At 42.9% G+C, this 144,179-nt stretch overlaps 1 protein-coding gene and 1 non-coding gene across 5 annotated transcripts; one reads left to right on the forward strand and one right to left on the reverse strand.

Annotated features, from left to right (window-relative positions):
• Positions 1-8,068: 8,068 nt before the first annotated feature.
• On the forward strand, positions 8,069-97,455 carry LOC126094863 (myrosinase 1-like). Of its 4 annotated transcripts, none has more exons than XM_049909495.1 (11): positions 8,069-8,208; positions 8,423-8,556; positions 11,151-11,285; positions 13,788-13,910; positions 13,989-14,169; positions 20,727-20,821; positions 20,986-21,133; positions 24,142-24,257; positions 27,490-27,624; positions 89,234-89,340; positions 97,206-97,455. In XM_049909495.1, the coding sequence occupies exons 1-11, from the start codon at positions 8,073-8,075 to the stop codon at positions 97,330-97,332; spliced, it is 1,437 nt and encodes a 478-aa protein (XP_049765452.1). In that variant the 5' UTR covers positions 8,069-8,072; the 3' UTR covers positions 97,333-97,455. The 4 variants fall into 4 exon arrangements, with proteins under 4 accessions (XP_049765452.1, XP_049765449.1, XP_049765451.1 ...); XM_049909492.1 differs by lacking the exon at positions 27,490-27,624 and adding an exon at positions 89,023-89,157; XM_049909494.1 differs by lacking the exons at positions 89,234-89,340; positions 97,206-97,455 and adding exons at positions 27,701-27,807; positions 32,792-33,085.
• Trnat-ugu (transfer RNA threonine (anticodon UGU)) lies at positions 29,609-29,683 on the reverse strand. The gene has a single exon. It is a non-coding gene; the product is annotated as a tRNA-Thr (tRNA).
• Positions 97,456-144,179: the final 46,724 nt, after the last annotated feature.

A 144,179-nucleotide genomic window follows, 5' to 3' on the forward strand; every position in this document is an offset into this window, starting at 1 on the left:
TATTTAATGAAGTGGTTTCCATTGCGTTCTGTGTCCTAATGCCGTTGATAATTCGTATTTTAAGGTCAATTTCCCATAACAAGGGCAAAAAGTGCCCTGATCCTCTGTCCACTTCTCCACCCTCTTTGAAAAAGCCTTTGTCCGAATGAATGTGACTTCTTATGGCGCATGTCTTCGGCCACCATTGTTAATAATTTTTGCCAAAAATTTAGGCAGTGACGGGGTTAGAAGCCAGGACCGAGGACTTTCGGATTTCTAATCAAAGACGCTGCCTTTTAAGAAAGAGTTAAGGAAACGCTGCGGAAGGAGGACGACGGATAGGACAATGGTCAACATCGAGACAACGTGGTCTAGATCAGGGGCAGGATTAAGCAGATATATTTATTTATTTATTTATTAGTTACAAAATACACTAAGAAAGCCGTAACGAGCGTCCGAGCCGTCTTCTCGTCTGTTGGTAGGTTTTGCCCCCTGTTCTGTCAGTAGCGGATCAATATGCTCCAAAATCAATTTTAGTAACCGCGTCTCATATCCAGAACGACCAGTGACCAGGAGGGTTAACAAGTAGTGAACCTGAATAATTAGCGAAGTGGGTCTTGTACTCCAGGTGGCAGCTGAAAGAAGCATATGTCGTTGTCAGTATGGACCAAGAGTTGAGTTGCCTTCGTGAGCATCACGAAATATGTAGTAAGGACCCACGAATATTAACCAGTTTTCAGCATTGGTCCTGGCAGGTGGAAAATAAATTCTTTCGGGACGTAATAATAGTCAGGGGAGACAAACTCAGGCAACAGCCGCAAGAGTAACGCCAGAATAAGCTGCGTGAAGAGCCAGCAGCCGCCGGTCGCGTCACAAGTCAGGCGGTGCCCATCCGAATCATCGACTGAGTATCTGAGACACAGGGGATCGTCCGTCAGACAAAGAGGGAATTTACCGTTCGTAGCACCGTACCACAAAGCACGCGCCGCCGTAGGTGGAAAAGGCGTGTGTACTGCTCGCCACACCGTGTTCCAGCCAATTTCGGGGCGCCGGTGTGCGACCATATTGATGAGTGTTGCTGGTAGTAAACGTGATAATAGTCTTTCATGATGGGCATACGTACAGACGGAAAATCTGCTCGTGAGTAGCTGAAGTAAATTAAGAACTCTCTGATGTGAGCGAGTGCCGGTGAAACGTGTCGCACAGAAATCGGTGGTTTTAGAGAGCGTGTTTCCACTTCGGGTATATTATTCACTCCAAGTTTAAACGCAGCCAAAACCTCTCAGACAAACAGAAGCTAAACGATGTCAAAGTTAGCGTAAGGAGGGCTATGCGTGAAGCGTTCAGTGAATTCGAAAGTAAAATACTAGGTACCGACTTGACAGAAAATCCTAGGAAGTTCTGGTCTTACGTTAAATCAGTAAGTGGCTCGAAACATCATGTTCAGACACTCCGGGATGATGATGGCATTGAAACAGAGGATGACAAGCGTAAAGCTGAAATACTAAACACCTTTTTCCAAAGCTGTTTCACAGAGGAAGACCGCACTGCAGTTCCTTCTCTAAATCCTCGCACCAACGAAAAAATGGCAGACATCGAAATAAGTGTCCAAGGAATAGAAAACCAACTGGAATCACTCAACAGAGGGAAGTCCACTGGACCTAACTGGATACCAATTCGATTCTACACAGAGTACGCGAAAGATCTTGCCCCCCTTCTAACAGCCGTGTACCGCAAGTCTCTAGAGGAACAGAAGGTTCCAAATGATTGGAAAAGAGCACAGGTAGTCCCAGTCTTCAAGAAGGGTCGTCGAGCAGATGCGCAAAACTATAGGCCTATATCTCTGACGTCGATCTGTTGTAGAATTTTAGAACATGTGTTTTGCTCGAGTATCATGTCGTTTTTGGAAACTCAGAATCTACTATGTAGGAATCAACATGGATTCCGGAAACAGCGATCGTGTGAAACGCAACTCGCTTTATTTGTTCATGAGACCCAGAAAATATTAGATACAGGCTCCCAGGTAGATGCTATTTTTCTTGACTTCCGGAAGGCGTTCGATACAGTTCCGCACTGTCGCCTGATAAACAAAGTAAGAGCCTACGGAATATCAGACCAGCTGTGTGGCTGGATTGAAGAGTTTTTAGCAAACAGAACACAGCATGTAGTTATCAACGGAGAGACGTCTACAGACATTAAAGTAACCTCTGGCGTGCCACAGGGGAGTGTTATGGGACCATTGCTTTTCACAATATATATAAATGACCTAGTAGATAGTGTCGGAAGTTCCATGCGGCTTTTCGCGGATGATGCTGTAGTATACAGAGAAGTTGCAGCATTAGAAAATTGTAGCGAAATGCAGGAAGATCTGCAGCGGATAGGCACTTGGAGCAGGGAGTGGCAACTGACCCTTAACATAGACAAATGTAATGTATTGCGAATACATAGAAAGAAGGATCCTTTATTGTATGATTATATGATAGCGGAACAAACACTGGTAGCAGTTACTTCTGTAAAATACCTGGGAGTATGCGTGCGGAACGATTTGAAGTGGAATGATCATATAAAATTAATTGTTGGTAAGGCGGGTACCAGGTTGAGATTCATTGGGAGAGTCCTTAGAAAATGTGGTCCATCAGCAAAGGAGGTGGCTTACAAAACACTCGTTCGACCTATACTTGAGTATTGCTCATCAGTGTGAGATCCGTACCAGGTCGGGTTGACGGAGGAGATAGAGAAGATCCAAAGAAGAGCGGCGCGTTTCGTCACAGGGTTATTTGGTAACCGTGATAGCGTTACGGAGATGTTTAACAAACTCAAGTGGCAGACTCTGCAAGAGAGGCGCTCTGCATCGCGGTGTAGCTTGCTCGCCAGGTTTCGAGAGGGTGCGTTTCTGGATGAGGTATCGAATATATTGCTTCCCCCTACTTATACCTCTCGAGGAGATCACGAATGTAAAATTAGAGAGATTAGAGCGCGCACAGAGGCTTTCAGACAGTCGTTCTTCCCGCGAACCATACGCGACTGGAACAGGAAAGGGAGGTAATGACAGTGGCACGTAAAGTGCCCTCCGCCACACACCGTTGGGTGGCTTGCGGAGTATAGATGTAGATGTAGATGTATCAGGGTTCCCGTCAGACTGGTGTGGGCAGAGGGCCACGTACGGCGCATAGTGTGGAGGTCGAGCGATCGCGCACAGTTATGGACATGATATATAACGATATAGCCTGTCCGCTGTGCCCTAGACCACTGGAGGTACACCTACGTGTACGTATAAGGGGCAGTCAACTGAAAATCGAACACCAATCACAAAGGTATTGTGGAACGGACCCATTCAAAAGTTATTACCACATGCGTTAAGGCATTTATCCCACTGGGAGGCGAAACGATCAGTTCTTGTTTCTTGGAACGCCGTCGGCCACCGACCATTCTACAACCACACCCACTGTTGCGCTACCTCGTCCAACTGAAACCGATGGTCACGCTTGTCTTCTTCAGACCGACAGACATGAGAACAGCACACGATGAAATGTCTTGGCTGTACGGTGAACGTTGCAGTGTTTCCCAAGAAAACGGCTGAAGCTTGCTTTCGTCCAGTTGGCAGTGTTCAGATGAGCGTTATGGACTGCAGGGGTCCTCTGCACAAGCGAGGAACCACAATCAAAGCGCAGAGCTATGAAGACACTTTGCAGAAACTGTGACGCTCCACAGAGTCAAAAATACTAGGAATACCGTCGGACAGCATCATCTCGCAAGGTACACCCCAGGTGTTACATGCTTCACCCACTGTCTCTGCAGTCGAGACATCTTCGCGGGTACCGGGCGCGGTTGGGCCACCCTCTCCCCAAGGGGAGTGGCGGGTTCAGCGGCGTTCGCGGCGCACGAGGCGGAGGGTAAATGTGGAGGCTGGCCGTGTGGCATCACCCGCTCTGCCTGTGTGTGGACATGTGGCTGCTCCTTCAGCAAGGTCCGAGCAGGCACACGGGGGGAGGGGTTTATTAGTTACTGGGAGCTTCAACGTTAGGCGGTTGATGGAGCCCCTTAGGGAAGTAGCGAAAAGGTCGGGGAAGAAGGCCAGTGTTCACTCTGTCTGCTTGCCGGGGGGTCTCATCCGAGATGTGGAGAGACCCTACCGGCGGCGATAGAGAGCACTGGGTGCACCCGACTGCAAATTGTTGCTCATGTCGGCACAAATGACTCCTGCCGTCTGGGTTCAGAGGTCATCCTCAGTTAGTACAGGCGGTTGGCGGAATTGGTGAAGGCGGAAAGCGTCGCTCGCGGGGTGGAATCAGAGCTAACTAACTATTTGTAGTATCGTTCCCAGAACCGATCGCGGTCCTGTGGTTTGGAGCCGAGTGGATGGCTTAAACCAGAGGCTCAGACGATTCTGCGGAGATCTGGGGTGCAAATTTCTCTACCTCCGCTATCGGGTGGAGAAATGTAGGGTCCCCCTGAATAGGTCAGGCGTGCACTACACGCCGGAAGCGGCTACAAGGGTAGCGGAGTACGTGTGGAGTGCACATGGGGGTTTTTTAGGTTAGAGAATTCCCTCCCTAGGCCCGACAAGACGCCTCCTGAGTCGCGGCAAGGTAGGAGTAGGCAAAATGCAACAGGGAATAACAATATTAATTCCCTAATAGTAAACTGCAGAAGCGTCTATAGAAAGGTCCCAGAACTGCTCTCATTAATAAACGGTCACAACGCCCATATAGTACTAGGGACAGAAAGTTGTCTGAAACCAGACGTAAGCAGTAATGAAATCCTAAACTCGGATTGAAATGTATACCGCAGAGACAGGCTGGACAGTGAAGGGGGAGGTGTGTTTATAGCGATAAGAAGTGCAATACGATCGAAGGAAATTGACGGAGATCCGAAATGTGAAATGATTTGGGTGAACGTCACGGTTAAAGCAGGCTCAGACATGGTAATTGGATGTTTTTATAGGCCCCCTGGCTCAGCAGCTGTTGTGGCTGAGCACCTGAAGGATAATTTGGAAAATATTTCGAGTAGATTTCCCCACCATGTTATAGTTCTGGGTGGAGATTTCAATTTGCCGGATATAGACTGGGAGACTCAAACGTTCATAACGGGTGGCAGGGACAAAGAATCCAGTGAAATTTAACTAAGCGCTTTATCTGAAAACTACCTTGAGCAGTTAAACAGAGAACCAACTCGTGGCGATAGCATATTAGACCTTCTGGTGACAAACAGACCCGAACTATTTGAAACAGTTAACGCAGAACAGGGAATCAGCGATCATAAAGCGGTTACGGCATCGATGATTTCAGCCGTAAATAGAAATATTAAAAAATGTAGGAAGTTTTTTCTGTTTAGCGAAAGTGACAAAAAGCAGATTACAGAGCACCTGACGGCTCAACATAAAAGTTTTGTCTCAAGTACATATAGTGTTGAGGATCAGTGGACAAAGGTCAAAACCATCTTACAATATGCGTTAGATGAGTATATGCCTAGCAAGATCGTAAGAGATGGAAAAGAGCCACCGTGGTACAACAACCGAGTTAGAAAACTGCTGCGGAAGCAAAGGGAACTTCACAGCAAACATAAACATAGCCAAAGCCTTGCAGACAAACAAAAATTACGCGAAGCGAAATGTAGTGTGAGGAGGGCTATTCGAGAGGCGTTCAATGAATTCGAAAGTAAAGTTCTATGTACTGACTTGGCAGAAAATCCTAAGAAATTCTGGTCTTATGTCAAAGCGGTAGGTGGATCAAAACAAAATGTCCATACACTCTGTGACCAAAATTGTACTGAAACAGATGATGACAGACTAAAGGCCGAAATACTAAATGTCTTTTTCCAAAGCTGTTTCACAGAGGAAGACTGCACTGTAGTTCCTTCTCTAGAATGTCGCACAGATGACAAAATGGTAGATATCTAAATAGACGACACAGGGATAGAGAAACAATTAAAATCGCTCAAAAAAGGCCGCTGGACCTAATGGGATACCGGTTCTATTTTACAGAGTACGCGAAGGAACTTGGCCCCCTTCTTGCAGCGGTGTACCGTAGGTCTCTAGAAGAGCGTAGCGTTCCAAAGGGTTGGAAAAGGGCACAGGTCACCCCCGTTTTCAAGAAGGGACGTCGAACAGATGTGCAGAACTATAGACCTATATCTCTAACGTCGATCAGTTGTAGAATTTTGGAACAAATATTATGTTCGAGTATAATGACTTCCCTGGAGACTAGAAATCTACTCTGTAGGAATCAGCATGGGTTTCGAAAAAGACGGTCGTGTGAAACCCAGCTCGCGCTATTCGTCCACGAGACTCAGAGGGCCATAGACACGGGTTCACAGGTAGATGCCATGTTTCTTGACTTCCGCAAGGCGTTCGATACAGTTCCCCACAGTCGTTTAATGAACAAAGTAAGAGCATATGGACTATCAGACCAATTGTGTGATTGGATTGAGGAGTTCCTAGATAACAGAACGCATAATATCATTCTCAATGGAGAGAAGTCTTCCAAAGTAAGAGTGATTTCAGGTGTGCCACAGGGGAGTGATTGATTTCAGGTGTGCCACAGGGGAGTGTCATGGGACCGTTGCTGTTCGCAATATACATAAATGACCTGGTGGATGACATCGGAAGTTCACTGAGGCTTTTGCAGATGATGCTGTGGTGTATCGAGAAGTTGTAACATGGAAAATTGTTCTGAAATGCAGGAGGATCTGCCGAATTGACGCATGATGCAGGGAATGGCAATTCAATCTCAATGTAGACAAGTCTAATGTGCTGCGAATACGGAGAAAGATAGATCCCTTATCATTTAGCTACAAAATAGCAAGTCAGCAACTGGAAGCAGTTAAATCCATAAATTATCTGGGAGTACGCATTAGGAGTAATTTAAAATGGAATGATCGTATAAAGTTGAGCGTTGGTAAAGCAGATGCCAGACTGAGATTCATTGGAAGAATCCTAAGGAAATACAATCCGAAAACAAAGGAAGTAGGTTACAGTACGCTTGTTCGCCCACTGATTGAATACTGCTCAGCGGTATGGGATCCGTACCAGATAGGGTTGATAGAAGAGATAGAGAAGATCCAACGGAGAGCAGCACGCTTCGTTACAGGATCATTTAGTAATCTCGAAAGCGTTACGGAGATGATAGATAAACTCCAGTGGAATACTCTGCAGGAGAGACGCTCAGTAGCTCGGTACGGGCTTTTGTTAAAGTTTCGAGAACATACCTTCACCGAAGAGTCCAGCAGTATATTGCTCCCTCCTACGTATATCTCGCGAAAAGACCATGAGGATAAAATCAGAGAGATTAGAGCCCACACAGAAGCATACAGACAATCCTTCTTTCCACGAACAATACGAGACTGGAATAGAAGGGAGAACCGATAGAGGTACTCAAGGTACCCTCCGCCACACACCGTTAGGTTGCTTGCGGAGTATGGATGTAGATGTAGTAGGTAGATCTCGTAGCACGATTACGCCTTTCAATCCATTCCATGATCCGGTTGTTCCGGGTGTTAGATTTTCACTTGAGTACTCTTTATATAACCATTTTTCTAATACCTGTGGATTTAACATTCTTTGTTAGAGAATTTTACAATTAAAATATTACTGCACGAGTTATCAATTTATGAAATATAATTACTCCTCATTTATTAGGAAATTGCCTGTTCACAGAATTTTGTCAACGGATACAATTTTTCCAAAACCATAAACAGTTATTTCCTTTTCAATTAGGAATTATTATTTAGCTAAGCAATGAATCATTTATTTACAGGTACTGAGTCATGACCTTTCGTTTTCTCAGTATCAACATTGCTAATGACCTGACTCCCGCATTATCTAGACGAGAATAAATTAAACATAACTGATAAGAAAACCTGTGCTGATATCACTGTGTAATGCTCAACAAGGTACTTCGGTACCTTTCCGATAATATCGGTAAGAACAGGCGCTATCCTTATAGAAACATGCTGATTAACGGACGATAAAAGAAAATTAACTGATTTTATCTATTTCCAGATTTACAAACAACTTACGAAATTATAGCCTAACTACACTATATATATACGTAGAGCTTGGAGCATGTCGTACAAAGGCTCTGGAACTCCCAACGATGAGGCTGCTGATCACCTTTACGGCTGTGTTGGCCGTTGCTTCTGCACAGAATGCCACTAACCGATTCCCGGATGACTTCATGTTTGGAGCGGCAACAGCCGCGTATCAGGTCGAAGGTGCCTGGAATGAAGATGGTGGGTTCAGAAGCATTAAGTGTATTCCTAGGCAATTTAAAAAAGTGTAAAAGAAAACTATCTATTTGAAAACGTGTCGTTACGTTTAGCGTTTATAATAACGTGTGCGTTCAGTACGTTCCTTACTGTTGCTTGTCCAAGTCAATAATATACTTCCATGACAATAGTTAATAGGGTATACTATTTATTGTGACGTTCTTGCATCTCTGTACAGGCAAGGGAGAGAGCATTCAAGACTACATGTTCCACAACTATCCGGAATACATGATAGGAGAAGACAACGGGGACGTCGCCTGCGATTCTTACCATCAGTACCTGCAAGATGTGGAGATGCTGAAAACGCTCAATGTAAGTACAGTTTCTAATGACAAGCATATAAACTTTTTTTGCAGATTGCAACACCCCGTTTGTCCTCAAGATATTGTCTCCTGATTTTATTCGAGATAAAATAAAACTGGTGACTGAGTTACTGATTATTAGTACAGTACAAAGTATTCCGTATCTACAGAAATTGTGCTACCTGTTTCAGATTCATGTAGCGCTCTGTCGGGAATTGATTTTTCTCAGCATGCAGTTTGTGTACGAAAATAAAATATTACGTACATTCCAGAAGCAGTTACAGCTTTTACGCTGTAGTAGACAGCGTACGAGTACAACAAAGTAAAATACTTTCCTTAAAATGAAAACAAGAGGAGAGAAGATTGTCGTCAACGACTACGTAAATGCACACTGGACTCGCATTCGGGAGGACGACGGTTCAATCCCGCGTCCGGCCATCCTGATTTAGGTTTTCCGTGATTTCCCTAAATCGCTCCAGGCAAATGCCGGGATGGTTCCTTTGAAAGGGCACGGCCGACTTCCTTCCCCGTTCTTCCCTAATCCGATGAGACTGATGACCTCACTGTCTGGTCTTTCCCAAACAACCCAACCCCAACTACGTAAATATCCATGGAAATAAGTATTGAAACAGATAGGATGGCCATGAAGTTTCGTCGCGTACTTTCGAAACATAAAATTGTCGTCAAATCACTCTATTCTGGGAAACTATGGAAAAGTGTTATGAAAACTGGATCAGAAACCCTCGCGTCGCTTTTGTGAATTAATGCTTTAACCAGTGCGCCATATTTCCCTTCTCCCGAAACTTTCAGAGATGTTTATGTTGGGTGCTGATATACAAATATACAATATTCCTCTATTTCCCCGTGGGTCGGATATGAGTTGGTTTTTGTGTTAGAGGAAGTGATGAGTGCTTGTGGAGTATATTGGTATTATCGTGTTACTGTGGATTGTTATGGAATGGAAGACAAGGTAGTCGGGGAAATGGAATGGTGCCACGTAGTCTACTCGTTTCCATATTGTCGAGAGAGCGTACGAGCTTACGTTGGCAATGTTGTGAACCAGAAGAGCTGCTATAGCAGGATCTCATAAAGTTAAAAAAAAACTTCCAGAAGAAACAAATTATAATTAGCTATTCATATTCGAAACCATGGAATTTTACTTTAAAAAAATTAACAAGTTACTCGTTTTGAATGTTTATTTCCAGTGACTATATTTCACTAATTTAGTTCCGGTTTTCTTACCAGGGGTTCCTTGTAAGAAGAGTGGCGAGTAATAATAGTAATGCATTACTCTCTGAGGTGTGTGCGCAGTCATTAATTTTCGGTCTCCACTGTCGAATAAAAGCATTCATTTAATAATTAGGAGGTACCATTCGTCCATGTCACACAAGCTTCCTTATCGCTTGCCGGCCGGAGTGGCCGAGCGGGTCTAGGCGCTACATTCTGGAACCGTGCGACCGCTACTGTCGCAGGTTCGAGTCCTGCCTCGGGCATGGATGTGTGCGATGTCCATAGGTTAGTTAGTTTTAAGTATTTCTGAATCCTAGGGGACTGATGACCTCAGTGTCCCATAGTGCTCAGAGCCATTTGAATTTGAACCTTATCGCATTCTTCGTTTGTATCACTGTCTGTCTCCAAATCTCTGTTCATGGTTCTTATATATTTCCAGAATGATAAACAATTTTCAGGGTCACTTGAGTAAATGTTGTCTGTGACCACAAAAGGGCTCTGTGGTTTTATCTGAAATGTGCCGGCCGGAGTGGCAGAGCGGCTCTAGGCGCTACTGTCTGGAACCGCGCGATCGCTACGGTCGCAGGTTCGAATCCTGCCTCGGGCATGGATGTGTGTGCAGTCCTTAGGTTAGTTAGGTTTAAGTAGTTCTAAGTTCTAGTGGACTGATGACCTCTGAAGTTAAGTCCCATAGTGCTCAGAGCCATTTTAACTTAAATGTTCTCAATTTCTTGGCTTGCCGGCCGAAGTGGCCGTGCGGTTATAGGCGCTGCAGCCTGGATCCGCAAGACCGCTACGGTCGCAGGTTCGAATCCTGCCTCGGGCATGGATGTTTGTGATGTCCTTAGGTTAGTTAGGTTTAACTAGTTCTAAGTTCTAGGGGACTAATGACCACAGCAGTTGAGTCCCATAGTGCTCAGAATCATTTGAACCATTTTCTTTTAATTTCTTGGATTAGTCAACAAAAATGTGGTTCAAATGGCTCTGAGCGCGATGGGACTTAACTTCTGAGGTCATCAGTCCCCTAGACCATAGAACTACTTAAACCTAACTAACCTAAGGACATCACAAACATCCATACCCGAAGCGGGATTCGAACCTGCGACCGTAGCGGTCGCTTGGTTCCAGACCGTAGCGCCTAGAACCGCCTGGCCACTCTGGCTGGCCTTTTAGTCAACAAACGGCAAAATTATTATCCATGTGTAACCATTCTCCGGCACATTACTTATTCTTTTGTTATTCTGGTTTAACCGGTTCTTTACAATTTTATATATGCCTTAGTGAGTTCTGCGGTAATACATGATTTAATAATGAAGTATCAGTTGTCAATCCCCTGACACTTCTTTGCAACCATTAATACTCCGTTTCGAACAGGCGGACATCTATCGATTTTCGATCGCCTGGTCACGTGTGTTGCCTAACGGGGACCTTGACGTCATTAACCAAGCTGGTATCGACTACTACAACAACCTTATCGACGCGTTGCTCGCCAACGGAATTCAGCCTCTGGTAAGTGGAGAATGATAATTTTCGAGCACTGTTTCTTATGCAGTGAACCTCTCTTCCATTTTCAAACACTAATAAGCGGCATATAGTGTAATTACAACTGATCCTGAGACGAAAAAAAAAGAAGTAGCACTGATTCTTTACAGTTATGTCAAAGTTAAGGCGGAACTACTGGCTAATTTTCCACAACGTCTTATAACAAATGAGATCGAAATTGATTTTCCTGTCAGGCTGTCTAGCTCACAAGGTAAATGGCCATAGTTCATAGTCAGTCACCTATTTTGTAAAAATGACTAATAAACGCTAATTTTCATTGATTTCATGGTATTATACGAGATGAAAAGCACACCCCACATTCACTGGCTCAATGACTAGAGGAAGTGATCGGTTGGTAGGACATGTTCTGAGGCATCAAGGGGTTACCAATTTAGTATTGGAGGGCAGCGTGGATGGTAAAAATCGTAGAGGGAGACCAAGAGGTGAATACACTAAGCAGATTCAGAAGGATGTAGGTTGTAGTAGGTACTACCAGATGAAGAGGCTTGCCCAGAATAGAGTAGCATGGAGAGCTGCATCAAACCAGTCCCAGGATTGAAGACCACAACAACTACAACATGGGTGAAATTGACGGAAATTGCTTACAAAATACTCCGAGAAACGAGTCAGTCATGCGTGTCTTTGACGGCATAGTGGGCGTAGAGACCAAGGAGAACAGAAAGGGGATAGTGAGAAATTCAACCGTGCGACTGTACTTTACTTTCCCTGTAAGTGAGCGTTCCATGTGGGTTAACAGAAAACAGTTGTCGCCAGCAACCACCGAAGAAAGCGGTACCTAGATGGTCCACTGCGTCAGTGAGAGTGATATTAGAAAAGTAATTTCTGTGAATGTGCATATTTTCGTATGATAGCATGGAATGCCAGAGTTACAGTATTGTGCCCAAAGAATCCGAATGAATATTGTTCATGACTAGTTTCAAGACAATTCCAGAGCGGAAAAAACAATCATAACAGATTGTCCGTACGTACTATTCGGGAATTTGAGTAAACTCATCCCATTTACTGCTTTTTTTAAAAGTCTATCATGAGATGTGTGGTGGTAAATAGTCATACAAATGAATCAGGAAAAAATATTACAAGTGACTGACTACTGGCCTCGGATTTGTATGGGTACTGCCTAGTATCTACGACAGGATGACTTTCCTAGCGAAGCTGTAACAATTGTTATGCAAAAACCTCCCTCGTCAATCAGTCTATGTATCAGTGGAAAAACCATCACAATCCCAGCAGTGGTTCCTCATATTAACCGGTAACATAAAAACGGAAGTGACATGGGGAACTTAAGTTCATAATATGTAGAGATACAGAAAATTCCAGCAATATGCATGGTGGTCAGCAACAGGCTGAAAAGAATGTAAGGGTGTTGCAGGGTAGGTTTCGCTGAGAAGTAATTGTTACAAAAAGATCACTACGTTGCTCCATTTCATTTCAGAGTTAACTAGCATTAAAGATAGCCAGTTAGAATATCGTGCGCAAACCTGAACAGCCCGGCGCATATCCGTTGTTCTCATATCGTAGTTGATAGCGCACGAGACTGCTCAGCTTTCGGCTCTGGTTCGATTCTTACTATCGTTCCAAGTCCAATGTTTCTATCGCTCTCTCTCTCTCTCTCTCTCTCTCTGTTTTAGGAAATCACACGAAAACCACGTTTGACGACATCGTCAGTGGCGATTCGATTGAATTCGCGTGCCCAACAACCTGACTGTCTAACTTCTGTGCTAATTACCTCGGAAACAGGGCAACGCATCTTATTTTTTTCGTTAATTCATTTCTCACCACAACCTACTCTGCAACATGCTTACAAGCTTTTCTGTATACAAATGCACCTACAAAATTTTGGTCCCTGCTCAGGGATATTTCCTGAGGAGTTTGGCATAAGAGTCCCTTGATCTCCACTGGCTCGTGGTAGACACGTTCATAGTACCACGTCGAATGACTGGTGGCGCGCGTAAACACGTTCAGAGCAGTTAAAGTGTGAACAAATAAAGCCACATTTGAATCGGTCTAGCGCAAGTCTATCATTCCTGCCAGCTATAAATATCTTGTACAAACCTTACGAGATGTGAAAACTTATTCCGCATATCAGGTAATGTTTATCCGCAATTTATTAAATTCCTTGCATCCTTGCCTGTTTACATGTGTATACATTCCTACGTTCTGCAGTGATTACGGATTTACATTCCTATAAATTCCAATGAAGATAAAAACCTCATATGTAGAACGAGGACAAAACCGTTTCTTATCAAAGATAATTCATTCGACGTTACTATTACATCACATAGGAACCATCAATATCTCCAAACCACCAGCTACAAACTTTTTACAGATATCGTCAAAGAACTACCATCGTTCTTGTTTGACAGAATTACGTGAATCTAATTACTTCACAAAAACATACGTTCTCTACATCGTTTCATGAAGTTTGAAATTGTTGTATGCCGTCTGTAGGTGACAATGTACCACTGGGACCTGCCTCAAGCACTGCAGTACATCGGAGGCTGGCCCAACGAACTGCTGGTCGACTACTTCGTTGAATACGCCAGGTTACTCTTCCAAAACTTCGGAGATAGGGTAAGTTCCAGTGCACTTCTAGCCTCGTTTTACAATCACTTTACCTGGCAGCATAATTGACGGTCTATTGTTCCACAGGTGAAATGGTGGATCACATTCAACGAGCCACATCAGTTCACGATGGGCTACGCTATGTTGGGGGTCGCACCCGCTCAACCAGCTCCGGGCATCGGCGACTACCTGTCGACACATACCGTCATCAAAGCTCACGCCAGGGTCTGGCACCTGTACGATGAGGAGTTCAGAGCCACACAGAACGGTCAGTGCCGTGGGACAGCATGAAAGTCACTTTTGATACATATAACTGTAGGTAAAAACAGTAGGTAAATACGTATGACGAGCCAGTGACTACAGTCCACCGCGATACTTAATGGGGCTTCGTGCTGTTGCGGAAAATGACGTGATAGGGTAAGCGTGTACAATATCTGATGAAAAGTATCCGGACAGTCCTATGTAATACGTAACTGAGCACCACATGCCACGAGAGAGTCACACGGGCCAGTATAAAAGTAGGCGAGGAGTATTGCATTTTCAGTAGAGAAGCAATAACCGCAGAATCGGTAGATATGGAGAGCTCAGTGGCTTCGAAGCTAGAGCAGGCGTTCGATATCATCTAGGCACTGAATCAGTCAGGAATACGTCAACCTTTCTAAAGTTGCCCATGACAAATGATGGTGATGTGATTGTGAAATGGAACCACGTACGAAAAACCACAGGAGAAATCTTATACGGATGGACATGAATCGTAACACTGCGGAGGGTTGTTGTAAAAAATTGCATGAAATCAGTGGAATTAATCACTCATGAGTTCCAAAGTGTTTCCAGCAGTCCGACTAGCACAGTACCTAAGCGCAGAAAGTTTAAAATATGGTACAGTAGTATAACAGTTCCTCGTAATCGTGTATCTCTGTAGCCAATGCTAAGCGACTTTTTAAGTGGTGCAAAGAGTTACGCCACCTGATGGAGGGTGACTGTAAACAAGTAACTAGGAGCGATGAACAGTGGAATCAGATGGAAGGATTTCAATTTGGCGAATACCTGGAAAACATTACATGCCATGATTTGTAATACTAACGGTAAAGTACCGATGCGGGTGTTTCTAGTGGTTAGCCTGTGGTTCCGCCGTTGTGCTTTAGCGAACACAGCATTATGTACTCCTTACAGTAAAAGAACTGTTCGGAAGCGGTGACCGTATCAGCATGACAATGAAACGTGTCATTAAGCAGCATCTGTGGTTCGTGGACAACAACATTCTTGAAATGTAGTGGCCCGCCCAAAGTTATCACCTGAACCCAATATGTGATGAGTTAGAAAATTTACTTTGCACCATACCATGGTATCCAGCAGTATCTTCCCTGACTCGGGTTTTGAAGAAGAGTGAGCTGCCATCCACACACATCAATAAAAGTGTCCCCGGAGAGGAGAGTTCAAGCCGTCATAAGGACGAAGGTGGGACTCTCCGTACATTAAATGAAGATACTTATGGACCGATAATTTAAGCGAAGCAGCGATGATTGAGGAATCAGTTTACCGATGATACTGTTTGAAAGTGGAGAAATGCGCTAACATATGTGACTTTGACAAGGAGCTGATTACTATGGCATCGCGTCTGGAGACAGAAGGAAATGGTGCAATTGTCGTGGAAAAAGATTGAAGAACTGTGAAACACCGAGCAGGCGACAAGGTTTTGTATGTCTTCCCACGAATGTGACATAACATACTTTTCAGTTCCGTATACCTTGGTGGACGGCAATCTGCGGCAGACTTGATATTGGAGTAAGTTCAAGTGTATCAGGGAAAAACGGTTGGAGTGCATTGTTGAAAATAGGGCTCCAGAACAGAAGAACCCCATGGGTTCCAGTGTTGGCCTAGTGACATCGTCTATTACGACTGCTAGTGGTTGCTCGGTCATCAAGATTGAAATGTGGACTAATGAAAACATATCACCTGGTCGGATGAATAACCTTTCTTCCTACTCTAGGTCGATGTTTGTGTCTCATATGTCGTGAAACAGGTGAAAGGCTGTACAAAACATGCACCACATCACGCCCACGGACTGGTGGGCGAGCGTTTCCCCTGCGCTTCCGTCCAATATGCGGGAGTACCACGAAAGGTGTGGACTATGTAAACATTTGTGAGGATCGCTTCCAAGACCAGAACCGTGAAACCGTTGTTTGAGAAGCATTATAGTGAGCTCACATTTATATCTTGGCCTGCAAATTAGCCTCATCCAAACCAGATGGAACTCACCTCTGATACTGTCTGGTTTTAGCTCCACACCCACAAACTACGAGATCGTAATTTACAGACTCTGTGTGACCTGTGTGTAGACATTGGGTGCTACACATCTCTCGAAAACTTTGGAAGACGCATTAATTCCATGACAACTACAATAGCTGCTGTAACGCATTAAATAGGTGTACCAATATGCCATTAAGCAGGTAGTCGCATTGTTTTGGCTCCTCAAAACAACGCAAATCATGGATGGAAGAGTCATTGTACAGGGGATGACCGTGCTTGAAGACGGTGCATATGCATTATCAACTGAATTACAGTCATCTTTTATAAATTTGCTTTGTCCTGACAGCGGCAGCGATGTATTTTGAAATGGACTGCTCCAGACAGTGAAAGTGTTGGAGAATCACTCCGGCCAATTACTGCTCAACTGCTGCCTTCGTGTTAAGGCGACTGGTCGGGGCTGGGTTTAAGGAGTACACATCTCGCTCGACCCCATTTCCATTACGGCCCCACCTTACTGTGACTAAAACTACTTGTTACCTAATGTGTATCACATGTCGTTAGAGCGTTGCCACGTATGTCTTTGTTAAGCCTCAGGTAACAAGGAGCAGGTAGCCAGCATTGGATACACGTTGTTTCGCCTGCCGCAATACTCGTAGAATGGAAGTGAACAGACGCTTTATCGTGGGTGATGAACAGTTTGCGTGTGTTCCAAGTTTAAAAGTCTGATTACAGGTGTGAAGTGTCATTTAACAAATAATTTTGGTCCTACAGTTGCAACCTGATGCCCGTGGCCTCTGGAGTGCTGTGAAAAGACGCACAGGATGGGCCAGTAGGTTTTCACTGGTGACAAGAGGCATTGGCGAGCGTATCTGAAAGCATATTAATACAATCAAAACATTTTCACTTTCCAATAAATTTGTTAACTGCCTGAATTGCGCAATTTTAGCATTAATCGCCGACGTAATATATGAAAAACCCATGCTCTGTCATAATCCTGTGTCAGATGTGTTCCACGACTCGTGAGTCCAGTCGACTTAGTATATAAACACTGGTGGTCATTATACTCCTTTTTTCGACGTGTCCACTAGTGATGAAGGATGGCTACTGTTCAACTGTAGAGGTCCAGAAAGAAATCTGCGAAAGAGCTGCTGCATTATCGGTTGCCTACAGGCTGTTACCGTTCGTGAGAATCTATGACGACCCATGTTACCAACAAAGTGGTGCTCACAGCAGTCAACATCTGACTCTAATTTACGGCGAATCATGGTAATCACGCCACCCCTGACAAAGTAAGAAACGGGCAGTACCTTCAACTTCCTCGAGGGTCGTTCAGTCAGGATATTGCCATCATAAAGTGCGATGATGTCCAAGTGTTACACTTTCTGTGCTTGAGTGTTACACTGTGGACCTGTATGAAGTTCCACAATATGGGAATTATTTCAGCCATTTCCATTTTCCATGGCGCTGAAGAGCTGTTTTATAACACAAAAGCTACCTCTAGCTTAGTCGTTGATGTGTGTACTGGGCTATGTTGTAGTAAATGTAGGTAGTGGGAATTCAAAGGACGAAATAATCAGCAGGAAGATATTATAATTACACGCAGTTTGCGTTTCCACAGTGGAAGGACAAAGAGAAGAAATAGAAAGCTGCAACTGGAGAAAAAACTAATAATGGCTAGCAGTATCTTCCTTCCTGAATAACAACGAGTCATTTTGGTGAATATGCATGCACTAGGAATTTTTCAGAGTTCACTTGATATGTTATCCCATTCCGCCACCCGCCCACTTTACAAGTTTATTTTACAGTACGTAGCGTTGCCATCTTCAACAATATGATGAAAGACGAAACAGACTTGTGAACCCCAGCGTACTATATTTCAGTGAGATTAGTACATGTATAAGTATGTCACGAGTGGAAGAGACAATTATGTACCTGCTTTCTCTTCACGTGTCCTCTTTCCTTTCTGTGTGACAAACTTGCAGGGTTAGCAGATAATCAGAAGCCATTAGATATTTTATTTTGCTTAAGAATATTCATGTTATACTTAGGATATTTTAGAATTATAGAAAAAGTTCCGCAATGGTTCAATCGATATCTAGCAGCTTGGAAGCAAAACGCTGTTCGCAATGTGGATGTACTACGTATGTATGGAACGAGTTTGAATCTCGTTGAAATGTTGTCAAATCGTTGCAAATTTCCGTCGTTTTGTACATGACGCAAGTTTCATTCTCCAAACCGTGAACGACAGTGTAAATAATTTCGCGAAAACAACAGTACTTTACAACCAGTAAACTGTTTCTTACGAGCATTAGAATTCGCTGCATGCACTTTCAGTCTTGAAATTGTAAAAAGGTGAAAGGTCCTTTTATTCTACATGTTGTAAAGGAAACTGAATGTTTTAAGTATCTTTAGTTTTTGAATTTGTTGTTGTTGTTGTTGTTCTGGTCCTCAGTCCAGAGACTAGTTTGATGCAGCTCTCCATCTACTCTATCCTGTGCAAGCTTCTTCATCTCCCAGAGCAGATGCGCTAAACTATAGACCTATATCTCTGACGTCGATCTGTTGTAGAATTTTAGAACATGTTTTTTGCTCGAGTATCATGTCGTTTTTGGAAACCCAGAATCTACTATGTAGGAATCAACATGGATTCCGGAAACAGCGATCGTGTAAGACCCAACTCGCTTTATTTGTTCATGAGACCCAGAAAATATTAGATACAGGCTCCCAGGTAGATGCTATTTTTCTTGTCTTCCGAAAGGCGTTCGATACAGTTCCGCACTGTCGCCTGATAAACAAAGTAAGAGCCTACGGAATATCAGACCAGCTGTGTGACTGGATTGAAGAGTTTTAAGCAAACAGAACACAGCATGTTGTTAACAATGGAGAGACGTCTACAGACGTTAAAGTAACCTCTGGCGTGCCACAGGGGAGTCTTATGGGACCTTTGCTTTTCACAATATATATAAATGACCTAATAGATAGTGTCGGAAGTTCCATGCGGCTTTTCGCGGATGATGCTGTAGTATACAGAGAAGTTGCAGCATTAGAAAATTGTAGCGAAATGCAGGAAGAGCTGCAGCGGATAGGCACTTGGTGCAGGGAGTGGCATCTGACCCTTAACATAGACAAATGTAATGTATTGCAAATACATAGAAAGAAGGATCCTTTATTGTATAATTATATGATAGCGGAACAAACACTGGTAGCAGTTACTTCTGTAAAATATCTGGGAGTATGCGTGCGGAACGATTTGCAGTGGAATGATCATATAAAATTAATTGTTGGTAAGGCGGGTACCAGGTTGAGATTCATTGGGAGAGTCCTTAGAAAATGTAGTCCATCAATTAAGGAGTTGGCTTACAAAACACTCGATCGACCTATACTTGAGTATCGCGCATCAGTGTGGGATCCGTACCAGATCGGGTTGACGGAGGAGATAGAGAAGATCCAAAGAAGAGCGGCGCGTTTCGTCACAGGGTTATTTGGTAACCGTGATAGCGTTACGGAGATGTTTAAGAAACTCAAGTGGCAGACTCTGCAAGAGAGGCGCTCTGCATCGCGGTGTAGCTTGCTCGCCAGGTTTCGTGAGGGTGCGTTTCTGGATGAGGTATCGAATATATTGCTTCCCCCTACTTATACCTCCCGAACAGATCACGAATGTAAAATTAGAGGGATTAGAGCGCGCACGGAGGCTTTCAGACAGTCGTCCTTCCCGCGAACCATACGCGACTGGAACAGGAAACGGAGGTAATGACAGTAGCACGTAAAGTGCCCTCCGCCACACACCGTTGGGTGGCTTGCGGAATATAAATGTAGATGTAGATGTAGATGTACTTACTGCAACCTACATCCTTCTGAATCTGTTTAGTGTATTCATCTCTTGGTCTCCATCTACGATCTACACAAGAGGAGATCGAGTACATTAGGGATGAGCTACAATGTATGCTGAGTTTACGCTGTCCTGCAATACTAACTTGGTGATCCCTTGATGCCTCAGATGTCCTACCACGCGATCCCTTCTTTTAGTCAAGTTGTGCCACAAATTTCTCTTCTCCACAATTCTATTCAGTACCTCCTAGTTAGTTATGTGATCTACCCATCTAATCTTCAGCATTCTTCTGTAGCACCACATTTCGAAAGCTTCTATTCTCTTCTTGTCTAAACTATTTATCTTCTACGTTTTGAATTTTTATTTTTAAAAGGGCCATTTGAATACGTAGTTGTGGGCATGAATATCAATGGTGGCTTCATTTGCTCTTCTAAATTACGAAATTAACGTAAATAAGCCATATTCCCTCAGTTTACAAAAAATAAATAAAATTCTTATTTTCACTTACTCCACAATAATTTCATACAAAGAAATAAAAGTGTTGTTATCTATGAAAAGAAGTACACAAGATTATTTCCATGCTAGAAAAGAGGATATGTCTGATATCGGAGAACTTTGGATAAAATGAATTTATACTTTGTGATCCATCAGTATTATTTTGTGCACCAGTTTAATAACAATACACAATGACCTTTAGTACCATGATCTAATTTGTATGTACATGGATGTTTTGATATACTTTGCAGGTAGCGTGGGAATTACACTTAATATGGACTGGCCTGAACCAGAGACTAACTCGACAGAGGATGCAGAAGCAGCGGATAGAGCACGGCAATTTGTGGTGGGTATTGCAGCTCTGACATCAACCAGTTGTATCTCCTGTAACTTTTCAGTGTAATTTTGATTTCTTAGAGGGTGTAACGTATAGTAATCACCTGAAGTAAAAGGTATATATGTAGGACATTGATGATTGAGAGAAAACTAACGTGTAAATGCATATTACAGATGGGTATGTTCGCACACCCTATCTACAGTCAGGATGGGGATTATCCGGCTGTGGTACGACAGCAAGTGGACGCCAATAGCGCGGCTGAAGGACGACCCCGATCAAGGCTACCAACATTCACACAAGAGGAGATCGAGTACATTAGGGGTGAGTAACCAAGTTGTTAGCTGTGGAAATACATTGCGTTTCAACAACTGGGGGCGTAACTTTACTGAATACTGCCACTACATGAATGTGATGTAAATAGCTCTTCGCATATGTTAGTTCATCATAGATTCGTCAGTTCTAACGATATTTTATAAGTGAAACACGTCACAACGCGAAAGTGAGCGACAATGGATGCTGGGTTTCGTCCCACTAGACATTCATCTTGCTAGTATCGTCCTGCAATCTGTCAACCACAAGGGTGAAACTAGAGGTTTAGAAGGCTACAAAAGTACTGATTGTAATGGCCATATGTTTTCAACCCTATCATTCTTCTTGAGATATTAAGAAAATCCCATTTTTGTATTATTTCACTGGCCAATGTATTTTTATTTGCAGTCAGCTTCATTGTGGGGAGTCAATTTTCGTCTGTGTAACCAGTTTCAATACTATGAGTACACGTATATGGCAACTGCCTTTTGACATTGCCGATCGTTTAAGAAATATGAACTCCCGAGACGTATCATTAACTTCAAGGGAAAGTATGAGGACAGGCTATCTGTGGAAGAAGTAAATGTTAAAACTGGTCTCAGCTGATTAAAAAAATTGTGAATATGGCAGCAAATAAAGTAGTTTAGAAATAACTGACAACTGCTGACGCTCTGCGGGCATATACTTCAGTAGGGCTCTGATAGCTGAATATTTATAGTAAAAGCGAATAGATTTTATGTCCCATTATAAATGTAGCACAATGTGTAATATTTCCCTGTAGTCTCGCTGTATTACATACATCTCTCTCACAAGGGGACTGTGTCATATAAAGGTGCATAATTACCATAAAGTTCCTTCAACTCGATGTGGAATGTTCCACCAATGTTCTCCTTCAAATGTTTTTCAATAGGCAGCGAAATTTTGCTTTGTCTCCTGTAGTGGGGAGCTGCTGTATTGTACCATGGTGATTACAGTGCGTAAAAAGGTTTCAAATGGCTCTATGCACTATGGGAGTTAACAAGTGGTGTCATGAATTCCCTAGACATAGAACTACTTGAACCTAACTAAACTAAGGACAACACACACATCCTTCCCATAGGCGGAATTGGGACGGCGATCGTAGCAGCAGCTTGGTTCCGAACTGAAGCGCCTGGAACCACTCTGCCACAGCGGCCGGCTTACAGTGTGTATCTGAGGTGCAGACACTCACCTGAAAACAAACGCAAAACTATTTTCACGACCTGACTGTTTTCGAAATGATGATTAAAGCTTCATGATCACCCTATGTGTATGACGAAAATATTATTCCTCAACATTTGAACTATTCAGTGTTACTCTTGCCTACGCAGCCAAGAGTGTAAGACAAGGAATAAGCATAAGAGTCCTCATTCTAAAGAAAAATTAACTGTTCAAATGGATGAGATAACGAGGAGATCGGAATGAACACTGCATGTAACACCTTAACAGAAAACTGCGCACTGTGTAGCAAGTAATGCGGGAAAAGCAGCTTCATTCCTATCAATTACAGAAATTACAGAAGGCGCCGTGTATTTCTCCTCGTGAATTTGGACTCCTTGAAGACTGATTTACACTGAACATACGGGAATGTGTACGGCCTATTAACCAGTCAATGACTGCTTAATAGGTCCTTATCAACCTCCTTACCGATTAACTGCATGAGAGTTTACTGAACGTCTGCGAAACATACTCCCTCTTTTTTTATGACATGTACCACTTCAGCTTCGTTCCATAAGCCCCTATGCACCATCCTTGAAAGTATGCATCAAGGGAAACTCTGTAGAAAACATTTTCATAGCGCTGTGGTAGCAGCAGTACAAAAACTTTTTGATGGGCTATATAGCCTAAGTACACGATTTGGTACTCTCATCAACATGCGAGTGGCGACGATGAAACTCAGTGAAGGTGGTACTAAAAGTGCTTGTTTCCTGCGGGTTGTAATAATTCGAAACCGAATATATTTTATTCTAACGTGACAATAATCTCAACAGAAAACAACGTCTATTGATTCATGGTTCCGAGAAAATGAAGTGAACGATGTGCGAAGGCTGGATTTCCCATAGCCTTGACCAAAACACCTTTTGTGCTGCATATTTGCTCGCTCACATCACGACAACAACTTTCCACCTTTCGCAGTGAAGAACTGAAACAAATTCCACAGTCATTGCATTCGCACTTAATTAAAGGCATTCATCAAGGTTGAGCAGCGCGCTACCTTACGCATAACTTCTGCTTTCAGATGTCATGGAAGTTGCTGTAAAAAACTAAAGTAATCTGATTCTAAAATATTCATGGCAAGATTGACCATTACATTTTTATTTTGTGCGTCTTGGTATTGGATCTTCTTGTAACACATAATGACAATTCTTGCAACAGAAGTGTTCTGTACCATTTCATGCATAGCGTTCACCAAGGGTTTAATTTAATATAGAAACTGATTCCTATATGCTGTAAAGCCTCTTGAAACATTTTAAATTTTGGTAAGCTGTTTTTTAAAATAGATGGCATCAAATGTTATGATCATACACTCTCTTAAAAACATAGAAAATACAAATCTTGTCTGTAAGTATTCGCTATCTGTTTTCTAATTCCACAGTTATAGGTGTATATTTGTTGATGATACAAAAGAGCTATTACACGATTGCGGTAGTTAAATATAAGGTAAGTTATTAATGGTGAAACAGTGAACCGGTCAAGACTTGTCCTTCGATAGGAGCCTTTAGCGAGAAGTGAACTACCATTTGCACTTTCCGATTCCATCTCAGGGACCGACTGAAAGATTCAAATCGGCACAGGTTACTTCATAATGTATCTGTCTTCATAATACAGATTCACGGAAATCACTAAACGTATTCAATTTTCATATAATTATCGTTACACAATGGAAGCATTCGTTTTTTGATTGAGTGTCAAGCAAAACATTACAAATTTGTCGGAAAGACGAGACCTTTCATCTCGGTTTATCAGTTAAATGAAATCAGGTGAAACATACTTTGTTACAGGTTCGGCAGACTTCTTTGGGATGAATCACTACAATACGACTTTCGTGACGCCAGGTCTCACAGGTGAATCACCTTCCAAAACGCGGGACACCGCTGTAATTACATCGGATCCTGTGGTAAGCTGAAAGTACTGTTTGTTCAGAGGTGCAAGGGACCACAATGTGTTAGTGAAAAGACATTTGAGGGCACCAGAGCATTCACAAATTGGGTATCGCAAAGGCAAGAAAACGGTGATACCGCATTTTCTATTTCTCACAGCTCTAGCCAGCCAGGGCATGAAGGTTTTGCGTTGAGACATTGCAGGTCATGGGTGTAGACTATAAGAAAACAAGTCTCAATCCCTGGTAAGCTGCCGTTTAGTTCCCAATAGTCAAAAGCGATTTTTCCGGTAGAAGGTATTTTCAGATTCGGTACTGACTTTCTTAACTGGGTTTCATCGATAATTTATTTCCAAACATGTTATAATAACAATGCGCAATACGTGACATAGAACCAGACTCAACATGTTGACGTAGCATTAATTAATTTATTTTTATTTTTACTGTTTTGTAAATCTCTACAGTAGATAAAAATTTAATTGAAGTTTCCAGTATTTAAGCTTTTGGGAAAAGGCTGCAGTTATTATTATTATTATTATCTCAGAGGTAGGTTACGAGAATTTTTGATTTTGTCAAAGTCATTCTTGTTCCATATGTACTTTTCAGAAACTGAACAATTTGACAATGAGTTCATTTGTTAAATTTATTATGAAAGTATATATTTACAAGTTGTCTTCTTTCTTTCTCGTTCTCTTTTTCTCACAGTCGCAGTTTTACAAGTTTTGTGGGTTAATATCGTCTTTTCCGATTGTAATGAATATCTTACTTAGACTAAATACCACTTATCGCACTCACGAAAGATGGTATTAACATATTTAACTTTCAAACGCTTATGTATTGACCACTGATTCACACATACAGAGATGAATTAAGCTGAGCACATATGTAGCTTCATGATTTTCTCAGAAGAGACAGTGAACTACAGCCATTTTAGAATTAACGGATACGCAACGAAAAATTAATACTACTCCACGTATATAGTAGACTGATAACACAGAAGTAAAATTTGAAAAGAAGAACTACAAATAGCACTATTGATGATTTAGAAACTATTCATTGTAGTGTTATCGTATAAAAAACAATACTTATAACATCTATATTCGGGCACAAGTGAATGATCCAATTTTTCGTAAATCGATCGAATTGAGTGGTCTCTGTAATTCCACCCCTGGATTTACTTATATTTAATATTCTATGCAGATACAAGCCGATAAAGAAGTGTTTATAAATCAGTAAAACGTTTAAAAAAGTAGATAATTGGTGAATTAGTTGAAGGAGCTGAAGAATTCTAGTTGAAGAATTCACTAGATTCAAGTATTTGTGTAGGTGGATTTTAAACAAGAGAATTTACGTTACTTCGAAATAATATCTTCAGTGGCAGCAGTGTAGATATTTTTGTTGAATATTTCGTAAATGCCCCATAAATCTGAAAGAAACAATGATAGAGTAAATAACGAAATTGGAAACAAATTATTTTACTAGTAATTTTTGTCACTACACAATAAATTCCACTGTACACAGTATTATATCTAATAGAATTATTTGAATATAGCAATGTTGACACATAATTTGACACCAACCTCGTTTTACAACTTACACTGACAACTACATTAATGGAAATGGAACGTTCGGTTCCAGTATGCCTTAAGTAGCCAGAAGTACAGTCTCACACAAATAACAAAGACTCAGGCAGCATACGTAAAAGAGCTAGTACCATATGAAAATAACAAAAAGATAGCAACAACTGCAGCAAACGAACTGAATAAAAATACAACAATTAACCTTGGAGTAATGTAATAATCTGATAAAGCCAAGTTATTTAGTATCATTTGTATAAAAGACAGATGCAAGCATAATAAAAAAATTTAATATCAATAACTGTAATACTAAACCTGGGAATACTAGAGTCTCAGGTACTATTATTCAAACTATAAATACATGAAAATAACGATTTTCGTCAAAAAGAGCAAAGACGATAGTCGTGTTGCTGCCAAGTTACTACAGCCTGAGAGATGGGTATTAGTTAGGTAACGGCAGCAACAATTATGTCTCAATTTTGTACACTTCTTCCTAGTAAAATTATTTGTTATGTACTCCACTAGGTAAAGATTTGAGGGGCGAAAACGGTAACGAGATGAAACTTAAAAAAAGAGATATTTAGAGCGACGAAAAATAGTGTCACACTGATAGTCAAAGAAACAGATTCAGCTTGTGAGGTTGGTAACGCACGTGCGTACAGTAGTACTCAGGTTGAAAGTAGGCGTCTCAAGTCCAATTTGAAGAAGCAATATTCTGAGCCAGTATTTGGATACTATGAAGACGAAAGGTGATGGCGTAAGCTCATGATCAGGAGACATTGCGCCACTGTGATGGATTATATTCCAACTCACATAGTAGTGCCTCTTGGAGTGAGGGAACGTACACTGCTGATGGTAACCCGTCCGTCGGATGGGAAGATACGTTCAGCAACCACATGTTGATTTTAGAGAGAAGCAGTGTACGCTTGCATCGTGTTTCAGTTTCCGGCTTCGTTTTATAGGGATCAACATAAACACTGCCGCGCAAGATTAGCCGAGCTGTCTAAGGCGCTGCAGTCATGGAGTGTGAGGCTGGTCCCAGTGGAGGTTCAAGTGCGAGTCCTCCCTCGGGCATGTGTTTGTCCTTAGGATAATTTAGGTTAAGTAGTGTATAAGCTTATGGTCTGATGACCTTAGCAGTTAAGTCCCATAAGATTAAAAAAAAACACTACACTACATAACTACGCATCACTGTCGTGCTCAGAATACTTGATACTTCAAGACAGGCCAGAAGAAGGGAACGGCAGATGAACTCCACTAGCAACTAATTCAGGACGTCAATTTCGCATTCTCGGCTCTGCTCCCAAGTCTCATTACCTTAGTAGAGGACTGAGATTGACTTTCTTGCTGAGACATATCCCTGTGCACATATGTTCTATACAATATGGATATGGGAGGGACTGAGAAAAGAAATATGTCGGAATTACTACATTGTATTAATACTTTTAAGAAAGTGCAAAAAATTACTTTGATTTTAAACTGTGGACAGATTTTAGTGTTTTTTTCTGTTCAAATAGAGGACTAGAATTATTGGATGGAAACAATACAGCCATACCAGATTGTAACTAGTGTAGAAAAAACTGCCAACAAACTGTATATTTTAACTGAGCACCCATCCTGAACAAACAGGTGGAAATAAGAATAATTTCTGTAATAAGTATTTTAACTTTCAGCGTCTACCTTGGGGACTTCGGAAGCAACTTAACTGGGTGGCCAATCAATATCCAGGATATCCTATCATTATAACAGAGAACGGTCGCTTGAATTTTGGAGGACGGAATGATACTGACCGCATCGAATACTATACTGTAAGCAGTAATTTCCACACAATTATAGTAACCATTTCATTACCTGCAACGTACTGTATTGGTGTATCCTTTCCAGGAATACCTCGGAGCTATGCTAGAGGCGATAAACACTGACGGTGTTCCGGTTATCGGATACACCGCGTGGAGTCTCATAGACACTATCGAATGGAACTTGGGATTCACGTGAGTAATTGTACTACTTCCATGTGTTAATTGACATAATACGGATAAAACACCAATATATTTGCTTATCAATAGAGCATTACGTAACTGTGTGAGCTTAGTATAACGTATTGTCAAGTTGATTACTCTGAAATTTTATACAAGGCTTCACTTTGTTAGAGGGAGTTGACAAGGATTGAAAACAGAGAGAAAAAGACACACAGCCAGAGACAGATAGATAGATAGTGAGTGAGAGAGAGAGAGAGAGAGAGAGAGAGAGAGAGGCCAGCGGTGATATGGGCTCAGCAGGGTGGTTTAAAGTGGCATGAGTTGGAAGATGACCGTGGGCGTATTGTGTTGGCCCATCATCGAATAATCAGATTTTGACCATCTTATTGTCTTCCAGATTCTCCTCCCTCAATTACGAAACTGATTACTGTTTTTCTGTCACGTGTTCCTTGTAACCAGTAATCTTTAGGGTTACCATCTTTGATAGGCCCGTTAATGAACGACATGGCGTAGTTATTACGACACTTAGTTCACAGTCGTGAGGGGGGAAGTTCTGATATTCGTCGAGCCGTCCAGATTTAGGTTTCCAGTAGCTTCCTTAACGTGCCTTAATCTAATGCCGGGATGGTTTCTTTTAGAAAGCACGTCCAGTTTCCTTCCCAAACTTCCACAGTGGCAGTTTGTTTTCCGTTTGTAATGACCTAGTCATCAATGTAACGTTCAATAGTTATCCTCCTTTTATGCAAGTGTGTGCCATTTATGTTCAACTCATACACTGTTTACTGAAGGCGAGACGTCGTACAGTGTATCCACTGAATAACACTACTTTTGAAATATCTGTACTTTGTTATTTTCTGGTACCACTACCGTTTAGCTTTCACTTCATCCCAAAACAGTGCGTTCCAGGACTCTTTTCATACTTTCTATATCCACCTTTGACTACGACTGTTCACTTTTGGTGAAAATAGCTTTAATCAGTGGTCTCAGGACTCCCTTTGCCTCCATTGCGCCGTCAGTAGTACGAGATCCAGTGTCGCTGATCCATGGATAACTTCCATTTCATCTACTATCTTTTCATCAGTTGCAATATTTTAATCACGTGAGCTAAGCGTGTCCTCTATACCATTCTTCCTGTTCATAAATAATAACACAGCCTAAGAAACTGAATTTCCTGGCCCTTAAGGTTCGATCTTTCTTTTTCACTTTAATATATGCTCGTTTGACATAGGAACGTGGATATTAACGGAGAGAACGTATTGCACATGTAGGCTTAGACATCTAAATTCTTATAATTAGAAAGCAATATCATTTCTATGAGCACAACAGCGCCCCCGAACAAGTGTCGTACCTAATCATTCGACCACTCTCACCATACGCTCCAACATCGCCTTTGCCTCACAAAAACACTGGCAACTATCGTTGTTAGAGAAATATAACTATGTCTTACATGCTTCCTCCACTTAGGCTAAGAAGTTATTTCCGTGACCGTCGTTGTGTTGTGAGACCCAAAAACCTACGTCAGTATCCTCGCGTCTGGATCAATACGTTCGTCGTACGTTCCACGTTGATTTCTGCGGTTATTTCGCACTAAGTTGGTTGGTTGTTAGGACGCAAACGTCTCTGCTCTCGATCGTTAAATGTAGGCCTTTGGCCACTGCGTTGTCCATAGTGAGAGGTAATGCCTTACATTTAGTATTCTCGGCACACTCTTGACTCAGTGAATTTCGGAATATAGAATTCGATGATAATTAAATGGACACCCTAGCTGCAAGCAGGCGTTGATGTACTTCATCGGGGACATGTTGAAAACGTGTGCCCCGACCGGGACTCGAACCCGGGATCTCTTGCTTACATGGCAGACGCTCTATCCATCTGAGCCACCGCGGGCACAGAGGATAGTGCGTCTGCAGGGACTTATCCCTTGCACGCTCCCCGTGAGATCCACATTCCCAACATGTCCACACCACTACATTCGTAGTGCGCCTAATAGATGTTTGCCCATCATACTCATTACTCGTGGCAGATTAATCTACCAAGTCCCATACGAGTTCGGGCATAGAGTGTGCGTTCGCACAAGAAGGTCAATGGCCAGGAAGCCATATTTTAACTATATATGACGGTAGTATCTGTTCCCGAAAGAACAGTTACCGTGGATGACCATGCAGCTTTGCTAGAAATGAAATGATAATTAAATGGACACCCTGGCTGCAGCTAGGGTGTCCATTTAATTATCATATCATTTCTAGCAAAGCTGCATGGTCATCCACGGTAACTGTTCTTTCGGGAACAGATACTACCGTCATATATAATATAGAATTCCCTAACAATTTCCTAATAGCCTTTTCACATGAATCGCCTGAGTACAAATGATAACTCCACCAGTGCACTGCACTTTTATACCTTGAGTACGCTACACTACCGCCATCTGTAAACAGAGTGTTCGGAATTCCCGTTACAAACTTCTAGCATTTGGAAAAGGGAATGAGAGCATAATAATTTTAATAGGAACCCATGTTCGGAAAAGTGCAGTTTCCTAGGTAAACATGTAACAAGTGTCTATAAGTGTCAGATCAACATCCTAGAGCATACGTTTGCGGAATACACCGACATGATCCTTCTGAATGGTCAAGCTCACGGCGGTGAAGTAGTTTCTCGTCTTCTTTATCAAGGTCGTTCTCTAAAACGAGCGACTCCATCGCATATATTTTTCGTCCTAATGAAACAACAGTTTCAAGACAGGGTACCTTCACCGTCAGCAGGTGTGACCGTGGCGTTAAAAGGAGATACCACACAGACGAACTGGAAGAATTATAACACATCACGTTAAAGAGAACACCTCAGCGAGTATGCGATCCACTTACTTGGCTATTAATGAGTGGAACTGCAAAAAAAAAAAAAAAAAAAAAATCGAAAGCGGTCACATTATAAACATGCTTTGGAAACGTGGAAGCGTTATAGCACCGAAAAAGTACGTTTGTGGACATGGGTTTTAATTAAGATTATTATTTACACACTCCCCTCTACAAGCCCTAGAAGTGAGTAACGGAAATGTCCGAACTCTCTGTGTATGCATATCGCAATCCCGTGATTGTCACCTCATTGTGCATGTTAAGTCACTGATAGCATCAGTGGTTAGAATAATTCTGTCTACGTATCCCTAATCCACGCATCCATTTAGAAAAATTTCCATGTTTACTTTGCATGGTAATCTGGGATTCAGTGTGAAGAAATATAGGTTGAACATAAATGAAACCGACAAACTGCAGGGACGGACTCCTGACTTCAAATGTAGGAAATAAAAGTCCTATGAACATATGTAAGCAAGTACATCGTCGCCATAGTGGATGGCGCCGAGTTATCGCAGTTCCTATGTCCAAGTGCCGTCTGCTCCTTGTGTATTGCAGGCTATGGGTTTGACTCTGCCTACTGAAAGCAGCCGAATGGTCCGATATTAACGAGAGGAACAAGCCGAGATTATGTATGTGTACGGCCAAGCAGGTAGAAACGGTCGAGAGGCAGCACGGCTATACCAAAATAAGTACCCTCACAGATACCAAATTCATCACACATTTCTAGCCCGTTTTGGGCGTTTGTCCTTTCAGAAAGGTGAACGCGCAGGGAGGCGGCGGACTGTGCATACACCAAATTTGGAGGACCCGATTTTACAGGATATTGACACGAACACTAATACAAATTACAGGCGTATGGCTCACCAGCTTGGTGTAAGCCAAAGTAAAATTATGCGTACCCTGTGTGACAACCGCAAATATCCCCTATCATATGCAACGAGTGCAAGGATTATCAGCAGCAGATCCCACTCAATAGGAAGGATTTTATCGATGGTTATCACACGAGATCATCACAGTTATGAGTTTTCTGTCATCAGTCATCTGCACCGGCGAAGCAACCTTCCCAGAACTGGCATCATCAGTCCGTGTAACCGTCATTTGATGGCTACAGACCATTCTTGGAATATGCTTGAGGCATCTCATCAGCATCGGTTCAGCACCAGTGTGTAGGCAGGCATCCTTGGCGATCACATACCTGGAAAGATTATTATTCCACGACGCCTCGACGGAGGAACGTACGTGGACTTCCTGCGGAATACTCTGCCTAGGCTTGAGAATATGCCATCGGTAACATGGCAGATTACGTGGTTTCTGCATGATAAGCACCCCCCCCCCCCCCCCACACACACACACCAGTCCTAATTACAGTTCGCCGACACCTTAACAACATCTTCCCCAGACGTTGACGTTGTGTAGAAAGCGAAAGACCTGAAGTATGGCGTGCTAGACCACCAGACTTAAACTACCTGCATTTTTACCTCTGGGTGTATTTGAAAAGCGTTGTGTATGCTGAACCAGTTTCTGATGTGCAGACCCTTCAACAGCATGTTTGTGTCGCCTGTGACGGTATCCGGAGAGAGGCTGGAACGTGCGAAACAGTGCGGCAGTCCATGATACAACATTTGAACGCGTACATTGCATAACATGGAGGCAACTTTGAACGTCTGTCAGAACGTGGATGCTATGCTGCTCTGTACTGTGTTTCGGGACGATTGGTTGTTGCATGCACACCGTGCATGACGGACACATGTTCATAGGACCATTTTTTATCCATTGCCTGTCAGGAAACGGTGCCTGCATTTTGTCGGTTCATCCTGTATATGCTAGAGGAAATCTGTTCAGTAAGCTACCCGTATTCGTAAGGTAAGACATTTGAAACCCAAAAGTTGCTAAAATGAATTGATATCTGTCGTTAATATCCAGTGGCTGAATATGTGGAATGCCGAAAAGCAAACCCAAGGATGACATAAAATCGAATAATATTCGTAGTTACTGCCTAGTTCAGTGTAACATAACCACTTTTAGTAGCTGCTACTGTCATGTAGTGATTTTCGCATCCCACATAAGCGATTATCTCATATTTTCACGTAAGCGTCGCTGTAACAATACATCTGAATGAATAAAAACTTTCATATTTCTCTATACAGGGTTACGTATGGGCTGTGCGAGGTGGACAAAACCAGTCCAAACATGACGAGGACACCCAAGGAGTCGGCTGCCTTCATGTCAGAAGTGTTCCGCACCAAGCAGCTGCCCAGCCAGTACAACCTGTAGGAGGTTGCGCAGTCACCACACGAGCCACATAGTAGTATGTCAACGTAGTGTTTAATTAAATCAGTTAATAAACGCAATGCAGTTACATTTAGCAATGGATGTGAATGTAGTTACGTCGACATGCTTCCTATGTAAACAAGTTTCTACAAATAAACGTCGTACTTTGATATCTTGTTTCTCTTCACCTCAGAAGGTACAGGAGCAAGTAGTACCCTCACAGTCTCACTTGAAGCACAAAATAAGAAAAATGGGCGTTAACATCATACTGGTCGCAAGACTGGTGACGTAAAAAGTATGCGTACACATATTCTAGTCTGCACTAACGATTTTACAAAAATCGAAATATATGCAAAAATGTAGGCCACTTCTTTTCTAAAGAGAAAAGTTAAAGGAGAAGGAGTTGGAGACCGGGGTGGACGGTCCCCCCAATTGTTCAACAAAGCAGTCGATAGGGTCATCAGAACTTTGGAGAAAGAAATACCTGGTATAAATACGGGAACAAAAGCTAGACGAATATACATTAAGTGCCTTGCTCTTGCTGAAGACATAGCAATAATCAGCCGGACTTCCGAGGAAGCCAGCCACACCATCAAGAACGTTTATAAAACCGACATTGAGCCCGGAATCTATATCCCTTACAAAATTATACAATACACGAACTCCAAGAGCGCACACTTGGCATCACTTGCAACCAAGTATGACAATGTCACAGCCGGCCGCGGTGGCCGTGCGGTTCTGGCGCTGCAGTCCGGAACCGCGGGACTGCTACGGTCGCAGGTTCGAATCCTGCCTCGGGCCTGGGTGTGTGTGATGTCCTTAGGTTAGTTAGGTTTAAGTAGTTCTAAGTTCTAGGGGACTTATGACCTAAGATTTTGAGTCCCATAGTGCTCAGAGTCATTTGAACCATTTTGAACAATGTCACACAAGTAAAACACTTGAAATAACTAGGTGAATTTATGTGGAACGCTGAAACCGAAAGAGTAGCTATCAAAATGCGTGCAGTAAAAATGCTTCATCCAAACAATTATCTGGAATATGTGCAATAAGAAATCATTGTCTATCTAAGACAATCTATATCACTACAGCACGTTCGTCCTTACGGAAGCACTCACTCCAACGAATACGCCTTTAATAACTACCAACGTCAAAGACATCGAGTAAATAGAAAGACAAATACAGAAAAAAAGTATTTGGACCCAAATTTCAGATCGTTTCCGGATGCATGACAGCTCATAAGGAACCCCTTGAATGCGACGTCGCAAAAGGTCAACGATATTTACGGCATTCGACACACCACATACTGTGAACCATGGAACAACAATATTTGCTGCTAATGGCAACATGGAGCGGGACGGGTTGTATCTAATGGTGATCACAGAATTAGGATACTGATCACCGCGTGACCGCTACGGTCGCAGGTTCGAATCCTGCCTCGGGCATGGATGTGTGTGATGTCCTTAGGTTAGTTAGGTTTAAGTAGTTCCAAGTACTAGGGGAGTGATGACCACAGATGTTAAGTTCCATAGTGCTCAGAGCCATTTGAACCATTTACGATACGGATCGTAGTTGAACTGCTTAGTTGACGAATAACTCACGACAGTGAAACAGCACTAGTGCTGTTGATACAAACAGAGAAAGGGCAACGACGAAAAAAGCATTCATTTCAAGATATGTACGACGGATGCCAAAGTTGCCACTACGTCATAAAGCAACTCAACGAATGTTGCAGAGTGAGAAAGAAGTGGCAGATGAAATATTAGTGTTTCTGCAAACTGCGTCAGTGAAATGTATGGTATCGTATGTGCTCGATAGTGCGGACAATGTACATGAGGAGTACAATGATGACGACACGTGCTTAAGTGAAGCTGACATTACAACAGATATCAAGCCATGTCGTTTAACATCCTTGTTGGACAGGGAGCCAATAATCCCGTCACCAGTGAAACGCCGTAAAGGAGAATCGCTGACCAAGTAGTGGGTACTTATCATAGTTAAGCACGTGGAAGGCCGTCTGCAGCACAGTACCAAAAAAAAACAGTGCGAGCAGATTTCGAATAATTTCACAGCAATATTACTGTGTAGAGCATATGAAAAAAAACGGACAGTCAAGGGAGATCAAAGCGCCCTTGTTACAAAAACTGGTGTTCGCAAGCTTCAAGGATGCACAGTACAATTTATAGGATGTTCATGTATATGACCTACTACGTTACGCACACCAAATTGCGCTCGCCATAGGTTACGTTGTTTTCAAGGGATGCAGTAGATGGTTGTACAACTTCAAACAATACTACAAACTGGAAGACGTAAAATAACGAAATTTCAAACAAAGCATGAATCTGACGATGCATGGAAAATTGTGGAAACGGCCCGAAAATTTGTAGGTGAGATTGCAAGATACACTGGAGTTGCGGTTTGATTTGAAAGACTACAGCCGACTACAAGTTTACACCATGAGAGCAGTCGCTTTAATATTTAAGCCTTCCGCTTCTCTACCTAGCCATGCGTCTGGTAAATTAAATCAGCCTTCTGATAGTGGTCGCTATTGAATTGGAGATTATCATTGTTATCACAATGTTAAAAAAATTGAATGCTAAGATAAGCTAATAAATAGGTGGCCATGTCATTATTGTACTCAATTTGTGACTGGTTTTTAATGTATACCAACACGAATTTAATATTTTATAAAAATGGCACGAGTTTCTTGACCATAAAACAGGACAAACATGTTAAGCGAGATGACAAATAAATCATGGACTTTAGGCGACACAAATAGGAGGACAAATAATTAGTACTCCACTGGCTGACATTTGTTTCCCAAAGAATTTACCCTGGCACAGATAATGGATAATGAAATCTGAAATTACGTAACGCTGAATAGTCTGATTGGTTTATTGTACACAGAAGTGGTGTAAGTTCGCGAAGCTCTTGTCGACCCCAGTTTACTAGTCTGGGTATTCTGACATTGGCCTCTCAACATACACTCCTGGAAATTGAAATAAGAACACCGTGAATTCATTGTCCCAGGAAGGGGAAACTTTATTGACACATTCCTGGGGTCAGATACATCACATGATCACACTGACAGAACCACAGGCACATAGACACAGGCAACAGAGCATGCACAATGTCGGCACTAGTACAGTGTATATCCAACTTTCGCAGCAATGCAGGCTGCTATTCTCCCATGGAGACGATCGTAGAGATGCTGGATGTAGTCCTGTGGAACGGCTTGCCATGCCATTTCCACCTGGCGCCTCAGTTGGACCAGCGTTCGTGCTGGACGTGCAGACCGCGTGAGACGACGCTTCATCCACTCCCAAACATGCTCAATGGGGGACAGATCCGGAGATCTTGCTGGCCAGGGTAGTTGACTTACACCTTCTAGAGCACGTTGGGTGGCACGGGATACATGCGGACGTGCATTGTCCTGTTGGAACAGCAAGTTCCCTTGCCGGTCTAGGAATGGTAGAACGATGGGTTCGATGACGGTTTGGATGTACCGTGCACTATTCAGTGTCCCCTCGACGATCACCAGTGGTGTACGGCCAGTGTAGGAGATCGCTGCCCACACCATGATGCCGGGTGTTGGCCCTGTGTGCCTCGGTCGTATGCAGTCCTGATTGTGGCGCTCACCTGCACGGCGCCAAACACGCATACGACCATCATTGGCACCAAGGCAGAAGCGACTCTCATCGCTGAAGACGACACGTCTCCATTCGTCCCTCCATCCACGCCTGTCGCGACACCACTGGAGGCGGGCTGCACGATGTTGGGGCGTGAGTGGAAGACGGCCTAACGGTGTGCGGGACCGTAGCCCAGCTTCATGGAGACGGTTGCGAATGGTCCTCGCCGATACCCCAGGAGCAACAGTGTCCCTAATTTGCTGGGAAGTGGCGGTGCGGTCCCCTACGGCACTGCGTAGGATCCTACGGTCTTGGCGTGCATCCGTGCGTCGCTGCGGTCCGGTCCCAGGTCGACGGGCATGTGCACCTTCCGCCGACCACTGGCGACAACATCGATGTACTGTGGAGACCTCACGCCCCACGTGTTGAGCAATTCGGCGGTACGTCCACCCGGCCTCCCGCATGCCCACTATACGCCCTCGCTCAAAGTCCGTCAACTGCACATACGGTTCACGTCCACGCTGTCGCGGCATGCTACCAGTGTTAAAGACTGCGATGGAGCTCCGTATGCCACGGCAAACTGGCTGACACTGACGACGGCGGTGCACAAATGCTGCGCAGCTAGCGCCATTCGACGGCCAACACCGCGGTTCCTGGTGTGTCCGCTGTGCCGTGCGTGTGATCATTGCTTGTACAGCCCTCTCGCAGTGTCCGGAGCAAGTATGGTGGGTCTGACACACCGGTGTCAATGTGTTCTTTTTTCCATTTCCAGGAGTGTATATATATATTCTTTACTGTCGTTTCTTGTTAACAATATCAGCTTATTAGAAAGAATTAGCAACTTTCACTCAGTCAATACTAGGCAGAAATCCAGTCTGCATCTGAATCGCACTTCCTTAACTCTTCTGCAGAATTGTGCGCAGTATATTGTTGCATCCGTTTTCAATAAGCTACCATATGAATTCAAAAATCTAGCAGTAAACCACACGCATTAAAATCGAAACTGAAGAGTTTCCTCATCGGTCACTTCTGTCAAGGTGTTCCTTGAAAAATTAAGATGATTCCTATGTTATATTGTTGACTGCGTTTACTGAAACTAATGGCTTGACTTTTTTGGGTTCATAAACATTTTATTTAATCTGTTATTACGTTTATGTTGTAATTTCATGTAATAACACGTACCATGACTTTACAGATTTGCTCTTCTATTTTGTCCTATCGAGACTAGACATGTAAATAAATAAATAAAATAAGTTGCACTACGTTGGAGCAGCCCAGAATAATTGGTGAGATTGTGATTCTGATGCCTTGTAAGGTTGGAACTGTAATACTATACCGCTTTCTCTATGCGTAGCGCTGTCTCAGATGAAATCGTCGTACAAACGTTGTCAGAGTAATCAAAATATCCACGGGTATGCTGCCGGTCTATAGTGTCCAACGGGCACAATATTTCGGCGATCAAACATGTCGCCATCATCAGGTGAACTGACGGACTGAGCTCCTGTGAACGTACCGGCACGGAGATCCGTACGCTATGGCTGCTCAGAGGGAACTGGGTTCGGTCGCGGCGGCGGCCGATTTAAATACCCTCCGCCCACGGCGCGCTCCCTCCGCCGTCCGCGCCCAGCGCCACGGTCGCGCGGTGGAACAGATTGCGACGGCGTCTGAGATGACGTCGGTGTGATGGCTCTGTCCGCCGTGGTCGTCACAACTATACGTCTGCTCGATTTACTCTTGATTAACCCGATCGCTGGTTCCCAAGCCTTGCTAAGATTATAGCCACAGTCCCGGTTTATGAGGTCGTCATTGGTGCGAATTTCGATGGCCTCTCTAACAACGCTGTCCCAGTATCTCGACGTCTGTACCAGAATCCTCGTGCGGTCATACTCCATGGCGTGATTTTCCGACAAACAATGTTCAGCGACCGCCGACTTGCTCGGATACATCAGTCGAGTGTGCCTCTGGTGTTCACGGCATCGATCCTCGACGGTACGCATCGTCTGACCAATATACGACTTGCCACATTGACACGGAATCTGGTACACGCCGGCCTTCCTCAAACCGAGGTCATCTTTGGCGCTCCCCACCAGTGCACGAGTTTTATTTGGAGGACAAAACACAGTTCCGACCCGGTGTTTCTTCAGAATGCGGGCGATTTTCCCCGAGAGTGCGCCTGTGTATGGAATAAATGCAGTGCCTACCTCCTCCCTCGTGACTTCATCCATCTCAACAGGTTGTGCTGCAGTGGTTGGGCGGAGAGCACGTTGAATCTGCCACTCTGAGTACCCATTTTTTCGAAATACAGTTCTCAGATGTTCCAATTCCTGGGGTAGACTCTCTGCGTCAGAGATAGTGCGCTCCCTATGTACTATAGACCGGCAGCATACCCGTGGATATTTTGATTATCAAATACGCCGGGAGAAACTCAAGAATCACGTTGTCAGAGTAGTCATTTGCGGTGCCTGTAAATCGCTATCACGGACACAGAATAGGCAAAGTCGCGGGCAGGTGTTCTGTCAGACGGATTACAGTTACTCTAAATTGGAGCCCTGATGTGTTGGCAGATTCCAGCTTGTGACACTCCCATTCACCAGTCTTGCCATGGACCAGTTTGATTCACTGATGTGATTGTGTGGACAAGGAAATCAAACGTCAAGGCGGCATCCTGATATGAATACGATTGTCCTTGGCACTGCAGTTGACCAAGAAGAAGTAGGTCCGAACTGTGAGTACAGCTAATCCTCCACCACAGGCTCCTCAGTCAAAACCAGTGCCAGAGCGAAAATACTCACAGGACGGAAGTCCGAAGTGTAAACCTCTCATAACAAAAGTTAACAGCGCAATTTCCTCTCCAGACCGGAGTCTGAATCAGAAGTGTTTTTCTCCTCTTGACACCTTTCCATCAAACCTGCATACATTCGGAAAATGCACCAATGCAAACGCCACCACCACATGGTTTTGCGTGAATCACAAGGCTCCACAAGTGCCACATGTCTCTTCTAGCTCGTCCGCTCAAGCTCGAGGCCAGTCGTAACCAAAGTTAGTAATATTCGTTTCTTCAGTGGGGAAGCAGCTGATCTCCGTCCCATAATTTTCCATGTGCGGAGGAAAAGTTACGTTCCAAATTGTGTTTCTCACGGCCACTGTAGGTAGTATGTTTTGAGAGCTTTCGTTTAGGCCTAAATTGAACAACAGATTTATCGCAGAAACCAATTTCTTAATGGGGCGAATGTTACAGTAACTCCGACCAGGTGGCTCGGCTAAGCTAACAAAAGTGCTTCTCTGTCCCAACACAGGTCATTTCAGTCCCGCCATAAACGTCGCGTTCCATCCTAAAATTCTTCTAAAGGCCTGAGGCTTCCCGAGAAACTCTGCACACAGAAGCATTGCAGAGAATGGCACCACATTAGAGCTACATCTAGTGACCATTCCAAGACAGACATGGAAACTCACGGATTTGTTCTGTCCTAAAATTCTTCCGAAGGCCAAAGCTTCCCTAAAACTCAGACGGACGATAAAAAGTGTGGCCTCTGTGAAAAGCGTCCGGTCCAAGGCGAACATGGTAAGTTGTGGACTTTCATAGACTCCTGCTCTACAAACAGTGGTGGGGGCTTATGACACTGATGAAACGCCTTGGATGATGAACTACTTTGTCTCCCGTACCCCTGTTCATGATGTGGCCAGAAACGCGTAACAAGTAGATTCAGGTAGGCTGTTTTCCGCCTCTTCGGTCGAAAGCTTTGTCTGCACATCAGTTCAAGAAATTCTGAGGACCAGCATTCTTTCTCCGGTAGCTACTTTGAAATGTTTCTCTCCCTAGCAACTGCACATGGCTTCCAGGCCCCAAATGTCTACTGAAAGGTGTACTGCTAAATAACCAAACTTGTTGTATACTCCAGAAAATACTACTCGAAGGAAAGATCCCATAAAGTTTCTGCGTGCATTAACACTGTACAGTCTCCCTTCAATACCTGCTCATGTCAATAACGTCATGTTGTCTCAAAATAAAATGATGTCTAGGATGAAATGAAAACATTGAAGAATAGCACTGAATTTCAAAATAAGTGAGACAGTGAGTTGTCCTCTCTCATTCCCTACACATATAGTTTATTTCCACATGGATACTGTCTCACTTCAAAATTGTATAGTGTGACGCAGAACACATGAAATCACCAAATAGTTTTGCGATCTTTTAATGATAACATAAGTGAAAGGGCGATTTTACCAACCAAAAAACACAAATGAAAAAGCCATCCTATCTTGGCCTTATTCAGAACAGGGGTCACCCGCTCACACAATGCTGCAAGAGAATATATGAACATTTCCTTGTGCAGTATGTTTCATGTAGACGCTGAGGTCGGTCCTACACCACAGCCTTCAGGTGAACGATTACTAAGTGGTTAAAAAGCTCTTGCAGAGGTGTTTTTACACATTCATACAATTTCTGTGGTCAGAGACTTCTGATGTCCTGAATCAGATTACAATTCCGGGCCGGCCGGAGTGACCAAGCGGTTCTAGGCGCTACAGTCTGGAGCTGCGCGACCGCTACGGTCGCAGGTTCGAATCCTGTCTCGGGCATGGTTGTGTGTGATGTTCTTAGGTTAGTTAGGTTTAATTAGTTCTAAGCTTTAGGCGACTGATGACCTCAGAAGTTAAGTCGCATAGTGCTCAGAGCCATTTGAAACATTTTTGAACAATTCCGGGGAGCTCGAAACATTCCCAGTGATTTACCTGTGCTCAGTTGTCCACATGGTTTCAGTTATTCATGATATATAAAGAGACAATAATAATAATTTAAGAAAAACTCTCACTATCAAAATCTAAACAAGGAAGTAACATGTGTCATCAGGTGTACTAATTTCGTCGGGCAACGTACTATTGTTTCCATTATCTACAAGACATCTGCATATTACACTATCCAGATAGAATTTACATACATCCACGATAAATTATCTTTACAAATAGAGCCGTATCATAAATTAAATCACTTTCACAAGAAAATATACACAATTACATGAAATCAAGAGTTACACAACATCGTATCCTCAATGGTCCCTGGGGAATCAGTTTACATTTACAAAGTCACATGGATAAAACACGGCACTAGATACATAGACAAATTGTCTCTAGACTGACTGGAGATCGAAAGGTGCGTGGAGGAAGCACCAGAGTGAGGGCTGCCTTTCACTCAGCGCCTGATGTAGGAGCATCAGTGGTTGGCTCTGGACCCCCATCTTGTCCTTGTCCTTGACAGCATCAAGATGGCAGCTGGGCTGTTGGCATCATATTGACCTGAGACGAATCGGCAGTCTTGGTATGCTGTCGGGTGTGACAGATATGATGTCTGGTTGGAGAAAATGAGACGGTGATGTTGATGGAGGCGCCATGCATCTCCCACCAAGGAAGTGATGTATCTGGCCCTACAGCGTCCCTTGACCAAGTAGCTGAAGGACTGCAGATTTCCCTTGGATTACGTGATGAGACGGCTTTACGTTTGGTGCACAACCTGTATCCTTGTGATGAGTTGTTGTCTCTCAATGTGCCAATGGGCAGTGTCTGATGTATCCACAATAGCCAGCACTCATCTGTGTCATAGGATATGACTGCATGTCCAACTCATCTGTATCATGGCCACCAAACTCCGCACAATGTCTGTAGAGGGGTGTGTCCATCTTTGGGAATCCTCTGGGACTTGTGGTGCCAGCTTATCTGCATGTACTTCAAGTCGTATCGTGGATTATCCTCTTGTCTGGGAGGTCCCATTGACAACTGCCCAGTGGGTGGTTGCTGTTTGCTGTCGGACATTCGGCAACAGGCCGTCTGCATGGCTCTCGAGAGTGTAGTGTGACGTCAATGGCGGGCCGCTCTCGTCCGGTGCGCCAACTCCATTCATAGCCTTGGGGTAAGTAGGTTTATGGCAGCTACGGCGCATTGCTCAGCTCCACCTCCGTTCTCATTCTCGTTTGGTGGCAGACGTGCCCAGAAGGTCCCCTGTTGTCCAAGCATTCATTCAGCTATACTAAAGGCAATCCACACGGTGACATTCCAGGCCACACTCATTGCAGGCATTCTCCTTATAGTTGCCCCGATGTCGTCACCACTTGTTGCTGGGTGTTGCCTCATGACTCCTCACAGGATGCATCAATACCGGGCTTGACAGCTCTCGAGAACACCACAGTCCTCATAGTATGTTTCATCGTCATGACTTTACATTGATTTTTACAATAGTTTCTTATGAACAGAACAACTTCAAAATGAAGTCTTTTAATAAGTACAACATTAACCAATTTATAAATATCTGAGTGATTGTAATAAAGTGAAAAGGTAAATAAGTGCTATCAAACTAACTAAACACGATACCCTTAACATTTGCAGCTGTGTTAAAAATACGTTGTGAAGTGTCCCTGCTCTGTGTATAAAAATGTATATTCATGTGTTGATTGGCACTGTGTTTACCAATCACTCAAACAAGCTCACTGCACACAACCCTCAGTAAACTTATTTTCTTTACCCAACACCAGTCAAGTTTACCTATAAATCCTCTCTACTGCTAGATTATGACTACGCTACAGATACTCCTCCTGTTTATAGTGCTTCTGGCAGCAGTGTCACCTAGTGCCGAAGCGATCTGAAGCTGCACTCCTGTTCATTTTCATAGATGCTCTGTCTCATGAAAACTGTTCCTGGATTTGCACACTGAAACCTATAAATGTCATTAGTTCCAACGTATGTGTTACTCAACAGGTTACAAAACAGCCTCCAGTCCTCCTCTTGTAGGATCGCAGCTGTAAAGGAATACAAAAAGGTAAATTATTTCCCCGCTGTCAAGTGATCTTCATCTCTCAGGAGAATTAGCTCTCCACGCGCCACTCGTAACACACCCGATATTCGAGACAAACATGCGCAGTGGCATGGCTTCGTTCTCGTCACTGTGAGACCGTAGAAAGCAAAGTGAACTCGCGTCTTGGGCAATGCATAAGATGCTGCGGAAAAGGACGTAAATAATCTCATAGACCATGGTGATATTTTAGAGAATACTGACAACAGAATTATACAGCTGAATTAGATGCTCATAATTCTATTCTTGACTAATATTCTTGCTCTCTTTTTCAGATTGTTACTCAGCAATGACAATGTGGTCCACAGACATTATGTGGCCATTTGTAACACAAGTAAAATACTGGTTTGTTAAAGAGCTTAGCTCTTCAACGTGCATGGGTTTTCATGCCACAAGACAGTGTCAGTTTGTAGTACGAGCTGTCACTTGTGACGAATGTCTTTGATTTTCAAGCAGTCAGTGAAAGCATAGATGCGATGATGTAAGAACTACGTAACTCATTCGACCATGTTCCACATCAATCATACCGAAAGCTAGTATATCGCAGTTACAAATATATCAAATACAGAAATTCAATAAATGGGTAATCTAGACTACGCTACACAATAACACTTAGTATTTGATAATTCATTGAAGTTCTATGTGCAAACTGATTCTTTACTCTGACCTAAATGAACTGCTATACACACCTTTTCCACAAATGATTTCACATAACAGAAATGATTAATTTGTGGAACCAAACTGCTGAGGTCATCGGTCCCTAAGCTTACAAGCTATTTAATCTGAGTGAAACTAATCTACGCTAAGGACGACACACGCACCCATCCCCGAGGGAGGACTCGAACCGCCGACGGGGGGAGCTGCCCGGACCGTGACAAGGCACCTGAGAGACACCCAGGGAGGGAGAAATGATTAATACATACAGCTGTCCGGACACTTCTGATCACAAAAAGAGGGCGAAATACCCAGTCTCCAGGCAGAATGGAATAATTCCAGCTGCTGACAAGTGTGAATACTTCCAAAGCAACAGTTTCATAACTCACGGCTGCAAAATAATAACATAACTTACTTGCCAAAGTACGGGAAACTGGCAGAACCTCTCTCTTGGAATATCAGTTTCTGCTGCGGAGCACTATAGGAATCCACGAGGCAGTACTGACTGTGAGACGTTCTAAAAGCTTTTGACGTCATTAACAGGAGTACTACTCTCTGAAATTTCGGCGGTAGCTGGAATAAAAACTTGGAACGAAATGTTAGTTACGTCTTATGTAGCAACCATACTGAAGCTATAAGACTCAAACCACGTGGAAGGAAAGTTTTGGTTGACAAAGGAGTGAGACGGTGTTGTAGGCTGTTTCAGACGCTTTTCAATCGCCACACTGAGCAAGCTGTGAAGGAATCAAAGGAGAATCCAGAAAAGTACAGTACACGCATATAGATTAAGAAACGAAACTAATGTTTGCCAATGACACTGTATTTGGGTCAGATACGGTATAAGACTTGGACGAAAAGAGATGGAAAACTGAACGTCAAAAAATGGTTCAAATGGCTCTGAGCACTATCGGACTTAACTTCTGAGGTCATCAGTCCCCTAGAACTTAGAGCTACTTAAACCTAACTAACCTAAGGAAATCACAAACATCCTTGCCCGAGGCAGGATTCGAACCTGCGACCGTAATCTTCACGCGGTTCCAGACTGTAGCGGCTGGAACCGCTCGGCCATCCCGGCCGGCTATAGTCGGATTGCTACCAGTAGCTTAATGCAATGTATTCTCCATATTCACGATGACATGAATTCATGCTATTATATATACGTACAAAATACCAACACATCATCAAATGACCTGTGATGGGTCAACTGCCGATATTGTAAGTGTCTCATAACTAGACATGTGCAATGGGATTGTTCAGTTCTATGAAATCTGTATCATTCAATTAGTATCCGATACTACACTACTGGCCATAAAATTGCTACACCAAGAAGAAATGCCGATGATAAACAGGTACTCATTGGACAAATATATTATACTAGAACTGACATGTGAATGCATTTTCACGACATTTGGGAGCATAGACCCTGAGAAATCAGTACCCAGAACAATCACCTGTGGCCGTAATAACGGCCTTCATACGCCTGGGCATTGAGTCAAACAGAACTTGGATGGCGTGTACCGGTACAGCAGCCCATGCAGCTTCAACACGATACCACAGTTCATAAAGAGTAGTGATTGGCGTATTGTGACGAGCCAGTTGCTAGGTCACCACTGACCAGACGTATTCAATTGGTGTGAGATCGGGAGAATGTCCTGGCCAGGGCAGCAGTCGAACATTTTCTGTATCCAGAAAGGGCCGTACAGGACCTGCAACATGCGGTCGTGCATTATCCTGTGAAATGTAGAATTTCGCAGGGAATGAATGAAGGGTAGAGCCACGGTCCGTAACACATCTGAAATGTAACGTCCACTGTTGAAAGTGCCGTCAATGCGAAAAAGAGGTGACCGAGACGTCTAACCAATGGCACCCCATCCCATCACGCCGGGTGGTACGCCAGTATGGCGATGACGAATACACGCTTACAATGTGCGTTCACCGCGATGACGCCAAACATGGATGTGATCATCATGATGCTGTAAACAGAAACTGGATTCATCCGAAAAAAGGCGCAGGCACTCCTGTCTGTGATGTAGCGTCAAGGGTAACCGCAGCCATGGTCTCGGAGCTGATAGTCCATGCTGCTGCAGACGTTGTCCTACTATTCATACACATGATTGTTGTCTTGCAAACGTCGCCATTTGTTGACTCTGGGACCGAGACGTGGCTGCACGATCCGTTACAGCCATGCGGATAAGATGCCTGTCATCTAGACTGCTAGTGATACGAGGCTGTTGGGATCCAGCACGACGTTCCGTATTGCCCTCCTGAACCCACCGATTGCAGATTCTGCTAACACTCATTGGATCTCGACCAACGCGAGCAGCAATGTTGCGATACGATTAACCGCAATAGCGATAGGCCACAATCCGACCTTTATCACAGTCGGAAACGTGATGGTACGCATTTCTGCTCCTTACACGAGGCATCACAACAACGTTTCTCCAGACAACGCCGGTCAGCTGCTGTTTGTGCATGAGAAATCGGTTGGAAACTTTCCGCATGTCAGCACGTTGTAGGTGTCGCCACCGGCGCCAATCTTGTGTGAGTGCTCTGAAAAGCTATTAATTTGCATATCATAGCATCTTCTTCCTGTCGGTTAAATTTCGCGTCTGTAGCACGTCATCTTATTGGTGTAGCAATTTTAATGGCCAGTAGCGTATTTGATTCGTGGTCATACCCAGAACGGGGGAGATGCAGTTAGAGCATCATTGAGAGAGCAGTTAAGAGTGCTAAGAAGTCAGGGCGAATTTATGTGCCCGATCAATACGTATTAGTCATTCGAAATGAAAAAAATGGAAAATCCGGTACATCTCAGAGAAATGGGTTTTTCAGATTTCAATGACATTAAAGGTTTGCATGGTGAGATGGCTCTTTACATGGCCAAGAACGTTGACGGCAGTATTTTCATAGCGTCCGAAATTAAATTATTGCCATGTGAAAAAGAAGGTCATGAGTTTCAGTTTAAGAACAGCTACAAACAGTCCGAGTGGGGACAAGTTCAGTTCAAAGGGAGAAAGAGGCGTTTAAAAGGGAATGTAGATGGGAGTCATTTGGATCTGAAAGCTGTTTATACTTTAAAAATGGCCCGCCCAGGAAACAATTTTCAAGATTTAAACAATTTCGTTAACAACAACATCATTTCTAAACATTACAAGGCCTTCTATGACTCTATTTCCACATAAATGTAATTTGTTGCTGTTATGTCATTTGGAAGTTCTTTATTTCACTTAGTACACTGTTTTATGTCAGTTTTAAGATGCAAATAATAAAAATGATAATAAAACAATGAAACTGTAAGAATGAACAAAAGATAATCGTTTAGAGGTAAAGTTTTTCCCCACACACCTTCTTTAGTCGTATTTGTTAATTTCGATAATAATGTCGGAAGAACAATGACACATTTACTTAAAGGGTTGCAAGGTGGTGAATGGGGTGCTGTTTGAAGGAAATAATTTTGTATTTTGTCGAGAACATTTAGTGTCACAATTAGGCCAGCTTTCAATTTCATAGATAATTTTACTCATGTTTTATGAAGTTTTTAAAAAATGTCGTTTGGTTTTCCGCCTCTCCTGTAAACTATTAATTTCGATAATTATGTCATTGTTCTTGTGGAACGGCAATATGACGTGCTACCCTATGTGGTTTCCTAAACACTGGTGTATTATCCTCCGCTAGTATGTGATGCTTCGTAATCGGTGTTGCCGGTAACCTACCCTCCGTTCCGAATAAATAGCTAAATGTCAATAACAATCACTCCAACGCGACCCTGTCGTCTCCCTGAAAATGCTGTAATTTTCCCCTCAATTGCGCTGCATCGACGAATTGCTTACGTCTCGCCTCTAAATCCTCCCTATCGAGGACATCTTCATCAAAACCCCCAATGTGGCCAATAACAACCCCTTCGACAAGCTAAAATCCGCTCTGCCGGAGTTATCTATACTTACAGGATCCCTATAATCTCCTTCCACATCACTTGCGTGAACTAAACTCCTCCGCACGAAACAGTGCGCATTATCCAACTCCTCATTCCTCAAGAGTGGCTCCACCACGTACGACGTCTCCTTTGGTAAGTCCGTATTTATCTAAACCTAGAGTACTTTCCCTGTACATGCCGGTCCTTAGAGCCGCCACAAGATCACTGTGATTCTCCATTCTCAGCCGACGTGACATCTCTGGCAGTACTACCCGCAGAAACACATCTAACGCCCTATTCTAGGTCTCCTGTAACACCACTCTATTCGTCTCCCCATTCGGTGACAGTTCGGACGTTTGTGCATTCAGTTTCCGAATCCTGCCTGAGAAAACCTCCACAGTCTCATTTCTTTTCATAACTAACGCACCTAATTTTTCCCGATAAAACCTGGTACTATTCTCTTTTTGGTACATCTGGCGTAACCCAACTTCAAGCTCTGAAAACGTCCCAACATTGTTCAACATTTCATTGTACAGTACTATGTACAATGGACTATGTACTATGGACTTGGCATCCCCTATCAGGCGCCACTCTCAACATTACAACATCCAAACACCCATTGGCCTCAGCCATTGTGATAATGTCATTAAGGAATACCGACACATCCTCTGTTGTTTTACCCGAAAAAGGATTAATCAATCCCATAATTGCAGGCTCAAATGGTCTATGACACTCCCCAACCTGCAATTTACTTTCACCCGATGTCCCTTAACCTACTTGTAATGCCTAAAATCTCCCCATTAATTCTTCATAGTTTTCTTTATCCCTTATCCTTGCCTCCGAAAATACTCGAATTTCCTCAGAATAGCTACAGCTTCCGCTGTAGTCACTGCCACAACCTCCGTTGCTTGCCACGTTTCCACCATTCCTGCTTAGAGCTCTACTGTTAGTATTAATTCCACTCTGCTACTCCTAAAACTTAGTTCTTGCTGCGAATCATCGCCCATCTACATTCTGAACAATTGCGTGCCAAATCTGTTACAAATAAAAGAACTCTAAGGCACCTACATTGTACATGGTAATCCATGACCTGACAGGTTGCAATAATTCGATCGCTTGGACGCTATGTCATCATGTCTCTCATTTCCCCCTAAATTCAGATAAATCTACAGGCTCCCCTGTCCTTAGAAAAGGCACTTTCGGAAAGTCCATCCTAATTGACACTTAACCCCTTAAAACACAAAAGAATAACACATGATAATTAATCAAATGTCAGTCAGCCATCCCCATCGTGCTCTTGCGCTGGTGACAGTCCTGCTTACCTCCCTGTACTGATATGTACGAGCACTTCCCGAACGACAAGACGTAACAAGAAGTGTACTACCACCCATCACAACCGCAGCCAAACACATCAACTACCCGACCACACAGACACACCTCAGCGCTACTTTCTCGACGTAAGATGTGTAAGTGGAAATCCGGTACCAGCGTTGTAACCGGCACCACTTCGGGCACCACTGTTGTGGGGCATCGATGGTCAAACCCGAGACTCTACATGGCTGAGCTGAAGCGGGACCCAACACGCCACCGGCCGGTGTGGCCGTGTGGTTCTAGGCGCTTCGGTCTGGAACTGCGTGGCCGCTACATTCGCAGGTTCGAGTCCTCCCTCGGGCATGGATGTGTGTGATGTCCTTAGGTTAGCTAGTTTTAATTAGTTCTAAGTTCTAGGCGACTGATGACCTCAGAAGGTAAGTCGCATAGTGCTCTGAGCCATTTGAACCATTTGAACCCAACACGCCGTATTTCGTCAGGAGGCCGGGCAAGTTCAATAGTGTCAAGGGGTAGTGCAGAGTGATACATAGGTTTTTGAAAGTGTTTCCTTAGTCACATAATTTACAGTACTACAGTGGGTGCAGTGTAATGTCGGCGTGCCGCCCGCAGTGTTGTCCTGCGAGTCCAGCCAGCTCAGCAACTCTTGGTATGCTGACACTGCTGCTGTCGTCAAGGCCGCTCAGCAGGGAGTCAGCCAGGCCCGCCCGGTCACCACTCGTCGATTCGTAGCTTCTTGTACCGCGTGGCTGTTGTTGATTCCTGAGACTGCTACAGTCCCTGGTCCTCGCCGCCCACCACCCCATTTGGTATGCTCTGTCCGCCCATGGGACGAAGGTGGATGTACTGGTCACCCATGGCCCTCAGGGCGCCGCTACTCTCAAGACAGGACCGGACTTGAACCACACCTTCCTGGATGCTGTGCCGCAAGTTGCTGCTAGTGGTGCTTGCTGGATGGCAACACCCGCCGCCGCCTCTGGCGCTGCTGCAGCGCTGCCGCGCCCTCCGCAACGTATGCCTCGCCCGGACTCCGGTATGCCAGGTGGGACGCGAACGTGGCCCATCCTGGACCTGCTGCACACCCTTGTCACTGCCCTCCTTCAGGCAGACGGTTCGATCTCCAAGAATCCGTCTGCCATTCTGTCCCACCCCAGTGTTGTGTCCCCAGAGGCAGAATACAGCCCGAGCAAGCACACAGAAATAAAGAACAGGTTACACAGAATATTTACAACAGTGCTGCCAGACTGGCCCCTATAAGCGTAGACCAGCACAGGTCCGTCCCGTTTCTCGACTGACCTGGCACACACCTCTAGATAAAAGTGTCTATTTATACTGCTTTTCCCCTCACTTCAGACTTAGTGTCAGTGAGAGACAGAAACTGTGGCAGGGGTAGATTCCCCATACGTCAGCCTCTTACATATCGCCCTCCTGGCTCTGGCCTAGTGCCCCCACCTCATATATCGCAACAACTTCAAGCAACGCTACAGTTCCCTGTCTCGCTGTTGCTTCGCACCAAACAAATTATACGTGCAATACGCTACTGCAGCTCCGCCCACATGTTTACCCTGTATGACCAACTGGCTGCCGATTATTACCACTCACTGCCAGTGGTCCCAGACTTCATCGACCAACCGTGCCTTTACTGAATTTTAACAAAATTCCCCTTTTCTACAACTAAGACTTATACTAGCGCAGCAGCTTCACTGTCATCCTCCATATAATCCTGAAGGTAGGAGTGCTCTTCCAGGTGTGAGTTGTTATCGTCAATAATTAACTAATTAAGCACGAGACACGGTCGTACTATAATTTACAGTACGTCATATCAAGGTAACGTAGCATTGATTATTTATCACAAACCCGTCCTCACTATCATTAAATGTCGGTTAATAGTGCATCAATGACATAATACTTCAAGAGATACTACGATAACCAAGACAGAAGAAAATACCATACGCCTAAGTGCTACTTCAAAATGGTTCAAATGGCTCTGAGCACTATGGAACTTAACTTCTGAGGTCATCAGACCCCTAGAACTTAGAACTACTTAAACCTAACTAACCTAAGGAGATCACACACATCCATGCCCAAGGCAGGATTCGAACCTGCGACCGTAGCGGTGGCGCGGTTCCAGACTGTACCGCCGAGAACCGCTCGGCCACCACGGCCGGCTAAGTGCTACTAAAACAGATAAGTTCGTGGGTTCAGGAGTCGGCCGGTGCACATTCGCATCTCGTTACATACAAATATGTTTTTGTTTTGTCGTGAGAGCGTTGTTAACAGATTTGGGAGTTTCTTAGGGAAGTAATACAAGTTGGTTCAGCAGTATTCGATTTTTTGCGTTTCTGTCTAATTAGAGTAAGAAGGGTGAAATAAACATTTAGCGGTTTCCGACCGTGCGGTTAGGCAGGAATCTAAGAGGATGGCTTGAACTGCTGGGAGTGAAACGCGGAGCAGTAACATTCATATTACACCTTATTACAAAATCGATAGCAGATCATGCGGTCGCCAGTATTGTGCGTGGGGTGTTGTGAAACGAGCGTTGGTCAAATATTTGAAGTACAAAAAATGTCCATCAATTCCAAGAAGTAGTTACACTGCCCTAAATTCACGTGTAATCTTCAATTCAATAGAGATCCTGAACTGCATTTAATAAAATTAAGGTTCACACAATCACCCATACATTCTAAGACACCAAGAAAAATAAAACATTGCTGAAATAACATACTTCAACGTGTATTCCTGAGAAATAAACATTGCAAGTACTGTGCCTCGTTAATCCCCTGTTATCCTTTAAATATCCTACTAAATATTAACAGTACGTTTATTCAAATAAACTGGCGAAGCGCTAATATCAATGTGGTGTCACCGCCAGACACCACACTTGCTAGGTGGTAGCTTTTAAATCGGCCGCGGTCCGCTAGTATACGACGGACCCGCGTGTCGCCACTGTCAGTAATTGCAGACCGAGCGCCACCACACGGCAGGTCTAGAGAAACGTATTAGCACTCGCCCCAGTTGTGCAGCCGACGTTGCTAGCCATGGTTCACTGAGAATTACGCTCTCATTTGCCGAGACGATAATTAGCATAGCCTTCAGCTACAGTTGCTACGACCTAGCAAGGCGCCGTATTCAATTGCTATAATATTTATGTATCATCAAGAGCGATGTTCTACAAATGTTGATTAAAGTTAAGTATTTCAGAAGCTACGTATTTTTCTTTATAGCATTCATTACGTATCCTGTTTCAGACCTCACGCCAGCCTGCGTGAGCTTATAGCGTGCATTTCGGCCTCCTCTAAAAACAGTGTTGGCAATTCTGCCGACACTTCAATCAGAAATTAATTCTTCAACCAACGGCGATGAATCCCAGACGCTCCCTGTCCTTAGACACACTGCCACGCTGCTATCTCTACGCACACTGTTACTACCAGGTACTTTATTCCTAAGAGACTGGAATTACTGTGTGACGGCGCGTTATGTTATTAAATCCTTTCTTAAATGTTTTTATTGGTGTTGTGGACTGTAGTCCAAAGTCTGGTTTGTCGCAGTTCCTCATGTTATTCCATCATGTGCAAGCCTCTTCATCTCCAACTAACTACTGCAAACTATATCCCTCTGAATCTGCGTACTGTATTCATCTCTTGGTCTCCCTCTACGACTTTTGCCCCACACGATTCCCTCCAGTACTAAACTTGTGATCCTCTAATGTATCAGAATGTGTCCTACCAACCGATCACCTCTTTCTGTAAGTGTTTACAACAGATATCTCTTCTCCTCAATTCTATTCAGTACCTCCTCATTAGTTACGTGATCTACCCATCTAATCTCCACCATTCTTTTACAGCACCACATTTCCAAAGCTTCTATTCTCTTCCCGTCAAAAGTATTTACCGTCCATGTTTCACTTCCATACGTGGCTACACTCGATACAAATACTTTCAGAAAGGGCTTCCTGATACTTAAATCGATACTCGATGTTAACAAGTTTCTCTTCTTCAGAAATGCTTTTCTTCCATTTCCAGTTTACATTTTATATCCTCCCCACTTCGACCATCATCACTTATTTTGCTTCCCAAATAACAAAACATGTTTACTACTTTAAGTGTCTCATTACCTAATCTACTTCCCTCAGCATTACTTGATTTAATTCGGCTACATTCCATTACCTTCAATTTGCTTTTGTTAATATCCATCTTACATCCTCCTTTCAAGATACTGTGGATTCTTATCAGCTGCTCTTCCACGTCCTTTGTTGTCTCTGACAAAATTGCAACGTCATCTGCAACCATCAAGGTTTTTATTTCTACTCCCTGAACTTTAATTTCTATTACAAGTTTTTCTTTTGTTTCCTTTACAGCTTGCTCAATGTACAGATTGAATAACATCGGGGATAGGCTACAACCCTGTCACACGCCTTCCTCAATCAACGCTTTCCTTTCGTGCCCTTGACTCTTATAATTGCCATCTGGTTTCTGTAAACATTGTAAATAGCCTTTTGCTCCCTACATTTTACCACTACCACCTTCAGAATTTGAAAGAGAATATTGCCGTCAACAATGCCAAAAGCTTTCTCTAAGTCTACAAATGCTATTAACGTAGGTTTCCCTATCCTTAACCTATCTTCTATGAGAAGTAGTAGCATCAGTGTTACCTCAAGTGTCCCTACATTTCTCCGGAATCCTAAGTGATCTCCCCCGAGGTTGTCCTCCACGAGTTTTTCTATTCTTCTGTAAAGGATAGAGTTAGTATTTTGCTGCCGTGGCAGTAAACTGATAGTTCGGTAATTTTCACTCCTGTCAGCACCTGGAGTTGTTATAGTATTTATATATATATATTTATTAAATGATTAATACGAAATTTGTCCTTCACTTTTACCTAATTCTATCGCTCAGAAGAACTTTTACATCTCTCTCTAGATGCATTTCTTAGTCTGAGGAAACAAAACGGCCCATGGACAGTCAACATGAGCAGACTTTGGCACAGTGAGAAGACCTGAAGTGTTCTATTTGCACTCAGTGCCAGAATTTCGCGGTCACCAGTAGTAGAAGAGTAGAGCACGCATACAAAGTGTATTGTACCAGCATAAACCATTACGGTCCATATCATTGTATAACTATGAACCAAACACTATGACCGCAAGACATTAAGGAATTAAAGACCTATTAGCTATCAGTGGACACTGATTTACATCACAAGGACAAATTGAAAATTTATGCCAGTCTGAGAATCGAAAACAGCTCTCCTGCCTGCTAGGTAGATGCCCTGACCATTATGCCTGCTGGACACATTGGTGACTACAACCGCATGGACTATCCTCGAACGTCTCCCTTCAGTCCCTAAGTTTCAACATAAACTACACACTACTGACATAGTGCTCTGTTCATTCGCCTCATTACTCGCAGCATCTCGCCAGTTCCCATAAGAACTCGAACCTGATGTGCGTCTGCACTGAAGGGATCATTTAGCGTCATTGTCTTATATCTGTACGCGATGTCTGTTCTTTCAGACATATTTGAAAGAACAGACACCACATATATAGTATGACCACAGCCTCTGCTAGACTAAATGCTACATGGTGACAGTGTGGGTACACGATATAGTAAGGAAAATACGTAAGTCGAGCAGAGGCGCTTTAAGCACCATTCTAGCGACGATAAGAGCAAAAAAAAGGGGGAAATCCACTGACATAAGTGACTTTAATAGTAGACAGATGTTCATAGCTTCAGGACGAACATCTCGGAAACAGCGATGCTAGTTGGTTATTCGCGTCTTATTGTTGTGAGCATATCGAAAGTGGTTTAAAGATGGAGAAACTACGGGTAGGCCACAATGTATTGAACATCCGCTTCTCATCACACAAAGTGGAAGTCGCAGATTTTCCCACTCTGTAGACCAGAACAGGCGGGATGTGTGGCAGATCTGACCACAGAGTACAATGCTGGTGCAGCACAAATGTTTGGGTACGCACTTTTCAATGGACGGTGTTGAACATGAAGCTCCACAACGAAGGCACTCACCACAGCACTCCTCGAACACCCGAAAAGTCGTGCAATTTCCCAAATGCTTGAGACAAGTTTCCGGACCAAGACGATCTGCCCTCGGTCAAACTCACATCGGTCGGGCGCATTCCCCATTCTACACACGGACAGCACGCTCACTGATACTATAGACACCGTATGTGGTCTGACTAGCGTTCATGCTGCTATTGCCTGAACGGGTTTATATCGATAGTACAGGTATGTCATTGGTCATAAATGTTCTGGCTGATCGATGTATAGAGCTATGAAGAGACACTGAAGGAGAGACATTTACAAAATCGCGTTGTAAAAATCCTGAGCAGATGCACCCAGCGTATAGAAATTGTCAGGGATATAGTACTTACACTGCTGTACATTGTGCATATTTCTTTGTACGACTGTTTCATAACTTTAGAAGTGTAGTCACGAAAACATGGAAATCAATTTCTTTTATATTCCACTACAAAAACAGTTTATTTTGTAGTTCGTAATAGAAAACTGCAAAATGTATACCCAGGCAATGCTGGGTTTGTCAGCTAATATCACAGTTAAGTCCTTTTGAGTAACGAAATTGTTGGAGTTAACTCATTTACTCCACCGATTCACATTCTAATCTATAGTATTCTTATCATCATCTTGGATGCGTGAGATGTTAAGCTGAATGTGCGATAGTTCTCGTACTTCTCTACGCTTGCAAATCTAGGAATTGTGTGAATGATATTTTTCCGTATGTCTGATGGTATATCATCAGGCTCATACATTTTACACACTAATGTGGATAATTGTTTTGCTGTAAATTGCCTCAATGATTTTAGAAATTCCGATGAAGTGTTAGCTACACCTTCCGCCTTATTTGAGTTTAAAGCTTTCATAGTTCATCTAAATTCTGATTCTAATACTGTTTCCCCTATCGACTGCTGTTTATTCTTCTGTCATGTCATCAGACAAGTTTTTCCCCTCATAGAGGCTCTCAATGTACTGTTTCCAAATATCCGCTCTTTCTCTGCATTTAGAAGTAGAGTTCCAGTGCACTCTTAATGTTACTGCCCTTCCTCTTAGATTGACCTAAGATTGTTTTCATAACACGCTGAGTCAGTACTTCCGACAACCATTTCTTTTCCGATATCATCACACTTTTCAAGCAACCATTTCGCCTTTGCTTCCCTGCAATTTCTATTTTTTTTTCATTCTTAAGTGATTTTTATTTGTGAAATCCTGAATTTCCCGGAATATTTTTGTACTTCCTTCTTTTGTCGATTAGTTGAAGTATTTCTTCTGTTATCCATGGATTCTTCGCAGGTATCTTTTTTGTACCTATATTTTTCTCTACAACTTGTGTGATTGTCCTGTTTACAGACGTCTATTCAATTGGACTGCCTCCTCCGCTATTCACTATAGCAGTTCCTGTAGCCTCAGAGAATGCCAAGGGTATCTCCCCATTCCTAGCACTTCCGTATCCTATTTTTTGAACATTGTTTCTTTCTTACTACTCTCTTAAACTCCAGGCTACTCTTCATCACTACTAAATAGTAATCAGAAACTGTATCTGCTCCTCGGTACGCCTTACAATCGAGAATCTGATTTCGGAATCTCTGTCTGACCATGATGTAATCGAACTGAAGTACTCCCATATCTCCCTGCCTTCTACAAGTATACCGACTCGTCTTGGGATCCTTGAGCAAAGTATTCGCTGTTACTGTCAGAAGTTTATTGTACAACTCAATTAGTCTTCCAGTTTTGTCATTCCGACTACCAAACCCATATTCTCTAGTAACCTTTTCTTCTACTCATTCCCCTACAACTGCATTCTAATCCCTCATGACTATTAGATTTTCATCTCCCTTTAAGTACTGACTTACTCGGTCAATATCCTAATATACTTTCTCTGTCTCTTTGGGTCTGTGAGCGACGTTGGAATGAATAACTAAACTATTGCTGTCGCTGTTAGTTTCCTGTCAATTCTGATGAGAACAATCCCATTACTAAACTGTTCACTCTTTGTCCTATCTTCCTAGTAATCAAGGGTCCTACTACCATTATACCATTTTCTGCTACGGTTGATATTATCCTATAGTCGTTTGACCAGAAATCTTTGTCTTCTTTCCATTTCATTGCACTGACGCCCACCATATCTTAGCATTTTCCTTTTCATATTTTTTAGCTACCCAGCCACGTTCAAACTTCTGATATTCAATGGCCCAACTCTTTGAAGATTATCCTTTCGTTTGTTATTCAGTCTTTTTCTCACGGCCATCTCCAGGAGATCCAATTGCGGGACCAGACCGGAATCTTTTGCCAATGCAGCGATCACCACAACACGTTTCCAATTACAGTCCATATACCCTTTGGATACACGTTATGTGTTTTTGAGAAGTGGTTTCCATTGCGCTCTGTATCCGTATGCCGTTGATAATTCGCCTTTTAGGGCAGTTTCCGATTCCAAGGGCAAGAGTACCCAGACCCTCTGTCCGCCCCTCCACCCTCTTTGACAAGGCATTTGGCAGAATGAGTGTGACTTCTTATGACGGAAGTCTTCGAGCGCCATTGCTAACAATTTTTGCTACAAATTTAGGCAGTGACGGGGTTCGAACCCAGGACCGAGGAAGTTCGGATTATTAAGCAAAGACACTACCGATTTTTACTGAAAAAAAAATAAAGCTAAGAAACCGTTGCGGAAGCAGGACTGTGGGCGATGGGTACGACAGGGGTTGACAACCGAGGCCTGGCAGCTCCGTCGCCACGCCCACGCAACTTGCTATAGAATCAGGGAGAGTATTCGGCAGGTTTATTTGTTTACTTACTTTTTTTGTTAGCAAAACACACTAGGACTTCCATAGCGAGCGTCCGACCCGTCTTCTCGTCTGTTGGTAGGCGTTCCCTCCAATTCTGTCTGTAAGGTATCAATATGCTCCAGAATCTTTTTCAGTGGACTCGGATCATACCCGGAACGACCCAGTGAGCACAAATAGTGAACCTAAGTAATTGGGGAAATGGGTTCTGAACTCCGCGTGGCAGCTGAAATTCGCATGTGTCGTCAACAGCAGGGACTAAGAGTCGAGTTGCCTTTGGTTGCATCACGAAATATGTAGTAAGGAACCATGCATTTTAGCCAGTTATCAGCACTCGTCCTGGCAGATGGAAAATGTACTCTTTCGGGACGTAACAATAGTTAAGGGAGACAGACTGCGTCAACAGCCGCAAGAGTAACGCCAGCATGAGCTGCGTGAAGCACCAGCAGCAGCCGGTCGCGTCCCAATTCAGGCAGTGTCCATCCGAATCATTGACTGAGTATCTGTGGCACAGGGGATCGTCCGTCAGACAAAAAGGGAACTTCCCGTTCATAGCACCGTACCACAAAGCACGCCCCGCCGTAGGTGGAAAAGGCTTGTCTACTTCTCGCCACACCGTGTTCCAACCTATTTCGCAGCTTCGGTGTGCGCACTATATTAATGAGTATTGCTGGAGGTAAAGGTGATAAGTCTTTCGTGGTGAGCATACGTACAGACGTAACATCTGCTCGTGAGCAGCTGAAGTAAATTAAGAACTCTATGATGTGGGAGAGAGCCGGTGAAACGTGTCGCACAGAAATCGGTGGTTTTAGAGAGCGTGTTTCCACTTCGGGTATCAGGATGCCCGTCAGACTGGTGTGGGCAGAGAGAAAAGTGCGGTCACAGCAGTGAGGTAGAGCGATCGCTCACGGTTATAGGAATGAATTAAACCGACACCGCCTGCCCGCTGTGCCCTAGACCACTGGAGTGTAGCCTAGATACGCCCACGTGTACAAATAAGGGGCAGTCAAATGAAAACCGAACATCCGCCACAACCGGGCCGTGGATTAATCCCTACAAATGTTATCAACATACGCGTTAAGACACTTATGGCACTGACAGGCGAGACGATCAGTTCTTGTTTCTTGGACCACGGTCGGGCACCGGCTGTTCCACAACCGCACCCACTGTTGCACTAGCTCGTCCAACAGAAACCGATGACCATGCATGTCTTTCTTCAAATCGCCAAAGATGTGAGCATCACTTAATGAAAGATCCTGACTGCACGGAGGACGTTGCAATGTTTCCCAACCAAACCACACTGAAGCACAGCCTTCGTCCAATTGGCAGTATGGGGACGAGGGTTATCGATTGCAGGGTACCTCTGCATAAGCGAGGAACCACAGTCAATGCAAATAGCAATGAAGACACTTTGCAGAAACTGCGGCGGGCCACTATGTCAAAACTCCTAGAAATACTGCCGGACAGCATCACCTTGTTGCACGATTACGCCTGCCCCCACAATCGGACTAAGAGTACGCATCAGCGGGTTGGTAGCGATACACGCAATATACTCCGTACGGCCAAGATCTTTAGTGTATGATTTTTCACTTCTTCGCTGACCTGAAGAAAGACATGATGTCGGAAGGGGAAGTACAAAAATAGGTGCGGTTGTGGATCCGTCAACGGCAGACCCCCTTCTGTGAATCAGGAACTGATCCTCTCGTCTCTCATTCGGATTAATGTCTTAACACGTGTGGTGATTACTTTTCAGCCCGTTCCATGATCAGGCTGTAGAGGATGTTAGGTTATAATTTGACTACTGCCGGCCGCGGTGACTGACCGGTTCTAGACGCTTCAGTCCGGAACCGCGCGAATCCTGCATGAATATGTGTGATGTCTTCAGGTTAGTTAGGTTTAAGTAGTTCTAAGTTCTAGGGGACTGATGAACTCAGATGTTAAGTCCCATAGTGCTCAGAGCCATTTGAACCATTTGACTACTCCTCATAGATCCATTTTTCTAATATGTATGGATTAAACACTCTTTGGTAGAGGATGTTACAATTAAAATATTACTGCACTAGTGTTCCATTTATGAACTATAATTATTCTTTATTTACTAGGAAATTGCCTGTTCACAGAATTATGTTGATACAGTTATTCCAAAAGAATAAGCAGTTATTGACTTTTTAATTTCGAATTATTATTTACCTAAACCATCAGTCATTTATTTCCATGTAATTAGTGACGGCCTTCCTTTTTCTCAGGGTCAACATTGCTAATGATCAGACTCACGCGTTATGGAGACGAGAATACACACAACGTTACTGATAAGAAAGTCTCTGCTGATAGCACTGTGTGATTCTCAACAAGCTACTTCGGTATCTTTCCAATAATATCGGTAAGAACAGCGACTCTGCCTAAAAAAACGTGCTGATTAACGTACGATAAAAGAAAATTAACTTTTTTTTATCTAACTTACGAAATTATAGCCTAACTGCACTATATATATACGTACAGCTGGCAGCAGGTCGTACAAAGGCTCTGGACACTCCCAACGATGAGGCTGCTGATCACCTTTACGGCTGTGTTGGCCGTTGCTTCTGCACAGAATGCCACCAACCGATTCCCGGATGACTTCATGTTTGGAGCTGCAACAGCCGCGTATCAGGTCGAAGGAGCCTGGAATGAAGATGGTGGGTTCAGAAGCATTAAGTGTATTCCTCGGCAAATTAACGAAGAGGAAAAGAAAACTATGTATTTGAAAAGGCGTCGTTATGTTTAGCGTTTATAATAACGTGTGCCTTCAATACGTTCCCTACTGTTGCTTGTCCAAGCCAATAATATATATATATATATATATATATATATATATATATATATATATAACAGTAGTTAATGGGTTGTATTATTTATTGTCTGTACAGGCAAGGGAGAGAGCATTCAGGACTACATGTTCCACAACCATCCGGAACTCATCATAGGAGGCGACACCGGTGACGTCGCCTGTGATTCTTACCATCAGTACCAGCAAGATGTGGAGATGCTGAAGACGCTCAACGTAAGTACAATTTCTAATGACAAGCATATCAACTTCCTCTTCTGCAACTTGCAACGCCACATCTGTCTTCAAGAAATTGTCTCCTCACTTTATTCGGGATAAAAGAAAACTGGCCACTGACTTACCCATTATGAGTTCATTACAAAGTATTCCATAACTCCAGAAACTGTGCTACCTTTTCTTGCGAAAAAGAAAGAAAGAAAGTAAGCGTTGCATCTGATCATATACAGACGTGATTTGGTTGGGTAAGCAGCTATGGGCGAACTACATCTACATGGATATTCTGCATGTCACATTCAGTTGCCTGGCAGAGGGTTCATCAAACCACCTTCACAATTCTCTATTATTCCAATCTCGTAAAGCGCGCGGAAAGAATGAACACATATATCTTTCCGTACGAGTTCTGATTTCCCTTATTTTATCATGGTGACCGTTTCTCCCTATGTTGGTCGGTGTCAACAAAATATTTTCGCATTCGAAGGAGAAACTTGGTGATTGGAATTTCGTGAGAAGATTCCATCGCAACAAAAAACGCCTTTCTTTTAATTATTTCCAGCGCAAATCCTGTATCATTTCTGTGACACTCTCTCCCATATTTCGCGATAATACATAACGTACTGCCTTTCTTTGAAATTTTTCGATGTACTCCGTCAGTCCTGTCTGGTAAGGATCCCACACCGCGCAGCAGTATTCTAAAAGAGGACGGACAAGCGTAGTGTAGGCAGTCTCCTTAGTTGGTGTGTTACATTTTCTAAGTGCCCTGCCAATAAAACGCAGTTTTTGGTTAGCCTTCCCCCACAAAATTTTCTATGTGTTCCTTCCGATTTAAGTTGTTCGTAATTGTTATACCTAGGTATTTAGTTGAATTTACGGCTTTTAGATTAGACTGATTTATTGTGTAACCGACGTTTAACGAGTCCCATTTAGCACTCATATGCACGACCTGACACTTTTCGTTATTTAGGGTCAACTGCCACTTTTCGCACCATTCAGATACATTTTCTAAGTCTTTTTGCAGTTTGTTTTGACCTTCTGATGACTTTATTAGTCGATAAACGACAGCGTTATCTGCCAACAACTGAAGACGGCTGCTCAGATTGTCCCCCAAATGGTTTATATCGATAAGGAACAGCAAAGGATCTATCACACTACCTTGGGGAACGCCAGAAATGACTTCTGTTGTACTCGATGACTTTCCGTCAGTTACTACAAACTGTTACCTCCCTGACAGGAAATCACAAATCCCATCACATAACTGAAACGATATTCCATATGCACGCTATTTCACTACAAGCCGCTTGCGTGGTACAGTGTCAAAAGCCTTCCGGAAATCCAGAAATTCGGAATCGATCTGAAATCCCTTGTCAATAGCACTCAATACGTCATGTGAATAAAGAGCTAGTTGTGTTTCACAGGAACGATGTTTTCTAAACCCATCCTGCTGCAGATTGACCTTAACGATATGGGCCTGTAATTTAGTGGATTACTCCAACTATCTTTCTTGAATATTGGTGTGACCTATGCGACTTTCCAGTCCTTGGGTTCGGATCTTTCGTCGAGCGAACGGTTGTATATGATTATCAAGTATGGAGCTAATGCATCAACATACTCGTAAAGGATCCTAATTGGTATACAGTATGGACCAGAAGGCTTACTTTTATTAAGTGATTTAAGTTGCTTCACTACTCCGAGGATATTTACTTCTACGTTATTCGATTTGAATTCTGGAATATTTACTTCGTCTTTTTTTGTGAAGGCATTTCGGAAGGCTGTGTTTAGTAACTTTGCTTTGGCAGCACTGTCTTCGATAGTATCTCCATTGCTATCACGCAGATAAGGCATTGATTGTTTCTTGCCGCTACCACATTTCACATACGACCAGAATCTCTTTGGATTTTCTGGCAGGTTTCGAGAAAAAGTTTCGCTGTGGAAACTCTTATAGGCATCTCGCATTGAAGTCCGCGCTAAATTTCGAGCTTCTGTAAAAGATCGCTGATCTTGGGGATTTTGCGTCTTTTTAAATTTGGCATGTTTGTTTCGTTGTTTCTGCGACAGTATTCTAAACCGTTTTGTGTACCAAGGAGGATCAGCTCCGTCGTTTGTTAATTTATTTGGTATAAATCTTTCAATTGCTGCCGATAATATTTCTTTGAATTTAAGCGACATCTAGTCTGTTCTTATTTTATTAATTTGGAATGAGTGGAGATTGTCTCTTAGGAAAGCGTCAAGTGGTTTTTAATCTGTCTTTTTGAATAGGTATATTTTTCGCTTATTTTTCGAGGATTTGGGGATCACAATATTCAGTCTCGCTATGACAATTTTGTGTTCACTAATCGCTGAATCAGATTTGATGATAATAACTCGGAATTATTTGTTGCTGAGAGGTCAAGTGTGTTTTCACAAACGTTAACTATTCGCGTGGACTGATGAACTAACTGCTAGAAATAAATTTCAGAGAATGTGTTAAGCACAATTTCAGATGATATTTAATGCGTACCTCCGGATTTAAACATGTGTTTTAGCCAGAATATCGAGGGTAGATTAAAGTCACCACCAACTATTATCGTATGAGTCGGGAACGTGTTTGAAAGGAAACTCAAGTTTTCTTTGAAACTTTCAGCAACTGTTTCATCTGAATTGGGAGGTCGGTAAAAGGATCCAATTATTATTTTATTCCAGGTTGCTAACAATGATCTCTGCCCATACTAACTCACAGGAAGTATCTACTTCAATTTCGCGACAAGATAAACTACTTCTGACAGCAACAAACACGCCAACGCCAACCGTGTTTATCCTATCCTTTCGGAACAGCGTTAGGTTCTTCGCAAAAATTTCGGCTGAGCTTATATCCGGCTTTAGACAGCTTTCAGCGCCTATAACGATTTGAGGATCAGTGCTTTCTATTAGCGCTTGGAGCTCTGGTACTTTACCGACACAGCTACGACATTTTACAACTTTTATACCAATGGTTCCTGTATCTACATTCTTCCTGTGTTCAGCCTGCACCCTTTGTGACTGAAGCCCTTCTTGTGCTTTCCCGAGACTCTCTAACCCAAAAAAAAAAAAAAGACGCCCAGTCCACGCCACACAGCTCCTGTTACCCATGTAGCCACATCCTGCGTATAGTGGACACCTGACCTATTCAGCGGAACCCGAAACCAAACTACCCTTTGGCCAAGTCGAGGAATCTTCAGCCTACACGGTCTGAGCCTCTGATTGAGACATTCCATTCGGCTCTGTATCAGGTCCTGAATCGGTCCTGTCGACTATGCTGCAAATCGTCAGCTCTGCTTTCATCTTGAAAGCCAGACTGGCAGCCTTTACCACTTCTGTTAGCCGCTCAAATCCTGAGAGAGTGTCTTCTGATCCAAAGTGACACAAAAATTGTTCAGATGGCTCTGAGCACCATGGGACCTACTGCAACCGCAGCGGTCGCGCGGTTCCAGACTGTAGCTCCTAGAACCGCTCGGCCACTCCGGCCGGCCAGAGTGACACACGTCACTGGTACTGACGTGAGAGACCACCTTCAGTTGGCTGCACCCTGTGCTCTTCATGGCATCCGGGAGGGCCTTTATCACATCTGGAATAACTCCACCCAGTATGCACACGGAGTGCACATTGGTTTTCTTACCCTTCTTGTCAGACAAGTCCCTAAGGGGCCCCATAACGCGCCTAACGTTGGAGCTTCCAACTACCAATAACCCCACCCTCTGCGATTGCCCAGATCTTGCAGGCTGAGTGGTTTCGTCTGAAACAGGACAGATGACAGCATCTGGCTCAGCGACAGTGTCAGCGAGAGACAGCCCCCGGAACCTGTTTGTCAGACAAACCGGGAGGCCTTACGTGCGGTCGCCTGGGAAGTCTTTCGCCGCCTGCTTCGCCCTGGGGCGACCTCCCACTCGACCACAGGTGAAGGGTCATACTCACTGCAAGCAGTAACTGGGTTGGCCACCGGTGAGGAACGATGGGAGGACTTTGACGTGCCGGACATCCGTTGAATACCCACGGCCCGACTAAAACAATGGTTCCCATCCACTGCAGCCTCAAGCTGTGTAACCGAAGCCATCACAGCCTGAAGCTGAGAGCGAAATGTCACCAACTCGGCTCGCATCCGCACACAACAATCGCAGTCCCTGTCCATACTAAAGACCGTGGAAAATTAAACTATGCAGATAAACGGACTATAGGCATATGCTGCGCAACTCTATTCTAGACCCTGATGGAAATGCACGAACTGTGTCTAGTAATACGCAGATATTCGAAAACCTAACTACCAAAGCACTCAGGTGAAAGTAAATAATTTGCTCTTGATTAGGAACTTGTAATATGCCACAAAATCGATTCGCAAACGAAAACGCGACAGCTGTGGCTATTAGATATTAAATTTACACGCAGAAACTATTAAAGCACGCAGATGATACAATAAAATTCGCTCCTGTTTAGGAACTCGTAAATGACACAAAAGCGGTTAGTTCCCTGTTGCTGCGTCTCTCTCTGTCGGCTACTGCTACCTGACTTGTAAACCCAAAATACCTCCAATATTATTAAAACCAGGTGTACGAAAATCTACTGTCTTCTGTTTCTGTCTTTGTCGGGAATTCATGTCTCTTAGTTGCGTTCCAGAAGTAGGGAACTCGTGTCTCTTAGTTGCGTTCCAGAAGTAGTTACCGGATTACACTGTAGTACACTTCGTAGAACAAAGCAAAAGAATTTCGTTAAAACAAAAACGAAAGTAAGAGGGGCTGTCGTCAACGACGAGGTTAGTATTCATGGAATAAGTATTGAAACAGATAGGATGGAAAAGGTATTCGGTCTGCTCCTTTCCAAACAAAAAATGCAGCTTGCAGTTAATCGATTCAATTAAAGTATGGAAAACTGTGATGGAAACAGGATCTGAAACCTATTCATCACTTTTGTGAGTTCGTGCTTTAACCAGTGGGCCATATTCCCATATTCCCGTTCTCCCGAAACTCTCGTAGGTGCTCACGTTGTCCTGATATACAGAGGTACAGTATTCCTCTACTTCCCGGTGGGTCACATTTGAGTTGGTTTCGTGTTAGTGACAGTGATGAGTACTTGTGGACTATCTTGGCATTATCGTGTTACTGTGATTATTACCGAAAGCAAGACAAGATAGCCGGGAAAAAGAACGATGCCGTGTATTCTACACGTTTCCATATTGATGAGAGAGCCTACGAGATTACGTTGCCAATGTTATAAACCAGAAGAGCTGTCGTAACAGAAACTGAAAAAGTAAAAAAGAAAGTTTTAATTGTACTTTAGTAAATTTAATCAATTTACACGCTTTGAATGTTTATTTCCAGTGACTACGTTTTACTATCTTAGTTCCGGTTTTGCAACCGCGGGTTATTTGTAAAATTTCCTCGACAGTTAGAGATGGATGCATGGATCGAGTGGCGAGGAAGTATATTACAAGTAATACAGTACTATCTAAGATGTGTGTAGTCCTTAATTTTGGGTCTCCACTGCCGAATCCAATCATCCATTTAATAATTAAGAAGTACTCTTGTTGTATATTACACAAAATTCCCCATCGCATTCTTTGTTTCTATCAATGTCTATTTCTAGATCTCTGTTAATAGGTCTTATAGATTTTCAGAATTATAGATAACTTCCAGGGTTATTTCATTAAATATTCTCTTAGATTACAAATATGGAGTGTGATTTTATCTTAAATGGTCTTTTTTTTTGGATTAGTCCACAAAGCGCAAAAATTAACCATGTGTAACCATGTTCCGGCACACTATTTATTCTTCTATTATACTGACTTAACCCGGTATTTACAGTTTTAGATATGACTTACTTGGCGAGTTCAGCATTAATACATGACTTAACAACGAGATATGAGTAATTAATCACCAGTCAGTCATTTCGTTGCAATTATTAATACTTCGTTGTCGAACAGGCGGACGTGTATCGATTTTCGATCGCCTGGTCACGAGTGTTGCCTAACGGTGACCTCGACGTCATCAATCAGGCTGGTATCGACTACTACAACAACCTCATTGACGAGTTGCTCGCCAACGGAATTCAGCCTCTGGTAAGTAAAGAATGATAGTATTAGCATACTATTTCTCGTGTAATAAGCTTCTCTTCCATTTAGTAACAGTAATAAGCAGCATATAGTGTAATTACAATTGATCCCGATACGAAAGAAGAAAAACAGCATTGATTATTTACAGCCATGCCAAAGTTAAGGCGGAACAACACGCTAATTTTTCCACGACGTCTTATAAGTAATGAGACCGACAGTGCTATTCATGTCAGCTGTCCAGTTCACAATGTAAATTCAGTCACATGTTTTGTATAAAATGAGTGATAAAAGATAAGTTTGATTGACAAAATTTAGGCAAATGGCATTACTCGTTGTGAATAGCACATCCCAGAGATATGCACTGGCTCATGGGTGAAATTGACGTAAACTGCTAACAAAAACACTCCTAGGTGACCACAAAGGATATAACAAAAGATTTAATGATGCGAATGTATCTTACTTGCTCCGTAAATCAACGGTCCATGTGGGTGTACAGAAAGCAATTATCCTCAGTAACCACCGAAGAAATCGGTATGTAGATGGTCCATTGCGTTAGTGAGAGTAGTTCAATATGTGATCAAAAGTATCCGGGCGCCCTCGAAAACATACGTTTTTCATACTAGGTACACTGTGCTGCCACCTACTGCCAGGTACTCCATATCAGCGACGTCAGTAGTCATTAGACATCGTGAGAGAGCAGAATGAGGCACTCCGCAGAACTCACGGACTTCGAACTTGGTCAGGTGATTGGCATACGTCTGTAAGCGAGATCTCCACACTCCAAAACATTCCTATTTTCACAGTTTCCAATGTGACAGTGAAGTGGAAACATGAAGGGACAACCGGAGAGCAAAAACGTACAGGCCGACCTCGTCTGTTGACTGACAGAGACCGCCGACAGTTGAAGAGGGTTGTAAAGTGTAATAGACAGACATCTATCCAGACCATCACACAGGAATTCCAAATTGTATCAGGATCCACTGCAAGTACTATGACAGTCAGGCGGGAGGTGAGAAGGATTTCATGGTCGAGCGGCTGCTCATAAGCCACACATCACGCCGGTAAACGAGAAATGACGCCTCGCTGAGTGTAAGGAGCGTAAACATTGGACGATTGAACAGTGTAAAAACTTTGTGTGGAGTGACGAATCACGGTACACAACGTGGCGATCAGATGACAGGGTGTGGGTATGGCGAATACCGGTGAACGTCATCTGGCAGCGTGTGTAGTACCAACAGTAAAATTCGGAGGCCGTGATATTATGGTGTGATCGTGTTTTTCTTGGAGGTGGGCTTGCACCCCTTGTTGTCTTGCGTGACGCTTTCACAGCGCAGGCCTACTTTGATGTTTTAAGCACCTTCGTGCTTCCCTGGAATGGCAATTGTATCTTTCAACACCGTCGAACACCTGTTCATAATACACAGCCTGTAGTAGATTTTAAACAACAATAACATCTCTGTCATGGACTGGCCTGCAAGGAGTCCTGACATTAATCCTATAGAACACCTTTGGGATATTTTGGAACGCCGACTTCGTGCCAGGCCTCACAGACCGACATCGATATCACTCCTCAGTGCAGCACTCCGTGAAAGAATGGGCTGTCATTCCCGAAGAAACCTTTCAGCACCAGTCTGAACGTGTGGCTGCGATAGTGGAAGCTGTCATCAAGGCTAAGGGTGAGCAAACGCTATATTGAATAACAGCAGTACCGATGGAGGGCGCCATGAACATGTAAGTCATTTTCACCTAGGTGTCCAGATACCGTTGATCACATAGTGTATCAGAAGATTAATATCTGTGAAGGTGCATAAATTAGAAATTCGTATGATGCAGCGGAATGCCACAGAGTTGCAGTGTTGTTGCCCAAGACTATTCCAGAGAGGAAAAAACAACCACGAACAGTCGATCAATACGTACTCTTCAGGAATGTCAGTAAACTTTTCCCATTTACCATTTTTTTTTAAAGAGTGTCACAAAGTGTGTGGCAAGAAATACTCATACCGATGAATCAGTAACAAAAATATTATACATGACTGGCTATTTGCCTCGGCTTCGCATGGGTACCACCAAGTACCTACGACCGAATGAGTTGTCTGGCGAAGTGATAACAAATGACATGCACAAACTTTCCCGTGAATCAGTTTATGTATCAGTGGAAACAGCATCAAAATCCCTGCATTGGTTCCTGAAATTAGCTTGAACATACAATCAGAAATAGCGTGGGGTACTTCAATTTATAATATGTAGAGATACATAAAATTCCAGCAGCATGCAAGGTGGTCATAAATAGCCTGGGCCGCGCGGGGTAGCTGCTCAGTCGAAGCGCCTGGCCAAAGTACACGCGCCTCGCCCCTCGTCGGAGGTTCGATTCCTCTCTCGGGCATGGTTGTGTGTTTGTTGTCCTTTGTATAAGTTAGTTTACGTTAGATTAAGCAATGTGTAAGCCTAGGGGCCGATGGCCTCAGCAGTTTAGTCCCATCGGAGCGTATTAAAATAGAATAAATAGTCTGAAAAGCATGTAAGGGTGTTGCAGGGTAGTTTTTGCTATGAAATAATTGTTACAAATAATTGTTACGAAAATTCACTACGTTACACCATTTGCGAGGTAACTTGCAATAAAATTAGCCAGTTAGGCGGTTGGGCGTGCATATTCAAATGACGCGGCGGATGTCATTGTTTTCATAGCGTAGATGATAGCGCTCGAGACTGCTTAACCTTCGGCTCTGGTTCGATTCTTACTATCGTTCCAAGTCCAATGTTTTTATCGCTCTCTCGCTCGGTTTTAGGAAATCACACGAAGAGCACGTTTGGCGACACCGTCTCTGGCGAGTCGATTGAATTCGCGCGCCCAACGACCTGACTGGCTAACTTCAGTGCTAATTAACTCGGAAACAGGGCAACGAATCGAATTTTTTTCGTAACATTTATTTCTCAGCACAACATACTCTGCAACATGCTTACAAGTTTCACAGACTGTTTCCGTATGTACATGATGAAATGCACCGAAAATATTTCGGTGGCTGTTCAGGGATATTTTGTGAGTAGTTTGGTATGAGAGCTCCGTGGTCTCCATCGGCTCGTAACAGAATAATTACGTATTTATCATACATATTACTTTTATTTATGGGAAAATATCTGACCAACAGTGGAACAATCTGTAATACGGCAACACAAAGCACAGAGTAATACGAAAGCAGCAACCTTCAGTGAGCTGCATAAGTAGAGTAATGGGATTGCCTTGACGGGAAAATATGTGACCATGGGGTCGTTGTGATGCTCTTCGATTGCACTCAGTGAACCCATAAACGAAGTGCATTTCGGCAGACTCTCTGACAGTAAACTTATCCGTACCGCTGTGTATCATTATTAACAAACAATTGATTCAGCCGGAAGAAAAGCTACGCACAGTCGGGCCGTATCAAGAGCAATCTTAAGGCCAAAGAGTAGCGTCGGCTCTGCTGTTGTCAGCATGTCAATAACATGTACTATGAATGTTTCAGACTAAGTTTCCAAACAAGACACACAGTGCATACCATCGACATATGCAGTATTATGGAGATATAGTGAGCGCAGTTCCGATAGGAAGCTAATTATGTGAATGCGTGGTGTCTGTTCCATCAGAACAGACACTACGTGGAATCCGTAGCTACGATACACATTACGTAAATTAAAGGAGCGTGTGGGAAAAAGGAAAGGAAAGGGAAGGAACTAATGGTATCGGCTGCATATGGACTTTATGCGGAACCAGCGACGATGAGTGACAATGTTTGCTGATCCTGGACTTGAATCTGCGATCTACTGCTTACTAGGGATTTGCGTTAATTACTGCGCCGACCAGACACAGTTCTTATTACAAATTTGCGGAATAAATTGGCGCGCTCCACAGCTGACCAACGTACCCACCTGCTGCCATCCATCCGCAGTCACCGTCCACACAGCCCACGCTTGTTAATTTTAGGTTCCCGCCGGAGGTCGAAGGTAAATGACAATCCCCCATGAAGGTTGTAGGTTTATTGTACACCTAAGCGAATCTTATGAATGCGCCATGTCTTTTCTTCCCGACAAGGAAGCAGGAGGTCTCAGGTTCGAGCCATGGTCCGGCACACACTTACACTATTCGCCGCTGGTACTCCACAAAGTCGCAACGCAACTGATATCATTAATTCCTTCCCTTTCTTTTCCTATGTCCCCAATCCGCCTTCAAATTACATAATATCCATCACAGCTGCGGATTTTAGGTAGTGTCTGTTTTTGGGACATGTTCGAAAGAACAGATACCACACTGTCATATAACTGGTTCGTCTCCATGGACAACGAATATACAATCTTGAGGATGGATGCGTATTTACGTTCGACCTCCATCGGCAATCTAAAATAAGCGAGCATGGAGGACACGGACAGGGAATGCACAAAGGTAGCGCTGGGTGGGAGTGTGGGGCAGCTGTGGACGATGCCGAGATGGTCCACGCATTTGCGGTAAACATGTTGTCAGAGTGGGGCAGTGGTTTACACAACTGCCTAGCAAGCAGGAGATCCCATGTTCCACTGCCGGTCCTGCAGATATTTTCACTCGTCTGCATTGATTCTGTATAAAGACCCAATGCCGCTGACACCTTTAGTTCTTTCTGATTCCTTGCCTTTCTCTCCGCTCCACCTTGAACCTACATAACAAAGACAAATGAAGGAAAGGAACTAAATGAACTGCAATTGGTCTTTGGGCTACAGTAGGCCACGCATCCCTTAAACCAAAATGTTGATCAACTTCGGGAATTTTGACGTTGGATTTCTCGTTCCCCCTGTGTTATAGGGCTAAGTACCATTCTGCGGCCGAATAACTATTGACAGAGCACAGAATTGAAATACGAAAGCACTGGGAAGAAATCCGATGTATGGTAATAATCATCGTAATCTATGAAAGGAAACGACGGGGAACTACATCTGGATGGAGAGGTTGGTAGTTCGACAATTGTCTTCCAAACCAGAAGCCAACGTCTTAAACCACTGTGCCACCTCCTGTGGCGAGAGACATAGTACTGTTACTTGTAACACAAATATTATAAGCTTGGCAATGAGAGAAGAGGTCAGTAGGAGTTATGTGATAGTAGCAAGTAGATGTCATTAACAGTAGCGTGTAACAGACAGTAATAATTTATGTACGTAAAAGTATGAGACCGTATAACCTTTTTCACTTGCAACAGGCCAATTGTGCACGAATAAACAAGTAAACATACACTTACGGTTTCTATATTTTCAAAAAAATGGTAGTTATTTTTTGTATAATTTACGAACCCAGTGTCCAGGAATCTTCAGAATAAGACAAAACGCCACCAAGTGGATTTCAGATTCCAATCCAACGGTACGAAGTGTATGCTACTTTCACGTCATGTATCGTCTCTCACTGTTTCACAGGAGGTTATTTTGACGAAAACGAGTTTGTGTAATGAATGGCTTGTGTTGTTGGAGTGAGTCAGAGAAAACGGTCGGTAAAGTATGTTTCTACCACGTCGCTAGTCATCTTGCGAATCACCGTCGTGTACACTGAGCTAAGCGTTCCTATCCAACCGATGGATCATCTCCCGAACCATCTCAACAGTGCACCACATTCCTTACTATACTGTGAAATGGGAAATGAACGAAGACAGACAGTTGTGCTTCTCCTGTAGATGATAGAGGTTTCCTCCACCGACTAAGGTGAATACAAGGCTACTTAGAAAACATTCTATGTTGTGTCATGAATGGCAGATTGCTCTAAATGTACAAAAATGTAAGTTAATGCAGATGACTAGGAAACATAATACTTTACTGTTCGAATATGGCACCAACGGTGAGCTGATTGATACACCCACACCGATTAAGTGTCTAGGCCTAACGGTGCAAAGTTATGTCAGATGGAAAGAGCACGTCGGAGACGGTAATAGAAAAGACGAGTGGTTCAATGGGAGAACTTTGGTAAAGTATGGACCATCTCTAAAAGAGACGTGCGTAGGACAGTAGTGCGACCCACTCCTGACTACTGCTCGAGCGTTTGGAAACTACATGTGGTCGGACTAAAGGAATGTATCAGAGCAATACAGAGACTGGTTGCAAAATTTGTTTACCGGTAGTTCCGATCAACAGGCGAGTGTTGTGGAGATGCCTCATGAACTCAAATCGGAATCCCTTGAGGGCAGACGAAATACAATATCGAGAAAATTTAGAGACAGACATTTGACGTTGACCACAGAACAATTCCTTTTGAACGAAATTTAGCGTAAGAACCATGATGATAAGAAAAATTTGGGTTCTTACGGGGGCATATAGATCGGTTTTTTTTTTTTTTTTTTTTTTGTAGATGTACTTGTGCATAGCACAGAAAAAGAAATTTTGGTAATGGTCAAGGTACCCTCTATCATGCATTGTACGGTGTCTTGCGGAGATTGTACGCAATTGTAGATGTATGTGTAAATGTAAATTAGAAAATATTCTACACCGAATACTAATTCATTTCCTACTTCGGCTATGAGAGTGGAATCCTATTTTCGTACCTTGAGTTCTCGGGAAGTTCAAATGGGAAACGCAAAGATTTAAACATCACTTCCACTTCAATTCACAGTTTTAGTGCTAATAAGATAGAAAAGGGGTATTGTAAAATCATTTTCTAGTAGTAACATCGTCGGTTGCAGTGCTTGACTTGTAATTGTGAAATTTCTGATGTAAATGAGCCGACCTTTTTAGGTACTAGAAGTGTCCCAGAATATCTAGGGAATAGAACAGGAAGAGCCACGAAGTTATACAATAGTTATGGGGAGTTACGCAGGCTGTGTGCTGTTTACAGATGAATTTTTTTTTCTTGTAAACCAGTACTCGGCACTCCCACTCCCCCAAGCTACATATTCACCAGGAAAATCTTTAAATTGTGCAAATATGGGCCACATATAAATGGTTCCTTCAGCCCCACTGAGGAAGATTGCAAAGTTACTTTTCAAACAGAAGTATGTTTGAGATCACTGTCAATGGTTGTTGTTGTTAGAAGCATAACTGTGACGCCGTTCTTACGTCCATAATTACACTTCCCCTAGTGCCTCTACCCAAGCTCATGCGAAAGCTGTCAGAATTCATTGGTAAGATCACCGGCGCTGTCTGTCTTTATCGTTAGTCCCCATCACCAAGCGCTCCTCTCTCACACTACTGTCAGTGTGTTCCATTATGTATGTATCAATCGCACTACATTGATTTCCAGTGATTTAGTGTTTATAACTCACGACGCAATCCCATTTTTGCGTTTCACTACACACTTACCATAATATGAAAGCTGTACATTAAAGTCAGGATACATTTTCGTTACCAACTTTGGGTTGTGACTGTTAACTTAAGAGCACCTGTAATTGACAAATGAAGCCACATTTGAAGCAGTTTAGCGCAAATCTATCATTCCTGCCTTTTATCACTACAACTATGTGATCAAAATATCCGGACACCCCCAAAAACGTACGTTTTTCATATTAGGTGCATTGTCCTGCCACATTTTGCTAGGTACTCCATATCATTAACCTCAGTAGTGATGAGATTCGTGACAGAGCAAATGGGGCGCTCTGCGGAACTTTGAACGTGATCGGGTGTCACTTGTGTCATACGTCTGTACGAGAGATTTCCACACTCCAAAACATCCCTAGTTCTACAGTTTCCGATGTGATAGTGAAGTGGAAGCGTGAAGGGACACGTACAGCACAAAAGTGTACAGGCCGACCTCGTCTGTTGACTGTCAGAGACCGCTGATCGTTGAAGAGGGTCGTAAAGTGTAATAGTCAGACATCAATCCAGACCATCACACAGGATCCACTTCAAGTACTATGACAGTTAGGTGGGAGATGAGAAGGATTTCATGGTCGAGCGGCTGCTCAAAAGCCACACATCACGCTGGTAAACGCCAAATGACGCCTCGCTTGGTGTAAGGAGCGTAAACATTGGACGATTGAACAGTGGAAAAAGTTGTGTGGAATGACGAATTACGGTACACAATGTGGCGATCAGAAGGCAGGCATCCTTGCTTATTCACATGTTCACAGATGCCTACGTTCTGCAATGATAACTGGTTTAGATTCCTAGAAATTCCAATGAAGATAAAAATCTCATATGTAGAACGAGGACATAACCGTTTCTTATGGAAGATAATACAATCGACGTTATTATTACATCACATAGAAACTATTGAATATCTCCAAACCACCAGCTACAAAAGTTTTACAGATATAGTCAAAGAACTACCATCGTTCATGTTTTCCAGAATTCCGCAGTAGATCTAGGCATAATTAAGTGAATCAGATTACTTCACAAAATATATACTCTCCCTGCATCGTTTCATGGAATTTGACACTGTTGTGTCTGTAGGTGACGATGTACCACTGGGACCTGCCTCAAGCACTGCAGTACATCGGAGGCTGGCCCAACGAGTTGCTGGCAGACTACTTCGTTGAATACGCCAGGTTTCTCTTCCAAAACTTCGGAGATAGGGTAAGTTTTAGGGTACTTGCAGACGCTTCTCACAATCAGTCAGTTGGCGGCATAATTGACGGTCCATCATTCCACAGGTAAAATGGTGGCTCACCTTCAACGAGCCACATCAATTCACGATGGGTTACTCGACGTTGTGGGTCGCACCTTCTCAACCAGCTCCGGGGATCGGCGACTACCTGGCGACACATACCGTCATCAAAGCTCACGCCCGGGTCTGGCACCTGTACGATGAGGAGTTTAGAGCCACTCAGAACGGTCAGTGCCTCGAGACAACATGCAAGTCACTTCTTATACATGTAACTGCTTCAGTAGGTAAATACGTATGACGAGCCAGTGACCACAGTCTACTTAATGAGACTTAATGGGACTTGGTTCTGTTGCGGAAAATGATGTGATAAGGGAAACGTGTACACTATCTGATCAAACGTATCCAGACAGCCCTATGTAATACGTAATTGACCACGACGTGCCATGAGAGAGACAGACTGGCCAGTATAAAAGGGGGCGAGCAATACTGTGTGATCGGTAGAGTGGGAGTAACAGCAAAATGTGTCGATCTGCAGACACCAGTGAGTTCGAATACGGGAGTAGGCGTTCGATATCACTTGCGCACTGAATTCTTCAGCCGGCCGCGGTGGCCGCGTGGTTCTAGGCGCTTCAGTCCGGAACCGTGAGACTACTACGGCCGCAGGTTCGAATCCTGCCTCGGGCATGGATGTGTGTGATGTCCTTAGGTTAGTTAGGTTTAAGTAGTTCTAAGTTCTAGGGGACTTATGACCACAGCAGTTGAGTACCATAGTGCTCAGAGCCATTTGAACCATTTTGAGGAATCAATTTAGTGATGATACTGTTTGAAAGTGGAGAAATGCGCTGACATGGGTGACTTTGACAAGGAGCTGATTACTATGGCCTCGCGTCTGGAAACGGGCTGAAATGTTGCAATTGTCGCAGAAATAGGTTGAAAGACTATGAAACACCGAGTAGGCCACAGGGTTTTGTATGTCTTCCCAGGAAGCTGACGTCACATACTTTTCAGTTCAGTATACCTTGGTAGACGGCGATTTGCGGCAGTTTTGATAATGGAGTAAGTTCATGTGTATCAGGGCAAAACGATTGGAGTGCATTGTTGAAAGTAAGGCTACGAAACAGAAGACGCGGTGGATTCCAGTGTTGTCCTAATGACGTCGTCAATTACGATTGCAAGTGCGCCCTGGATCATCAAGATTGATACGTTGTTGTTGTTGTGGTCTTCAGTCCTGAGACTGATTTGATGCAGCTCTCCATGCTACTCTATCCTGTGCAAGCTACTTCTTCTCCCAGTGCCTACTGCAACCTACATCCTTCTGAATCTGCTTAGTGTATTCATCTCTTGGTCTCCCTCTACGATTTTTACCCTCCACACTGCCCTCCAATGCTAAATTTGTGATCCCTTGATGCCTCAGAACATGTCCCACCAACCGATACCTTCTTCTAGTCAAGTTGTGCCACAAACTTCTCTTCTCCCCAATCCTATTCAATACCTCCCAATACCTCCACATTAGTTACGTGATCTACCCACCTAATCTTCAATATTCTTCTGTGGCACCACATTTCGAAAGCTTCTATTCTCTTCTTGTCCAAACTATTTATCGTCCATGTTTCACCTCCATACATGGCTACACTCCATATGCTGTTTGTATTAGCCTACCAGCACTCCTATTTTTTTATTCATTATTAAACCTACTCCTGCATTACCTCTATCTGATTTTGTATTTATAGCCCTGTATTCGCCTGACGAAAAGCCTTGTTCCTTCTGCCACCGAACTTCACTAATTCCCGCTATATCTAACTTTAACTTACCCATTTCCCTTTTTAAATTTTCTAACCTACCTGCCCGATTAAGGGATCTGCCATTTCACGCTCCGATCCGTAGAACGCCAGTTTTCTTTCTCCTGATAAAGTCGTCCTCTTGAGTGGTCCCCTCCCGGAGATCCGAATGGGGGACTATTTTACCTCCGGAATATTTTACCCAAGAGGACGCCATCGTCATTTAACCATACAGTAAAGCTGCATGCCCTCGGGAAAAATTACGGCTGTAGTTTCCCCTTGCTTTCAGCCGTACGCAGTAACAGCACAGCAAGGCCGTTTTGGTTAATGTTACAAGGCCAGATCAGTCAATAATCCAGACTGTTGCCCCTGCAACTGCTGAAAAGGCAGCTGCCCCTCTTCAGGAACCATACGTTTGTCTGGCCTCTCAACAGATACCCCTCCGTTGTGGTTGCACCTACGGTACGGCTATCTGTATCGCTGAGGCACGCAAGCCTCCCCACCAGCGGCAAGGTCCATGGTTCATGAAGGGGGATTGAACATTGAAATGTGGACAAATGAAAACATATCGCCAGGTTGGATAGATAACTTTTCTTCCTGCTCTAGGCCGATGTTTGTGTCTCAATATGTCGTCAACCAGGTGAACGGATTTTAAAAGATGCACGACACCACGCATACAGGCTGAAGTGGGCAGCGTTGAGATATGGAGGAATTTCCCCTGCGCTTACATCAAACATGCGGGAGCAAGCTAAGGTACCACGAAAGGTGTTGCCTATGTAAACATTTGTAAGGATCACCTCCAAGACCAGAATCATGATATAGTTGTTTTAGAAGCATAACAGGGAACTCACATTGATTTCTTGGCCAGCAAATTACCCTCATCCGAACAAGATGGAACTCATCTCTGATGCTGTCTGGTTCTAGCTCCACTCCCACAAACCTCCAGCTCGTAATTTACAGACATGGTGTGACCTGTGTGTTGACATCGGGTGCTACGTACGCGTCATTTCCATGACAACTAAAAAAGCTGTTGTAACGCATTAAATAGGTGCACCCACGTGCTATTAAGTAGGTACTCATATTGTTTTGGCTGCTCACGGCAGCGCAAAACATGGATGGCAGAGTTTTTCTAGAGTGGATGACAGTGGCTGAAGAAGATGCATATGCATTACCAGCTGATTTACAGTCATCTGCATAAATGTGTTTTGTCCTGACAACGGCGGTGATGGATTTTGGCATGGACTGTTCGACACAATGACTGTGTTGGGGAATCACTCCGACCAATTACTGCTCAACTGTTACTATTGTGCCAAAGAGACTGCTGAATTTAAGGCGTACGCATCGCACTCAATTTCATTTCCACCACGGCCCCAGTTCATTGTGACTAAAACTCCTTGTTACCTAATATATATCACACGTCACTACAGCGTTGCCACTTGTGCACTTGTGCACATTAATTGAATCCAGACATTTTCCACTTTCGAATAAATCTATTAACTGCCAGAATTACGTAATTTTCGCATTAACCGCCCTTACTCTGTCACAATCTTGTACCACATGTGTAAAACGACTCATGAGTACAGTCGACTTAGAATATAAACACTGGTGACCATTGTACTCCTTTTTTTCAACGCGTTCACTAGTGATGAAGGATGGCTACTCATAAACTGTTTAGTACCAGAAAGTAATCTTCGAAAGAGCTGCTGCATTATCGATTGCCTACAGGCTGTTAACGTTCGCGAGAATCTATGACGACCCATGTTACCAATAAAGTGGTGCTCACAGCAGCCAACATCTGACTATTTTCCGGCGAATCAAGGTAATCACGGCATACCCCTGACAAAGTAAGATTTGAAACGGACAATGCCCGTACAATCTCGAAGGTAGTTCAATCACGATATTACCGTAATAAAGTGTGATGATGTCTAAATGTTGCACTTTGTGTGCTTGACTGTTACGCTGTAGGCCTGTATGAAGTTCCTCAATATGGCGAATATTTCAGCCACTTCCAGTTCCCGTGGAATTGGTGAGTTGGTTTTCTAATACAAAAACTATCTCTAACTCAGTCGTTGATGCGTGTACTGTGCTATGTTGTAGTCAACGTAAGTAGTGGCAGTTTAAAGAAAGAAATAAACAGAAGGAAGATTTTATAATTACCCATAATATGACAGGAGTTTCAACAGTGGAAGGTCAAGGTCAAGAAATAGAAACCTGCAATTGGCGAAAAAACTAATAGTGGCCAGCTGTATCTTTGTTCCTGAATAGCAACAAGTCAGTGAAATGTATTCCCCCATCGAGAAGAACATGCATTCACTAGGAAGTTTTCAGAGTTCACTTGATGTGATCTCCCATGTCTCCATCTGCCCACTTTACAAGTTTCTTTTACCATATGTGGTATTGTCATCTGCTAAAACATGACGAAAGACGAAACAAACTTGTGAACACCAGAGCACCATATTTCAGAGTGCTCAGTGATATGTACAAATACATATCACGGATGGAAGAGAAAATTATGTTTCAGTTTTCTCTTCACGTATTATCTAAAAGCTATACAGGGCTATTTTAGTGAACGTAATTTCTGTCGTATTTGCAGTTTTTATTCACGAATGAATCACAAGTTATTTTTTTCTTTTCTTTGTGATATACTTGCAGGATTAAATGATAAGCAGAAGCCATCAGATATCTTGTTCAATTTAACAATATTCATGTTATTCTTCTGATATTTTAGAGTTATGAAAAAAGTTCCCCGATGGTTCATTCAATATCTAGCAACTTGGAAGGAAAAAAGCTGTCCGCAGTATATATGTACATATATGTGAAACAAGTTTGAATCTCATTGAAGTGGTGTGAAATCGTGGATGCCACAAGATCATGTTCTAAGTTATGACTAAATATAAGACATTGTTATTTTCCGTCGTTTCGCACATAAAGCGAGTTTCATTCTCTAAACCGTGAACGTGTGAAAACAACAGTAGTTTACAACCAGTAGAATGTATCTTATGTGCATTAGAATTTGCTGCAGACTCTTTCAGTCCTGAAACCGTAAAAAAGTGAAAGGTCATTTTATTCCAGATATTGTAAATAAAATTGAACTTTTTAAGTGCCTTCCTTTTTTGAATTTATATTTCTAAAAGGGCCATTTGATTTTCTCTTCTAAATTACGAAATTAACGTAAATAAACCATATTCCCTGAGTTTACAAAACAAGAAATAAAATTGTTAGTATAAACTTATTACAGCACTTTGTTTCGCTTACTCGACAACGAATAAAATTGTTAGTAGCAATGAGAAGAAGTACATAAGATTATTTCCGTGTTAGAAATGAGGATAAATGTCTATTTGATATCGGAGAACTTTGGATAAATTGAAATTATAGTTTCTGGTCCATCAATATTATTTTGTGCATAAATTTAATGACTATGCACAATCATCTATAGTAACATGATCTGATCTTTATGTACGTGGTTGTTTTGATATACTTTGCAGGAAGCGTGGGAATTACACTTAATATGGACTGGCCTGAACCAGAGACTAACTCGACAGAGGATGCAGAAGCAGCGGAAAGAGCAAGACAGTTTGTGGTGGGTATTGGAGTTCTCTAACTTTTCAGTGTAATGTTAATTATTTAGCGGGTGTAACGTATAATAATCACGTGACGTGAATGGTATTGTGCTACATTGATGATTGTGAGAAAATTAGCGTGTAAATTGTATATTGCAGATGGGTATGTTCGCACACCCTATCTACAGTCAGGATGGGGATTATCCGGCTGTGGTGCGACAGCAAGTGGATGCCAATAGTGCGGCTGAGGGACGGCCCCGATCAAGGTTACCAACCTTCACACAGGAAGAGATCGAGTACATTAGGGGTGAGTAGCCAAACTCACAGCAGTAGAAGTACATTGGGGTTCAACAACTGGGTGTGTAACGTTAGCCAGTACAGTCACTACATGAATGTGATATAAATAAATCATATGTTCGTCCATCTTAGATTCGTCAGTTCTAGCGATATTTTCTTAGTGAATCACGTCACAAGGCGAAAGTGAGCGACAGTGGATGTTGAGTTTCGTCCGATTAGAAGTTCTTGGCATACATCTTCCTAGTATCGTCCTGCAATCTGTCAACCTCAAGGGTAAAATCACAGGTTTTGGAGGCTACAAAGGTACTGATTGTAATGACCATATTTTTCCAACAATATCATTCTTCTTGGGTTATTAAGAAAATCACATTTTTTTTATTTTTCTTGACAAAGCAATTTTGTTTGCAGTCAACTTGATCGTGGAGAGTCAACTTTTGTCTGTGTAACCAGTTTCTTCACTAAGAGTGCACTTGTATGGCAGATGGCTTTGACATTGCCGGTCGTTTAAGAAAGATGAAATCCATAGATGGAGCATTAACTTGAAATGGAAGTATGAGGTTAGGATATCTGGGGAAGAAGTGAATGTTAAAACTGGTCTTAGCTGTTTAAAAAAAAGTGGTGAATATGACCCTAAGTAAAGTAATTTCAAAATAACTGACAATTTCTGACGCTCTTCGAGCATAAGTTTCAGTCGATGTCTGATAACTGGGAACTTAGAGTAAAAGCGAATACATTTTTTATTTCCCACTATAAATGTAGGACAAAGTTTAACGTTTCCTTGTACTCTCTTACAGGAGACTGTGTCACATAAAGGTGTGTAATTACCGTAAAATTCCTTCTGCTCGATATGGACTGTTCCAGCGTTGTTTTCCTTAAAAAGCGGAAAACTTAACATCACACTATGCTCCATGCTGTCAGTGGCTGGCGAAATTATGCTTTGTCTCTTGTAGTGGGGTACTGCTGTACTGTGCCACGGTGTACCCGGAGAGCAGACACACACCTGAAAACAAACGTAAAACTATTTTCACGACCTGACTTTTTTCAAAATGGTGATTAAAGTTTTATGATCACTCCATACGTGTGACGAAAGTACACACACCAAAAAAAAAAAAGTTTTCCATCACCTCAGTTAGAAGAGTTCAGGAACCTGTACTGGCTACTGGAAAAGAGATCAATATAAACATCATTTCCTCCCTTTTTATTGATCATGAAAACCACACATTGCATGTTGTACCAACGTAGAGCGACACCTTCAGAGGTGGCGGTCCAGACTGCTGTATACATGTACCTCTAATACCCAGTAGCACGTCCACTTGCATTGATGCATTCCTGTATTCGTCGTGGTATACTAATCCACGAGTTCTTCAAGGCACTGTTGATCCAGATTGTCCCACACCTCAACGGCGACTCGGCGTATATCCCTTAGAGTGGTTAGTGGGTCACGTCGTCCATGAACAGCCATTTTCAAATTATCCTAAGCATGTTCGATAGGTTTCGTGTCTGGAGAACATGCTGGCCACTCTAATCGAGCGATGTAATTATCCTGAAGGAAACAGTTCAGAAAATGTGCGCAACGGGGGCGCGAATTGTCGTCCATGAAAACGAGTGCCTCGTCAATATGTTGCCGATGTGATTGCACTGTCGGTCGGAGGATGGCATTCACGTATCGTACAGCCGTTACGGCGCCTTTCATGACCACCAGCGGCGTACGTCGGCCCCATATAATGCCACCCCAAAACAGCAGGGAACATCCACCTTGCTGCACTCGCTGGACAGCGTATCTAAGGCTTTCAGCCTGACCAGGTTGCCTACAAACACGTCTCCGACGATTGTGTGGTTGAAGGCATATGCGACACTCATCGGTGAAGAGAACGTGATTCCAATGCTGAGCGGTTCATTCGGCATGTTGTTGGGCCCATCTGTACCGCGCTGCATGATGTCGTGTTTGTCATGGACTTTGGGAATGAAGTTGCGCTTCATGGAGCCTATTGAGCATAGTTGTAACACGATGTCCTGTGGCTGCACGAAAAGCATTATTCGACATGGTGGCGTGGCTGTCAGGGTTCCTCTGAGTTATAATCCGTAGGCGGCGGTCATCCACTGCAGTAGTAGCCGTTGGGTGGCATGAGCGAGGCGTTCCATCGACAGTTCGTGTCTCTCTGCATCCCCTCCATGTCCGAACCGAACAACATCGCTTTGGTTCACTCCGAGACGCCTGGGCACTTCCCTTGTTGTGAGTCCTTCCTGGCACAAAGTAACAATGCGGACGCTGTCGAATCGCGGTATTGACTGTCTAGGCATGGCTGAACTACAGACCACACGAGTTGTGCACCTCCTTCCTTGTGGAATGGCTGGAACTGATCGGCTGTCGGACCCCCCTCCGTCTAATACGCACTGCTTGTGCATGGTTGGTTACATCCTTTTCCGGGCTTAGTGACGTCTCTGAACAGTAAAAGGGACTGTGTCTGTGATACAATATCCACAGTCAACGTCTGTTTTCAGAGTTCTGGGAACTGGGGGTCATGCAAAACTTTTTTTGATGTATGTATTGTGCCACACCATTTGAAATCTTCCGTGTTACTTTCGCCTACGCAGCCAAGAAAGCAAGACAAGGAGTACATGTAACGATTGTCATTGTTAAAGAAACATTAACTGTTCAAGTGGATGAAGACACCGGAATCAATATTCTAAGTTACACTTTAACAGAAAATTGTGCACTGTGTAACAGGTAATGCGGGAAGAACAGCTTCACCCTTTGAATTACAGAAAGTGCCGTGTTTTTCCATCGTGAATTCGGATCTCTCGAAGACTGATTTACATTGAACAAATTGGCTTGTGTAGTCAGTGACTGGTTAATTGGTCAGTATCAACCTCCATTCCGATTAACTGTAGCAGCATACACTGAATGTCTGCGAGACTTACTACTTCATATTCCTTTTTTTAGTATTTGGTGTCATACACAACCGCGTTCCGTATGCCCTTATATACCATCCTTGAAAGTATGTATCGTTGTCATCAATGGGGGGAACCGTTACAGAACATTTTCACAGCACTGTGGAAGCAGCCGTACAAAAGTGTTTTGAGAGGCTATGTAGTATCGGTACACGATGTGGTAATCACATTAGCATGCGAGTGGCGACTATGAAATTCAGTGAAGGTGGTATTAAAAGTGCTTGTTTTCAACAAGTGGTAATAGCTTCAAATCAAACATATTTTATACTAGCGTAACGATAATCTGAAGAGGAAACGAGACCTATTGCATCGTGGCCGGCCGTGGTGGCCAAGCGGTTAAAGGCGCTACACTCTGGAACCACGCGGCCGCTACGGTCGCAGGTTCGAATCCTGCCTCGGGCATGGATGTGTGTGATGTCCTTAGGTTAGTTAGGTTTAAGTAGTTCTAAGTTCTAGGGGACTGATGACCTTAGAAGTTAAGTCCCATGGTGCTCAGAGCCATTTGAACCATTTTTGCATCGTGGTTCCGAGAAAATGAAGTGAACTATGTGCGAAGTCTGGATTTCCCAAAGCCTCGACCAAAACTCCTTTAGAATGAACTACTCTATTCATTGTGCTGCACATTTGCTTGCTTACATCCCCACAACAACTTTCCACCTTTCGCAATGAGAAACGGAAACAAATTCCACAGTCAGTGCATTCGAACTTAAAATTGGAAATTTGTGTTAAGGTCTTACGGGACCAAACTGCAGAGGTCATAGGTCCCTAAGCCTACGCACTACTTAATTTAACCTAAATTAACTTAGGCTATGGACAACACACACCCATGCCCGAGGGACGACTCGAACCTCCGACGGGGAGAGCCGCACGGCCCGTGACAAGGCGCCCTTAGACGTACGTAGAACGTATTTGAAAGCATAGCTGAGCAGCGCGATACCTTACACATAACTTCAGCCTTGAGAAGTAATGGAAGTTGCTATAAAGAAACTACAGTGATATGATTCCAAAAGATTCCTGGCAACATGGATCATCACTGATTTATTTTGTACCATTTCATGCGTGATGTTCATCAACGTTTATTTTAATATAGGAAATGGTTCATATATGCTGTAAAGCCAAATAAAACATTTGGATTTTTTGCAAGACTTTTTTTTAAAATAGTAGTTTTCAATATTTTGATCGTACACTCTTTTAAAAACATAGAAAATGCATATACTGTCTGTAACTATTCTCTGTCTGTTTTCTAAACCCATTGGTTATAGGTGGTGAGAAATATTCGATAATCTAATATATGTTGATGATACAAATGGGTATTACACGGCCTATACTCCGATAGGAGCCTTCAGCGCGAAATTAACTACCATCTGCAGTCTCCGAGTCCATCTCAGGGACCGACTGAAAAATTAAAATCGGTACTGGTTACGTCCTGATGTATCTGTCTTCATAATACACATCCACGGAAATGATTATTCGTGTTCAGTTTTCACAGAATTGTCGTTAGACAACGGAAGCAGCCGTTACTTGAGTGAGTCTCAAAGAAAACCTTACAAATTTGATGGTAAGACTAGACCTTTCGTCTCGGTTTATCAGTTAACTGAAATCACGACAAATATACCTTGTTACAGGTTCGGCAGACTTCTTTGGGATGAATCACTACAACACGACTTTCGTGACGCCAGGTCTCACAGGTGAATCACCCTCCAAAACGCGGGACACCGCTGTAATTACATCGGATCCTGTGGTAAGCTGAGAGTACTATTTGTACAGAGGTGCAAGGGACTACAATGTATTAGTGAAAAGATATCTGACGGAACCAAAGCGTTTACAAATTGGCGATCTCAAAGACAAGGAAATGGTGACAGCGCATTTGCTAATTCTAACGCCTCCAGCCAGCCAGGGCATGAAGTTTTTGCTTTGAAACATTGCTTGTCGTGGATTGTAAAGCGGAAGAGAAAATGTCTCAATACCGGATGCTGCAGTTTAATTCTCAATAATCAAAAGCAACTTTTTCAATAGAAAGTATTCTCTGCTTCGATACAGACTTTCATATCTTGGTTTCATCGAGAATTTATTTCCAAACATACTATAATAAACGGTACGCAGTACGTGATATAGAGTCAGTCTCAACATTGTTTGATTGTTTTGTGAATCTGTGCAGTATGTAAAAAGTTAATTGAAGTTTGCAGTTTTCAAGCTTTTGGGGAAAATTTATATTATTGTTTTTGTTGTTATTATTATTATTATTATTATTATTATCTGAAAGATAGATTGCAAGACTTTTCAGTTTTGGATGTTTCATCCTTGTTCAGTATGTACGTTCCACAAATGATTTATTTAACAATAAATTCATATGTTAACTTGATTAAGAAATTATACATTTATAAGTTGTCTTTTTTATTCCTCGTCTTCTTTTTCACGCAGTCGCAGTTTTACAAGTTATGTATATTAATACTGACTTTTGCGATTGTAATGAATGTCTTATTTCGACTAAACATGACTTATTGCAGCCACAAAAGATGGTACTAACGTACTTTATTTGCAAACGTGTAAGTAATGATTCACACACAGAGCTGAATTAAACTGGGCATATATGTAGCTTCATGATGTTCTCAGAAGAGGCGGTGAGCTACAGTCGTTTTAGCATTAACGAATACGCTAGAAAGAATTAAGACTATCCCACATATAAAATAGACTCATAACAGAGAACTAAAAGCTCAAAAGACGAAGAATAATTAGCATTACTGAAAGTTAAAAAAGTATTCACGTACTGTTATTATGTAAATAAAGTATATTTTAAAACATCTGTGTTTGGGCAGTAGCGAATGATCCCATTTTTTCGTAAATCGATCGAGTTGAGCGATCTCTGATATTCCACCCCTTGATTTCCTCACACTTAATAATCTATCCAGATACAAGCCGATGTAAAGAACTGTTTATAAATCAGTACAATGTTTAAAAAAGTAAATTATTAACGAATTAGTTGAAGGACCTATTCACTAAATTGAAGCACATGTGTAGGAAGGTTTTAAATAAGAGAATATACGTTACTTCGTAATAATATCTTCAGTGGCTGCATATTAATAATCATTATTTTTGTTCAATATTTCGTAAATATCTCGTAAATCTGAAAGAATGTTAGACTAAATTACTAAATTGGAAACAAACTATTCTACTAGCAATATTTGTACCTACACAATAAATTCCACAATACAAAGTGTTATACCTAAAAAAATAATTGAATATAGTAATTTTAACACGTAACTTTGCGCCAACCTAACTTTACAATTTACACAAATGTTTTCAGAAGCAGTATATCCTACGCACTCAATGAAACTGACTACTAAGACAATGGAACGTTCAGTTCCAGTGGGCGCTAACTACCTAGAAGCACAGTCTCACACAAATAAAAAGAGTCAGACAGCATATGTAAAAGAGCTTGTACCATATGAAAATAACTAGAAGATAGCAACAACTGTAGCTAATGAACTGAATAAAAATACAACAAATGAACCTGGAATAATGTAATATAATTATTTAGTTATTTAGTAACGCCTGTATAAAAGAGAGATGTAAGTATAATATCAAAAAAATTATCAATAACTGTAATACGAAACCTGGCAGTATTACAGCCTCACGTACTATTATGGAAATTATAAATAGACGAAAATAATGATATTCGTCAAGAAGAGCAAAGACGGTAGTCGTGTTACAGCCGAGTTACTATAGCCTCTTAGATGGGTGTTTGCTCGACAAGCCAGCAACAATAATGTCTAAATTTTGTACCCTTCTTCCGGTTAAATTATTTGTTACGCACTCCACTAAGCGAGGGCGGGGGATGGAAATGGGAAAGACCGAAACTTAAAATGAAGTTACCTGGAACGACCAATAATAGTGTCGTATTGATAGTCGCAGAAACCGTTTCTGTTTCTGAGGTTGCTAACACACGCTCGTACAGTAGCGCTCATACTGGAAGTAGCCGTCTCGAATGCTGGTTGAAGAAGCCATTATCTGAGCCAGTATTTGGCTACTATGAAGAAGAGAGGTGATGGTGTAAATTCCTGATCGGCAGTCATTGCGCCACTGTAGTGGCCTCTTGGAGTGAGGGAATGTCACACTGCTGATGGTAACCCGTCCGTCGGATGGAGAAGTTACGTTCGAGAGCCACATGTTGGTTTTGGAGACAAGCAGTGAACGCTTGCATCGTGTTTCAGCTTGCCCTTTAGCTTTATCCGGAACAACCTACACTGCGAAACAACTCATCGCTGTCGTGCGCAGGACTCTTGACACATCACAACAGGCCAGGAGAAGGCAACGGCAGATCATCTGCACCAGTGACTTACTCAGGACGTTAATATGGGATTCTCGGCTCTGCTCCCAAACCTCATTACCTTAGTAGAGGACTAACATTGACTTGACATATCCATGTGCACATACGTTCTATACAGTATGGATATAGGAGGAATTGAGAAAAGGAAGGTGTTGCAATTACTACATTGTATTACTACTTTTAGGAAAGTGCCAAGAATTACTTCGATTTTAAAATGTGGATAGATTTTAATGTTTTTTTTCTGTTCAAATAGAGGACTTGAATAATAGGATGGGCACAACATAGCCTTATGACATTGTAACTAGTGCAGAAATAAAACTGCCAACAAACTGTATATTATATCTGAGCACCCATCTTGAATAAACAGGTGGAAATAAGAATAATTTCAGTAATAAGTATTTTAACTTTCAGCGCCTTCCTTGGGGACTGCGGAAGCAACTTAACTGGGTGGCCAATCAGTATCCAGGATATCCTATCATTATAACAGAGAACGGTCTCTCGAATTCTGGAGGACGGAATGATACTGACCGCATCGAATACTATACTGTAAGTAGTAATTTCCACACAGTTATAGTAACTATTTCATTACCTGCAACGTGCTTCATTGGTGTATCATTTCTAGGAATACCTCGGAGCTTTGCTAGAGGCGATATACACTGACGGTCTTCCGGTTATCGGATACACTGCGTGGAGTCTCATAGACAATCTCGAATGGGGCTTTGGATTTACGTGAGTTATTGTAATAGAATGGTGTGATAATTAAAATAATACTGATAAATCACGAATATATTTACTTATCAATAAAGCACTACGCTTATTAAAACTTATTGTCAAGCTGATTATTCCAAAATTTTATACTAGGCTTCACTTCGTTAATGGGAGTTGACAAGGACTGAAAACAGAGAGAGAGAGAAACAGACAGAGAGAGAGGAAAGAGAACAACGGTGACATCTGCTCAGCAGGGTGGTTTAAAGTGCCATAAGTTGGTTCATTGACTAACTTACCAATCGAAGTACTTTGCCCGCCTCTACAAATATCTCTAGCAGTCCAAATAAAAACATTTTGATTGTTAGGAAGAGTTATTGCGAAACAATAAAACAACTATACAAATGACGGTTCCCGCGCCTGGGTTCCCGGGTTCGATTCCCGGCGGGGTCAGGGATTTTCTCTGCCTCGTGATGGCTGGTTGTTGTGTGATGTCCTTAGGTTAGTTAGGTTTAAATAGTTCTAAGTTCTAGGGGACTGACGACCATAGATGTTAAGTCCTATAGTGCTCAGAGCCAAATGACGGTTCGCCGATCTATTCAGACGTCCTCCTCCGGCAAGCAGTTTATTCCCCTTGAAGTGGACCGCTACAATGGCGTCCGAAACGTTGGTTGTGTAACTTTTTTAATGTTTCACCGTGGGGCTACCTAATACACAAATGGATTTCATTCAATCCTCCACCGGCCTTTGAAGCATACAGAATTATTTCTCTGGTACTTTACAGAAGAAATTCGATGAATGAGCAACTGCGATGTATATCACACCTAATCGATTAGAAGACTTCATCAGCGTCTTTTTTTTTTTTCAAATAAACGTGTTGCAGTCGTTTCTTATATATTCCTATTCCGTACCAGTCATAACATCTCCTAATCTCAAAAATACTGAAGCCTTTCTGCGTGTAATGGATTTGATAAGTGGTTGCTAAGTTCCTGGATGTACTAGACCGGATGATTACGCACACGAAATGCATTTCCCGTTCATTACGGTCCGGTTGTTTGCGGCCGCGGAGGTGACACCAGATAGCGTCCCAGATGTGTTCCTCCAGGTTATATGAGTCGAATTTGTAATCCAAGTCATTAACGTCAGTTCACCATCACACTTCTAAAATCACTGCAGCATGATTCTGGCCTTGTGACATGGGCACTCATCTTGCTGGAAGATGCCATCGTCAGAGGAGACATCAGGCGTCAAGAAATACATGTGGTCTTCAATGATGTTCAGATCATCCACTTCCGTCATGGTGCTTTCGGTTGCTACCACAGGTTCTTGAAAGCCTATATGATTATACCTCCTATCATAATAGAACAACCACTGTCCTGCATATGGTGTGGTGGGTGTCTCGATGAGCTGTTCCCTTGTAAGGCGTTGTAGCCACATATGACCATCGACATGGTGTAACACGAAAAGTCATTCATCCGGCTAGGTGCCACGTTCATAATCAGCCACGGTTCAATCTCGATGATTCTGTATCCACTACAATCGTAATTGACGATGAGTGGCTGAACATGGAAACATGTTTGTGTCGTCTGTTCAGCCCCATGTTCAACAAAGCGCGCTGAACGATGTTCTTAAAAATATTCCTGCTCGGACTGGCAGTATCCTACGTTACAGACCGCCACCTTTACTGGTTTACAGAGGAGCGTTTTCTCTACGCTCTAGAGTCATGGGCGTCCAACACCTTGTCTAGAGCTCGTGGTTTCACACTCATTCAGCAATCTTCAATAAATGATCGTTACAGTACTAAGCGAATAGGTGCCCAGATATTCGTTCGCAGCTTCAGGATCCTAGTACTCTTGCCTATGTCAAAGCTGCTGATGTCAGCGAATTTCTCCGTTTGCATTATGTGTCGTTTCTGGAACGACTCCACATTTATACTCGCAGAGGGAAGCGGGAGTATTGTTTTGGCCCATCTGCGAGTAATCAGATTTTGACTATCTTGTTCTCCTCCAGTTTCTCCTCCCCCAGTTACGAAACTGACTACTTCTGATTTCCGTCGATTGTCGTAGATTCCAGTAGCTTCCTTAACGTGTCTTAATCTAGTGCCGGGATGGTTACTTTCAGAAGGCCACGACCAGTTTCCTTCCCAAACTTCCACAGTCGCAGCTTGTTCTCCGTTTGTAATGACGTAGTCAGCAATGTAACTTTGAATAATTATCCTCCTTTTCACCAACTATGTGCGATTTATGTTCAACTCATACACTATTTACTGAAGGCGAGATATTGTACAGTATATCCACTGAATAACACTACATTTGAAATACCTGAATTTTCTTATTTTTTTGGTACTACTACCGTTTAGTTTTCACTTCCTCCCAAAACCATGCGTTCCAGGACTCTTTCCCTACATTCTATATCCACGTTTGACTACAACTGTTCACTTTTGGTAAAAATAGCTTCAATAAGTGGTGTCAGGATACTCTTTGTCTTCATTGAGCCGTACTGCAGTACGAGATCTGGTTTCGCTGATCCATGGATATCGTTCATTACATCTACTGTCTTTCATCAGTTGCAATATTTTAATCACGAAAGCTAAGCGTGTCCTCTCTACCATTTTTACTGCTACTCACCAAAAAATAATACAGGCTAAGAAACTGAATTTCCCTACCCTTTGATGTTCGATCTTTCTTTTTCACTTTCTTATATGCTAGTTTGACATAGGAAAGTGGATATTAACTGAAAGAATGTATCACACATGTAGAATTAGACTTGTGAATTCTTAAAATTAGAAAGCAATAGCATTTGTATTATTAGAGCAGCGCCCCCGAACAAGTGTCGTACTAAATCATCCGACCACTCTCATCATGTGCTGCAACACCACTTTTGCCTCACACAAACACTGGTAATTATCGATGTTAGAGAAATTCAACTACTGTATGTCTTAAATGCTTCTTCCATTTACGCTAAGAGGTTATTTCCGTGACTGACGTCGTTTTATTAGACCCAAAAATCTCCGTCAGTATCCTCGTATCTGGATCAATACGTTCGTCTTACGTCCCACATTGACACATTGATTTCTGCTGTTATTTCGCGCTGTCTTGGTTGCTTGTTAGGACTGACAGCTCTACGCTAACGTCGCTGCTCTATGTCGTTAAGTAAAGGCCCTCGGCCACTGCGTTGTCCATAGTGAGAGGTAATGCCTCATATTTAGTGTTCTGGGCACACTCTTGACACAGTAAATCTCGGAATGTCGAATTCCCTGACAATTTCCTAAATGGAATGTCCTAAGCGACTAGCTCCTACTACCATTCAGCGCTCAAAGTCTGATAATTCCCGTCGTATGGCTGTCGGAAGCCTTTTCACATGAATCGCCTGAGTACAACTGACAACTCCTCCAATGCACTGTTCTTTTACACCTTGAGTACGTTACACTACCGCCATCTGAAAACAGAGTGTTCGGAATTCCCGTTACAATCTTCTAGGACTTATAAAAGGGAATGAGAGCATAATAATTTGAATAGGAACCCATGTCCGGAAAAGTGCCGTTTTGTGCAACAGCAGTTGGAAAACATGCAACAATGTAGTCATGGTATTGCTCGGTTACGTCGGATCGGCGGATGTTATCTGACGTCTGTCCTATATCCCTGACCTGGTTCGAGCCTCGTTCAAGTGTCTATAAGTGTTAGATCAACATCCCAGAGCATACGTTTGCGGAGTACACCGACATGATCCTTCTGAATGGTCAAGCTCACGGCAGTTGAAGAGCTGCTCGTCTTCTTTATCAAGATCGTTCTCTAAAACGTCCGACTCCATGACATACACTTTTCGTCCTAGTGTAGCAACGTTTTCGAGACAGGGTACCTTCACCGTCTGCAAGCGTGACTGTGGCACTCCAAGGAGACGCCGCACAACCTAACTGGAAGAATCTATAATAGATCACGTTGACGAGAACCCGTCACCGAGTGCACGAGCAGTTTATTTGGCTATTAATGGGTGGAACTGTAAAAAAAAGGGTGATGCAGTGAGTCACGTTTAATCAGTTAATTATGAATGTTGTCACATTACAAACATGTAATGAACCGTTCAGTGAATTCGAAAGTAAAATACTAGTTACCGACTTGACAGAAAATCCTAGGAAGTTCTGGTCTTACGTTAAATCAGTAAGTGGCTCGAAACATCATGTCCAGACACTCCGGGATGATGATGGCATTGAAACAGAGGATGACAAGCGTAAAGCTGAAATACTAAACACCTTTTTCCAAAGCTGTTTCACAGAGGAAGACCGCACTGCAGTTCCTTCTCTAAATCCTCGCACCAACGAAAAAATGGCTGACATTGAAATAAGTGTCCAAGGAATAGAAAAGCAACTGGAATCACTCAACAGAGGAAAGTCCACTGGACCTGACGGGATACCAATTCGATTCTACACAGAGTACGCGAAAGAACTTGCCCCCCTTCTAACAGCCGTGTACCGCAAGTCTCTAGAGGAACAGAAGGTTCCAAATGATTGGAAAAGAGCACAGGTAGTCCCAGTCTTCAAGAAGGGTCGTCGAGCAGATGCGCAAAACTATAGACCTATATCTCTGACGTCGATCTGTTGCAGAATTTTAGAACATGTCTTTTGCTCGAGTATCATGTCGTTTTTGGAAACTCAGAATCTACTATGTAGGAATCAACATGGATTCCGGAAACAGCGATCGTGTGAAACCCAACTCGCTTTATTTGTTCATGAGACCCAGAAAATATTAGATACAGGCTCCCAGGTAGATGCTATTTTTCTTGACTTCCGGAAGGCGTTCGATACAGTTCCGCACTGTCGCCTGATAAAGTAAGAGCCTACGGAATATCAGACCAGCTGTGTGGCTGGATTGAAGAGTTTTTAGCAAACAGAACACAGCATGTTGTTATCAACGGAGAGACGTCTACAGACATTAAAGTAACCTCTGGCGTGCCACAGGGGAGTGTTATGGGACCATTGCTTTTCACAATATATATAAATGACCTAGTAGATAGTGTCGGAAGTTCCATGCGGCTTTTCGCGGATGATGCTGTAGTATACAGAGAAGTTGCAGCATTAGAAAATTGTAGCGAAATGCAGGAAGATCTGCAGCGGATAGGCACTTGGTGCAGGGAGTGGCAACTGACCCTTAATATAGACAAATGTAATGTATTGCGAATACATAGAAAGAAGGATCCTTTATTGTATGATTATATGATAGCGGAACAAACACTGGTAGCAGTTACTTCTGTAAAATATCTGGGAGTATGCGTGCGGAACGATTTGAAGTGGAATGATCATATAAAATTAATTGTTGGTAAGGCGGGTACCAGGTTGAGATTCATTGGGAGAGTCCTTAGAAAATGTAGTCCATCAACAAAGGAGGTGGCTTACAAAACACTCGTTCGACCTATACTTGAGTATTGCTCATCAGTGTGGGATCCGTACCAGATCGGGTTGACGGAGGAGATAGAGAAGATCCAAAGAAGAGCGGCGCGTTTCGTCACAGGGTTATTTGGTAACCGTGATAGCGTTACGGAGATGTTTAACAAACTCAAGTGGCAGACTCTGCAAGAGAGGCGCTCTGCATCGCGGTGTAGCTTGCTCGCCAGGTTTCGAGAGGGTGCGTTTCTGGATGAGGTATCGAATATATTGCTTCCCCCTACTTATACCTCCCGAGGAGATCACGAATGTAAAATTAGGGAGATTAGAGCGCGCACAGAGGCTTTCAGACAGTCATTCTTCCCGCGAACCATACGCGACTGGAACAGGAAAGGGAGATAATGACAGTGGCACGTAAAGTGCCCTCCGCCACACACCGTTGGGTGGCTTGCGGAGTATAAATGTAGATGTAGATGTAGATGCTTTAAAAACGTTATAGCACGAAAGCGGTACGTTTACGGACATTGGTTTTAGTTAAAAATATTATCTATTAACTCCCCTCTACAAGGTCTGGAAGTGTCTAAAGGGGAATTCCAAACTCTCTATGTATGCATATTGCTATCCCATGACAATAGTCACCTCATTGTACATGTTAAGTCTGTCGTAGCATCAGTGGTTAGACTAATTCTGTCGACTTAACTCCAAATCCACACAACCAAGACATTACATTCAGACAAATTTCCATATATACTTTGCGTGGTAATCTGGGATTCTGTGTGAGGGAATATGGGTTGAACATAAATGAAACTGACAAACTGCAGGACGGATTCCTGACTTCAAACATAGGAAAAAAGGTGATATGAACATGTGTCCGCAAGTGCATCGTCGCCACTGCGAATGGCGCTGAGGAATGAAAGTTCCTATGCCTGCTCCTTGTGTATTGCAGGCTATTTGTTTGATGCTGCCTACTGTAAGCAGCCGCATGGTCCTATATTAGCTACAGAAACAAGCCGAGATTGTGTCTGTGTACGGCCAAGTAGGTGAAAACGGTCTAGATGCAGCACGGCTATACCAAAACAAGTACCCTCACACATACCAAACTCATCACACAACATTTCAAGCTCTTTTTAGGCTTTTGTGTGATCACGGGTCATTTCAGACAGATGAACGTTCAGGGCGATGGAGGACTGTGCATACACCAGATTTGGAGGACCTGATGGTCCATTGTATTGACACGAACCCTAGTACAAACTCCAGGCGTATGTGTAAGCCAAAGTAAGATTATACGTAACCTGCGAGACAACTGCTAATATCCCTATCATATGCAACGAGTTCGAGGATTACCACCAGCAGATTTCGCTCAATGGGAAGGATTTAATCCATGGTTTTCGTACGAGGCCACCACAATTATGGGATTTCTGTCATTAGTCCTCTTCACCGACGAAGCAACCTTACCAGAACTGGCATCATCAGTCTGTGTAACCGTCATCTATCGGCTACAGAAAATTCTCGGGGGAATGCTTGAGGCATCTCATCAGCAACGGATCGGCATCAGTGTGTGGGCAGGGATCCTTGGCGACCACATACTTGGACCGGTTATTATTCCACGACGCCTCGACGAAGGAACGTATCTGGACTTCTTGCGGATTGCTCTGCCTGGGCTTGATAATGTGCCTTTGGCAATATGGTAGGTTGTATAGCTTCTACATGACAAGACCTCCCCAATTCGCCGACTCCTTAACCACACTTTCCCCAGGCGTTGTATGGAACGTGAAGACCCTGTAGTACGGCCTGCTACATCACCAGACTTAAACTCCCTGGATTTTTACCTCTGGGTGTATTTGAAAAACGTTGTGTATGATGAATAAGTTTCTGATGTGCAGACCCTTCAACAGCATGTTTGTGTCGCCTGTGACGGTATCCGGAGAGAGGCTGGAACGTGCGAAACAGGGCGGCAGTCCATGATGCAATATGTGAACGCGTGTATTGCATAACATGGAGGCAACTTTGAACATGTATCGGAATGTGGATGCGATGCTGCTCTATACTGTGTTTCGGGACGATTGGTTGTTGCATGCACACCGTGCATTGATGGATACATGTTCATAGGACCTTTCTTCCCCCATTTCCATTCAGGAAACGGTTCCTGCAGTCTGTCGGCTTATCCTATACATACTCGTGGAAATCTGTTCAGTAATCTACCCTTATTGGTGAGGTAAGACATTTGAACCCCAAAAGTTGATAAAATGAATCGTAATCTGTCTTTACTAGCTACTTCTGTCTAATGGCTGAATATGTGGATTACCGAAAAGCAAATCCAAGGATGCACAAAATCGAATTATATTCGCAGTTACTGTCTAGCTCAGTATAGCATAACCACTTGTAGTAACTGCTACTCTGTCATACAATAATTTTCTCATCCTTCATAAGTGATAGTCTAATTTTTTTTTACCTAAGCATCGCTGTATCATCTGATTTCAATGAATAAACTCTTCCATATATCTCTATACAGGGTTAAGTACGGGCTGTGCGAGGTGGACAGAAGCAGTCCAAACATGACGAGGACACCCAAGGAGTCGGCTGCCTTCATGTCAGAAGTGTTCCGCACCAAGCAGCTGCCCAACCAGTACAACCTGTAGGAGGTTGCGCGGTCACCACACGAGCCATATAGTAGTGTGTCAACATAGTATTTAATTAGATCAGTTACCTATCACAACTCAGTTACATGTAACAATGGATGTGAATGTGGATACGTCGACATGCTTCCTATGTAAACAAGTTTCTAACAATAAACGTTGTACTCTGATATCTTCGTTGTCTTAATTTCAGAAGGTAGAAACGCAAGTAGTGCTCTCACAGTCTCACTTGAAGCACAAAATAAGAAAAATGGGTGTTAACATCATACTGGTCGCAAGACTGGTGATGTAAACAATATTCACACACATATTACAGTCTGCATTTTACAAAAATCGAAATATATACGAAAATGTAGGCTATTTCTTTTTTAAAGAGAAAAGTGAAAGGAGGAAGAGTTGCAGACCGGGGAGGACGATCCCAACAGTCGGTAGGGTCATCAGAACTTTGGAGAAAGATATCCCTGGAATAAATACGTGAACAAAAGGTAAACGAATCAACATTAAGTGCCTGGCTCTTGCTGAAGACCTAGCAGTAAGTACCCGGACTTTCGAGGATGCCACTTACGCCACCAAGAACCTTCATAAGACCGCCTTCGAGCACATAATATATATCCCTTACCAAAATACACAATACACAGACTCCAAAAGCGCAGACTTGGCATCACTTGCAACCAAGTATCACAATATCACACAACCAAAAAACACTTGAAATACTTAGGTGGACTTATTTAAAACACTAAAACCGTAGGAATAGCTGGCAAACGGCGTGCAGAAAAACTGCTTCCAATCAAAACAATTATCTGGAATATGTACAATAAGAAATCACTGACTATCTAAGCCAAAGATATTGTCACTACAGCACAGTCGTCCTTACTGAAGCACTCATCCCAACGAAGACGTTATTATTAATTACCAACGTCTAAGACCTCGAGTAAATAGAAGGACAAATACTGAAAAAAATATTTGGACCCAAATTTCTAGATCGTTTCCGGATGCACAACAGCTCATAAGAAACCCCTTGAATGCGACGTCGCAAAAGGACAATGATGTTTACGGCATTCGACACCCCACATACTGTGTACCATGGAACAAAAATATTTGCTGCTAATGGCAACAGGGAGCGGGACTGGTGGTATCTAATGGTCATCACAGCATTTGGTTACGGAGCGTAGTTGAACTGCTTAGCTGACGAATAATTCACGACATTGATACAGTACTAGTGGTGTTGACACAAACAGAGAAATGGTAACGAAATACAAGGCCATCATTTAAAGATATCTACGACAGGTGCAAAAGTTGCCACTGCATCATGAAGCAACTCAATGAATGTTGCAGAGTGAGAAAGAAGTGGCAGATGAATTATTAGTGTTCCTGAAAAATGCGTCAGTGAAATGTGTGGTATCGTATATGCTCGACAGTGCAGATTGTGTACATGAAGAGTACAATGATGACGATACGTGCTTTCCAAGTGAAGGTGACATTACAACAGGTATCGAGCCATGTCGTTTATCATCCTTGTTGGACAGGGAGACAACACTCCCGTTACCAGTGAAATGCAGTAAACGACAGTTGTTTTCCAAGGATTGGGTACTCAACATAGTGTTGCGGCCACATGTAGTAAGCGTTGCTTCACGCAGTGGAGATTGACAAAACAGAGGCACGTCAGCGACTGAGACGTTGCAAAATAGGCATGCACAGATAGCCTTGCTGACAGCAGCAGTCTACCAACAGACTGACGCAAGGATGCGCACCGACCGAGCGCAAAGCGAAGCCTGGAGAGAGCCGGCATGCTAAGTTACACTGCAATATACTGCGGGAGTAATAACAAAGAGCTACCACCTAGGGTAAAAACGTCCTCTTGCTGGATATTAATAGTGGAGCGGAGGGCAGCGGCAGACAGAAGCCATTAGGAAGCAGTTAGGATCTGAGGACAGATGTGGTCGGTGTCGGAATGTCCAACCTTGGTAGGTAACGATTCCAGAAGTCTGTTCCAGCTCGCAGGAGTCATCTGTTCACCGCCAGATGTCAACTTCAGCTCTGGGGGTCAGGCCAAGTTCGGTCGGCACCATGGCTGACTAACTACAGCGAGAACTTCAAGCAGGACCGGCCGCAGCGCGGTCTTGGTCACAGGCGGCGCCGGGGACTGACGCCCGGACTTCACGGCAACCCAGCCCCACAGCGCATGGTCCGTCCATGACGGAACCTCACGGACATCGCGACTGACGATCAAGCGGTGTGCGTTGCGTGCATTGTCGGAGAATCTACACAGGAACAGCCAGGTGGAGGGATCCGCAGGGCTGAGCAGCGACAACGAGGGTGAAATTGTAAAGAAATTTCAATAAATAATAGTAAAACTCCACGCGGTCTCAGTCTTTGGCGCAGCCACTGTGTCTGCTCCTAAGAAGTGGTGCAGAAGTCGCAACAAGTGGTGTCAGGTGCACCCACGCCACGACTTTGACTAGCACCGCCCGGAGCAACTGCGAAACACCGAATAGGGTGAGTCCAGCAACCGCCTTCTCTCTATGTTTTCTGTGTAGCTAGACATGTCGAGGGTAACGTTAAGGATTGTGAGAGTGTCATTTGAAAGGCCTAGCAGTCCTGTAGACATGTTGCAGTTTCGCGGATATGATAGCCTCGTTAACTTTGTACCATCTAAATGTGTAGTGTGTGGATTAACAGGTCACATCGCTCCTTGCGATAAATTTGTACCAAGCACTTGTGATGTGTGTGGCTTCTATGGTCATGTAACGGGGCTATGTGGTAAATCTAGATGGCTTGCCATTAGATGTGCTAGAAATTAACTTACTTCTGTGTAATACAATTTTATTTTTGTGAGGTGAGGTGTACCACACGGAAAATGCCAGAGACACGTGCAACTGGGACAAGTGACGCTGTAGTCGCATTGACATAGCATGTTAAGAAACTGATTGTAGAAAATGAGTTACAAAAGCAGCACAAGCAGAGGATGGAGCAACAATTGTTGCAAAATACTCAATCAGGCTCGGGAAGCGATAGTGTAGAATGCAAGAGTACTGTCTTTTCCGGTGTGGCAGATTGTTCAGTGGTTAATTTGAAACCTTCTTTCTCGGGTAAAACATCAGAGGATGTGAATGTTTTCATTGGTGATGTACGTAGTATGGCTAGACTGTGTGGCTGGTCGGATGAAATGTGTTTGCAAATGGCGTGGTTACGGTTAGTAGTTGACGCAAAAACTTATGTGGCATACCACGAAAGGTTAAAGGATGCTACTACGTTCACAGAGTGGTCTGAGGGATTATTGCAAAGGGTTAGGAAACAAAAGAGTGCCAGATTTTTTAGAGAAAAATTGGGGAGGATGATGAAAAAAACGGGTGAAACGGTAGAAGAATTTTCAGACGGAATTAGGAGAACGAATGTGCGCACGTATGAGGTAATGCAAGAGGCGAGTACAAATGACGTTCTATTGAAAGAAGGAGAGAATAGAATTTTAGACGCATTTTTTCGAGGGGTCTCGCTGGATTTTTCATGCCGGATACGGATGGAAAATCCAAGTGGCTTAGCAGCAGCATTGCGGGTAGCTACACATTTTCAGGAAGTGGATAGCGCCACTAGAAGACGCAAGGACAAGAAAATTTTTTCGTCTTGCTAAGAGTGTTACCGTTGTGGGAAGCAAGGTCATTTTAAGGGACAATGTCGTGAACTGCAGTGTTTCAATTGTCATAAAATAGGGCATAACGCACGGCAGTGTAAAGCCAAGAAACTGGTTAATGATACAGCAGCCAAGAAACTGTTAAACTTAAGGGAGTGTTCCTGCCGCCGGAAGGCGTTCCCAGGAAAAAGATGTACTCAGAGAGTGCACGAAGAGGCGGATTGTAGTTTGATGGTTTGGATAAAAGATAAGTGGCGAAGAGTTTTAGTGGACATTGGAGCGCATGTATCAGTTGTCAGTGTGGCAAGAAAGGATTGGTAGCTCCGAGATATAGATTGCGCGCAGTAGGTGATAAAAAGTTAGATGCACTAGGGACAGCACAGCTCAGGTTTAAGATAGGGAACGTGTGGTTCCGGGAGGCAATGGAGGTGTTGTCAGCTGTCTAACAGGGATTTTCAGCGATACTTGGGTTGGACTTTATGATTAAACATCACGCCAAATTCACCTTTCGCAACAGACGCTGGAACTCGATGGGAACTTGTTCTCAATGGCTACAACCATTGTAAATGTTTCAGAGTTGCAAGGTGCACCGATAGATAAGGTGATACCAACTAAACTGCATACAAGTGCATTAAAGGTGATTTCGCGTGACAAAGTACGAACAGGTACAGGGAAGTTGATCTGGGTACCGGTGGATGTCGATGTGCCACAGCAGGGGTTATTCTTGGTAGAGCCACTACCAAGTAATGAGGTTTTAGACGAAAAGCATTGCATTATTCGTAGGAGTGTATCACGGGTAACGGACATAAACGGGCGGTTTATGGTTCCGGTGAGTTTAGATAGCTTCGGGCGGGATGATGTCGATCTGTCGAAGGGATCAGTAATACCCACAGTAGAGTTAATGGACGAAGAGGATATCGATAGTTCGAGGCTAGAATATGATGTAAAGCAAACCATCAGCACGTGTGCACTTCGTGACAAGGTAAATCATTTGACAGGAAATTATCGTTCGGGTATGGAAGCATTATTACTAAAGTATAAAGCATTATTTGAAGCACAGGGTACGTTATCTGCTAAACCGATAACACAGCATCGTATTCCGACAGGGAATCACGCTCCAGTGTATCGTAAGCCATACAGACTACCGAAACAAGTACCACCAGTAGTAGAGCAATTAATAGAGCAACAACTGGAAGATGGGATAATCCAGCACAGTAATAGTCCTTGGTCTAGTAGCGTGGTCCTAGTTCCGAAGAAGACACTGGACGGGTCGAAAAAATTTCGCCTTTGTTGCGATTACAGACATTTGAATGAACGGACAGTGGCGGACGTATATCCGATTCCGAAAATCACAAAAACGTTAGACAACCTAGGGCAGTGAAAATTTTTCTCCACTATGGATTTGCGAAGCGGTTATCACCAGATTGAAGTATGTCCGAAAGTCAGGCCAAAAACAGCATTATGACGCATTGTGTTCACTTAAAGTATAAAAGAATGCCATTTGGACTAAAAAACGTTCCAGCAACAGTTCAGAGGTTGTTGGATGGAGTCTTTCGCGGGTTTAAATCGAAAAAATGCATGTTGTATCTGGATGACATAATAATTTTTTCAAGAGATACAGTGCAGCATGTGGAACGGTTAGAAGAGGTGTTTAAAAGAGTAGAGGCAGCACAGCTAACATTAAGTTTGGACTAATGCCATTTTGCGCAAGCACAAGTAAATTATCTCGGGCATGTTATCAGTCAGGACAGGGTACGAACAGACCCTCGTCTCACTTCAGCAGTACGAGATTTTCTGGTTCCGCAAACGGTTAAACAACTGCGGTCGGTCTTGCAAGCTATTATCGGAAATTCGTACAGGGGTTCGCAGAAATAGCGAGGCCACTTACTAAGTTGCAAAGAAAAGGTGTTACCTTCAAGTGGACGTCAGAGTGCGAGAAAGCATTTCAACAGTTGAAACGGATACTGACATCAGATCCAGACTTTTCGAGAGAGTTTATACTACAATGTGACGAGTCCAATCACGCTCTTGGGGTTGTACTTGGGCAAGAAATTGATAGCAAAGAACATCCGATTGAGTTCGCATCTCGTCAACTTAACAAGGCGGAACAAAATTACGCCACGACGGAGAAGGAATTGTTAGCGGTAATATACGGGATTTCTTACTTTCGATGTTATCTGTAGGGTAGAAGGTTTAAGGTTGTGACGGATCATTCAGCTCTGAAATGGTTATTAGGTCTGAAAGACCCAGCGAGTAGGCTAGTGAGGTGGGCGCTGAAACTCAGTGAGTTCGATTATGAGGTAATACACAAGCCAGGTGTGAAACATGTCAATGCTGAGGCATTGAGCAAGAAAGTGGCAGTATTACAAGTAACAGGGGTGACTGAAGATGAATGGAAAAGGGCACAAGCCGTACATAGTGACTGCCAATTATTCAGAAAGCAACCGCAGTTCTTAATACAGGACGGGTTACTTTGCAGGTCAACGAAATGCGGCCTGCGCGTCGTCGTACCAGGAGCGTTAAGATCTGAAGTTTTCCAAGGTACACAAGCCAGGTGTGAAACATATCAATGCTGAGGCATTGAGCAAGAAAGTGGCAGTATTACAAGTAACAGGGGTGACTGAAGATGAATGGAAAAGGGCACAAGCCGTACATAGTGACTGCCAATTATTCAGAAAGCAACCGCAGTTCTTAATACAGGACGGGTTACTTTGCAGGTCAACGAAATGCGGCCTGCGCGTCGTCGTACCAGGAGCGTTAAGATCTGAAGTTTTGCAACAGGTGCATGACCATTTTCTTTCAGGACACGGCAGGAGAAGAGCTAGGGATAGGCGGATGCTGGAAAAGTTTTGGTGGAGGACACGACGTCAAGACGTGGACGAATACGTCAGGAATTGTGTGCCATGCGCATAGCGTGCGAACTTGAGCCATCAAATGATTCAGCTTCAAAGATTACCAGAGGCAGACAGACCTTTCAGAATTGATGTATTAGCCCCATGTAATAGGAGTGCAGCAGGGAATAAGTATGTCTTAACAGTGATTGACCACTTTTCTAGGTACTTAGTCATGGTCGCATTACCAGATCAGAAAGCAAGTACGGTGGCACAAGCTTCAGTTAGTAGTTGGTTACTCAGGTATGGGATACCTCTGTCCTTAATCTCGGATCAAGCTACTAATTTCACGTATGATCTGATGAAGCAACTGTGTAAGTTACTGAAGGTAAAGAAACTACGGACTAGTCCATTCCATCCGCAAGCAAACAGACGAACGGAGAGAGTGCATCGCACGATCGCTAAGATGTTGAGTCACTATGTAAATAGTCAACACATCGACTGGGATGTGTACTTGCAATTCATAACCAGTGCATATAATAGTAAGATGTATACGTCGAAAGGATTATCGCTGTACGGTGTATGGGCGGAAGATGCCATCACCTTTTGACTTGCTTCATCCAAGGCTGGGAGCGGAGGGTAAGCATGTAAGGCAATTTGCGAAAACCATTAAGGAGGTAAGGCAGAGAGTTAGACTAGCTAACACGAAAGCGTTGGAACGACAAGAACTGATGGGAGGTACAACGAGGAAGTTGCCACAGTATAGAGCAGGCCAATGGGTGCTACTAGCTAATCCGTATGTTCCAAAAGGGAGAACCAAGAAGTTCACAAACAAGTTCCAGGGACTGTACCAGGTAGTGGAAATGACATCACATGTCAATGTAAAATTATTATTGGCTACCAAGACAACGGTGGTTCATGTTAGTAGAGTTAAGCTGTTCCAGGGGGTTATAGATCCGTGTATACGTACTTCTCCTTCTGGCAGAAAGCGAAAAGAAGCCCCAGAAGCAGACAGTAAATCGGTTATTTAGTATAAGTAGCGTTCGAGGTATATGTAGTTAGCAGTATTTATCATGTGTGCATTACTTTTGTGGACGGACTAGGGTTATTTTATACGTATTAAGGAGTAGTGATGGGAGTATTTTCCTTCTCACTCCATTCTGTAGGTGACGCAGGATGGGGTACAAGTGGATAGTATGGGGCGTAGTCCTCTGGCAGCTGATACAAGCTGGCCAGGTACAGGATATGCCGTTGCGAAGTGTGGTGTTGTTCGGGAAACAACCGGATGTGGTCCTCATGAGTCACGAGTGGATGCTTCGGCTGCAGGAAAGGAACGAGATGCGGCAGCTACAGGAGGTGGTATCGAGTGTGGAAACGGTTGCATCTAAGAACAGAATATTACAGGACGTGCAAGAACAGTACGAGGCTTTGGATAGTTCACGTAAGGAAATAACGGAACAACTGCGCCAAGTCGTGAGCACGATTCCACGGAGGAAAGCACAGGGAAGTTAGTGGATATACACAAAACAGAGATCCGGCGTCAGTTTCAGAGTTGTTGAATGCGACATGCGTGGTGCGTGGGATGGCTACAGGGTTACGAGCATGTAAAGAAAAAACACAGAAATTATTGAATATGGATCTGGAACAGGTACAAGCGCGATTGGATATAGTGGAAAGGAAGCTGGAAATGGCTAAATAGCTGCGGGAACTGATTAATAGCATTGGTGATGCACAAGTGAGGCTGGATGAATTGCAAGAGGCAGTACATCACGCATTGCACGGGAAGGTGAGTGTGACGGTGATGTCACCAGAAAAATTCAGACGGAATCTGAAGCAGGCAGGGGGAGAGTTTCCAGAGGGGGTAGAGCACGTAATGCCGAAAATTGAAGCGAGCATGTCACTTTTTTTATCATATGTCTAGGATTAAGGTAACAACGGATCTAGAGATTAGATTTTCAGTAACTAGTGTGGGGAGACAGTATCACTGTTAAACAGTGCATCCTTATCTGGTCAGATGGGAGCGCATTGGGAACGGCGCACAATTCAGGACACAAGAGGTTTTATTAATTTCTAAGAAGGGGGATACTCATATCGAGTTTAGAGCTGAGTAGATGTCTAACAGAGTCAGTTTCCATTTGTCCATCACGGATTGTTTTCATGGGCAAGGGGCCATGAGATCCAGATATTTAGGGCAGAAGCAGAAGCTTCGGAGTGTCGGAGAATAATAATGAAGCCTACGCCACATTTTCAGCAAGTTGGGAGGCATTGGTTGTATTCAGTATTTGCTACGCAGAGGATATCAGCCAAGTGTTATGAGAATTGGACAGCAACCACGGAGATGGAATTACGGGACAGTGATTTGCTAATCAACAAAACAAATTGTGAGATAGTAGAGGATCGTTTCAGCTTACTAGCGAGAGTCACGGGAGTCACCAAGGTTACCGATACTCATCTGACGTTGTAATGGCCAGATGCGTCATTCAGCATCGCTCCAGTAGAAAATTTGACGTATATTAACAACACCTTGGGTGCTACACTATTGCAACCAATAGAAAAACTAGTAGATTCGTAGGAAGTTCAAATTTCAATGCAGCAATTATTAAGGCATGTGGAGGAGTACAATATCAGGTTGAAACATAGCATAGTGACCATTGGTATTTCAACCAGTACTATTACCATGTTGATTGTATTTATCGGTGTGGTATATGTCTTATTAAAATGGAGAATTTAGCATATTACTGCAAGGCCGCTCCATGAGGTTCCTGTATAGTAGATTACCAGTAGGGCATGAGTAAGGGCAACCTGGATGTATATGGGGAGGAAGTAGAATATAGGATAGAACTAGAGTTAACATATAAGGTAAATTCGGGGATGAATTTAATTTTTAGGAGCAGGCAGTGTTGCGGCCACATGTAGTAAGCGTTGCTTCACGCAGTGGAAAATGGCAAAACGGAGGCACACTGGCAACCGAGGCGTTGCGAAATAATCACGCACAGATAGCCTTGCTGACAGCAGCAGTCTACCAACAGGCTGACGCAAGGACGCACACAGACCGAGCGCCAAGCAAAGTCTGGGGAGTGCTGAGTAAGGGGAAGTCAGGCCAGCATGCTAAGTTACGCTGCAATATACTGTGGGAGTAAAAACAAGAAGCTACCACCGAGGGTGAAAACGTCCTCCTGCCAGATATAAATAGTGGGGCGCAGGCAGTAACAGACAGAAGCCATTAGGAAGCAGTTCGGATCAGAGGACGGACATGGTCCGTGTCCGAATGTCCAACCTTGGTAGGTGACGATTCCGGAAGTCTGTTCCAGCTCACAGGAGTCATCCGTTCGCCGCCAGATGTCAACTTCAACTCTGGAGGTCTGGCCGAGTTCGGTCGGCACCATGGCTGATTAACTACAGCAAGAACTTCCAGCAGGACTCTCCACAGCGCGGTCTTGGTCGCAGGCGACGCCAGGGGCTGAGGCCCAGACTTCACGGCAACCCGGCCCCACGGCGTGTGGTCCGTCCATGACGGGACCTCGCGGCCATCGCAACTGACAGCTTCCAAGCCGCGGGTGCAGCAGGCATCGGCAGCTGACCTCACGGCGACGAGTTCATCTCAACCACAGGGCATCCTGGCTTCAGCGAAGCACTGGTGGCCTGAGGAGCGGCAACCAAGTGGCGTGCGTTGCGCGCATTGTAGCCAGTCAGAGGGATCCGAAGGCCTGAGCAGCGGCGACGACGGAGAAATTGTAAAGAAAGTTCAATAAATAATTGTAAAACTCCACACCGTCTCAGTCTTTGGCGCAGCCACTGTGTCTGCTGCTAACAAGTGGTGCAGAAGGCGTAACAATAGCTCAGCACATGGAAGATCATCTGCAGCATAGTAACAAAAAAAAACAGCAATAGGACTATGTAGTGCATACGAAAAACTACGGACACTCAAGGGAGAACAAAGCGCACTTGTTACAAAAACTGGTCCTGGCACGCTTCAAGGATGCTCAGTACAATTTACAGGATGTTCATGAGAGTGACCTACTACGCTATGCACACCAATTGCGCGGGACATGCGACATAGATTGCATTAATTTCAAGGGGTGCAGTAGATGGTTGCATAACTTCAAACAGTACTAAAACTGGAAGACGTAACATGACAAAATTTCACACAAAGCCTAAATTTGACGATGCAGGGCAAATTGTGGAAACGACTCGAAAATTTGTAGATGAGATTAAAATACCACATTAGAGTTCAGGTTTGATTTGAAAAATTACAGTTAACTACAAGTTTACAACATGAGAGCAATCACGTTAATGTTTAAGCCTATCACTTCTCTGCCTAGCCATGCGTCTGCTAAATTAAATCGGCCTTCTGATAGTGGTCGCTATTGCATTGGAGATTATCACTTTTATCGGACTCTTAAAAAAATTGAATGCTAATAAAAACTAATAAAAAGTGGCCATGTCACTATAGTACTCAATTTGTGACTGGATATTAATGCACACAACACGAATTTAATATTTTATAAAAATGGCACGATTTCATTGACCATAAAAAAGGACAAGCATATTAAGCGAAATGACAAATAAATCATGACTTTAGGGGACATGAATACAAGAACAAATAATTACCGTTCCCCTGGATAACGTTTGATTCCCAAAGACAAAGGTTGACCTGTACGATGTACACTACTGGCAATTAAAATTGCTACACCAAAAAGAAATGCAGATGATAAACGGGTATTCTTTGGACAAATTTATTATACTAGAACTGACATGTGATTACACTTTCACGCAATTTGGGTGCATAGATCCTGAGAAATCAGTTCCCAGAACAACCACCCCTGGCCGTAATAACGGCCTTGATACGCTTGGGCATTGAGTCAAATGGAGCTTATATGGCGTGTACAGGTACAGCTGCCCATGCAGCTTCAACACGATACCACAGTTCATCAAAAGTAGTGAATGGCATATTGTGACGAGCTAGTTGCTCGGCCACCATTGACCAAACGTTTTCAGTTGGTGAGAGATCTGGAGAATGTGCTGGCCAGGGAAGCATTCGAACATTTTCTGTATCCAGAAAGGCCTGTACAGGACCTGCAACATGCGGTCGTGCATTAACCTGCTGAAACGTATGGTTTCGCAGGGATCGAATGAAGGGTAGAGCCACGGGTCGTAACACATATGAAATGTCAATGCGAACAGGAGGTGACCGAGACGTGTAACCAATGGCACCCCATACCACCACGCCGGGTGATACGCCAGTATGGCGATGACGAATACACCCTTCCAATGTGCGTTCACCGCGATGTCGCCAAACACGAATGCGACCATCATGATGCTGTAAACAGAACCTGGATTCATCCGAAAAAAATGACGTTTCGACATTCGTGCATCCAGGTTCGTCGTTGAGTACACCATCGCAGGCGCTCCTGTCTGTGATACAGCGTCAAGGGTAACCGCATCGAACTGTTAGATGCTCCATGATACTTTCCTTCAGGTGAGCGAATGTTGAGTAGTGATGTATTTCGTACCATCAGTGTCTTGAAATACCTATTGTGAAACTCTCTGCCGTGATCGGTTTGGAGGTTGTCTGGGCATCGATTCCTCCCTGTCTGTATCACGCGCTCAAAAATATCCTCGACATTTCTACCTGTTTTTGTTTTAATAGGTAATGACCAGGCAATTTGGAGTACGAATCAATAACCGTTAAAATGTACTTGAATTCACTTTCTCTTGTGAATATTCCCTCATACCTATAAAATCAGCTTGCCGTAAGTTATAAAAACCATTAATCATAACATGCCTACGAGGATCCGTCTTGCATGCTTGTTTGTGCTTTTCTACTACTGTCTCCATACTTATTCGATGAAACCTCTCTTTCTGAGCTCAGAGATTATTGAAACACCTTCATTCGAATGAGCTGTATTACCTGCAGCATCTGATGCCATGAGCAGCCGTACTCGATCTGTTAGCTCGTTGGGGTCGTCATAATATATATACTGCGAGATTCGATTGTTCACTGCTTTATGCTTCAGGTCAATACCGCCACCGCTGTTGCAGCTGTTGTTTCCGTTGTTTTCGACATCAAGTATCAATGTTATAATGGTTTTATATTTCTTGTTGATCAGGCTTTTCGCGATCTGATGTCGTCCACTATCTATCACCTGATGGACCGTGTTAATGCGTAGCCTTACCCAGACGCACGGACAACATCACAGCCAAGCATCCTGTGATACACTTACTAGATAACTAACACGTTTACGGAGGTTACAGTAGAACTTTTGGTTTGGTCACCACGTTGGTGCGGGCGTGGAGGGGCCCCATCTCTCTTTTTGCGATCTGATGTACACTAGTCATGTGCAGTATTTCGCGGTACGTTTCCCTATCATTAACTGAATAATTCATAGGTTTTTTGGTAGGTCTCAGGAAAATAAGATCCATTAAGACAGGTGTTTTCTCAAACCGGCTATCACCAATCTGTATCGTGTCATCAATTACAGTTATAGGATGCATGCCCAACATATACGGTGTTCCCATGCTAACGCCGAATGTTCTATCTATCTGACCAGGCGTGTGACGGGAGCTGTCTGAGAGGTTCAGTAACCGGCTTAAGGGTCTCTCATAGTGGTTGCTGTCGATCCATATTCCGTAACCTCAGAAATCGTATTTTTTCTCGAATTGCTTTCCGCGCTTGAATCACTTTCTGTTTCGTTGATATCTCGGTGTATACTAATCAGAGACCTTCGCAGCGTGAGCCTCTATGCATCCGCTCTTCTTCTTCCTCCTACTATGTGCCTGCCTTCTCAACAACAAGGAACACTACATCTATTATCTCCTCAATAGCCTTGACCTTTTCGGTTATGTTGGTTACTTTCTTACCGACTTCATTAACTAACTCATTTAACGCATTCACCATTCTCAGAAGAGTCTGGTAATACGTCTCTAGATCCCTGCGTATACCCACAACTTTATGCACAAAAGCCTGAATTTTCGTTTCCATGTACAAGTTAATATTCTGCCTTTGTACACCCATTCTCTCGGGTTGAGAGATAGACATGCGCGCGAATTTGTTCATGGTGCAGCGTATACTGATGTACTAACCTCTCTTACCGTGCTGTATATGCAGAAACTCTTGAAAGTTTCGCCTGTATCTACCATCACGCAGTTTTCTTCTTTTATCAATAACAACAAACCCATATTGTGAACGATTTCAGCAATCAGAACATATCTTTACAAAATCATTGAACGACATGTCAGTCCCTACATGTGCCTGATAAATGTGTTTGAAATTCAAATTGTCTGATTTGAAAGCTATAATGAGGTCTGCATTATCCCTAAACAACTGTTTTGGGATTCTGGAATATGTCTGCCTTAGATAAAATACATCAGCTCCCATATGACGGCCGATACTGAAATATTTTCGGATTTGGTCTTGGTTCTCCACAGCAACATCGTCAAATATGAAGACAGTGTTTGTGTTAGATTTTCAAGTGGGGGAATATCACCACTTTCACTGAATGTCGTGTATATTACACTATCTACCTAACACAGTATCCCCTGTAATAGCCGATAGTAGGGCTGAAACAGTGTTTTTGAGAACACACAAACATGTTCATATCGGACTCCATCTAAATGTCTTGGCAGCGTCGTGAGGACATTAGTCTTGCCACAATTAGATGGACTTACAATAATTGCTCGTATATTATCAGGAAGGAGAATTCCGTTCTTCTTCTTCTTCTTCTTCAGGTCTTCTTTTGCATCTTCACAGGACCATTCACCGACAACAAAGTACTTGTGATGAGGATGTGTCACCCACCCTGCCATGATATTAACTACGCCAGGTACTGACAAGTAGTTGACATACATAGAAAGATACACTTGAAGGGACAGTAATAGTATGTGTAGCCACTATTTCTCCATCACTTAACCGACTGAGCTATACTGGCTACACAGAGAACCAAGAAGAGTAACTTGATCAGTCATTATGTCAATAACTGGTGTAGCATTAAAAATAAGGATATTAATAAGCGTAGTACTTTGACTATAATGAGAGAGGTATGAAATAAAACACAAACACAGCTTGAGATTATATATACATACATTATTTATTTATTTAAATATAATACATAAGATGTAGTATTTCAAGGAAAGCATCAGACTCATTCTGTATCTTCTTCTTCACACCCATGCAGTATTTCCCAAACAAAGCTTTTTGACATGCAATAAATTCTGCACGCATCTTCTCAAGCCAATGGATGCATCACAGTACACAAGTATTTCAAACACATAGTTAATCTGTTTCTCTTTCGGTTCAGCGTTCATGTGTAAACAGGTACTGCTTCAAATCATCAACATGTACACTATGCACACGTAGGAAGTTTACAACAACATTGTATGCAGAGTCTATGCTTGGCCACCAACGATTCAGTCTCTCCAAAGCAAGACGTAGTATCCAGAACATATAACTTCATAACTGAGGCTTGCCTGAGATAAACAGTTGTCACCCGATTTCACACATAGTGCACAGCCATCATACACTGTTATAATAGATAGTGTCACACCAGTAAGGCGAATGTCTGGGGGAGAACGAGTTGGATAATACTCTGTAGTCATCTGTTGTTTGATGTAGCACTCTGCACGACATATTTCATCCCAGTCAAACTCGGAAATTGGCATTTTAACACCCTTGGATGCATTTTCAATTTCTATTCTCGAATACAAGCCCCAGACACGATGTGGTTCTATACCAACGTTTACATGTTTTGTTCCACTGGGAGTTAAATTGTATGTGGAACTGAAAAGCATCGGTACACTTGATGCCTTCTTATCTACAGCATCTGCACTCTGTGGCTGCACTACCACAGGGATGTTCTGCTTCCATGGGTCGTATGTTAGTGACCAGTACTGTCTTCCATCTTGCTGTTGTTTGGGACCACCAGCAGTGTTCGATGTCTTGGGAGCAGATCGTGTGTCCTCATCACGCAAGTCGATGAGTGGGACAGACAGCAACAGCTACTTGTCCTGCTCCAAGTGGGCTATGTGCGCTACAGGATCCCACATGGTCGCTGCAGGTTCAGACATGCTGGAGTTTGTTGCTGCCACAGGTCCAGAGGTCAGTGCAGGTCACAACAAGATGGCTGCTGAGGTTGCTTCAGGTCCAGACACGGCAGATGTCGGAATGTTGGTGCTCGACCCTGCAGGATTGGATGCATCAAGGGCTACTGCTGAACGAAGACAAGGAAGCATTACATAAAGACCAGGACGTGAAAACAACCAATAATAGTAATAATAATAATATAATAATAATAATAATAATAATAATAATAATAATGCTAACCACATAGAAAGATGTTATATGGGATACGTACTTTTCCATTTCTTCCTGTTCTGCAGGATCCTGTTGGATTGCGACTGCTGTTGATGCTGAGGTCACGGAGTTGCTGAGGCTGCCTTATATTCCCTCCATTGATGTTACCAGATATGGCACTCCTACTGCCTGAAGTCCAACACATGACTGGGTTAAGCGTTCCTATTGATCCCTGCTATTTTCTTAGGTTAGTGGTGATATCCACGGTGTGTTGCATTGTCCTGATGGAATTTGAACACCCGCTATTTTCTGGGGGAAGGGGGTGGGGAGGGGTTAAGTTAGTGGAGGTAGCCCAATTGACCTATTTTCATGCCGTAATTCGAACTTCCTACCATGACGTCATGGTGATGTTGCCATATCTAACATCGCCATCTTGGATCCACCATCTTGAATAAATTTTGCAACAATGGAAAGTGGGGTGATGCCCCTGTTGTTCTACTACTCACAACTTATTGAATAGTGGTTTGGCTGTTTTAGACCCACTTGTGACATTGGCAAAGTGTGTATTTCTAAGTGGGTGCCTTTGCACTCCGAAATAACTACAACCTTGCTTTTCTGTCTCTTCTTTCTTTCTTTTGCTATTAAGTGTAATCCACCTGTAGTGGCTTTCTGTGTAAAATTAAGAGATTTATGACATTTTTTCCTCCTGGTATTTAATTATTATTTAGAATGATAAGACAGAGTATGTGTTCTGGTTACTATACATTCTGCAGTGTTCTGATGGTGAATTTTTATGTATTGTGGTTCCTGTGTAAAGAGAGGGTGAACTGTCGCTGTAGACAGTGATTGAAAGAGAGTTAATTTTCCTGCAAAGAGTAATTCTATTCCTCTTTTGACATTTTCCTAATGTTTTGAGGACTGTGTTACTCCGCAGCTCGTGGTCGTGCGGTAGCGTTCTCGCTTCCCACGCCCGGGTTCCCGGGTTCGATTCCTGGCGGGGTCAGGGATTTTCTCTGCCTCGTGATGACTGGGTGTTGTGTGATGTCCTTAGGTTAGTTAGGTTTAAGTAGTTCTAAGTTCTAGGGGACTGATGACCATAGATGTTAAGTCCTATAGTGCTCAGAGACATTTGACCCCATTTTTTTGACTGTGTTACTCTAGGTACAACCCAGTTGCTGTGTGGCTTTATGTTGTTTCAGTGGTATAATCAGCGATGAGCGTCGTCTGTTGTACCTGGTTGTTTAACTGGTGGACAACACCTTGGTGGCGACCAGTTTGAATTGTAACTAGTAGCACAGTCGCTGTGTTTATGAGTAGACACCAGTTCTTCGGCGAATTTAAACTGAGTATGTTATTATTTGTTCCTGTTGACGCCGAGGCATCCGTCTTTCCTTCTCCACCTTTCCTTTCACCTTTCATTAAGGCTCGATCTGAGTTGCAGTTTTCACGCACTTCTTACAGGGTGTTTCAAAAATGACCGGTATATTTGAAACGGCAATAAAAACTAAACGAGCAGTGATAGAAATACACCGTTTGTTGCAATATGCTTGGGACAACAGTACATTTTCAGGCAGACCAACTTTCGAAATTACAGTAGTTGCAATTTTCAACAACAGATGGCGCTGCGGTCTGGGAAACTCTATAGTACGATATTTTCCACATATCCACCATGCGTAGCAATAATATGGCGTAGTCTCTGAATGAAATTACCCGAAACCTTTTACAACGTGTCTGGCGGAATGACTTCACATGCAGATGAGATGTACTGCTTCATCTGTTCAATTGTTTCTGGATTCTGGCGGTACACCTGGTCTTTCAAGTGTCCCCACAGAAAGAAGTCACAGGGGTCCATGTCTGGCGAATAGGGAGGCCAATCCACGCCGCCTCCTGTATGTTTCGGATAGCCCAAAGCAATCACACGATCATCAAAATATTCATTCAGGAAATTAAAGACATTGGCCGTGCGATGTGGCCGGGCACCATCTTGCATAAACCACGAGGTGTTCGCAGTGTCATCTAAGGCAGTTTGTACCGCCACAAATTCACGAAGAATGTCCAGATAGCGTGATGCAGTAATCGTTTCGGATCTGAAAAATGGGCCAATGATTCCTTTGGAAGAAATGGCGGCCCAGACCAGTAATTTTTGAGGATGCAGGGACGATGGGACTGCAACATGGGGCTTTTCGGTTCCCCATATGCGCCAGTTCTGTTTATTGACGAAGCCGTCCAGGTAAAAATAAGCTTCGTCAGTAAACCAAATGCTGCCCACATGCATATCGCCGTCATCAATCCTGTGCACTATATCGTTAGCGAATGTCTCTCATGCAGCAATGGTAGCGGCGCTGAGGGGTTGCCGCGTTTGAATTTTGTATGGATAGAGGTGTAAACTCTGGCGCATGAGACGATACGTGGACGTTGGCGTCATTTGGACCGCAGCTGCAACACGGCGAACGGAAACCCAAGGCCGCTGTTGGATCACCTGCTGCACTAGCTGCGCGTTGCCCTCTGTGGTTGCCGTACGCGGTCGCCCTACCTTTCCAGCACGTTCATCCGTCACGTTCCCAGTCCGTTGAAATGTTTCAAACAGATCCTTTATTGTATCGGTTTTCGGTCCTTTGGTTACATTAAACCGCCGTTGAAAACTTCGTCTTGTTGCAACAACACTGTGTTCTAGGCGGTGGAATTCCAACACCAGAAAAATCCTCTGTTCTAAGGAATAAACCATGTTGTCTACAGCACACTTGCACGTTGTGAACAGCGCACGCTTACAGCAGAAAGACGACATACAGAATGGCGCACCCACAGACTGCGTTGTCTTCTATATCTTTCACATCACTTGCAGCGCCATCTGTTGTTGAAAATTGTAACTACTGTAATTTAGAAAGTTTGTCCGCCTGAAAATGTACTGTTGTCCCAAGCATATTGCAACAAACGGTGTATTTCTATCGCTGCTCGTTTAGCTTTTATTGCCGTTTCAAATATACCGGTCATTTTTGAAACACCCTGTATGTGCTATTACTTATCGCTGAAATTTTGAAATACCTGAAAGATTCCTTTTATTGTACTGCGTTTTTATTGTCTTAATCTGAATTGGAAAGTGCGAATTGTTTCTGCTGTTATATCTTAAAAGGTGTCCTGCTTCTGTGGAAGTTTTTCTTAGTAAACCATTTATTGTATGTATGGATCTTATGATCTCTGTAACGACAGTTTGAATTATTTATTGTTTGGTGTGGGCTTTGATGCCTGTAGACATTTTGTATGTTCAGTAATGTTTCAAATTCTAGAGCAAATATGGGGTAACAGCAGTTTGCTGTTGTCATGCAAATGCTAAATAGCATCTGTTGCAAATTATAAGTTGGAGTTTGTGTTTGATTGGTAATTATTAGCTGGTCTTTATTGAGTTGAACTATCCGTTAGCGTGTGTCTCACGTCTCACCTGTGAGTGGTTATCACAGGTCAAACATAGACGGCCGTGACACCAATGTGATTGGGTCGTGTATCTAGGCTGCCCTCGGCCTACACACACAGAGATAACTGGCGGAAAACGAATTGCAACACCGCTAGAAGGCGGTATACTGTTCCGTCTTCTTCACTCCACCGAACCCATTGAGGTCACACCGTAACTTACCTTGCCTAGCTGTGAACTTTATCACGACTCCCCGGGATATGGGAGAGAATCCTGGGCAGATGGCAAGTCCTGCTAGGACAGCACTTCTTACGAAGCGCCAGGCAAACACAAGGCGTGCATCCCAGCCCCTCTCCCCGTACTGTCTACCGTCGCTGTTACTTTTTAACATTTACTTATATTATTAAATTCTGGTTATCTTGCCTCAGTCAGATTTCGTCTAAAGGAAGTTACTATTAGTATCTTTTAAAACTTATTAGTGTATTGCTCCAGTTAACTCTTTCCTGTGATCTGCTGCGACAGTATTTGGTGAACAATGTTTGTTGGCTACCCTGTGGAATAACCGTTAGCTCTCCATGCTGCTCGCAGAACCTGCTTGCATCAATGTTTAAGTTGGTCGTTTCCAAGAGTCTGCGGTGTCTTTGATCAGCAAGTGGCAGTTCTGGTCGCTCGTGGCACTAGCCCAACCAGGCACAGAGAAACCAATTCACTGAAACCTAGTGCCTACCTTCCTTAACGTACGAAAGGAAACAGATAATTGCAACAATTGAAGCTGAGGGAGGAAATATAAACGTCTACAAAAAGGACTAACATGAAGTGCAAAATGGCTAAACAGGAGTGACTCAGATGGAAATCCGGTACTCAGTAAAAAACGGAAAGCAGAAATGTGGAAGAAGTACATTCCTGGAAATGGAAAAAAGAACACATTGACACCGGTGTGTCAGACCCACCATACTTGCTCCGGACACTGCGAGAGGGCTGTACAAGCAATGATCACACGCACGGCACAGCGGACACACCAGGAACCGCGGTGTTGGCCGTCGAATGGCGCTAGCTGCGCAGCGTTTGTGCACCGCCGCCGTCAGTGTCAGCCAGTTTGCCGTGGCATACGGAGCTCCATCGCAGTCTTTAACACTGGTAGCATGCCGCGACAGCGTGGACGTGAACCGTATGTGCAGTTGACGGACTTTGAGCGAGGGCGTATAGTGGGCATGCGGGAGGCCGCGTGGACGTACCGCCGAATTGCTCAACACGTGGGGCGTGAGGTCTCCACAGTACATCGATGTTGTCGCCAGTGGTCGGCGGAAGGTGCACGTGCCCGTCGACCTGGGACCGGACCGCAGCGACGCACGGATGCACGCCAAGACCGTAGGATCCTACGCAGTGCCGTAGGGGACCGCACCGCCACTTCCCAGCAAATTAGGGACACTGTTGCTCCTGGGGTATCGGCGAGGACCATTCGCAACCGTCTCCATGAAGCTGGGCTACGGTCCCGCACACCGTTAGGCCGTCTTCCGCTCACGCCCCAACATCGTGCAGCCCGCCTCCAGTGGTGTCGCGACAGGCGTGAATGGAGGGACGAATGGAGACGTGTCGTCTTCAGCGATGAGAGTCGCTTCTGCCTTGGTGCCAATGATGGTCGTATGCGTGTTTGGCGCCGTGCAGGTGAGCGCCACAATCAGGACTGCATACGACCGAGGCACACAGGGCCAACACCCGGCATCATGGTGTGGGGAGCGATCTCCTACACTGGCCGTACACCACTGGTGATCGTCGAGGGGACACTGAATAGTGCACGGTACATCCAAACCGTCATCGAACCCATCGTTCTACCATTCCTAGACCGGCAAGGGAACTTGCTGTTCCAACAGGACAATGCACGTCCGCATGTATCCCGTGCCACCCAACGTGCTCTAGAAGGTGTAAGTCAACTACCCTGGCCAGCAAGATCTCCGGATCTGTCCCCCATTGAGCATGTTTGGGACTGGATGAAGCGTCGTCTCACACGGTCTGCACGTCCAGCACGAACGCTGGTCCAACTGAGGCGCCAGGTGGAAATGGCATGGCAAGCCGTTCCACAGGACTACATCCAGCATCTCTACGATCGTCTCCATGGGAGAATAGCAGCCTGCATTGCTGCGAAAGGTGGATATACAATGTACTAGTGCCGACATTGTGCATGCTCTGTTGCCTGTGTCTATGTGGCTGTGGTTCTGTCAGTGTGATCATGTGATGTATCTGACCCCAGGAATGTGTCAATAAAGTTTCCCCTTCCTGGGACAATGAATTCACGGTGTTCTTATTTCAATTTCCAGGAGTGTATATAGACGTGCTATACAGCAGAAATAAACTTCAAGGCAGGACTCTACCGGATGGCTATAATTAAAGCACAGCTATTCACAGGGGTCCAATGCGGGCAGTAATTATCGTACTGCACGAAACTTGGTAGATATTCTTATGTGTTAACGAGATACCGATTCACGTTGGAAAGAAAAAAGAAAGTAATTCCAAATCTGGCCACCGGGTGCAAATCTAGTGCTGTGAATGCAAGAAAGACTTAGAAATGTAACGAAAGAGCAATGGGACGTGGACACAAAAAGTCAAACAAGTGAGAAAGGCGCAATGACGATTTTATTATAAACCGTCACTTACGCACTTTGGTTATACGAGAAGCGGAGACGTTAAGGGATGCTGCATCTGTAAACTGACGTGATCAACAATGGCTCGTAGCATTTCCGGTGGAATCTGAGCAACTTGTTTCTGTGTATTATCCTACAGATCTGGTAGAGGGTGAACGTGTCCCTGGTAAACGTCTTCTTTTAGATATCCCAGTGCCAGGAGTCACATGGGTTCAGATCAATAGATCTCGGCGTCCATGCATCTGGGAAACCTTTGAAGAAAGCACGGTCGTGGAAGATTGCATCAAGCACATCTTTCACGGCGGGAGCGACGTGAGGTGTTGCCACATCTTGCTTGAAAACAGTGATTTCCACACAGGTTTGCTCTTCCAAAGTAGCAACCACATGCTGTACAAGGTGTCGATAACGTGCAGACGTCACGGTACACCTGACACGTTCTTATGTTGTATTTCTTTTTTTTCAAAGAAGAAAAGATCGAGAAACACCACAGTCATATAAGGCGAGTGTAATGACGCTTCGATAACGACACTCGGCTAAATAGTACCTCAGAGCTGGTAGTTCTGAGTGTTCACTGCGCCCTGTAGAGTAAAATGTGCTTTGTCACTTCATAGAGTATTGCGCGCCACATGTCATGAACTTCGATTAGTGCCAGAAACCGAAGAGCAAATTCAGAACTTTGATACGGATCATGGGGCTATAGTTGGTGCACCGTCTGAATGCTGTACGGGTACCAACGTAAAATGGACCGAAAAATTTCCATACTGTTGACCATGGGACAGACAACGACTGCACGAGCACTAACACTACCCGCGGCATGTGCTAGATGACCAGTTAGCGCAGAGCCCAACTTTGTTACTAAGTCCTACGGGTATACTGTCCTCGTCCAGGAGTTACACATAGTCCACCTGTGTTTTTGAATTTCATTATCATCTTGTTTAAAACATTTAACGGCATCGGGCCTCTCCTCAGACCTTTCATTTGGCGATACTCTCTCACTGCAGCACTGTAGTTGCCGCCTGCCGTTAGTATGAAACAGGTTCACTAGCAGCATATGGTCTCCGTTCTCGATGCCCATAGTGATCGCCCACATTATGACTTGTCAAATGACAGCACAGATGTCATACAGTCGTTCAGAGTACAGCGTCAGATTTGCACCTGTTGGCCAAACTTGGAATTAATATTTTTTTTCTACCAAGTTTCGCGGCCATGTGATAAATTACAGCCAATGCTGGAATTCAATGAGTAGCTGCACTTTAATTATAGCCACCCGGTATAAAGGGAAGATGACGTAGACGAAGATAAGATGGGAGATATGACATTGTGAAATGAATGAGACAGAGTACTGACACAACTGAGCGAAACAAGGTCCTAGAATACGAGACATTCCGTTAGAGCTACTCAAATCCTTGGAAGAGCCAACCGTGGCTAAACTACTCTGAATGGTATGCAAGACCTATGAGATAGGTGAAATACCCTCAGACTTCAAGAATAATGTAATCACTACAATGTCAAAAAACTAGTTGCTGACAGATGTGAATCTTACAGAACTATCGGTGTTTCCATAGCTGCAAAATACTAACACGAATTATCTGTAAAAGAATGGAGAAACGTAGAAGCCGACTTCCGGGAAGATCAGTTTGGATTCTGGAGAAATGTCGAACCACACTACGATTTCTGTTAGAAAATCGGTTAATGAAAGGCAACCCTGAGTTTAAAGCATTTATAGACTTCGAGAAAGCTTTTGACTAGGGTACACTCTCAGAAATTCTGAAGGCAGCAGGGGTAGAGCACAGGGAGCGGTAAGCTATTTACAACTTCTACAGAAACCAGACATCAGTTATAACAGTCGTGGGGAGCAGTGGTTGAGAAGGGAATGAGACACGTTTGTAGATTTTAGCTGCTGATCAACCTTTCAGGATGTAAGGTCGTGGTCCAAAAAACTCCTCTGTCCTTGAGTCAGCAAGACTCAGCGGAGGAGCGCCTCTGGGGATGTGCAGGGAGTCACGTAAGGAAACAAAATTATAAAATTAGTAGATGGGTTTTGTTACCTGAGCAGTAAAATAACTGATGTTAGCTGAAGTAGACAGAATATAAAACTTAGAATGGATATGGCAAAAAAAAGTGTTACTGAAGGAAAGAAGTTTTTTAACGTCGAATATGGATTTAACTGCTAGGAAGTTTTTTCTGGGGGTATTTGTGTGGAGTGTAGCCTGTACGGAAATGAAACGTGGGCAATAAACAGTTCAGACAACTATAGAATAGAAATGTTTGGTATATGGTGCTACAGAAGACTGTTGAAGATTAGATAGGTAGGTCATGTAACTAATTGATGCTTTATTGAATAGAATCAGGGAGAAAATTAATTTGTGGCAGAACTTCATTAAAAGAAGGGTTGTTTGACAGGATACGTTCTGAGACAATAAGAGATGACCAATTTAGTACTGAATGGAAGAGTGGGGGCCAAGGTTTTAGACGGAGGCCAAGAGAAGAAGAGGTTTGCACAGGATAGAACAGCATCGACAGCTGCCTCAAACCAGTCTCCAGACTGACGACCACAACAACGACAACAACTACTACTACTACTACAACAATAACAACTTGGGTGACCTGAATTGCGTAAGCTTCAAACATTTGTTCAAACAGAGCGTAAATTCTTTGTCCATAAGTGAATTCATACGTATCGCTGCTCACACGAACGCTTTTGCTACGTCTCAAGATATGAAACTGCAATTTTTAAACAATCGATCCTGAAGAAGCATTTAATGATGAAAGAAAATAGAAGAAAGTAGAGTTTTATCCCGTTATACGATGGTTCCTTATCCGTACGCAATTTTAGCTTTAGGCCAAATGCTGCCATTTATTAACACTGTGCGGAAGCAGTAATGCACTAGAGCATCTTCTGTCTTGCAGATCGAAACGTAAATCATCATTTCAGGTAAGCAGAGATGTGAAGCTGCACTTGAAAGGGCCTCAATTTAAGGTATCGGGTAAAAGGAAAGAAATGTCTCATTCACTGGAAACAAATTTATGTGTTCTGGATCGCTATGAGAAATTTGAGCGTATTGTTGACATTCAGCGTGCTTTGTGACTTAGTGAATTAATTTTAAGAACTACTCATGAAATCTTAATCTTCTTTAAGTGCCAGCCGCGGTGGCCAAGCGGTTCTAGGCGCTTCAGTCCGGAACCGCGCGACTGCTACGGTCGCAGGTTCGAATCCTGCCTCGGGCATGGATGTGTGTGATGTCCTTAGGTTGGATATGTTTAAGTAGTTCTAAGTTCTAGGGAACTGATGACCAGAGATGTTAAGTCCCATAGTGCTCAGAGCCATTTGAACCATTTTTCTTCTTTAAGTGCGCCTATAGTGAACAAATCTCGTCCATAGGAAATGGGAAGAATGGAATAAATTCTAAGCCATTTTGACTATGCACTGCGACCAATAGCACGTGCCTCTCTCTAAAGCTGCTATTAAAACAAAGTCCAAGAGCTTGTCCCTAGATTTAACTAAATGAGAGGACGATCCAGCACCTCTCTCACCAACCTCAGGATCGACTGGTCGCTTGAGGCGGCGTTTTGACTTCCACAAAATTAAAAAGGTAGGAGAGGCAGCTGCAGCAGATGAAGTTAGTGGAGAGGATTTTGAAAAGAGGTTCAAAGAAACTGACAGAAAAAGGTTATACTGCGGAGCAGGTTTTCAACCTTAATGTAAGGGCTTATTGGGAAACGAATTACTAACCTTGCCTTATTTTCTATATAAGAAAAATAAGCACCTGGATTTAAGGCTGCCCAGTGACTGATGGATCCTCCTTTTCGGAGGAAATTTTGCAAGGTGTATAAATTGAAGCGCCTTATTATCTCTCACTCTCAGAATCATAGGGCACTAAAGGGTTGTCGCAAAGGCAAGCTGAGATGAAATAAAGAAGGTTGGCTGACTTCTCCTCTTCTTCGTGGCTATTTTGTTTAAAAGGGTACAGTACCGCCCGACATTGAAAATAGGTACAACATACTTCATTATTCTTGTCAGAACAACATATTTTTTCTAATAATAACTCAATTTCAATTAATACAGCGAAGCCGGATACCAGTGTGCGAAAGAATGACAATTTGTTTATTTAATTGATCACATGTGCACTCCCACAAAATAGATCCCTACATCCAGTTTGGTGAGATCTGTGAAATGAATGAATGTATGGTCGTCTGCTAACCGTAAAGAAAAAAGAGTGGAGACATGGTATGCATGTGGAATATATAAGAGTAGTTTGAAATAATAATTTCTCTATTTCAGGAACTTTTGTGGGGAGAATTAAATGTCAGGCAGGTAATATTAATGGGATTGTAGTAATCTTCGGAAGTGACCAACGGTCACAATGAAACCAAGTGAACCAATAAGTTGAAATACTTCCTTGTGCTTAAGTTAAGCTGAATTACTAGCGTGTGTACTATAAGTAGAAATATTTAAGGAATGGCGTGTGCAGGACTTGAAATTAGAGACGGGTACTTCCATGTGGTGAGTACTGTGTGAGTCTCAATCTGTGTATGAGACAAAGGATAAAGAGAAGTACTCGTCCATCGTATTAGTTGAGGACTCGCGTGTGTGAGGAATATGCTCTTAATATTACTTTGCATGTTATGTTTCCGTGTGACGCTTGATTCAAACTATAATACTCTGAGAGAGAAGCAAGGTGAGTCAGCCGTCTATCCAGCAACGCCACTTGGCTTGCATTGCACAGGAAGACGTGCATATATCTCCAGAGTTCATAGTAGGAAAGAAGAATTAGGAAGTGGGGCAGTGTCGTGTGAAACTGGGATAAATACTAATTGAAGTGGGAAAGCTGAAAGTGATAGTGTTGTGACTATTTATTGTGTTGTATTCCATGTTGTAGTGTGGTGTATGTCATGTAATTTGGGTATGTGTGGTTTGCATGGGAGAGTAGCTAGGTAGTTGCAGAGGTAGTGGGTTATGCGTGTTCCTTTTGTACCGCTCGGTCTGGAGGAAAGTTTCGTGATGATGGTTCTTAGAGTCGAAGTGTGAGATATAGCAAAAAGATCCACCATCCTATCCAGAAAGTGCACTGTAGCGTTGAATAATTACGAGACCATAAGATAGAGAATCACCAATGTAAAGCCATGCCCTGTGGGGGGAATTTCTCATGTGTCATTGTTGTAGGTTATAGAATTTGTGTGTTTAGGCTATAGAATTTATCGGAATAAATAAGATAGTGAAAAGAAAAAGATTGGTGGCCTTTTCCTTCGAACTGTATGTTGTCATGATATCCAGAATTTATAATGTGTGCGCCACTCATATTCAGTGCGATGGCCACGTGTTGATAAAAGCCGTTAAATAAAAAAAGAAAATGTGGTATTGCCAGTGCGTAGTGAGCAGTCAGAGTCCTGTAAATTGCTGATAGTCAGATGAGCCTTTCCGTTGCGCATTATTCATACAGGAGGATAATTTGTAACTTTATTGTGAGTACTAGAGTTCATGTTACTCGACAGATAAGAATGAATCCACTCGCTTGGCAGACCATTCACCTTGCAGGCCTGACTACTTGATGCCACAGTATGAGCAAGGCATGTGGGTGCCTCTCATTTCTCTTCTTTTAAGATTTTTTTTATGGAATGTATTGTGATAGCGCTAAGAAGTAAAATTTTATTTGTTTGCAATTTCTTTCCGGATTGGTGAGGATCTTTTATTTTTTTTTATTCAATCGCTTGCTACGTCGTCCAAGGCTGGAAGATCGTTATATAATTTTTTTTTGCGTAATGTGCGTAGTAACTAGGTCGCAGTCGAAAAGTGTAGTCACCATGGAGAATAGTGATTCTGGGGTGAACGTAGCAGTGCAGCAGGAAGTAGGTGTCGACCTTGGGTTAATGAGCGAGAACGGCAAACACTCAGAAGGGGCTGAATTGTTCAGTGGACCGCGGCTAGGTGATCCTTTAAGCGGCGGGCTTTGTTCACAATCGGGGGCTTTTCCCGACGACGCGGGCAAGCCAGGATTAGGTCAGGTATGCAGTGAAAGTGTTACCCTTAGTGAAGCTACTGCTTCTTAGGCGAACGAGGTGAGCGCGTCGAAAGTAGCAAATGACAATGTACTACTACAGTTTTTACAGAGGATGGATAGAGATAATAAGGAAAGATTGGAAGTGGTGGTTAGAGATAATAAGGAAACATTGGAAGCAATAGATAAAGATAATAAGGAAAGAGATAGGGAGACTAAGGAAAGATTGGAAGCGATGGATAAAGTTAGTAAGGAAAGATTGGAAGCGATGGATAAAGATAGTAAGGAAAGAATGGAGACGATGGATAGGGGAAATAAAGAGGCAATGATGAATCTGTCCACAGTTAATAATCGTTTAGATGAGGGGGAAAAGAATCTGGATGCGTTGAAGCAAGTATGTGATGCCGTGAAAGAAAAAGCCAATAATTTGGAGGTACGGATAAATGCAATAGAGAGTGATATTACAGAACGTAGGGATGTGTTGCCGGATGAGAGAATCAAAGAGATAGTGGAGGACTTACTTGCAGATAAACAAGGGGCATTAGAAAGCGTGGAAGCTCAAGTCACACGGCAGGAAGTGGCGCTAAATAAACACAGGGATGAAGTTGCGGAGGTAGTGGTCAGAATGAATACTATTAGCGCAGACGTAGAAAAGATCAGTATAACAGGTGAAACGGGCTCAGACAGTACGCAGTGAGAGGTTTATGCCGAGCAGGAAGAGATACAATCACTATTACAGTTTAAAGAGGCGCAATTAGAAATAAATAGGAAAGATAGGGAAGAACTAGCACAGTTGCAATTAGCATGCAGTAGCGAAGGTGAAACACTACGAGGTAGATTGCAGAGTGAGAATGAGATAAATTCAAAAAAAGAAAATGGGCAGAAAGAGAAAGACGAACTCAGAGAGTTAGAAGAACGGTTGTGTCGGATAAAACAGGTGGCAAACCCAACTGGGTATAGTCCAAGGTCGGAAAACATAAATGCGGAAGAAGAATGTAGGAGGCACTTCGTGTCAGTACAAACGTACACTTGTTTTCCGGATCCAGATAACTACCAACATCCATGCCTGTGGCTGTCTCAATTTCAAGATTCATTACCTTCATCGTGGGGACCGCTCCTCAAAATGAAGTATGTGTGTAACCATTTGAGGGACGAGGCTAGAGCGAAAACGCAGGAAGTGATTAAAGATTTTAGTAGCTACAAGAAATTTTGTGACAAGTTTTTAAATGAATTCTGGTCGAAAAGTAAGCAGGACCAGGTTACGCAAAGCATATTGATGATGCCAAATTGTAACGAAGGTGGTATACTAGATCCAGTGGCGTGCTATCAGGAAATGTTGAGACGAAATAGGTATTTGGATGTGCCATACGAAATTGGGGAGCTCATTAGGATCTGTATAAAGAAGTTGCCACTGAGATTGCGCAGAGATATAGTGATAGCAGGCAGAGGCTTAGACGATTCTGCGTCATTTCAGCATTTGTTACAGGAACTGAGTAATGAGAGCAACATCGTGAACGGAGATACGACTAATAGGTCAGACAGAGTCGAGGATAGTAACGGCAGAATCTATCAGAATGACAGGAGAGCATGGAGTCAGAGGAATGACGGAAATGGAAGATGGCGAGGAAATAGGGGGCAGAATTCATGGGGATATCGATCGGCAAACCGGGAAAATAGAAGATGGGACAGAGATGGAAGAAGAAGGGAAAATGAAAATGATGGGCGAAGAGAGGATAGGCAGTCATTGGGTTCACGACAGGACAATCACTGTCACAATGACGGGTACAAACCAGGACTATTAATGATGTAAATATTAGGTATATCGATTACGGAAAACTAAGGGAGAGTCTGTTAGAGGAGGTAGGAGATGTGGGGAGTGAAGTCCACCCAATAATTAGCGTAGAAAAAAATAATATAATCGTACCTTGTGTCATCGACACAGGCAGTGTAATGAGTGTTTTGAGGGAAGTTGTGTTTAAGTGTTGTAGTCTTACAAAACCATGGCCAACGTTGCCACTGCAAAGGACAACAGTGAGAGTGGCAGTTACAGGAAAGGGAATTGAGGTGAAGTTACAAGTGCAGGTAGACTTTGTGTTCCAGGCGAAGAGGTTTAGTACAGTGTTCATGATTGTCTCATCTCTAACTGTTGAAGGGATATTAGGCGTAAATTTTTTGAACCAATATAAAGCAGTCGTTAACATGAGAAATGGTTCGATGGAGTTGAAACGAGATTCGGAGGAAATTACATTAAGATTCGACGATTGCTTATGTGCTAAAGATAACGCACACTTAGCATTATGTCTCGCGGTAAAGTCCGGTAGACAGGCACAGAATAAGGGGTTCAAACAAGAGAAGGAGGAAATTCATAAATGTTTGGAGGAGGAGATCAATGAGAAAATATGGCATTTATGAGGGACCATGGTCTACGGCGAATTGCAGAAAATTTTATACGAGAACAGGAAGGTGTTTAAACATGATGCGGGTACAATAAGAAATTTTGTGTATAGATTCAAAGTCAAGCCCCATAAACAGTTTAGGGCCCAAGTGTATCCGATACCTGTTGTGTACAAAGAAAGGATAGAAGCTGAGATCGGAAGCATGCTACAACAAGGGATTATCGAACCAGTATCCAGTCCATACAACAGCCCTTTAGTTTGTGTTGAAAAAAAGGATGGGTCAATTAGATTAGTTTTGGACGCAAGAAGGATTAATAAGATAATAGAGCCAGAGACAGATCGGCCACTGACACTTGACGAATTGCTACAAAAGTTTCACTGGATCAGAGTTCTCAGCTCAGTTGATTTGAGAATGAATTTCTGGCAGGTGGAGTTAGATAAGGGGTGTAGAAAATACACTGCTTTCTTGTGCTAGGGGAAATCGTATCAATTCCGGAAACTACCATTTGGGTTAAATGTATCATCCGCGGCATTTATCAGAGCGCTAAATACTGTCATTCCTAAGGAAATAAAAGATAAGGTAACGCAGTACGTGGATGATGTCCTGATAGCAGAAAGAAACTGGGAAGACCACAATAGAACGTTAAGCATATTGCTCGGTGCATTGGAGAGACATGGGGTAACCGTGAATTTGGGAAAGTCAGAATTTGGACGAAAAGAAATCGAGTTTCTAGGTCACATTGTGACGCCAGAGGGAATAAGACCAAATGCAGACAAACTCGAAGCAATCAGAGATTTTCCAGTGCCAAGAACAAAACGTCAGCTACGGGGTTATTTAGGATTAATCAATTTTTACAGGATGTTTATTAATATTGGGGGTGCAGCGACACCCAGACTATGTCAGCTGACTGGAAAGAAAACGGTATGGAATTGGGACCCTGTCGCGCAGGAAGAGTATGAGGCGTTAAAGAAGGCACTGCTATCGGCACCTCTTCTCGGGCATCCAGACCTATGGAAAGAGTTTTGTATGGCCACGGACAGTTCCCGTAGTGGACTTGGGGTAACATTGTTCCAAGAGCAAGAGCAAGGAGGAGAAGTAATACAACAACCTATTGCATTTGCGAGCCGAGTGCTTAGCAAAGCTGAGAGAAATTACACGGTAACTGAGCTTGAAGCTTTGGCAATAGTATGGGGTTTTAGTAAGTTTAGATACTATTTGTATGGGAGGCATACTAAAATCTATACTGACCACAAGTCACTACAGTTTCTGATGTCGGCCAAACTTAACTATAGACGACTCGCTAGGTGGGCACTCTATTCACAGGAGTTTCAGTTTACGGTCATGTATATTCCTGGGCCACAGAATATAGTGGCAGATGCGTTGTCAAGGAACCCAGTAGGTCATGGTCGATGCTTTGATGAGGAGGTAAACGAGAACAGATATGACATATTGTATATGCAGGGTGTGCCGTTCGAGAAATACATAAGCGCGGTACTCACAAATATCGCGAAAGAGCAGGATAAAGACGCGTCATGGAGAATGGTGAAGGACAGAGTTAGAGAGAAATTAGATGCCAATATAGCGCGCTTTTATACAATTCAGAACGGGGTCCTTTTCTACCGTAGAAATCCGAACACACATGACTGGGTGTTGTATATACCAAATGAAATAGTCAACAAGTTGATCTAGTACACGCACCTAAGTTACGGGCATTACGGGGCAAGGAAATGCTGTAAGAAGTTAAGGGAATCAGTTTATTTCATTAGTATGGAGAGGAGGATCAAGAACGTGCTTGGTAGTTGCAAATTGTGCCAGAAGGCAAAATCGTTAACTATCTCATGCAAAGCACCGCTTTTTCCGATAGTGCCAGGTAGATTGAGGGAATTCGGAGCAACAGATTTGTTTGGCCCGCTACCTAAGTCAGTGCAGGGATATAGATAAATTTTAGTAGCAGTGGAATTGGTGTCCAAGTATGTGACTTTTACCGCATTGAAACGTGCGACGGGAAGGACAGTAGCAGCAGCCATCGTTAAAAACTTTTTGCTAGAAGTAGGAACTGTAGAAAAGTTAATAGCTGACAATGGACCACAATATAGATCCAGACATTGGCTAACCACACTGAAGAGAAGAAGGATAAAACCGGTGTTCATATCCCGATACCATGCTGCAAGTAACCCCAGTGAAAGAGTGGTAAAAGAACTGGGAAAGTTGGGTAAGATCTATTGCCATAGGCAACATAGAAGTTGGAGTATTTTTCTCAAAGATTTTCACGACATCTTCAATGAGCTACCATATGGAGCAACTGGTTTATCACCAATTACGGTATTAAAGAATGAACCACCACCAGATCGAGTCAGGGAGCTGGTAGATTTTCCGCGATCAGGAAAGCAGAGGCACACAGAAATTGTCAAGGTTGCGATAGAGCGTATTAAGAAAGCAGCTAAGGATAGGCAGGAGAAGCAGAAAGGAAAGATCCGTAAGATCGAATTGGCAGTAGGAGACAAGGTTCTAATTAAAACTCATTGATTATCAAAGAATCACAGATTCCTAACTAGCAAATTCTTTACGGTGTATAGTGGACCATTCAGAGTGAGGCGGATTGTCCATGAAAATGCTGTACTGATTGAGACGATCAAGGGAAAACAATCTCGTGGGCTTCATCACATTTCTAACATCAAATTATGGAAAAGTTAAGGATAGATCGAAAGTAGGCAATTTATGGTAGATAGTCAGTGTATTTATTTGTGGTGTGTAACGTTGTGCAGGGTCAAATCGAACATAAGAATTTTCAGGCGGGATGTCAGGAAGTATGACGGAATGGACTGGTCGAATGAGTCATGAACAGGAGTCGACAGAGTGGTGTATGTACGTATTTTTTGTCATATGAATAAGGATCAAGCAGAAACGATTTGATGATTAATGAGTGGATAAAGATGGTAGATAGAGAAGCGACGTGATAAATAATAGTGGATAAAGGTGATATTTAAGGAGAGAAGCGACGTGAAGCAGTGTGATTAATAAAGAGAGATTCGATGTGATGAAACAGTGGTAAATAAAGGTGAGTAGAACTAATAATGTGGAGATGGTTTAGAGGTATGTTACAGAGAGGCCTGTGTATGCTGCAATCGAGATTGATGCGAATGGCGAAGGAAGACCGGGAAATGATGGAGTAATCGATGGATGGAGAGCCGAAATACGAATGAAGAGATGAGGACAACTGCACAACGTGAAAGGACATAAAGGGAGTATGAGATCCAGATGGTCAACGTTGTGGAATACTGACGTAAGATGTAATATAAGTATAAATCTAATTCTTACCATAACATTTGCTATATGAAAAAAATAATTTTGTTGTTGTTGTTGTTGAAGCCTGGTACCAGTATAACTAATCAAAACGGTACCAAGAATGTGTACAGTTATTTTGCAAGATGAATAATTTGTGTATTTTTTGTTCTTAGATGAAATGTCGCAATTCTAAGTTGATATTTAGCAGGATGAATAATCGGTAAAGTGAATGCAGAGGTAAGCCGATGGAGAGAGGTGCCAGAGTGAAAGGACGAATTTGGAGACTGGAAAGCTATCTCCGAAACAGCTTCTTGTGTAATGTGGTTGAGTATAAGGGAGCAAAGGTACGGTATGTTGTCGTGAGTATGGTGGTGTTAAGGTTAGCTGACTTCTAGACCTATTCTGTTAGTGTATTAATGGATTGAATGACAAGGAAAATGTGATATCTGGTGAGTGAGAGTCGTAGAGTAGTGTGATCAATGCGCACACTCCTGTAAAGGGGATGCTACCGATCCATAACTAAAACATTATTGGGTTGTTGTTTGATTTGGATGAACCTCGATGGCAGGTCAGGATCTGACATCATGTGGATGGTACATACATGTCCTAGAAATGTTGACACATATAATAAAAAGGTAAAATATATAAAGAGATACTAATTTCAGTCCGTCACAAGCACAAAAGTGCATTGTATGTTGTAGATTTAGAGTCATCAGTTTCTAAAATGTTTATTGTGTTAGGATGTTAAAGTAGTTTACTATTTAATAACATGTGGTAGGTAATTGAGAGCTGTGTAGATTATTTCTTATTTTTTTGTTAGAACACTTTCAAGGGGTATTAATTTCAGTCTGTCACAAGCACAAAGGTTCATTGTTTATTGTAGCTTTAGAATCAACAGTTTCTAATGTTTTCGCTGTGATAGGATGTTAGAGTAGTCTACTATTTTATATTGTAATTATGAGTTGTATAGATTGTTTCTTATTCCTTTTTTTTTACACTTTCATGTTTTGTATGAGGGACGACAGGTACAATCAATAGCACAAGTGTGGGCTGTATATAGAAAAGAGATAAATATTGATGTTGTATGTGTAGAAAACTAGGGTGTATAATTTTATGTTTCTTAGAACAAAGATTCTTTTATTACCAATGTATCTAATAGATCATACATGTAATCAATGTGTATTTAAATAATGTAAGAATATCCTTTTGTCTGTAATGTTGCGAGATGCGCGGAAGGGTTTGACTGATTGGGTGTCGTAGCGCTGAGGGGCTACACAGAACGCGCCCGTACCACGTAAGCTAAGCTGACGTCGGCATGGGAGAGGCAACAGAGCCGGTGCGCTCCCCACTCCACTGCCGGTCGAGGTACACTCCAGGCGCCCACTACAGCAGGTCAACGGCCTGGGGCGACACGCACGTACCACTGGCTGCCATTCATAAGTTCCGCCACCCTTACGACTGGGGAAAGTATCCCGTGGAGGCAACAGCGGGTGGTTTCTTCTGCTCAACGGCTCGCGCGGCGGCGCCACGGCAGAATGAACGACGCGCGGCAGAGTCCAGCGGGCATTTTTACCAGCAACTATTTACTAGTACTGGACTGTGGAGCCATGAAACAAGATGACTGCTCGTATGTATCCATAAGGTGGAAAGTGAAGGACTGGTGTTTCCACGTTGTGAGTGGTGGAAAAGATTTTGTCTTTAGCAGACAAGACGATTGTTTTGTTTTGTCTTGACCACTGAACGGTGGGATCCATAAATTTTTGGCAGTGACTTGTTAAGTGTGCTTTGTGAATTGCATGTGGGACGCTTGTTATACTTAAAGAGGACAGTTGTCGTTTGGTGACTAATTATTGCATGAACGCAAGAAACTAAAGTGGGACATTGACATTTGCGTCTGTAGTAGAAGACATTTCTTTAATTGGTGCGGGAATAAGTGCTGTTTGTTGGAACTTACGACTTTTAATTACACCATGAACTGAAAGGACAGAACCGTGGGTAATAGTAGTTGTAGGGCCATTTCTGGACGACCAGATTCGTATGGATGGTACTCTGAGAGTGACTATGACATTTGTGTTTAATGTGAGATACAGTTTACTGTTCAGTGCGTGTTCAAGATGCCGATTTGAGTGACTTAAAGACTTTCGTCCGGGTAACCATGGGAGAGCTTTGACAACGAGACAGTGTTTCTAGGGAACCTGTCAGCAACTTTTTTGACTCCAAGAAAATCACAGAATGAAATGATTCCGTGTGACTCGCAAGATAGGGAATAATGTATTTGTACTTGTAATTGTGTAAATTTATTTTATATGTTTCATTCCTGAAGGGACAGCAAGTGTAATTGTGTTTTATTAACATTTGTGTTTAGAATAGTTAGTGTGCTTTTTTTGTTTGTTCTGGGTTATCAAGTACACGTAACATGTTTATAAGAATATTTAGTACAATGATGCTTTAATTATTAGCCAGTGGCGTAATACTAACGTAGCGGCTCTTGTTGCATTGGTCAGTAAGGTTGTCATAGGGGACAAGAGTTTGCATTGCACAACAAATATCGGAATTAACTGATGCATTTTGATGTCGTGGACAGTAATGATCTTGTTGGTGTGTTGACTGAAGCCACTTATTTGCATTATCACAGTGGTGAAATTTCACATTAAAGTGTAATGAAGTCTAGTCGAAATGCAAGTTCTTGTCGTCTAAATGTGTAACAACAGAGAAATGAGCAGTAGGGTAAGATACGAGAGCTACTGGTGGATTCAAGCCCTTATTGCTAACTATTTATTGCGTGTATTGATCAAAGTTGATGGACTGACTGGCTCAGCAACACGTATTTGTACTGGGGGACAAGGATAAGGTTAAATTCACAGTCGAGTAGTGGTGGCAATTGCTTAAGTGATGATAGATAGTGAGGTATGACATGATGTCTTACGTTGACTATATTACGTAACCAGTATGAAACTTGTGGTGTATATCATTCTTTTTCCTCTCAGTTTTATTTCTCTGTAGGTTTGATGTATATTTTAGAGTACTGATATGCAGCCTGATATTCTACATGTAACTAGTGTACGCAATTTTTTTTCTTTTGTTGATTTTGTTTTGTATTTAGACATTGCCGTGTAAAGATTATTACAATGCAATTTATGAATGTCAGATTAATTGTTCTGTGTTTGGACGCTGAGCTATTTAAAATTTTATGAGTACAATTAGTATTTTTTTATTTGTTTTAGAATTATTGAAGTTTGGATTACTCCTAAAAATAAAGGAGATCCCGGTAACTAAGCAAATTTTTATCTCACCATTATTTTTTATTTGTGTGATGTAATGTTTTATTTGTCATTTGGATTGTTGTAAATTTGTATGTGTACGTTACTCCAGATTGTGGAGAGTACAATAATGCAACAACTGTGTCAATAATTTGGTAAAGTAAAAGCATTTGGTCGTCTGTTTGAGGTCACCAGGGGCTAAGGTCTCCTCCTGGCTACTTTGATGACTTGCTACGTTTGTTCTAATACAGCTTTCTGAAGAAAATGTTCGGAACTACCCTCACATTGCAAGAATAGTAACGTGACATTTTTTTCTACATGGGTAGCCGGTGGTGAAAGGGTACAGTACCGCCCGACATTGAAAATAGTTACAACATACTTCATTATTCTTGTCAGAACAACATATTTTTTCTAATAATAACTCAATTTCAATTAATACAGCGAAGCCAGATACCAGTGTGGGGAAGAATTACAATTTATTTATTTAATTGATCACATGTGCACTCCCACAAAATAAATCCCTACATCCAGTTTGGTGAGATCTGTGAAATGAATGAATGTATGGTCGTCTGCGAACCGCAGATAGTGAATGTGAATATATGATTATCTTTGAGACGATTCTTTGGCCACCTTTGGTGGGACCAAAGAGATGAAATTTACATGAGCTTTGAGTGCCTGAAATGTGGATGACCAATACGGTAGCAAGGTGCTCCCCCACTTCGGCAGAGGTGCGAGAGGACCTGAAGAACGGCCATGTTTCAGCACTCTGTCGCTGGATCTTGTGCTGTTAAGACCTGTCTTAGGTGTGCTCCGTAAAGACAAAAGAGTGGAGACATGGTGTGCATGTGGAATATATAAAGTAGTTTGAAATAATAATTTCTCTATTTCAGGAACTTTTGTGGGGAGAATTAAATCTCAGGCAGGTAATATTAATGGGATCGTGGTAGTCTTCGGAAGTGACCAACGGTCACAATGAAACCACGTGTAGCAATAAGTTGAAATACTTCTGTGTGCTTAAATTAAGCTGAATTACTAGCATGTGTACTATAAGTAGAAATATTTAAGGAATGGCGTGTGCAGGACTTGAAATTAGAGACGAGTACTTCCACGTGGTGAGTACTGTGTGAGTCTCAATCTGTGCATGAGACAAAGGATAAAGAGAAGTACTCGTCCATGGTGTCAGTTGAGGACTCGCGTGTCTGATGAATATGCTCTTAATATTACTTTGCATGTTATGTTTCCGTGTGATGCTTGATTCAAACTATAATACTTTGAGAGAGAAGCAAGGTGAGTCAGCCATCTATCCAGCAACGCCACTTGGTTTGCATTGCACAGGAAGACGTGCATATATCTCCAGAGTTCATAGTAGGAAAGAAGAATTAGGAAGTGGGGCAATGTCGTGTGAAACTGGGATAAATACTAATTGAAGTGGGAAAGCTGAAAGTGATAGTGTTGTGACTATTTATTGTGTTGTATTCCATGTTGTAGTGTGGTGTATGTCATGTAATTTGGGTATGTGTGGTTTGCATGGGAGAGTAGCTAGGTAGTTGCAGAGGTAGTGGGTTATGCATGTTCCTTTTGTACCGCTCGGTCTGGAGGAAAGTTTCGTGATGATGGTTCTTAGAGTCGAAGTGTGAGATATAGCAAAAAGATCCACCATCCTATCCAGAAAGTGCACTGTAGCGTTGAATAATTACGAGACCATAAGATAGAGAATTACCAATGTAAAGCCATGCCCACTGGGGGGAATTTCTCATGTGTCATTGTTGTAGGTTATAGAATTTGTATGTTTAGGCTATAGAATTTATCGGAATAAATAAGATAGTGAAAAGAAAAAGATTGGTGGCCTTTTCCTTCGAACTGTATGTTGTCATGATATCCAGAATTTATAATGTGTGCGCCACTCATATTCAGTGCGATGGCCACGTGTTGATAAAAGCCGTTAAATAAAAAAAGAAAATGTGGTATTGCCAGTGCGTAGTGAACAGTCAGAGTTCTGTAAATTGCTGATAGTCAGATGAGCGTTTCCGTTGCGCATTATTCATACAGGAGGATAATTTGTAACTTTATTGTGAGTACTAGAGTTCATGTTACTCGACAGATAAGAATGAATCTACTCGCTTGGCAGACCACTCATCTTGCAGGCATGACTGCTTGATGCCACAGTATGAGCAAGGCATGTGGGTGCCTCTCATGTTGATGAACTGAAAAGAGAACTGATGACCCACTGTCAGAATGAAAAAATCCGTTTGATAATTTTTCTCCTCCTTGATAAAGTTCTCAGCCACCCACTTCCATTGTCGATTCAAATCAAAATACTGAACTCCGTTTCGCCACTACATCTATCCTGAAGCCCACGGACGGACAAGTTATTTCTACATTCAGGGCATACTATGTGCATAAAACTTTCTCTGACCTCGCAGAAGAATGTGATTTGAATGACGAACTTATCGTCAAGACCTTCCTGCGATAGTTTAATATCAAGATGGTGATTGTCGTTAATAGGGACGGATGTCCTGATATCACTCCAAAACGTGTGAATGGCGTATGGGCGAAACCTAACCCGAAGCTGTGCCAGTGCTAAAAGATGAAGTGATCGCACCGTTGCAACAAGAGAAGCTGCTTACTTGGCATTTTTTTTTCTTGGTCATCAGTCTACTGACTGGTTCGATGCGGCCCGCCACGAATTCCTTTCCTGTGCTAACCTCTTCTTCTCAGAGTAGCACTTGCAACCTACGTCCTCAATTATTTGCTTGACGTATTCCAATCTCTGTCTTCCTCTACAGTTTTTGCCCTCTACAGCTCCCTCTAGTACCATGGAAGTCATTCCCTCATGTCTTAGCAGATGTCCTATCATCCTGTCCTTTCTCCTTATCAGTGTTTTCCACATATTCCTTTCCTCTCCGATTCTGTGTAGAACCTCCTCATTCCTTACCTTATCAGTCCACCTAATTTTAAACATTCGTCTATAGCACCACATCTCAAATGCTTCGATTCGCTTCTGTTCCGGTTTTCCCACAGTCCATGTTTCACTACCATACAAAGCTGTACTCCAGACGTACATCCTCAGAAATATCTTCCTCAAATTAAGGCCGGTATTTGATATTAGTAGACTTCTTTTGGCCAGAAATGCCTTTTTTGCCATAGTGAGTCTGCTTTTGATGTGTTCCTTGCTCCGTCCGTCATTGGTTATTTTACTGCCTAGGTAGCAGAATTCCTTAACTTCATTGACTTTGTGACCATCAATCCTGATGTTAAGTTTCTCGCAGTCCTCATTTCTACTACTTCTCATTACCTTCGTCTTTCTCCAATTTACTCTCAAACCATACTGTGTACTCATTAGACTGTTCATTCCGTTCAGCAGATCATTTAATTCTTCTTCACTTTCACTCAGGATAGCAATGTCATCAGCGAATCGTATCATTGATATCCTTTCACCTTGTATTTTAATTCCACTCCTGAACCTTTCTTTCATTTCCATCATTGCTTCCTCGATGTACAGATTGAAGATTAGGGGCGAAAGGCTACCGCCTTGTCTTACACCCTTCTTAATACGAGCACTTCGTTCTTGATCGTCCACTCTTATTATTCCCTCTTGGTTGTTGTACATATTGTATATAACCCGTCTCTCCCTATAGCTTTCCACTACTTTTTTCAGAATCTCGAACAGCTTGCACCATTTTATATTGCCGAACGCTTTTTCCTGGTCGACAAATCCTATGAAAGTGTCTTGATTTTTCTTTAGCCTTGCTTCCGTTATTAGCCGTAACGTCAGAATTGCCTCTCTCGGCCCTTTACTTTTCCTAAAGCCAAACTGATCGTCACCTAGCGCTTTCCCAATTTTCTTTTCCATTCTTTTGTATATTATTCTTGTAAGCAGCTGCGATGCATGAGCTGTTAAGCTGATTGTGCGATAATTCTCGCACTTGTCAGCTCTTGCCGTCTTCGGAATTGTGTGGATGATGCTTTTCCGAAAGTCAGATGGTATATCGCCAGACTCATATATTCTAGACACCATCGTGAATAGTCGTTTTGTTGCCACTTCCCCCAATGATTTTAGAAATTCTGATGGAATGTTATCTATCCCTTCTGCCTTATTTGACCGTAAGTCCTCCAAACCTCTTTTAAATTCCGATTCTAATACTGGATCCCCTATCTCTTCTAAATCGACTCCTGTTTCTTCTTCTATCACATCAGACAAATCTTCACCCTCATAGAGGCTTTCAATGTATTCTTTCCACCTCTCCTCTGCATTTAACAGTGGAATTCCCGTTGCACTCTTAATGTTACCACCGTTGCTTTTAATGCCACCAAATTTTCTTTTGACTTTCCTGTATGCTGAGTCTGTCCTTCCGACAATCATATCTTTTTCGATGTCGTCACATTTTTCCTGCAGCCATTTCGTCTTAGCTTCCCTGCACTTCCTATTTATTTCATTCCTCAGCGACTTGTATTCCTGTATTCCTGATTTTCCCGGAACATGTTTGTACTTCCTCCTTTCGTCAATCAACTGTCAATCAACTGAAGTATTTCTTCTGTTACCCATGGTTTCTTCGCAGCTACCTTCTTTGTACCTATGTTTCCCTTCCCAACTTCTGTGATGGCCCTTTTTAGAGATGTCCATTCCTCTTCAACTGTACTGCCTACTGCGCTATTCCTTATTGCTGTATCTATAGCGTTAGAGAATTTCAAATGTATCTCGTCATTCCTTAGTACTTCCGTATCCCACTTCTTTGCGTATTGATTCTTCCTGACTAATGTCTTGAACTTCAGCCTACTCTTCATCACTACTATATTGTGATGTGAGTCTATATCTGTTCCTGGGTACGCCTTACAATCCAATATCTGATTTCGGAATCTCTGTCTGACCATAATGTAATCTAATTGAAATCTTCCCGTATCTCCCGGCCTTTTCCAAGTATACCTCTTCCTCTTGTGATTCTTGAACAGGGTATTCGCTATTACTAGCTGAAACTTGTTACAGAACTCAATTAGTCTTTCTCCTCTTTCATTCTTGTCCCAAGCCCATATTCTCCTGTAACCTTTTCTTCCACTCCTTCCCGTACAACTGCATTCCAGTCGCCCATGACTATTAGATTTTCGTCACCCTTTACATACTGCATTACCCTTTCAATATCCTCATACACTTCCTCTATCTGTTCATCTTCAGCTTGCGACGTCGGCATGTATACCTGAACTATCGTTGACGGTGTTGGTCTGCTGTCAATTCTGATTAGAACAACCCGGGCACTGAAGTGTTCACAGTAACACACCCTCTCCCCTACCTTTCAATTCATAACGAATCCTACACCTGTTACACCATTTTCTGCTGCTGTTGATATTACCCGACACTCATCTGACCAGAAATCCTTGTCTTCCTTCCACTTCACTTCACTGACCGATAGTATATCTAGATCGAGCCTTTGCATTTCCCTTTTCAGACTGGATTCGTTGATATCGCTGAAGAGAATATCTGTGACCGCCTAATCATTCCCTCTGAGGATCTGAGCAACAAAATTAGCATCTGAGTGTATCGATAACGGATACTGAGTAGAATACAGTACTATTAGACTCTCCTGATGTAGATGACCCAGAGATTATTTAGGTTGTGTATGAACTTAAGGAAAATGGTTTTAGTGTATCACAGTGTGATTCAGCGTTAAATTTTTAACTGTATTAATATAGCATTACTTTGCATTTCAGGAAGAAGGTAATGGTTATTTTTATAAAAGCATTAAGGAACTGCTGTTTTGTACTTAATATGAGAGTAAAAGAGAGCCTAACCCCACATGTTACATATAAAGAGACTCTCAACTTACGCGAATTCTGTATGCGCGGAGATTCCGCGGAAAGTAACTATCGCGTAAAAAGAGGTTTACCCGCAGCAGAATAACAAAGTGGTCCTACTGGAACAAAGCTGCGGAGATGTGTTTATGAATCGTGCCTGGATATCTCAGGCGGTAAAAGCACTGCTGACGGAAGGCAAGATTCCAGATTCAGCAAGGGATCCGCAGATGGAAAAAGAACAGGCATGGAATCATAGATGAAAAGACGCTTGGAAAGGATGTGTCATCTACCACGATGAAGTTGCTTAATCAGCGAGCAAATGTTGTAGATTAGTGTTTCGTTTAGAACTTCCCGACACTGGATTTCTCTGACAGATAGGAGCGAAAGCGCTCTGACCAGCTTACCCACTAGTCATTATGAGCTGCAATAATAGTGTGACACTAGGTATCATTCACTTTGTAATCAGATGTAACACTAGAATAGAGAGAACAGTGGAATAAATATGTAATGCCGGCCGGTGTGGCCGTGCGGTTCTAGGCGCTTCAGTCTGGAACCGCGTGACCGCTACGGTCTCAGGTTCGAATCCTGCCTCGGGCATGGATGTGTGTGATGTCCTTAGGTTAGTTAGGTTTAAGTAGTTCTAAGTTCTAGGGGACTGATGACCACAGATGTTAAGTCCCATAGTGCTCAGAGCCATTTGAACCAAATATGTAATGAAACTGTAGCAGATAAAGTGTAAACATTAGAAGAAACAGGTGATCTTGTGAGAATACTTGCAAAAACTTTTATAAACTTTGTTGGAGAGGCTAGGGTATTCTTAGTTGTCCAACAACCATCAAAACAAAAAAACTAGCATTCTTCTGATCTGTTGCTACTTTTTCCTGTCTTTGCCGCATATCTTTATGGGGTGGATACTTTTAATCTGGATTCGACAGTGTTAGTGGTACAAGGTGGCCCGTTCCCCGTTCTGTTACACGAGCTGTAGTGGCCCCGATGTTCTCAATGAATCGGTACAACGTACAGATGGAGATTAGCTGTCGAAATTATACAAACTTGATTGTAGGAAAGCTTAAAATTTTTTCGATGGTTGTGTCATTCCACTCAACGTCCGTAATTCCACAAAAAAGGACTTTAGGATTTTTAAATGGTGTTGGCTGATTAAAATAACACACACTCAGTTTTCGGTAATAACGAAGTCCATTAATTTTCAAGCTCTCGCTTTCATATGATTTAATCCAAGAGTGGAATGTATTTTTAACATTAATCGATCAATTTGCTCACAGTCCTTTCTTCTACATGAACAGTTGAGAACAGCCACTTTGATAAGAGTCTGTATCGCCGTGGTAGCTAATAATTTCACTGTGTCTCAGCCAAAAGCTTTAATCTTTTCTTGTCTAGCCTCTGTTGGTGCGCAGTATATTCATATTCCAAAACTGCGAATGTTCGTTTCTATTGCTTTTGCTGCCTTGATTCTTCCGTTCATCTACGTCAGGTTAGTGTTGAATTTTTAGTTCTTCCAAACCCCCTTTAGATCCCTTATCTTTAAATTCCTCTGTTTCCTCTTCTCCGTGAATAATCTCGAAAATCGCTCTCTTTCTGAAATTTTGCAGGTTCCTCCAACAATGGTGCTACGACAGCTTTCTGGAAACTTTTGCGTTCTGACTGACAACAATTATGCTGTATAAGAAGTACGTAAGAAGACACAGGTTGATGCAATACAGTGTAAAGCTTACAGTCTGTATAGGGGGACAGTATGGTGTCGAAATGATCTGGAAGTTAGTGTGCCACCTTACTGATATAGCTTGGCGTCATGGTGTTACCCACGTCAGATGCTTCCAGTTCGCTGACCTAGGCTACAGTATACATAGTAAAACAAATTATTCACTGCTGGAATTAGCCGAAACAAGTGACAGGGAAGCTCCCCTGTTTGTAGCTTATGGGCGCTCATCGACGAGGTTATCAGCGCTCCTATTTGGGTAGGGTAGCAGAGAGACTGGTAGTGGAGTCCATGGCGAACGGTCGGATGAGTAGTGGCTGCAATCAGTCGCTGAGAACTAGCAAGTAAAATGTTGTCCACGATTGCAGTCACGGGCCGCTCTATAGTGCAAGCGGGTGTGTGTGCTGGGAGCTATACAAATGTAATCTGTCTACAATTCCTGACTTGTACGGTTAACGAATATTATCTGCAACGTATTAGATATAGAGTGAACTGTGATGTGATTAAAAACACAGATATCTATAAATGACATCCCTTCCGCCGGCCCAGTACTTACGAATTTCCTTCAGTTACCACGTTTACAGCGCTAAACCAGCCACTGCAAAGAAAGGAATGAATTTAGGCTGTTAAAGTGAATAATTGAAGTGGATAGTGAATATATGACAGTAACAATCCGCAGGTCACTGTCAAGGATCGGATGCACAGTGACAGTTAGTCGTAGTTGTGAAGAGCACAGAGTACGATAGGTAAGGTGAACTGTAAAATAAATCTGTGACAGTGACTTTTGGAAAAATTTACCGTACATTCCTCGACGATAAGTGATAGTGTATGTTATCATCTTTGTCTATTAAAGATCAATAATATAGGTGATAATAAAATGTCTTGAGGAGCAGGAAGGTACGTTATTAAATGATGAGGACGAAATGACGTCAGATCCTCAGAATTAAATGTCAGAATTAAATGCCTAAGAATTACATGTTGATAATTCGCCAATGCAAAATGTTTCAGAAGTGTTCATGTCAATTGTATTAGATTACATGGCGATAGTTTAGCAAAACAGTCTTGGAAGTGCACATCAGATTAGAGGTAAAGTTAGGCACTCACCCCAAGAACATAGCAGAGGTACTCTCTGAAGACAATGCACTGAATTGGCAACCTGTCAACAGTGATGACGAATTGTCCAGTCAAAGTACGATAGTAAATGTTACTGATAATGAAAGTGGTATAATGATGTTTATCAGGGAGGTGAGTCACATACCGTACATTAACACAATAGTAAATTAAGAATCTAATCAAAAAATCGTATTTGCTATTAGTAAAAGTGAACAAGTATTAAAAAAGAAATTAAATTACAAATACTAGACTTGGCAAAATTAAAAAAAAAGAGATTCAGTTAGAAACTTCTACATGAAAATAAGCGGCTTGAGGAAAGGCAGAATTTAGTAACTAATACTTAATCATCAAAAGTGGGTAAGAGTAGAGAACTGTGTCACAGATATGAGCTTACACTAGCTTGTTTAGAATCTAAGGCGGTGTCAGTAGGGAATGAAAGCCACTTAGAAATCATAGTCTGTTTGAGGATTGTCAGTATCTAACACAGAAGCAACTGAGCTTCATATAACCGTTTTCGATGTTAGTGACATAATTTAGTAAAAGTGAGTGATGTTCAGGTAAGTAAAAACCAAATGAGGTATGGGAATTTCACTTTTCGTATAAGCGGCAGTGCTTCAAAATATAAAAGTTCCGCAGAGACCCGTTCAAAATCAAATGTCATGAGAACACAAGCAATTTACACCGTTTAAGTGTAAAATAAAGAGTAGATCGTTTGAGGATGTACATTCAATGGCTATCTTCACCAAACATGTCCAAGCAGCTACGCCAGTCGTACTGAAAAGTGAAGTGCTTTGCCCATATGGAATAAGACACATACAGGGTGAGTCACCTAACGTTACCACTGGATATATTTCGTAAACCACATCAAATACTGACGAATCGATTCCACAGACCGAACGTGAGGAGAGGGGCTAGTGTAATTGGTTAATACAGAGCAAAAAAAAATGCACGGAAGTATGTTTTTAACACAAACCTACGTTTTTTTTAAATGGAACCCCGTTAGTTTTGTTAACATATCTGAACATATAAACAAATACGTAATCAGTGCCGTTTGTTGCATTGTAAAATGTTAATTACATCCGGAGATATTGTAACCTAAATTTGACGCTTGAGTACCACTCCTCCGCTGTTCGATCGTGTGTTTCGGAGAGCACCGAATTACGTAGGGATCCAAAGGGAACGGTGATGGACCTTAGGTACAGAAGAGGCTGGAACAGCACATTACGTCCACATGCTAACACCTTTTTATTGGTGTTTTTCACTGACGTACATGTACATTACCGTGAGGGGTGAGGTACACGTTCGACGGGCGTTTCATAGGACGTGGACGACGCATAAAATGGCCAGCCCGTTCTCCTGATCTTACACCTCTGGACTTCTTTCTGTGGGGTACGTTAAAAGAGAATGTGTACCGTGATGTGCCTACAACCCCAGAGGATATGAAACAACGTATTGTGGCAGCCTGCGGCGACATTACACCAGATGTATTGCGGCGTGTACGA

This window comes from Schistocerca cancellata, chromosome 8 (genome assembly GCF_023864275.1).
Source record: "Schistocerca cancellata isolate TAMUIC-IGC-003103 chromosome 8, iqSchCanc2.1, whole genome shotgun sequence".
NCBI lineage: Eukaryota > Metazoa > Arthropoda > Insecta > Orthoptera > Acrididae > Schistocerca > Schistocerca cancellata.

Coding starts and splice junctions, on each gene's coding strand:
- LOC126094863 (XM_049909495.1), top strand. CDS start 8,073: ATGAGGCTGCTGATCACCTTTACGGCTGTGTTGGCCGTTGCTTCTGCA. Junction 11,286..13,787: donor CCAACGGAATTCAGCCTCTG/GTAAGTGGAGAA, acceptor TGCCGTCTGTAG/GTGACAATGTACCACTGGGA. Junction 20,822..20,985: donor ATAGAGCACGGCAATTTGTG/GTGGGTATTGCA, acceptor TGCATATTACAG/ATGGGTATGTTCGCACACCC.